The 144,179-nt window shown below is 37.6% G+C and overlaps 1 protein-coding gene across 1 annotated transcript; it reads right to left on the bottom strand.

The window, feature by feature from the left end:
* Positions 1-30,007: 30,007 nt before the first annotated feature.
* LOC143387964 (VPS10 domain-containing receptor SorCS1-like) lies at positions 30,008-123,488 on the bottom strand. The gene is given in 19 exon segments (XM_076842031.2): positions 30,008-30,012; positions 30,741-30,860; positions 32,595-32,724; positions 34,195-34,312; positions 35,822-35,929; positions 37,504-37,595; positions 39,597-39,673; positions 39,939-40,041; positions 48,570-48,716; positions 58,294-58,473; positions 64,049-64,138; positions 65,719-65,837; positions 103,545-103,614; positions 105,846-105,962; positions 107,452-107,496; positions 116,498-116,502; positions 120,237-120,648; positions 120,872-121,027; positions 123,396-123,488. Coding segments are annotated over 19 exon segments (2,187 nt in total).
* Between the last annotated feature and the right edge of the window lie 20,691 nt (positions 123,489-144,179).

Genomic DNA, 144,179 nt, shown 5'->3' with positions numbered 1-144,179 from the left:
TAGGTGCCTTATGCAAGTTGTATTTCACATGTGTACATTTTTAGAAACAAAATATGTAGAACTTATGAGAAAATAGAAGTCACAAAAAGCACATAAAAGACTGAATTATACATCCCATGTAAATAATATAACTCATCATTACAAAGGTGATCATTTTCCCCCAAATTAACTTACAATATATCTCACCAAAACTGCTATATACAAATAGAAATATATCACAGTGAAGTCTACTTTTATGTGCATTCTATAAAACAATAATAATAATGACACTTCCAGTAGTTTATGGTAGTTAGTAACATTTTGGGAAACCATATAGTTCAGCATATTCTCCCCTCATGGCCTAAGCCAATCTGTTCAAATAAATCCCCATCGTGTATTAACCAATCACGCTTACCCAACTTGTTCCCACTAGTGAATGTGCTAATCATGTTTTAGAGTTGTTTATGATATTCACAAGGTGTGTGATGATTTGCTAAGAGATGCTCTTGAAGCCAGATTTAAAATTAGGTAGTCAGTGTAGTTAGGTAAATCGGATGTAAAATGGAGGCCATGTTGAGAATGAATTCTGGGAAATGCAGGAAAACTCATGGAATGTTAATGAAGTTCTGACAAAAGCCCTAAGCCCAAAGTCCATCCCAAAGAAATGTTAATGAACAGCCCCAGAAGATTTAAAGATAGCCCATCCCAAAGAAATGTTAATGAAGTCCTTCAGGCCCAGATTACTTCTTTGGCCCACCAGTGTCCCACCCCTTGAGTCTTTGAACCTACATTCCATCACTGAAAAAAACAATAAAAAGGGGAAACAATGCACTTCCATGGATTCCACCTCTTGGGTCCCCTTCTTCCCCTTTCTGCTGTCCTTTAATAAACTTCTATTTTCCACTCTGACCTTGCCTCCACCTGCTTCTCTGATGTTGTACTTCAACAGTGGGGAAGCAAGGACTCCTCACAATCACCAGTCAACAGCAGTAACACTATGATGTATGTGGGGTTTTTGCCTTTCCCAAAGAGTTATAAAACTGCTGCAAACCCCGGGCTCGGGGCCTCTAAGCCACCAGTTTCTGTGTGTGTGGAGGACTGAGCTTGCTTGCAATAAACACCTCTTTGATGCTTACATCCCTCTTGGTCTCTGGTGGTCTTCTGGGGATCCTGTATTTGAGCATAACAGTCTTTTCTGAAACCCGTGGGAAAAGAATTCAGCACTCCAGTTCTCTAGGACTGTAGTTTTATAGCACAAAAAATTACAAAAGTGGGGTGACTTTAGAACTTACACGAATAATAGGATTTTTACAATCATAATACAAAGACACATAGTAGGTTAATGGTCTAAATGGTTTAGCACATAGGGAGTAAATTTAGATCACAATATCAGAATTTATGATGCCAACACTAAAGTTTCAGAGTGAGTTGTTATTTGGTCAGGGAAAGACAGAATTTATGAGTCATCACTAAAGTTTCAGGGAGGGCTGTTATCTCATCAGGGAAAACCAGACTTTGGTAAGTTCAAGGCCCTGGTAGGCATTTCAAGCAAATTTACAAATCATAGTAATTGTTAATGAAGCAGAAATTAACCTTTCATGCCTTTGTGATGAGATGACTCCCAATCTTAAAAGGAAATTAGGCTGCATTTTTCACAAGCTATGGCCATTGCTTTTAAAGTATATGTTTCATACTCTAACAAGTATGAAAATTAAATTATTAATATTAATTACTAATTTTTTAAAAGACTGAATAAAATAGGAACTAAAATATTTGTTATATTAATTGTGTAAAAATTTTTGATTAATATATTGATGATATAAACATGGAAAATTTTGACAATAATAAAAAGACATTTAATATAACGGATTCAATATTATAAGTCCCTCATGTAAAGTGGGTCAGTCCTTCAATGATTTTTTTCATTTTATTTTTAGGTCATTTTGAATTACACTTCTGCAAATGTTTTTTAAGTATACAAATTTAAGATTTTGTATTTTGTAAAGTAGAAAAATGGCAGATTTGAGCTCCTGTCAGAATTTTAAAACTTATAAGCCATGCGGGGTATTTTAGCACTTTTTAAAAAAAAATATTTGCATACAGTCCAATTTTAGAGGACAATGAGTTGGAGATATAGTCTACAGTCCTGAGTAAAAGAGAAATTGCCTTAGGCTATGTCTAAAGCTTTTAACTTTTCTAACTTCAAAATTTTTGGTGATATTAAAAAAAATTATTTATTTTAAGAAATGAATTGGTTGAAATTAACTATTTATCTTTCCTGCATTATTTTTCACTTTCATTGATTTTTTTATAAGAACTAAGAGAACAGAATTCCAAAAGCGTTCCATGTAAATTTGAAGGTATGTTTCTAATAATCAAGATAGAAAGCAGAAGCAAAACATCATCTAATTTGGTGGTTCTGCCTAAAACTAGAGAGTTACTTATTTATTTCTGCTATTATTCACTAGGTTCCTGAGGTTGCAGAAATCACCAACCAACACAGAGAAAAGTCTTTTTAGTTTGTTTCTAACAACCAATTCAAGGTAAAATACACTAGTATCACTGTAGTTTCAGACCAAAGTGTGTTTGTAAATAATAAAAATATGTATACACAAATATATAAATAAATATAAAATATAATATAATATTAGATAGATTTTTTTCCTGGATAATCATTTTGTACATATTGCCCTTTAAACACAGTTCTGGGAACAAAGTGTCACAAAAAAGACATAAATCCTACATTGCTACACAGAGTAATTAAGGCACATACTAAGAGCTTGGTATAAAACTTGGCAGAGAAAACATAAATAACTAGAGAACATCATAGAGTATTATAGCTAAGTGCTAAATAGCAAATTCATAGTCTTTAAGTACATTAAGAGACAAGTTATCATAGCAAATTTTGTAACTTAGTTGCTGCTAATATAGAGAGTTAGAGATATTAGTTAAGAAATGGTTTTATGTAGATTTTTGGTTTCAAAAGGGAAAGATCAAATAATGGAAGTGATTTAAACCTGAGCAATAATATTTTTCTGCATTCAATACCTTTTTTGCAGACATATGAATTATAATTAATTCCATCCAGTAAAATACAGAAATAGTATAAAGATTTTTCACTAGAAGTAAAACTACTTAAAAAGAGAAAAAAAAAAAAAACTTCCATTCCTGTCCAAATGTTTATTCCTGACAAAAAGACTGCTTCTTTTGAACCATTTCTGTAGATATGATTTTTTTTTAATAAATATTTTGGTGATTTTTGCATATTACTTAATATATTTATGCTTCACATTTTCTATTTTGCCCTATTTTACTACCTATATTCTGAAAGAAAAAAATTCTAACTCCTAAACACCCTTGATATTTGAGCGATCTTTTAATTTTTAGGCTTATATCATTTCTATAATGAATACTGTGCTTTCAGTAAAGAATGACTATTTTTTATGCACCTGGCTCATTTACAGGAGTTTTGTTGTGTTCTTTGGTTTTATTTACACTGAAGTTAAAAAAAAAAAAGGTTAATGTTAAACCAAAACACAAAGAAAAGACGACCAACTCAAATTTTAAATCAAATTAAATCAAGATTGTATTGTGGGCTGGCTGGGGATGTGGTTCAATTGGTAGCGCGCTCGCCTGCCATGCATGCAGCCCGGGCTCGATCCTCAGCACCACAGACAAAAAAAAAAGATGTTGTGTCTGCCAAAAACTAAAATATATATATTAAAAAATTCTCTCTCTCTCTCTCTCTCTCTCCCTCTCTCTTTAAAAAAAAGATTGTATTGTGTACACAAAAGCTGTCCAGGACTGTCTCTTACATAATTCCATGCTAGAGATCATTACCCTGATCTTCAGGAAAAAGTTTTTACAGCACAAAAAGTTACTAAGTAGGTGGGTGTCTAAGGTACTTAAAGCTAACAAGATTTTGACAATCATAATACAAAGATAAAGAGCAGATTAAGGATCTACATGGCTAACATTTCAAGGTAGAAAATAAATTCAGCTCCAGACATTAGAATTTATGAGCTGCCACTGAGATTTAGAGAGAATTGTTATTTGGTCAGCAGGAGCCAGAATTTATGAGGCACCAGTAAGGTTTTAGAGAGGGTTTTTATCTGGTAAGGGATAGCCAAGCATAGGTGAATTCAAAACACAGGTAGAAATTGCAAGCAAATTTAAAACATCAAAATATTGTCAGGCCAAAGAGAAATTTTAGTTTTCTTACAAAATACAATAATAAGCTTTTTACCTCTAAAAGCTCTAAGAGAAGACATTATTTATTTATTTATGTATGTATGTACGTGTGTATGTATGTATGTATGTATGTATATTTTCTCAAGTTATGGCAACTTAAACCAACATTGAAAAAAAACTTCAGGAAAACACTAATGTTAACATGGACTATAGCTAAATAAATTCTGAATTAATCAAACAGACATTCTTCCTAATGCAGTAAAATAGATTGTATAGTTAATATAAATCACTTGTGAGCAACATATAAGCAATCATTTGTGAATATGGTATACTAAGTTCCTCAAAGGGTTATCTTTTTAAAATTATTCATATTACAAAGAATTCCAGAAAACACTCTTGTTAATTATTTTAAAAAGGAGTGATTTCCACATATCTTCATCTCCTTCTCATTGCTTATGGTTTATCTTCCTTAATTTTGTCGCAGTAATCCCTCCTTCTCATGGCAAGTTGTTTGCAAACTGTTCATGCTTACATTCAAATACTCTCAGTTTTACCTGAGAATATCATATTTTTTATCTGAGACCTCCATAGTTAGCCTAGGGTGGTAAGAAAACAAAATGTCATATAGGTCTCATTCCTTCTTCACCAGGAATATAGAGAGACATGTTTAGACTTCTATGTAGAACATACAATGACTGCATGGAATAAAATTAGTATGTAATATCAATTTTTATTGTCCACAGAAAGCTATTCACACAGTAATTAAATCTTCATTTGAAAACTCTTAAAAGCAGCTAGTGTTTTTTTTTTTTAAATTCAAAACAATTTTTGTTTATTGTAAGCCAGTTTTATGTGTAATATTGCAATATCTGAGTAGATAGTATATTGTAGACCTTTAAATTAAGAGAAATATTAATAATCAGTTAACATGTATGAGGAAAATGACACTCCAAGAAGTGAATAATGCATCTTCAAATGTCAACAGATAGCTACTGATCATACCCAACCTTATTTTAAGAGATTACTATAGTTATACTTGAAGTAAAATACAAAGCCAAACTTTAATATAATTTATTTTCTCTATCTAATTTTCACAAATGTTAGTTATCAAAAGGGGACTGAATTAAAAAAAAATATCTCCTGCTTTTAGTAGAAAAAATGTTCTAAGTAATTAAAGTCATAGTAATTCAAATTAAAATATTTTTTATTGGTTTTTCTCATCCTACTTTTAAAGCCACAGGATTTGTGTAGCTGATGAGGTCTTCAGCAAGATACCAATACAATGCCAACATTATTCAGCAGAAAAGAATGTAATTATTCAAACCTAGAATGGTACCTTGAGTGATGTAATTAATGTTACACTCAGCAATAGGGCATTTCAATTGCCTGAGATAATGGATTCTTTTAAAAAAATGTGTTGGATCATATATCCATTGTAATTAGGGCAAAGGAAGAGTCAGAAGAAAGTCAGATGAAAAGCATGTGAAGGATATTATGAAAATATTAACCACTCTGTTAAATCCTAATTTTCTCAAATATTCTTTCCTGTATGCTTCTATTTTACCTACTTATTTGAATCTTTTATCTGTCACTATCAGATATGGTCTCCTTGAGGGTAAGGACCATTATTTACCTTTTCATCCCCAGAGATAGTACCTGATATATTCAGAGTTCAGTGTGTATTTGCTAAGTAAATGAATGAATAAATTGAATAAATATAGTATACATTTACATATGAAGATAAGCATCTTGAACTCTGTAATTACTTTTTACATACATCATCGTAGCCTAATCTTAACTGAAAATAAGAATCACCAAGGGAATTTTATTAAGAATCCAGCTTCCTAGGAATCTCTCTTGATGAGTTTTGGGTTTTAACTGGAAACCTGTTGAGATGAATAAAATTTATTAAAAGTGCCTCAGGGAGTCATAAGGCCAGTTAGTTGGAATGATATAGATGATTCCATATTTAAGTTGTATATTTAGAAAGCAGGTAGGTCTCAAGAAAATCTAACGATTGTGTTTTCTGCTTCCTAATTGGTCTGTCACTACAAAAGTAAACTACACTCCCTTCTTTAACTTCAGTGTAGAAAGATTATGATTTAAGAAAATAAATTTTATGATGGAAAAGATGAAGCATTCAATAGAATTCTTCTGCAGGGTGGCCTATGAGGCGCTGGCTTTTGAGAACAGAATACATGAGAACAGTGTCAGACAAATGTCAGTCTTCAAACAGGGTTACATAGAGAGTGGGCGGAGGAGTAGAAGTTATAATAATTGTTCATTATGAACAGGTATTTTATGAGGATTTTGTATACACACTTTCTCCATGAGTTTGCACAATCAACCTATTAGTTGGGCATTATCTCCATTTACACTGAAGAATCATGATATACAAAGGTCACTCACTCCATGGGGAGACTAAGCTAGATCTCTGAGTGCTATCTTGCTATCTTTTTTTCCCCCCCAACCTACTACAACCATGATTTTAAAATGACTGTGGATCTTTGGAAAGCAAGATTCACAGTTTTCTATTATATCCAATGCACACTGGAATTTTGTAGCTTTATTTTATATAGTCATTTCTACTGGGGAATAAAAAAGAAGAAGGTGTGAGGGAGACAGTGAGAAACTTATAAAACTGTGCAATAAGCTATCTTAACTTCTCCTACCTCCTGCATATCTCCTATTTTAAACATTTTTTCTTGCACATAGATTCTCTTACCTCCTTGAATAGGTTAATTGTTTGAACTTCCTTACAACACTCTAAATTAGATTTTTGGTGGTCTTATTTCTTATTGAAGCAAGGGTCAAGTCTATCCCTACTCCTGCTCAAATCCAGCACTATTGTTTTATCCTGAGTGCCTGGAATGCATTATAAACAGTGAGTATGATAAAAAGAGGTTGAGAAGAATGTAAGAAATGATGGTGTTAGGTAAGAGTTCAGAAATGCCAAGCTGGTGGAGGCAGGGTGTAAGAAGATGCCACTGGAGGACAAGACAGGCAAACAAGTCATCATGTCCCTGTTAAGATTAGTCCCATTCCCATGACAACTCCCACCATTGAGGGCTATCACCATGACAACTCCTGCCATAGTTTCTATACTTTAAAATGACCAATGGGGGTAAAGTGAGCTGTATTCTAAAGTAACCAATCAGGGAATATTGGACAATATTCTATTCAGGTATCATGAGGTAACCAATAAGAGCAAATGGGATACAGTCCTCAATCCAGTCCACATAGGGAAGAAAAGGCCTCAGAGCTCAGTATATAAGATAATTCCCAGACACTGGGGTCTTGAGCCTCTCTTGCTTGGTCCACTGCACTCTACTTTATGAAATGCTACTTCTAACTTCAACTTTATTTAATTTGTACCTTGTCTGTTACTTCTTTGGGTCTTGCTCAGTTCTTTGTTCAGGACAAAAAGAACCTGGATCCCAACTGGACACCCTGATGATAAAAGTGCCACTTCTCAAAGTATCTATTCTAACCAATAGTCTCATGCTGAAAAAAGGTTTTTTAAATCCATTTCTTTCATGCTTTCTGCAAATCATATGTTGTTATTTGCAGCATTTAATGAAAAATGTGACTTGGATTTGTTTAACCAACTATTTTTTTAAGTTGAATTTCAAACTACAAAGGTTGAATCTAAGGTTAATATATCAAGCCAGTGCTATCGCTGAATCCCCTTTATGCCTATAGACAATCGATATCCTTTATATGACCCTTGCAGAGAGTGGATACACAGCCAACTATTTGAATAAATCCTCTGTCGTGACCAAGAGTGAAGTCACTAACAAGGAAAGGAAAACAAGGCATGAGAGAAGAGCAATTGCACCCCATGTCAAGACATTCAGAAGGTGGATCAATACCATCTTCAAAAGCACCCACAAAAACAAAAATAATATTCTAACTTCATCCAAAATCTCCAGTCACCTCCGGCTAACAAAAGACCATATTCTACTACCCACAGCAGTAACTTTATGTTCCTTGCCGTTGTGAAAAATGTTTTATTGGACAAATTGGTCACACTGTGGTTATTGGATTAAGTAGTAGCTGCAGAATCCCGGGCCATCACACACAGGAAACTCTCCCGTTGGTATGTCTGATAAGGTCTTATTCAATTTATGTCTTCTAATAATTTTTGAAAGTCGTTCAGTGATTTGAGTTGATCTACTTGTATTTGAATTTTTGGTGAATACACCATGGTTCAAGATAATAGAACTCTTAAATAATTAATTGGAAAATTTCATTGTACTTTATCTATTGCTATCTCTAGATTATAATTTTTTACTAAATTTGTAAGTGTGGCATAATATTCTAGCAACGTGTTTCTAAGTTTATGTGCTAATAATAAATCATCCATATAGTGAAATATTTGTAATTCAGGATTTTGATTTCTAAGTGGCTGGATTACTTTGTTAACAAAAATTTGACACATAGTTGGGCTGTTAACCATCCCTTGAGGGAGTACTTTCCATTCATATCTCTGATCAGGAACTTCATGATTTAGTGCAGGGATAGTAAATGCAAAACGTGGACGATCCTCAGGATGAATTGGAATTGAAAAAAATACAATCTTTAATATCTATAGCTAAAACATACCAGGTTTTTGGCAAAGCAGACTATTGGGGAATCCCTGATTGAGCAGGTCCCATAATAAGCATCTCATTATTAATGGCTCTTCAATCTTGCAATAATCTCCATTTACCAGATTTCTTTTTAATGACAAAAATGGGAGTATTATAGGGAGATATGGAAGGTTGTATATGTCCCTCCATTAATTGTTGTTTGACCAGGTCATGGGCTGCTTGTATCTTTTCTTTACTCAGGGGCCACTGAGAAACCCATACTGGTCTTTCTGATTTCCAAGTAATTTTCATTGTCTCAGTGACCCCTTCTGAAAACCCAATCCATGTCTATTTATTCCTTGATCTATTTGAATTGGTGCTGCTATACCTTGTTCTTGTTCTCCTAATCTTTTTTCTTTCCTAAAATCTTGTCTAGCCCTAATAGTGGGAGCATTTGGATTGCTATTATTTTTTAATTGCAAACCTAATTGATCTAGGACATCTCGTCCCCATAAATTTATAGAAAGATGATCCAATAAATATGGCTGTATAGTTCCTTCACATCCTTCAGGATCCTTCCAATCTAACACCATTGCATTTCTATGGGGATTAGTTGCCACACCTAGGCCTCAAAGTGTTTGACTGGCTTGTTGTAATGGTCAATGTTTTGACCATTCTTGATGAGATATGATGCTAAGGTCTGCATGTTACCAGTAGCCCATTAAATTCATATCCTTGAATATTTAGTTTTAGCATTGGGCGAGAATCTAAATTTAAAGACAGCAGAGACCAATCTACAACTGTGGAGCCTGGAACCTCTTTCTATTGTACTACTGGAAAATTTATCATGTAGGCTTAATAACTGTGTTATTCTGTCTCCTGGTGAAATGACTGATATACCCTTTGGAGAACTATCTATAATTTTTATTTCACCTTCATAATTGGGATCAATTACCCCAGGACTTATAAGTCCTTTTGTAGTAGAAGAACTGTGTCCCAAAAATAAGCCTACTGTTCCTTGGGGAAGAGGTCCTTTTACTCCTGTGGGAATGATTTGAACTCCCATCTTTGGTGTTAGTACTGTGCTGGTGGAGGTGCAGATGTCCAACCCTCTGCTCCCTCTGGTTCGTCCGATGAGAGATCTGATGGATAATGTGTCCTGGGCACTACCCTGATGGTGTTGCTGGGTTCCTCCATGGTGTTTCTGGGTTCCTCCAGTGACCCGTATATTTAAGGTTGTGGGCTATGTACTTTATAAAGAAAAGAGGTTTATATATTACAGTTTGGGAAGCTGAAAAAATAAAAATCAGATGTTCTTATTAATTCAGCCTCTGATGAGGGTTCCTTCTTTGGCTATATAACATCATGGCAGATTGCATTGTTGCAGGAATACAAGCAAAAAGGAGAGATCACATGATGAGCTAGGAAGCCAGAGACTGTGGAGAAGTCTTACTCTTTCATAATGACTCTCAAGATGCAAGAACTAACCAGAGTATCTTCTAAGGGCAGCATCTTCAGGTCTCCCTTTCTGAGGGCAGTGTCCTCAGTGACCTACCACTAGCTCCACCTCCTCAAGGTTCCACCATCCCCCATATCACCACACTCAGGAGCAAGATTCCAACACAGGAACCCTGGGTGGACAAACCACAGCTAAACTAAGCACTTGGTAACTGAAGCTTTGCACTCAACGCACAAAACTCTCACAGTGGGGAGAAAATTCTGGAACTCCTGCAGAAACCCAGCAGATTGGAGAGGAATCAACATTCTATAAGCATCCAGAAAGTACAAAGGGAAAGAATTAAGCTTTAAGATGATAATAGTAGTTCTCAATTAATTTATTTGGCAATGATAACCAAACACTTTGCTGGCTTAACTTTTACAGAGGAGCAGGGGAGGTTGGCTGCCTGTACTTGGTTCCAGAAAAATGAAAACATTAATGATAAAGAGGGAGAGCAACCAAACACATCAGAAATGAGTGCTTTCCTTTTTTAAGATCATCTTTTAGCTTTGATTTCAGTGAACCCTAAACAATGATCCAAGACATTACCTCTGTTCATCCTGAAAAGAGCTGACAAGAGTCATGGAGACAACTTGAAGTCATCTGCCTTCCTGTTCCACTCTGACCCAGGTTGCTGACATGGAGATCTGCAAATGGATACAGGTCCTAAATGGCAGGCATCAAGCAGGGTGCCAGGACACAGAATAGAACCCTTCCCTCCAGGAGGCTACTGGAAGTGACAAAATGCAATTGATGACTTACACCCAATGGGACACTGCTTCACAGAATGCCATAGAGCTCAGGAACATATCCAGCCATACTATCTAGACCCTCCCTGCATGTCCAGGTAATGCAGTATACTGGCCACAAGCAGAGACTGTGTCACAAGACTGCAGTTCAAATCTTAGTTCTGCCATTTACCATCTGGGTGATCTGGGCAGCTCCTCAATCTCTCCACATCTCAGTTCCCCATCTGTAAGAACTGGGGAATGATGATGTCTACAATCTGAGATTATAGTGGGAAGTAAAAGAATCTGTACATACAAAAGTAGCTCATATTGTGCCCTGGATATGTGACCACGTTCATCAATCTAACCCAATTAGCCCAATGTACAAAAGCACATTCATCTTTGCCCCATTTATCCTATCTCCAGCCAAAAGAAATGTTAGGAAAATGAACTTTTCCCTCAAAACTTTTTTGCCAACTGAGTGAAACTAACCTTTAACTTCCACCTCCCAAGGGATGGGAGAGATATTTCCACCACTATGTGGATTTCTATTCACAGAGATTCCTTACAACCTCTTAGAAAGGTGTGATCCCGGCTAGAAGCCTCATGGTCCTGATAATAAAATTAAAAGGTCATAACTCTGGACAGCTCTGGTGGGGCACAACCAGCTGCTTTTGTGGATGAAGCAGCCACTGTCCACAGGAAAACAGCTGCCACACGCCCACCTGCACCCAAAAGTCCTACCTAGCACACCGCCCAACAATTCCCTGCAAATCTGTCTGACCATGCAGAGAAGAAGTGTAAATGGGAATGTCAGCACACATGAAGGGTCAGTCACAACAAGGCACTTGGGGAAATAGATATCAATAAGGATGTTAGGAGATCAGGCAAAGTACAAAATGAGTGATAAGATCAGGGATAATTTCAACAGGGGGGTAGTTGAACACACTATCCTTGAAAGAATCAAGTGTATACTCACCATAGGAGTGAAATTTGAAAACAATAGGCAATGGAGACATAGATGATTTTAGTAATCCATGCTCTCTTTAAAATGAGGCTTTGGGAGAACAATTAGATAAGTGTAAGTTTTGCATTTTGTGTCCAGAACATGAGGTGATGAAAGAAATATATGGAGCAGGTGACATGTATATTTCTTCCACCATTTCTGGGAGCATGTTTTGAAACCCTAACATTTAGAGTTTGGGGATAAAAATAGGTGTACCCTGGGTTTATATATATAGAGATGATGCATGAATAGACCATATGGTGAATAAAGAATATAACAGGCTACAATTTTAAATAATGGATTGAATTGTTATTTTAAAAAATACATGAAATCTGGTATTCACATACAAACATTCAATCCAAGTAGTTATACATGTAGTGGTAATATTAGGGTTACTAATTATAACAAACTGTGTTTGAGTTTTGCTTTGAAAATGATGACGGAATTCAAAAGTCATGTGATATAAAAGAAATCTCATGAAAAAGCAAGTAAAGAAACATGGATAAATACATGGGATCTGATACAGGGAGTGAATGAAAGTGAATCATATGCATATCAATTTGTGAATTGTGGATGAAATGATATATCCGATAATGTATATATACTGAAGAAAAAGGAACATAACAATTTTGAATAAAAATTTAATTCAAAATACACATCATGTCCCATAGGAATATACTTTCATTGATTTTAAACTGGGTCACTTACTGAAGAAATATTAGGGTTAGTACTCAATATTCACTGAAGTTCATTTTGAGTATTCTGAAATGAATATGTATGTCAAGAAAAAGAATATTTCTGAAAAATATCTCCTGAAAAGTTGATTATAAATCCAAACAGATGGACATGAAAGAATTAAGGTAGTATAAGTATATGACACATATAATTCATGTTTGTTTGCAAATTCATAATATATATATATATATATATATATATATATATATATTACATTAAAATGTAATAATATGTATGCCAATCGAAATTCATAAGGGGATATATATCCTTCACATATGTACCCAAAATATTCATTTTCCTCTACATTGTTTCATGTATAAACTTGTTGAAGTATAAAGCTCACCGCAGCTTGAATTTTTCAGTAACCTCAGTGTATTGGGGGGGCAGTGATCTCTTTATGAAATTCGTATTTACCAAAGTGAGAGTACTCTCAAAAATATACCTGTGATGGCAGTAGGATTATATATATGTATATTAAAAACATATATTGTGACCAAGGCAACAGAGAAAGAAAGTCAGGAAGTTACATATTTGTTAATTTTGAAAATTCATGGAGAAGTAAAATGAGAAATACTGTGTCACAGGTTTTATATTATGTATCTTTGAAGAAGCAAAGGCAAGTCCAAGTATACAGCATGCGTCCTATCAAACGTCTCTACTTCTATTCCTTTAGGATTATTTTTATCAATGTTAGGATAAGTAGTCAGAGCCTATAAGGTTATGGGTTAGTGTCCGAGATTCAATATTTCAAATGGCAAAACCGAAAATGAGTCTAATACATATGGGAACACGTGGCACATAAAAATCTTTCACTGTCATCCACCACAATGCCTGCAAATTACTATCACCCCAAAGAAGACACAATGAGAGGAGAAGAGGAAAAAAATCTGTGAATACATATCTGGAATTGGAAATTCTGAGAAGCTCATAAACTTGGGTATGGCAGAAGAGATCCCAAAAGTAGAGGACAGGGTAAACATTCCACAAATATGGAACTTTGCTGGCCTAATGACTTCTTGACTATCTGTCTCTGACATTCATCCACTTGAAATATAGCTTTGTTTTTTAGCTTCCTTTGTAGTGAGATCATGAAAGCTTGGTCTGAGTCCATGTGAACAGGAGGACATAAGTTCATATTTTCCAATAGGAACAGGAGGCAGAGTGCTGAATCCTCTCTATGCAGGTAACTGTGGCCTTTGGGATATGAATGTCTCCCTGAGTGGATTATGAAGCCTTTGGCTCACTGCCCAGTTTTAATGGCATTTCTTACAACTTCCCTGGAAAATTGATGTTTGTTTTTGAAATACAAAAAGGTCAACCAGTACACAGTGCTGGAGAAAGCTCTGTCACGTGGGGTGAGTCAGGGTCTGAAGTCAAAAACACAAACTCGGCTGCTACCCCATATATCATTACCACTTGAGGGTAGCAACTTGTTTCTGAGCATCACACCAAATCCTCTCCACACAACAACATGCCTTTATATTGTTGGGTCTTCTGGCTGCACCTTGTCAGTCACATGTCATTTGGAAGACAATGACAGAACCACAGGGACCCACCACAGATGTTGGATCACACACCTGCACTCCATTGCTCCAGGCCCAGTTCCCTGCCGGCCTCTACTCACTGGCATCTCTTTTCTTCACCATGGTCATGAATTCCACTCAGTCAAAAATGTCATGATGAGCAACAGGAGATCTAAAGGTTCTCCAGGGATTTCTGGTCATGGGATTCTCAAAAACTTCATGGTATTGGACTAGCCATATTTCAAAATTGAAGAAGTCGACACTGCGGGGTTTGATTCATTAAGGAGCCATTAATTGTTGAAGAATCTCCTTTCAGTAAAAGCTCTGGAGATCCCATGCAGGCAAGGTTCCCAAGTAAGGGCGAAAGGTCACAGGAATCGAGGCCCATTGGGGTCTAAAATATGAGGTTCCTGTGAGTTTTGGCTCTCAACTATAGCTGAGAAGGCTTTAACAACAAAATCATGTGAAATCCTGGCTGAGATTCCCAGTGCTGTGGAGAAAGCCACCCTTGGCCTAAATCTCCTTTCCAAAGGCTCCTCTAATGCCTGGCCTTCTATAATCCCAACACAATTCATGACAATAGTTCTCTGAGATCAGTTCCAGAACTCAGTCTCTAATGACATCACACCAGAGTTCAAGCTGAGGTGGACCCAGTCATCTTTTCCAACCACCACACAAAAGACCACTATTCTAACAAAAACACTCTCACATGGCCTTCATCTTCTTCCATACAGACACTCATCATAACATTCTGGCTGGGGGTTTCTTTAGGGTGAGCAGTCTTAGATGGTGTGCAAAGAAAGCTCTCATGCCCATCATATGCCAAATGTCATGGTGGCCTGGACACCCTTCCTGAGAAACAGGATAGATTAAAATGGGCCTGTAGTTAATACTGCTCTGCTTGTCAAATTAGAGGCCTCCTGCCTGCCAGGGGTAGATTCTTTATGTGTACTGGACTCATGAAAAAACCCAAACACCTGTGTGCTAGTTACTGGAGGGCTTGCAACAACTCATTTGACCCAGAGGATCCCTGTTCTGACTTCATAGGGGTCAGGAGCCTGACCAGAGGAAGGCAAGAGACTTCATCCAATAGTACACTTCTTTTTCATCCTTTTAGATTGGGATGGACACATAAGATTTTTCTTGAGTTTCCTGAGGTGCTGAGAATGTAATTCACAGCCACACACAGGGCCAAGAGGCTGATTCAGACACAGCTTTTACAAAGCACTTTACTTAAAAGGCACAGATTAGGCCTCTTCATTTCCATTTGAAACTGTTTTCTTGAGGAGTCCCAAAGGAGTGCCCTAAGGCAAACACCTCCCTGACATTCAGGGGAACAGAACAATAGGGAAGAAAGAAGCCTGGAGAAAAACTTTTCTTTAATTGAACACTGTGGCACTCACAGCTCCTAATCATGCAACTGGGTTACTATCTATCCAAGCACGGATTCTCCAGAGAGATCCTTACCAGTCATGCTAATGTTTGAGTTTTCTGAGATGCTTGGCATGCCCTTCAGGAATCCATTCTATGGCCATGTCACAGATATTGAATGTGGTTCACATCTTGGACACAAAACCAGGAACCCCTTCAGAGAGTGGCCAAAATTCAGGAAGAATACAGGAACTTAGGATCTTGGTAGGTGTTGCCCTTCTGCAAGGCACGCAGCAGTCCATTCATAAATTGGCCATGAGGAGTCCTGCAAAGATTTCCACTAGACAGGACACATTCATGGCTGCATTCTTCTCTCTACTCCCTTTAACCACAAACCCAGTGGGATCCACTGACATAAAAAGGCTCACTAGTTAACAGTCCATTTCAAACCAACAAAAACAACAACAAAAACAACAAAAAAACCCAGTTTTTCCTTCATGTTCTCAGAACATGAGACAAAAGGACAAATTGAAACACACACCCACTGAGACACACAAACCAACCCTGTATTTGGTCTGCATCTATCCACTCTGTCCTCTGACTGGTGGGTGAAAATATGTTCCTCAGCAGTGGCCGGTGCTGTCTCAGGTCTGGTATCCTTGGCCATGTCTGTGTAGTTGTCTGGAGCCAGCAATGAGCCAACACTTCTTTCTCAGGAAAGGCCCCTGTTGAGACCATTCAAGGCATTTGGCTATCCACACATCATTAGGTACCAACAAAGAATGACTCTGGCCTTGGTACAGACAATCAAGTGAGCCCACTGTGAGTGGAACTGCCTCTGGATGCCTCGCCTCCTGGATCCCAAGTTCAGAGAGTTCCATCACTAAGGAAGTGGGGTGAGGTCACTCCCTGGCAACCACATTGTTTTAACAGTTGTTTCCAAGGGTCCCATGAGATGGAGGCTGCCCAACTTCCTGTGACATTTTCACAAGACATAAAGGTCTATATACCCTAGGAGACCGGGATCAGCGATCCACACAGACCTGATTGTGTGCATCTTCCCTGCATTGAGAAGAAAGAGGCTGATTCAGCCTCATCCCTTCATCCTGACTGGGTTGTTGGCCATGGAAGTTGACTTTAGACCTCACAGGTCCTACCTAGCAGCCTACATTTGCTCCAGGGATTATTTCTGCATCTACCTTTGAGCTTCTCAGCAGCTGTAGGATTCACTACACACCTGTATGGCAAGATCAACTTAGGACCTGCTGTTATATGAAAATAGTTTGAGGGAACAGAGTATGGTTAAGGATCATATCATGTTCGATTTGGGTTAAAAGTCATTCTGCTGGATGAATACGTGTATTGCGCAACTGGGATATTTTTACGAATGTAAGGTGAAATGTAAGTATGAAAATAGAAAATTAGGTAAGATCTGAAGCACACAAGTTTGTTGGGCCCTTGATTTGGATACATAGTTTTGAATTATGTTCTGCAGAGATGAATCCTCTAAATCCATAGACAATAAAAGACAACTTGCAGTGAAATAGATAGAGTAGGAAGGATTCCAGTGCAGGGTAAGGAAGAAGAGTTCTTTAGGATTTGGATCAAAGGCCTTTTTGCAATCCAATGAATTTCTATTAAAGTGTAAATGGGAATGTCAGCACACATGAAGAGTCAGTCACAACAGGCACTTGGGGAAAAAGTCATCAATAAGGATGTTAGGAAATCAGGCAAAGTACAAAATGAGTGATAAGATAAGGCATAATTTCAAACAGGGGGGGTACTTGAAAACACTGTCCTTGAAAGAATCAAGTGTATACTCACAATAGGATTGAAAATTGAAAACAATAGGCAATGTAGACATAGATGATTTTAGTAATCCATGCTCTCTTTAAAATGAGACTTTGGGAGAAGAATAAGAAAAGTGTGAGTTTTGCATTTTGTGTCAAGAACATGATGTGATGAAAGGAATACATGGAGCAGGTGACATGCGTATTTCTTCCACCATTTCTGGGAGCATGTTTGAAACCCTAACATTTGGAGTTTGGGGATAAAAATAGGTGTACCCTGGGTTTATGTATATAGAGATAATGCATGAATAGACCATATGGTGAATAAAAAATATAACAGGTTACTATTTAAATAATGGATTGAATTGATATTTTAAAAAAATACATGAAATCTGGTATTCACATACAAACATTCAATCCAAGTAGTTATACATGTAGTGGAAATATTAGGGTTACTAATTATAACAAACTGTGTTTGAGTTTTGCTTTGAAAATGTTGATGGAATGCAAAAGTTATATGATATAAAAGAAATTTTATAAAAAAGCAAGTAAAGCAACATTGAGAAACACATGGGATCTGATACAGGGAGTGAATGAAAGTGAATCATATGCATATCAATTTGTGAATTGTGGATGAAATGATACATCCTATGATGTATATATACTGAAGAAATAGGAATATAACAATTTTGAATAAAACCTTAATTCAAAATACACATCATGTCCCATATGAATATACTTTCATTGATGTTAAACTGGGTCACTTACTGTAGAAATATTAGGGTTAGTACTCAATATTCACTTAAGTTCATTTTGAGTATTCTGAAATAAATATGTATGTTAAGAAAAAGAATATTTCTGAAAAATATCTCCAGAAAAGTTGATTATAAGTCCAAACAGATGGACATGAAAGAATCAAGGTAGTATAAGTATATGACACATATAGTTCATGTTTGCAAATTCATAATATATATATCTATATATCTATATCTATATCTATATCTATCTATATATCTATCTATATATATATCTATATATATCTATATATATATATATATATATATATATATATATATACGTATATATTTAATACGTTAAAATGTAATAGTATGTATGCCAATCGAAATTCATAAGGGGATATATATCCTTCACATATGTACCCAAATATTCATTTTCCTCTACATTGTTTCATGTCTGAACTTGTTGAAGTATAAAGCTCACCACAGCTTGAATTTTAAGTAACCTCAAAGTATTGGGGGGCAGTGATCTCTTCATGAAATTCGTATTTACCAAAGTGAGAGTACTCTCAAAAATATACCTGTGATGGCAGTAGGATTATATATATATATGTATATAAAAATACATATTGTGACCCAGGCGACAGAGGCAGATATCAGGAAGTTACATATTTGTTAATTTAGAAAATTTTTGGAGAAGTAAAATGAGAAAAATGTGTCACGGGTTTTACAATATGTATGTCTGATGAAGGAAAAGGCAAGTCCAAGTATACACCATGCCTCCTATCAAATGCCTCTACTTCCATTCCTTTAGGATTATTTTTATCAATGTTAGGATAAGTAGTCAGAGCCTAGAAGGTTATGGGTTAGTGTCAGAGTTTCAATATTTCAAATGGCAAAACGTAAAATGAGTCTAATACACATGGGAACACGTGGCACATAAAAATCTTCCGCTGTCATCCACCACAATGCCTGGACATTACTATCACTGCAAAAAAGACACAATGAGAGGAGAAGAGGAAAAAAATCTGTGAATTGATGTCTGGAATTGGAAATTCTGAGGAGCTCACAAACTTGGGTGTGGCAGAAGAGATCCCAAAAGTAGAGGACAGGGTAAACATTCCACAAACACGGAACTTTGCTGGCCTAATGACTTCGTGACTATCTGCCTCTGTCATTGGTGCACTAGAAATATAGCTTTGTTTTTTAGCTTCCTTTGTAGTGAGATCATGAAAGCTTTGTCTGAGTCTATGTGAACAGGACGACATGGGTTCATATTTTACAATAGGAACAGGAGGCAGCAGAGCTGAATCCTCTCTTTGCAGGTAACTGTGGCCGTTGGGGTATGAATGTCTCCCTGGGTGGATTGTGAAGCGTTTGGCTCACCGCCCAGTTTTAATGGCATTTCTTACAGCTTCCCTGGAAAATTGGTGTTTGTTTTTGAAATACAAAAAGGTCAACCAGGACACAGTGCTGGAGAGACCTCTGCCACGTGGGGTGAGTCAGGGTCTTAAGGCAAAATCACAAACTGGGCTGCTACCCCATATATCTTTCCCACTTGAGCGTAGCAACTTGTTTCTGAGCATGGCACCAAATCCTCTCTCCACAACAACATGCCTTTATATTTTCACGTCTACTGGCTGTACCTTGTCAGTCACATGTCATTTGGAAGCCAATGACAGAACCACAGGGGCCCCACAACTGATGTTGGATCACAACCTGCACTCCATTGCTCCAGACCCAGTTTTGTGCTGGCTCCTACTCACTGGCATATCTGTTCTTCACCGTGGTCATGAATTCCACTCAGTCAAAAATGGCACTCGCTGGTTCAGTCATGATGAGCAACAGGAGATCTAAAGGTTCTCCAGGGATTTCTGGTCATGGAATTCTCAAAAACTTCATGGTATTGGCCTAGCCATATTTCAAGAATGAAGAAGTTGACACTGTGGGTTTTGATTCATTCAGGAGCCATTAAGTGTTGAGGTATCTCCATTCAGTAAAAGCTCTGGAGATCACATGCAGGCAAGGTTCCCAAAGAGTGGCGAAAGGTCACAAGAATTCAGGCCCATTGGGGTCTAAAATATGAGGTTTCTGTGAGTTTTGGCTCTCAACTATAGCTGAAAAGACTTTCACAGCAAAATCATGTGAAATCCTGGCTGAGATTCCCATTGCTGTGGAGAAAGCCACCCTCGGCCTAGATCTCAGTTTCCAAAGGCTCCTCTAATGCCTGGCCTTCTAAAATCCCAACACAATTCATGGCAATAGTTCTCTGAGATCAATTCCAGTACTCAGTCTCTAATGGCATCACACCAGAGTTCAAGCTGAGGTGGACCCAGTCATCTTTTCCAACCACCACACAAAAGACCACTATTCTAACAAAAACACTCCCACATGGCCTTCATCTTCTTCCATACAGACACTCATTATAACATTCTGGCTGGGGGTTTCTATAGGGTGAGCAGTCTTAGATGGTGTGCAAAGAAAGCTCTCATGCCCATCATATGCCAAATGTCATGGTGGCCTGGACACCCTTCCTGAGAAACAGGATAGATTAAAATGGGCCTGTAGTTAATACTGCTCTGCTTGTCAAATTAGAGGCCTCCTGCCTGCCAGGGGTAGATTCTTTATGTGTACTGGACTCATGAAAAAACCCAAACACCTGTGTGCTAGTTACTGGAGGGCTTGCAACAACTCATTTGACCCAGAGGATCCCTGTTCTGACTTCATAGGGGTCAGGAGCCTGACCAGAGGAAGGCAAGAGACTTCATCCAATAGTACACTTCTTTTTCATCCTTTTAGATTGGGATGGACACATGGGATTTTTCTTGAGTTTCCTGGTATGCTGAGAATGTAATTTACAGCCTCACACAGGACCAAGAGTCTGATTCAGACACAGCTTTTACAAAGCACTTTTCTTCAAAGGCAAAGATTAGGCCTCTTCATTTCCATATGAAACTGTTTTCTTGAGGAGTCCCAAAGGAGTGCCCTAAGGCAAATACCTCCCTGACATTCAGGGGAACAGAACAATAGGGAAGAAAGAAGCCTGGAGAAAAACTTTTCTTTAATTGAACACTGTGGCACTCACAGCTCCTAATCATGCAACTTGGGTTACTATGTATCCAAGCAGGGATTCTCCAGAGAGATCTTTACCAGTCCTGCTAATTTTTGAGTTTTCTGAGAGGCTTGGCATGCCCTTCAGCAATCCAGTCCATGGCCATGTCATAGAGCTTGAATGTGTTACACATCTTGGACACAAAACCACGAACCCCTCAGAGAGTGGCCAAAATTCAGGAAGAATACAGGAACTTAGGATCTTTGTAGGTGTTGCCCATCAGCAAGGCAAGCAGCAGTCCATTCATAAATTGGCCATGTCAAAATCAGGGATAATTTCAACAGGGGGGTAGTTGAACACACTGGAGCAAATGTAGGCAGCTAGGTAGGACCTGTGAGTTCTAAATTCATCTTCCATGGCCAAGAACCCAGTCAGGAGAAGGGATGATGCTGAGTCAGCCTCTTTCTTCTCAATGTAGGGAAGATGGACACAATCAGGTCTGTGTGGATTGCTGAAACCAGGCTTTTAGGGTATATAGACCTTTATGTCTTGTGAAAATGTCACAGGAAGGTGGGGCAGCCTCCATCTCATGGGATCCTTGGAAAAAACTGTTAGGACAAAGTGGTTGCCAAGGCAGTGACCTCATTCACTTCCCTGAAGGAAGTGACCTCACCTCACTTTCTTGGTGATGGAACTCTCTGAACTTGGGATCCAAGAGGCGAGGCATCCAGAGGCAGTTCCACGCCCAGTGGGCTCACTTGATTGTCTGTACCAAGGCCAGAGTCATTCTTTGTTGCTACCTAATGATGTGTGGATAGCCAAATGCCTTGAATGGTCTCAACAGGGGCCTTTCCTGAGAAAGAAGTGTTGGCTCATTGCTGGCTCCTGACAACTTCACAAAGATGGCCAAGGAGACCAGAGCTGAGACAGGTCAGGCCACTGCTGAGGAACATATATTCACCCACCAGTCAGAGCACAGAATGGATAGATGCAGACCAAATACAGGGGTGGTTTGTGTGTCTCAGTGGTTTTGTGTTTCAATTTGTTGTTTTGTCTCATGTTCTGAGAACATGAAGGAAAACGTTTTTTTTTTTTTTTATTTTTGTTGTTGTTTTTGTTGTTGGTTTGAAATGGACTGTTAACTATTGAGCCTTTTTATGTCAGTGGATCCCACTGGGTTTGTGGTTAAAGAGAGTAGAGAGAAGAATGCAGCCGTGAATGTGTCCTGTCTTGTGGAAATCTTTGCAGGACTCCTCATGACCAATTTATGAATGGACTGCTGCTTGCCTTGCAGATGGGCAACACCTAACAAGATCCTAAGTTCCTGTATTCTTCCTGAATTTTGGCCACTCTCAGAAGAGGTTTGTGGTTTTGTGTCCAAGATGTGTACCACATTCAAGCTCTGTAACATGGCCATGGACTGGATTGCTGAAGGGCATGCCAAGCATCTCAGAAAACTCAAAAATTATCATGACTTGTTGATAGACCCAACCTGGTCTTTTATTAAAATTGGGAGCCATCTTGCCACAAAGTCATTAAAATATAATTTCGGCTTTACTATAAATTACTGCAAATTGTGAACCTGCTTGGAATGCCTTCCCGTGCCTTAAACTCACCCATGCCTGGCTCTCTGACCAGATAGCAGCTCTCTTTGAAACTTAGTGACACCTAATAAATATTCGCCTTCCCTGGCCAGACAATGACCCTCTCTGAGGCTCTAATGCTCCTCATAAATTCTGATGTTGGGGCCAGCAAAAAATGTAAACTACCATTAGTGTGATGCTTGTCAGAGTTCTGTTATCTGTAACCCCCCTTTGTGTAACTTTCTGGGCTATAAAGCTGGGCTGTAGGAAAGGTGGGTTTGATGTCTTTTTCCGCCCATTTTGGGAGGGAGAAGCAGCCCAGCCGGTTGAAATAATAAGCTTGCATTAATTTGATTTTAATTGGAGTCAGTGGTCTTTTCTTGCGTCCGGGTCTAACACTGGTAAGGATCTCTCTGGAGAATCCCTGCTTGGATAGATAGTAACCCAGGTTGCATGATTAGGAGCTGTCAGTGCCACAGTGTTCAATTAAAGAAAAGTTTTTCTCCAGGCTTCTTTCTTCCCTATTGTTCTGTTCCCTTGAATGTTAGGGAGGTGTTTGCCTTAGGGCACTCCTTTGGGACTCCTCAAGAAAACAGTTTCAAATGGAAATGAAGAGGCCTAATCTGTGCCTTTTAAGTAAAGTGCTTTGTAAAAACTGTGTCTGAATCAGACTCTTGGCCCTGTGTGTGGCTGTGAATTACATTACACCAGGAAACTCAAGAAAAACCCCATGTGTCCATTCCAATCTAAAAGGATGAAAAAGAAGTGTACTATTGGATGAAGTCTCTTGCCTTCCTCTGGTCAGGTTCCTGACCCCTATGAAGTCAGAACAGGGATCCTCTGGGTCAAATGAGTTGTTGCAAGCCCTCCACTAACTAGCACACAGGTGTTTGGGTTTCTTCATGAGTCCAGTACACATAAAGAATCTACCCCTGGCAGGCAGGAGGCCTCTAGTTTGAAAAGCAGAGCAGTATTAACTACAGAACCATTTTATTTATCCTGTTTCTCAGGAAGGGTGTCCAGGCCACCATGACATTTGGCATATGATGGGCATGAGAGCTTATTTTGCAGACCATCTAAGACTGCTCACCCTAAAGAAACCCCCAGCCAGAATGTTATGATGAGTGTCTGTATGGAAGAAGATGACTGCCATGTGAGAGTGTTTTTGTTAGAATAGTGGTCTTTTGTGTGGTGGTTGGAAAAGGTGACTGGGTGCACCTCAACTTGAACTCTGGAGTGATGCCATTAGAGACTGAGTTCTGGAACTGATCTCAGAGAACTATAGCCATGAATTGTGTTGGGATTTTAGAACGCCAGGCATTAGAGGAGTCTTTGGAAATGGAGATCTTGAACTAGGGTGTCTTTCTCCACAGCACTGGGAATCTCAGCCAGGATTTCAAATGATTTTGCTGTTAAAGCCTTCTCAGCTATAATTGAGAGCCCAAACTCACAGGAACCTCATATTTTAGACCCCAATTGGCCTGGATTCCTGTGACCTTTCACCACTCCTTGGGAACCTTGCCTGCATTCGATCTCCAGAGCTTTTACAGAAAGGAGATTCCTCAACACTTAATGGCTCCTGAATGAATCAAAACCCACAGTGTCAACTTCTTCATTCTTGAAATATGGCTAGGCCAATACCATGAAGTTTTTGAGAATCCCATGACCAGAAATCCCTGGAGAACTTTAGATCTCCTGTTGCTCATCATGACTGAACCAGCGAGTGCCATTTTTGACTGAGTGGAATTCATGACCATGGTGAAGAACACAGATGCCAATGACTAGGAGCCATCAGGGAACTGGGCCTGGAGCAATGGAGTGCAGGTGTGTGATCCAAAATCTGTGGTGGTCCCCTGTGGTTCTGTCATTTTCTTCCAAATGACATGTGATTCACAAGGTGCAGCCAGGAGACCCGAAAATGTAAAGGCATGTTGTTGTGGAGAGAGGATTTGCTGTGATGCTCAAAAACAAGTTGCTAAGCTCAAGTGGGAAAGATATATGGGGTAGCAGCCCAGTTTGTGTTTTTGCCTTCAGACCCTGACTCACCCCATGTAGCAGACCTCCCTCCAGCACTGTGTCCTGGTTGACCTTTTTGTATTTCAAAAACAAACACCAATTTTCCAGGGAAGCTGTAAGAAATGCCATTAAAACTGTGCGGTGAGCCAAAGGCTTCACAATCCACTCAGGGAGACATTCATACCCCAAAGGCCACAGTTACCTGCATAAAGAGGATTCAGCTCTGCTGCCTCCTGTTCCTATTGGAAAATATGAACCCATGTCCTCCTGTTCACATAGACTCAGACCAAGCTTTCATTATCTCACTACAAAGGAAGCTAAAACACAAAGCTATATTTCTAGTGGACGAATGTCAGAGGCAGATAGTCAAGAAGTCATTAGGTCACCAAAGTTCCATGTTTGTGGAATGTTTACCCTGTCCTCTACTTTTGAGATCTCTTCTGCCACACCCAAGTTTGTGAACTCCTCAAATTTCCAATTCCAGATATGTATTCACAGATTTTTTTCCTCTTCTCCTCTCATTGTGTCTTCTTTGGGGTGATAGTAATGTCCAGGCATTGTGGTGGATGACAGTAGAAGCTTTTTATGTCTCACGTGTTCCCATATGTATTAGACTCATTTTCTGTTTTGCCATTTGAAATATTGAATCTCTGACACTAACCCATAACCTTATAGGCTCTGACTACTTATCCTAACATTGATAAAAATAATCCTAAAGTAATGGAAGTAGAGGCATTTGATAGGACGCATGGTGTATACTTGGACTTGCCTTTTGCTTCATCAGAGATACATATTATAAAACCTGTGACACATTTTTCTCATTTATTTCTCCATGAATTTTCAAAATTAACAAATATGTAACTTCCTGACTCCCTGTCTCTGTTGCCTGGGTCACAATGTATGATTTTATATATATATATATATATATATATATATATATATATATATATATATATATATATATATATATATATAATCCTACTGCCATCACAGGTATGTGTTTGAGAGTACTCTCACTTTGGTAAATACGAATTTTATGAAGAGATCACTGCCCCCCAATACACTGAGGTAACGGAAATTTTAAGCTGTGGTGAGCTTTATACTTCAACAAGTTTAGACATGAAACAATGTAGAGAAAAATGAATATCTTGGGTACATATGTGAAGGATATATATCCCCTTATGAATTTCAATTGACATACATACTATTACATTTTAATGTATTATATATATATATATATATATATATATATATATATATATATATTATGAATTTGCAAAGATGAACTATATGTGTCATACACTTATACTACCTTGATTCTTTCATGTCCATCTGTGAGGATTTATAATCAACTTTTCATGAGATATTTTTCAGAAATATTCATTTTCTTGACATACATATTCAGTTCGGAATACTCAAAATGAACTTCAGTGAATATTGAGTACTAACCCTAATATTTCTACAGTAAGTGACCCAGTTTAACATCAATGAGAGTATATTCATATGGGACATGATGTGTATTTTGAATTAAATTTTTATTCAAAATTGTTATATTCCTATTTCTTCTGTATATATACATCATAGGATGTATCATTTCATCCACAATTCACAAATTGATATGCATATGATTCACTTCAATTCACTCCCTGTATCAGATCCCATGTATTTCTCCATGTTGGTTTTCTTGTTTTTTCATGATATTTCTTTTATATCACATAACTTTTGAATTCCATCATCATTTTCGAAGCAAAACTCAAACACAGTTGGTTATTATTAGTAACCCTAACATTACCACTACATGTATAATTACTTGGATTGAATGTTTGTATGTGAATACCAGATTTCATGTAGTTTTTAAAATATCAATTCAATCCATTATTTAACATAGTAACCTGTTTTATTTTTTATTCACCATATGGTCTATTCATGCATCATCTCTATATACATAAACCCAGGGTACACATATTTTTATCCCCAAACTCTAAATGATAGGGTTTTAAAAAATGCTCCCAGAAATGGTGGCAGAAATACGCATGTCACCTGCTCCATATATTCTTTTCATCACATCATGTTCTGAACACAAAATGCAAAACTCACACTTATCTTATTCTTCTCCCAAAGCCTCATTTTAAAGAGAGCATGGATTACTAAAATCATCTATGTCTGCATTGCCTATTGTTTTCAAATTTCAGTGCTATGGTGAGTATACACTTGATTCTTTCAAGGATAGTGTGTTCAACTACCCCCCTGTTGAAATTATCCCTGATCTTATCACTCATTTTGTACTTTGCCTGATCTCCTAACATCCTTATTGGTATCTATTTCCCCAAGTGCCTTGTTGTGACTGACTTTTCATGTGTGCTGACATTCCCATTTACACTTCTTCTCTGCATGGTCAGACAGATTTGCAGGGAATTGTTGGGTGGTTTTCTTTGTAGTTCTTTTGGGTGCAGGTGGACATGGGGCAGCTGTTTTCCTGTGGACAGTGGCTGCTTCATCCACAAAAGCAGCCTGTTGTCCCCCACCAGAGCTGTCCAGAGTGATGACCTTTTAATTTTATTATCAGGACCATGAGGCTTCTAGCTGGGATCACACTTCCCTAAGAGGTTGTAATGTAACTCTGTGAATAAAAATCCACAGAAGTTAAAGTCTCAAAACAAAGTGATTTTAAAACCACAATGACACCATAAAAATATACCATTTTTTATTGTCAATTTAAGAAGGAGACAATTAAAAACCCACAATTAGAATCACTTCATATCCATTGAATGGTAATTATTAAAAAAGAAAAAACATCGAAAACAAGCATTAGCATGTACATGGGAAAAGTGAAACCTTTATGTATAGATGGTAGGAATGTCAAATGATGCAGTTGCTGTACAAAACAGTTTGGTGGTTTTGAAAAGTTAAACATAATTAGCATATGACACATCAATTCTATTTTCAAGAATATAATATTCAAGAGGATTATAAGCAGACACTCAAACATAACAGCATGATTCACAACAACCAAAAAAGGTAGAAAAACTCCAAACCATCAATAGATAAAAGAGAAACAAAAAGTGTACACACATACAATGGAGTATAATTTGGCCTTAAGAAGGAAAGAAGGAATCTCTCTCTCTCTCTCTCTCTCTCTCTCTCTCTCTCTCCCTCTTTCTTTTCTTTTTTATCACTGGGGATTAAAATTCATCCACACTCAATCACTGAGCCATATCCCCCACACTTTTTATATTTTATTTAATGACCATGTCTTGCTAAGTTGCTAAAGCCTGGTTAAGTTGCTGAGGCTGGCTTTGAACTACCAATCTTCCTGCCTCAGCCTCCCAAGCCACTGTGATCACAGGCTTGCACCACCGCACCCAGCAGGAATGAATTTCTAATACATTTCTAATACATGGATAAATCTTGAAAATGCCATCCATACTAAGTGAAATAAGCTAGACATAAAGTTCCTAAATACATCATTTCACTTAAATACCTCAAGTAGCCATTACAGAGATGAAAAGTAAAAGAGTATTGATCAGGGGTCAGAGAAGAGAGAATAGGGAGCTTTATAATAGGTATGGACCGTGACAGTGGTAGCAACACTGTAGATGTACTGAACACCACTGAATTGTATGCTGAATTATACAAACCACAGAATCCCAAAACATGTAAGGTTAATCTCAACAGAACTGAATGTAGAAATATACAATTCAACAATAGTTGTGAACGTCAATCCCCCATTCTCAATAAATGATTGAATAATTAGAAAGGAAATAAGGATATAGAAAACTTGAACAATAATGTCAACCACCTTCACCTAGTTGAAATGCACAGAACCTATGATACCCGACAATAGCAGAATTGAAAGGAGGGTTTCAAAAAGTTATCTTTAATATCCAAAACCTAGAGGCAACCCAAGTGTTCATCAGTGTGTGCTGGATAAACAAAATGTGGTGTGAACATACAGTGAAATATTACTCATCTTACCACAAAAGATGAAGCTGAGGATATTATGCTAAGTAAAATAAGTCAGTCATAAAAAGACAAATAGACAAAATGTAGAATGGTGGGGCTGGGTGATAGAGCACTTGAGTGAGGTCCTGGATTCATGAGAGGGAGAGAAAAAGAGAAGAAAGAAGGAATAAAATAGAATGGTGGTTTCCAGGAGCTAGGGAAGGAAGATATGCAGAGTTATTGTTTAATTGGTACAGAAATTTTCTTTGGTTTCATAAGGTGAAAACAGTTACAGAGATGTAAGATGGTAACCAGTGCACATTATGAATGTAATTAATGGCAACAAACTATATGACTTTAAAATGGTTAAGATGATAAATTTTATGTGTATTTTACTGCAATAAAAAAATTATGTGGAAAAGTCCTCAATATCAAGCTTTGGTAATCAAGACAAAGAGGTACAGATATACAATCAGTGAACAAAACTGAGAGGCCCTAAACAAACCCTCACATTTGTAAATTTTTATTATAAAGTGATTTCTAATAAAGATGTCAGTGCAATGGAGAACAAAAAATATAGATATTTACCATATGGCATACACAAACATAACTCAAATGAATCAGAGACCTAAATATAAGAGCTAAACCTATAGAACACATAGAATAAACACAGAAGAATATTTTTTTGTAAAGATAAATCTATACATACCTGGAACAGATAGTGATTTCTTAGATACAATACCAAAAAACATGATCCAGAAAAAATTGATAAACTTGACTTCATCAAAATTTAAAGCTACTGTGCTTCAGAAAACATTATTAAGAAAACAAAATCTACTGGGATAAAATATTTGTAAATCACTTTCTGATAAAGAATTCAAATCCAGAATATATAAAGAACTTGTACAACTTAATAAAAAGATAAACAACTCAATGGGCAAAAAACATAAAATAAACATTTCATCAAAGAAAAATTTTTAAAATGCTCAAAATCATTACTCTTTAGAAGTATAAAACTGAAACCACAATGTGCACTTCATACTCACTAAAATGACTATAATCAAAAAGACAGATATAGTAGTATGTGTTAACAGATTACAAAAAACTCATACCCTGATATGCTGCAGGTGTAAAAAGTTACAGCTACATTGGAGAAGGGTGACAGTTTTCCTTCAATGGTTAAACTTACTATATGACACAGCGATTCTACTCCTGGGTATCTTCCCAAGAAACAAAAACGGTGTCCACACAAAGACTTTTATACAAAAGTTTCTAAGAGTATTATTCATACTAAAGAAAACAAAAACAAGAAACAGTTAAAGTGCCTACTGACTGGTGAATAGGTAAAATGTGGTATATCTATACAAAAAAACCCCACTGTTCAGCCATAAAAAGGAACAAGCTATTATGTTATAACATGAATGTATCTTGACAATACTATGTTACTTGAAAGAAGCCAGATGAAAGATTACATATTACATGACCATTTATATAAAATGGTTAGAAAAGATAAATCTATACATACAGAAAACAGATTGGAATGGTATGTAGAGCTGTTCATATGAGTGAGGATCCCTTCAAATGCTCTCAAACTTCATTGGGGTACAAAATTTATATGTTTTCCAAAATCATTCAATCATATACTTAAGGTGAATTTATAGTATATAAAATATACATGTTCCTGTTTCTTTTAAAGTGGCCAAGACTGGGGGTGTAGATCAGTGGTGAATGCTCACCTAGCATGTGGTAGGCCCTGCACTGGGCCTATGACACTGCAAATAAATAAACAAAAATAAAATAAAAACTGCTACAGGGGCTGGATTTCTAGCTCAGTGATAGAGCACTTGCCTGGCATGTGTGAGGCCCTGGGTTCAATCCTCAGCACCAGGTATAATAATAATAAATAAAAGATCCACTGATTAAAAAAGAAAATTAAACAAAGGAAAAAACACAGTTACAATAAAATCAACATGGTTGAACATAACTTTCTGATAAAAGATAAAATATACTTCTCTTACCTCTGCTGGATATACTGGGCATAATCTGAGGAATCATATTATTGCTTGTATCCATAGGCTGGGCATTATCTTGGCCCAGCTGTTCATCAGGTGGCATATAGTCAGAAGGAGGTGTATCAGCTAAAAGGAAGAAAATGAGACAAGTTAAAATCCCAAAGAAGAGTTCAAATCTTCATCCTGCTCAAAGTTATTACTTTACAGCATAAAAAAAATTCAAGATTACCAGAAGGGTCAATTACTGAACATTAGATGCACAAAAATGCAGACATTAGACAGCACTTCTACTAGTAATTGTAAACCTATTACAAGCCCACATGTATATACAACAGAATCTGGTAATCCAAGATATTAAAATAGAATTAAAGATAAAAAACTGCCTTTCTTTGCATTGAATCATATACTCAGAGATATATCTTGAGAAAGAGTTAAAACCAGCACTGAATCAACACTATTAACTGGTGAAGACATAAAATGTAGTACATCTATGCAAAATAAAGTATGAAAGTTTGTTTTTGAGCAGATTCTTAACAGGATGTTAAACAGTTGATACTTAATACCCCAACTACTTCCATATTTTAAACATGTTATTTGACAAAATAAAATCCAAACTAATGTTTTTATTATTATTAGTTCTTCAAAACATTACATAGTTCTTGACATATCATATTTCATACATTTGATTCAAGTGGGTTATGAACTCCCATTTTTACCCCATGTACAGATTGCAGAATCACATCGGTTACACATCTACATTTTTACATACTGCCATATTAGTGTCTGTTGTATTCTGTTGCTTTTGGAACCTTGCATAAAATAAACCTAAAGAAGTGTCTCCAGGAGAAACCAGGGAATTGGGATATCTCTTCTTACTTATCCTCTTAAATTTTCTACCAGAGAATAAATTTGCTTTCCAAAAACAAATGACTGTTACATAAGGCCAAAGCTAAGCTGGTAGTTGCCGCAGCCCAGCTGGCTGGGCAAAAATAACCGGGGGGTGACGAATAACTTGTGTATGTTGATGCAGCAGGAATGGAAGCCCTTTATTGTAGGATCTGAGCGATATTTATACATTTTTCACAGCTTATCTAATTAGCATAAAATAGATACAGCAGTCAACCAATAAGGAATCTCCACACTTAATGGCTTGCTTTTGTTACTTCACAAACCACTCCCTCTGGCATTTGGCCAGGCGCCATCCAGACTTGTTTATAGACTTTAACATTTCTCTGGCAAAATAACAGGTGCCAATCTGACTTGTTTACAGACCTTAACAGGTAGTGTATCATGCTAACTTCCTCTGCAAATCCTCCTTGAATAAAGTGCATGATGGGAAAGAGGGTTGTGATGACTGACTTAAAAACCCATGGTAAGATTTCTTATAAATGTATTTCAGGATCTCAGTGCCAAAGGCAGGACAGGTATAAATTCTCAGAGACAGAGAATTTACTGCCTTATAAGACCATCATTTCCTACTGAAAACCCTGGATTCCAGAAAGAATTTATCTAGACTTTATCTTCGTACCCTGCAAAGTACAATTATTGTTTTCAGAGTTGCTGTCCAAAGTAACATAGGATAGATCTAGCTTCTCTTTTTGACCAAAGTATCCATCAACTCTATGAAGATAATTACCAACTATCTTCTTAATCCTCTTTAAATCTAAAGAAATGCCTGGTTTTGTCATCATGTAGGCATATAACTAGTAACCATGATGTCCCCAAGAGATAATCTTATAAGAATCCAAGGTTTGCCATGAGCCCTACATATGTCACTACTATTTCCATTCTAAACTTTCTTCAAGGGCCATGTGTATTTGAAATATAGAATGACTCCATGGAATAATGGTGCCAGCTCACCAGTCAAAATCAGCTCTGTGCAAACACAGGGTTCAGATTCCATAGCTCCTGCGTATTTTCCTTGCATACACTTCCGCTCAGATTTTCGCTTCTTGTATATCCTCTTGGCTCCCATGATGCATGCTTCCCCCTGTGAGCTGACAACCATCACACAGAGCTGGGCACATAGCTTGTATGTTTCCTGTTCCAGATTAGGGAAGGTTAGGGAGATATTCAAAAATCTTAGTGTAATACAGACTCTGGTGTGGTACTTTGTGCTAACAGCATTTTGTTTTTGATGTATATCATAATTTATGACTATAAAGATAATCCTAGGAAGTACTGAGAATTTGTTCAATAAATCCCTAACTCTTCATGTGTTTAACAAACTGGTACTGGGGGAGGGTTACATCTTAGTGCTACAGAGGACACACAGATAATTAAGATAGATTATAACTAGTTGGCATACCAGTGGTAATTAAGTTCAATTCTCCTCTAACAAAAGATTTATACAGTTGGTCATTTATGAGCATACGAAATACGAGTGTTGCTAAGAAATGTAAAGAACCATTTTGTCCCGATTTATTATGCTTTTGCCCACACATCTTTATAGCACTGATTTTATGTTCATCTACCAGACAAACAAGAGAGCTAAATTCAGTGTTTTCCATGAAATAAATAAAAGCTTTGAATATCACAATGCTTATGCATCCCAAAGGGGAAAATAGCAGCAATGTGAGCGATAATTTTATTGTTGAGCCTCTGAATAGGGAGGGTGTTTCTAGCTAATGCAGCGCCCACTGTCAAACATAGCTTCTTTTGTGCTTCTGAACAACGAGAGCAGAATTGTGTTTAATTGGTTCTAGGCTGTCTTTCCTGAGGCTACATTACACATCTTCATGCAAATGCATTCCTTAGTTTGGAGCCCACCATGTTTCACTGGCTGAACAAAGTGATGGCTTTGCAATAAGAACTTCCACTACATCCTCAGGGAGGCCTGTAGAAATGGTTCCTGCCCTAGAAAATTAAAGGAACATTTTCATCCAAGCCTTTTGATGTGAGCTGAATAACTAAGTAAGAGGCCAGGATGTAGGAAAGTTTCCTATTCATAATTCTGTATTCCTATACTTTGAGTACCTTAGAAGGAGGCAAGAAGTACTATGTATTCCCAGGGAATCCAGGAAATGGACAGGAAGGGTTTTTCTGGAACTGCTTAGGGAACATTACTTTGTTATTTTATGCATTGCCTCTGTCTGAATTGGTAGATAAAATGGAAGATCTTTTCCTCACCCCGCCCCCACTGTATGACATGCTCAGATAAATTATGTTTGAAACTCAGTGCTGAGTTGGTATTTCATTTTGAGTTGTAAGTCTAAGCCAAGCACATTTGAATTTTATCTCATTATATTCTAGCATAATAAAACAGAAATAACTTCACAACAAGATATAAATGTTGAGTTTGTTCAGTGCTGTGTCATGCAAAATATGCAAGAAAGAAAGAAAGGAAGAAATGGGCATTTTGGCTTAGAGATCTCCAGTTTCTAAGCCTGAAGGATGAGCTTTCCTTGAGCACCTCTCATACCCCCTGCCCAGGGCTCAGTCTTAGCTGTCTTCCCCTTACCTGGCTATGTAGCTGCCAAGGCCTGTAGTCCTCCTCGGCACACCGTCTGTCGAAAATGGACTTGTAGTCCACTTTAACCAGCTGCCACTCAGAGCGGTGGCTGAAGTGTCCAAACACTCTACAGAGTTCATGATGATAAAAGGAAACACGATAATCACAATGGCAACAGTATTAACAAGAGCTTGCATTTGTTGTGTTAACTCTGAACCTGTTGTTCACAGGGGTGTCATGTGTTATGCCAGGCACATTATATGGGTCAAAGCTTTTAATTCTCCAAATACATTTATGAAGAGAATTCCATTATGGACTCCTCATTGAAGATGGATAACTTGAGGCTCAAAAATGTTCGTCCATACCAAATCCAAGCCACTAAACATGGGTACAGATGGATCTCAGGATATTTAACTTAAGAGTTTACTTGTATATGTTGTACCACAAAAATAATTGACAAAAATGATAGAGAAAACAGTCACAAGAAGTGCATTCTAGGTGGTCCAAGATTATACTTGAAAATTCTAGAGCTAATATATTCGTTTTTTGTTTTTGGTTTCCATGCTATTTGGTGTTTCCACCAGTCCTAGGGAAGTAGACACCACAGCCAAATGGTAATGACGTGCTCCTACATTGAACATTCTACTCTCCCTACTCAGAGACTCAGGTGTTTAATGCAGTGATTGAATCAACAATCATACATGTAGATAAAAGCCACAAAGTGAATTTTTAGATCAGCTTTTTAAAATTTATGTTCTGCAAATATAAAAACTGAATAAAAGCAAATTAGAAAATAAATTGCTAATCTAGCTATGTTTCCCATGAGCAAAAGCATAGCTATTAGGCATATTAAATTTTTCTTGATGTTTTCTATCATTGAAAAAAGTGCAGTATGGGGTTAGAAAACAAGCCAATTATTTACTTCGATTTTGAAATTTTCAACGATGACAGGATCAACTACTTTGAAACCTTCCTTTTCTATTTTTCCATGGCCAATTTTCTAGGGGAAGGAAATATCACAGTTTCGTATTCCAAGTTCAAAGCCCATATTTTGAAACCCATAGGCAGCCGAATCATTAATCAAGTCTTTCACAAATTAATGATCATCACTTTTCAGACAAGAATGAGTGTAAATGCAATTTCACAAGAACAGATTGTTCTCATGGTTTTCCTAATATGCCTCACAATTGGGTTAGGTAAAGAGCCAGAGAAAAATAAAATCCCTTGTGGGGTTTTGATCAAATGCTGTGTTCTGACTGAAATAGAAATTATACTTAGACACCTGAGATTTTCTGCATATACACTCTGCTTATATTAAAATTTTAAATGCATAGTTTTATTTGCTCTTGAAATAATTCCTTCTAATTTCCCTAACTCATTGAATATAGAAAGAAAAGAGCTTTTCTCTTCTGCTACCACCCCCAGTCTGAGTCTCCTCAAACCTATCAGAGCCAAGAAAATGACTGCTCACGTTTTTTTCCTCCTTTTTGCTAGGGACTCCTGTAGCAGGGGGCACTGACTGTGATAACAACTTCAAACCTAACAGCATCAAATCAAAGCAGTCTCAGCTATAAAACATCTTTTTGGATTTACTCTCCTATATTAAGGCTGAACCATACCATAGCTTTCCACTTACATCATGATCAGTGTTTCTTCTCCAGGTTCACCCAGAACCCCATCCACAAAAAATGGGATAGAAGTGAAACTGTATTTGCTCCAAGATCTCCCTTCATCAAAACTCAAGCTAGTGATAGAGGAAAACAACAGTCAAGGGTCTCAAGAGAAAATATAAAAAGTCCTTTCTAAGAAAATATGCTATCAACCAAGAAAGGCTGCATTTTTAAAGGCAGCTCAGGCATTGTCAAAATGAGCCCTCCTTACATCTGATTAGGCCTTCTTCATTATATCAAAGGGCACAAATATAGGTAGCCAAACCAGTGGGACTCATGCATTAAAATCCCAATAAGGGAGAATTGTGCAAAATGGGAATAATAAGATTCTCTGGCTGATTTTTTTTTAACTTAGATATTTTATTAGTCTTTAGACCTCAGTGTGACCCTCTCCAAATCCTCACTGGTATCTAGCAGCATGTGATCCTGAAGATAGATTTCAACAGACCTATCTCTAAATGGCAAATTCCAAAATGTGGCAGGTTTTACATTGTTATAAATCATAGCTCCGCTCGTTGAATTAATGGATGAGAACTAAAGGATGGGCCCTTGAGAATGAGAGTGGAGAAGTGTGCCACTCTGAGGGTTACCATTATGGTCTGAATGTTTGTGCCCTCACATATGTTGGTAGTATTAGGAGGTGGATGCTTCGGGAGATGATCAGATTATAAGGGCAGAGCTCTCATGAACAGGGTTAAAGACTTATAAGGGCCTCAATAATTGTTTTGCTCATTTCACCAGGTGATACCACAGCAAGAAGGCACCATTTGGGAACCAGAAAGCAGAGTCCTCACCAGGCACCGAATCTGTCAGTGCCTTCTTGATCTTGGACTTTCAGACTCCAGAACTGAGAGCTATAAATTTCTGTTCTTAATGAGTGAACCAGCTTCTGGCATTTTGTTACAGGAGATTTTCTTTTGCTGTCCTTCTCTGTGGATTTCTGTTCCCCAGGCTAACTAAGCCTTGTTTTTTTTCTTCTGTATCCTTCTCTTTAGTCATCAAAGTGACAACTTAGAGGGAAAACCAGGCTTTTGATTTCAAATAAGCTCACATGTGAGACAGTCACTTTCAAACACAGAGGAAGAAGCTGACTGGAAACCACTCTGGAAGGTAGACCTTGCACATCCACCAGGGGACGACATACAGGCAAAGTGGCAGAATGTCACCTCAAAAAAGGAAGCTCAGGAAGCTTCACGGGAGATACAGGAGTATGACCATAATAAACTGCTAATCTCTGTGCAGAATGTACATAACACATTCTGTATTTGAGGAGATGTTATTTGGGACATAACACTAAGTAGTTTAACTACTCAGAGACTGAGTAGTAGTGAATATCCTTCTACCTGTGATTGCAATGAGAGAAAAAGGTACTGGTGGTAGGTTGTGACTGTCACATTTGAAAACCATAATGCAATTCTTCTTTTCAGAACAAAAATCACCCCCTTCACCCACGCTTTTATACTTCTACCTTCCCCCTGCCAAAAACTGCAGGCAACAATCTTCTTTTAGTGGAGCAAAGGTGTAGATAAAACTCAAGCTCATCTTGACACTTTACTAAGCACAGTCACAGTGTGATTGCCTGATTCCCAGGCCAGTCCTGTAGTGCAGAACCAGCAGGTGCATGTCCCCAGGCAGCAGGTGTCCTTACCAAAGATGTCGAATTGGAAGAGAAGTGTGTTTCATGGCCACCAGGACTCCACCTTGATCTAGGTACAAAACACTGTGCTCTTCTTCAAAGATCTAGATGAGGAAAATGAACACACATGGACACACGTCCACACACACCTACTGTACAGAGAATTAGTTTTCATATGAGAGCAAAAATTCCTCCCAGGACAAAAATAGATCTCCCTAAATTTGGCGGGGAATTGGGCTAAACAATGTTTCCCAACATAGGCTACATGTACCATTGGCGTTATGTAAAAATGATATTTAGGTATGAAGAAAATGAATTTTAAAACATCTAGTATGTGTTTGTGTTAATATTCTCTTACCATTAGGGTAATATCCATTTATTTTCATTTTTAATGATGTCAAAATATCAGGAAACTGCATATGTATCTCTAGATGGATGGAGTCTTAAAGATTGGTTTCTTCAATAGTTTCATTTTTACAGATTAAAAGATTAAGGTTTAGACAGATATAGTGACTTGCCAAAGACCATGCAAACAGTCCCTGATGGGAACTGGGACTTGCTGTGTTATGGTACCCTGTTCTATCTAATTATTTCAACTTTCCAAGTGTTACCAAAGAAAGGTACTCTTGTTTAATTCACAAAAGTTCCACCAAGTTGCAAGTAGTTCTGATCAAAATGAAATTGTCACCTTGGACACATGTGCTAGTGGGCCTTCCTCAAAATATGAAGCAAATAATTTGAAGTCAAATGGAAACATGAGGCAACATCTCTAAATCCTCTCTACCAGATGTGTGCTATACTTATAGTCAGATTGCTACAAGAGCCTTGTTGGATGTTATACACAGATACTTTCATTCCCCTTGTTTCTTTCTTATACCCAAGACACACACCAGGACCATAGAAGTAGAGATTTCCATGCCTTCTTTAGGGTGTTGGGAGGAAGAAAATGGGATAGTGGGTCTCTCTTTTCCAGAGGAAGCTTCTTTCTTAAAGAATTTCTGCATAGCTCTAAGATTTGTTACTCTGAGGTTTCTTATGCAATTCTTTTTCCCTGCCATGCTTTTCTTAAAATTTGAGAATCCCACAGATTTTCTTCAAACGTTTGAAGGTAATAAGTGGCAACTGGACTATCATGTAGATGTTTTTTTTCTAAAATTCAAAATAGAGTGCTCTCATTGCCAAGTGTGATTACCTGTGCATTAGATTTTAATTTACAGTGCTAGTTATTGTATGATAATTAAATGTCAGTGGGTTATTAAAACATATTTATTGAAGTGTAACAGCCATGCATTAGGCTCATATCTTGTTATGATTGCTAAACCTCATTAACTGCCTGGTTTATAAGCCATGGATATCTAATTTTCATTCAGAAGAAAGGCAGGAAGCATTTAAGCTAAACACATTGGTTTAAAGTGATTCCATTTCTACTTTATCTAACATATGCATCCTGATGGTTATTACTCTGTCTTTTGCACATGAGATTTAAGCATCTCAAAATACCACCTGGGTAATGGCCATTTCTATATTATTTCATTCTTCTCTGTTCTGGCTTCAAGGCAAAGGAAATTTTTGGTGGCAACTTGGAATTAGATATACAATCAACCCTTCAAGTTCCAAGTTCCTATTTGATAAATCCACAGGGATTCTGTTTTTTTCTTTTATGGGAAAAATTCCATCAGATCTAATTTTAAAAAAATGTTCACTTATAAATGTTTTTACATCCAGGCCCTAATTAAGAATTATCTTTATTAAACAACAAAAGAAATAAAACTGCACAAAAATTTGCTAAACTCAAAAGATTTGTTTGAGACTTTTTAAAATTTATTTTTTAGTTGTAGTTGAACAAAACACCTTTATTTCACTTATTTATTTTTTTATGTGGTACTGAGGATTAAACCCAGGGTCTCACACATGCAAGGTGAGCACTCTACCGCTGAGCCACAACCCCAGCCTGAGACTTTTATTGAAAAAAAAAAAACACGTAATATGTTTTAGGATTCATATGTAGCATGTACCACTGCTAAATAAGTTCCTAAACTTGAACCAAATTGAACAATTTTTATGCTATTTAAACTTTGGCAATACAACCCAGGGTCTTTTCTTACCTGCCTCCAAGTGTTCCCTGCATCTGAAGAGACAAACATACTGATGTCACTGTCTGACAGTTCAGAACCTATATTACCTAGAAAGAGCACATCACCCTTAGTGAAAAGAACTTTCCACAAAAACTAACAATGGCCTAGATCAGCAGTCTGCATGGCCTGAGAAGGATTTTGATTGCAAGCATTTTGTCCAAGCAGGGGTTTTCAACATACTTGCTTCAGGGTTAATGGTTTAGGTGCCTTTGAAAATATTTCTAGCCTGCTCATTAAATTCCAACCACGGATATCTAGCTTCTTAAAATCAGCACCATCTACAGCAGCAAGCAAAGGAGACAAGCTTCTTACCTGAAGCAACTATGATGCTTGGAGCTGTATCTCTGCTGGCAATGATTCCTGATGTGTAGTGATTCTCAGAGACTTTCAGATGAAGGTGTAGTGAGCAATAGGGCTACACAGGGAAGAAATGAGTGTCATCACAGCACAAAAGCTAATGGTCACCTAAAGCCCCAATTCAGAGCATTCATGCATCCATCTATGTGTCCATCCCATCAGCCCATATAACTTTCCCCATTCCTGTGTCCTCTTACCACACATTCGTCCACCCAACTACCACCTTGCATTCCACAAATATCTAGTGTCAACTAAGTGTAAGACAATTGCCAAGTTTGCAAGAATAGAAAGCTCCTTCACTGTAGGTGTAATTTGCTGATATAAGTGCCAATCTGGTAATTTGATGAGTATTTAAGTACCACATACATAAAACTCTAGAGGAAGTTTATGACAGGGTTGCAAAGCCTCAAATTTGGTCATTTGAGAGTTTACAATTCAAGTAGAAGACATGAGATCTTTCTAGTTATTACTATAAAGAGAGTATTTTAACAGCCATAAGATAAATAGAGACAACACATTATATGAGATTCTAGAAAGTGAGGAGGCACAGTCCAACTTTGGATTGGGCAAGGGGAGTTCCTAAGAGAAAATGGTGGATGAGTAGGCTTTGAACTGTGGGCAAGATGTTCAGACATGGGGAATATCAATAACAGAGAAGAAGAGTTGCAGGGTATCGCCAGGTACGATTAAGAGGAGAAATGGAATCTGAAGCCAGAAAAGGTTGAATCAGGCCAAGAGAACTTTGAAAAAGTCAGTGGCATCTTTTAACCATTCTTCAGTTGAAATCCCAGTCTTAGTTGGGAAAAGGCTGTGTGACATGTACCCCTGTCCTAACATTCTCCAAACAACAGACACAGTGTCTCTATTAAAATTCCAAAGTTGGCCTGCACCTCCTTACCTTCTAGAATCCGTTCAATACAGTAGTCATACTTGTAGACAAAATGCACTAGTAACAAAAATTTAAATGAAAATATGAGGGGTTTGTTTATCTATGTCTGAAAACCTTGAACAAGTTCCCTGATTAAGATAGCAACAGCTTCCCCAAAGAAGAAAAAAGAGGACAATAAATCTTCTACGAATTTTGTTTAAAATAGTTCTTGTACTGAGTTGTCAAAAAATACAAGTTTGTGTTTGAACCCATATTTTTTCATCTCCCAGGAAGATTACTTTCTAATGTTATCAACTTGAGTCTTTGGAATCACAAATGTATCTCTGTTATTACTTTTATTCTGCTCTGTAAGTCTCAGTCAACAGATATTCAGAGGACTACAGAGATACAATGATTAAATTTATATAGGATGGAGTAAATGATGAGCTAAAAATGAAACTCAGGAATAAAAGTAACCAAAATACTGGCAAAATAAAACTTCAGATAGTACGAGAGTGTTTTCCTGTCAACACAGAAAGTAAAACTCCCAAGAAACAATCAATTGGTATTGTATGAAAATTGCATGTAAAACTTTCAAACAACATTTCACTTTATAATGCTCTGTAAAAGTAAGAAAGATAGCCCCTCTAAAAAGAAACACCAGAGTCATGTATCTGGCATCCTTTTGTCCAAGAGGAAAACTAGAATAGATACTGCTAAATGCTGTAGATGTTCCAGGTCAGTATTGCCCAATGCTCAGCCAACATTAAGACAGGATAGAGTGGGGGCATTAATCATATTCTCTGTGAACATTTTCCTGACAACTGCAGCTTATCAGAAAGAGCCTCCCCTTCTCTGATAAACTACAATTTATTTTATGGTGCACAACCCTGAGTGATCTATTTCAGGTATGGTACAGTTTTATCTCCTAAAGAGACACTCTACAAATGAAGAGAGCACGTCAACTGCTTCTTTGCATCTTCTGTGGAATTGTGCATAGAATCCCAATACAAAAGATGAATCAATAAAAGGATACAATATCAAGTACTGTATTTTTTTAATTGGGGCATGAAAGACATTGATTAACTATTCTACTCAGAACAATGCCAGAGGTACATGGAATTGATCACAAATCATACAATCTGAGTAATGTGACCATTTCCATGGCATCCCAAGAAGCATACTGGTTGGGCACCATAACTAGACATCTAGGCTTAATGCAAAGCCTGCTGCACCTTCTAAAGAGTGTAGAAAATTCCTGCACTGGGGAATACCCAGCTTGCAATCCTGAACCAGCTGCTGCCACAGCTGGAAGACTGTGAAGCTCAGTTGCCACTTGAGCCAAGGATTATTTGGTGTGGGAAACTTGCCATTACAAAGGAAACAGGACATTTTCAATTGGCTGGCTGTTCACTGCTCTGTTGCTATGGTGTTCAGCGGACCAAGACATATTGATTGGAGAGGAAAAGACACCAGTTTGCACAGTAGCAGCAACATTAGAAATGATCTTTTTGATGCATATTTTCTCCACTCTCACATTTGTAGTACTGGATTGCCCCCAGCTGGTACATGGAGAATATTCTGTGGTTTTCTTTTTCCCCCTTTCTTTCATATTATTTTTCAAAGCATTTACATAGTCTGTGAAGAAAATATGTGAAGAAAAACAATGTTAAGTGATTCATTGTCACTTTTTAATTTAAACTTCTGTACCTGCTTTGGACATCTGTCAAAAAGTTAAAAGTCACCAAAGTTGAAACTAATTGAGAGATTTTAACAGTGACTCCAAGTTCCTGCAGGACACAAGATCAGGCTCTGGGATTCCTATGAACAGTTTACCATGGAGAGACACTTTCCCCAACAGCAACCCCCCTACCCTCTACCCCCACCCGCAGTCCTAAGGATTAAACCTAGGCTTTCACAGAAGATAGACAAGGTCTCTGCCACTGAGCTACATCCCCAGCTATTTTTAAATTTTATTTTGAGACAATAGTCTCACTAAATTGCCCAGGATGGTCTTGGACTTGCAATCATCCTGCCACACACTGCAGGGTAGATGGGATTACATGTGCAGGCCACCATGTCCTGCTCTTTCCTGCCTTCTTTTATCAAGTTAGCAAGCAGGCCCTGTACACCTACCTACCCTATGCTAATGGTCACAGATGTTGCTTCTATATTTCCAGGGTTGTCTCAAATGCAACAGAGTCAAAGCACAGCTTGCTCCAATAGAAGTTCTCTGTATCTCTTCTATTTCCACATTTTAAAAAATAAAATGAAAGAGAAATCAATAGAGCAGAGAAAAGGGATGAGAGAGGGGGGTATATAGGAGGAAATACCAGAAATAGTGTGAAATAATATTGTCCAAATTATGTTGTTATATCTTGCGCACGACAAATCCCACCACTATGTACAACTATAATACGCCAATAAAAAGTGTGAAAAAAGAAAAATATGCAAAAACTTTGAAAAAAAATACAGGAATGCATACTGAAACCACCAATGACCTGGCAGCTGATTTACAGAGGGTGGAGGGACCAGTCACAAGCCTGACTTGCACATATGCATGAGCCATGGCACATCATCAATTGGTCAATTCTAGGAACAATTGGATCCTCAGTCTTTAATCTTTTCAGGGTCAGGTATAATGTTTGAAAATCTGATACAAATTAAGGATCACATAAAAGCACAAGGACAAGCACACAGCTTCCATTCAATTTCAGGGAGCTCACAAACCCTGAAAGACCATCGGTGGAATTCTAGGTTCTAACGACCTTTCTTCTTTTATGTTTTATTTTAACTGACAAGATAGTTTGGCCATGGCAAGTATTTCATAAATGTCTGCTAGATTTAATTGAACCACTACTAGTTTTTCACCTTAAATACTTATCATTTACTTCTCCTGTCTAATGGAAGCATTGTGCCCTTTGATGGACATCTCCCCTTTCACCCACCATCTGTCCTCTGCTCCTCAGAGTCTGAGTGTTTCAGGTTTCCACATATAAATGAGAACATGTGGTAATTGTCTTTCTGTACCTGGATTATTCCACTTAGCATAATGTTTTCCAGGTGAATCATTAATTATCTACCCTGTTTGAGGCACTCTCACGACCAGAGGGAATTACCAAATGATAGAAGACCTTTCTACACTATGATATAAACGAGCTTAACAAATGGTTAGAGAATATTTGAGAGTCAACCAGCTTAAAATTCTTTTTCCTTCCAACCTGTATAACAGCCTTTAGATACTATCTTCACAGTACCTTTCCCCAAAAAACTACTGATCTGAATATTCTACTGAAAGGACTGATCAGAATTTCATAAATAACAAGGCAGCAAGCAAATTCCCAAATACCTATAACCACCTCACCCCCATACACCCATTTATGTGTCATTTCTGATTCTGAATTGGAGCTAGGACTCATTAGCTCTTCAGTAAAGATTTAATAGCAAAGGCAAGGGAGGCCCTCAGACAATGGGCTGGGTGTGGGGTGTTCTGTTCTATTCCAAACCAGCACAACATGTAGTGTCACACACAGCGCAGTGAGGTGGAAAGCAGAGTTATGAATCTCTTGGGGCAACTGCCTGCTCAGTTCCAGTAAAATACTGCCAAAGGAATCTATAAAGAAGTCAGGGCCCCTCTGCATGAAACACTGCACCTTCCCCAGGGGACCAAGGATTTGTCACAGGCTCAGTTCAGCTCACATCTTGCCTCTTGGGAGCCTGATCCCAGGGCTTTGAGGCCAGTGGACCATGACCTATAATACCCTATCTAATTGTACAATGCAGTCTTCAGAGGAAAGAAATCCCAGCTGAGTCCTTCAAGCAATCAATCTGAAAGTCCTAAAAATACAGCCCTAAATCACCCTGGATGTCATTCGGGGTTGTAGTTCTGAACTCATTCCACATTTGTAACAGCCCTGCTGGAAAAAAATCTCTTTTCTAATCACTAGGCTGTGCTTTTGGTGACACTGTCACTTTCCAAGTCCTCACAATCTAAAATCACTTTTTATCTCCTCTCTGCCAAGCAGCTCCTGAGCCTAAAGAAGGTTTTCAACAGTCTGGGTCTCCTGTAGCTCAAAGAATTTCCTTGCTATTTTGTGGCCTTTGGCAGATTTTTAAAAAGTGATTTTGGTCTCTCCTCCCCACCCCTTTGCCATTTTACCTTCATCAGTCAGCTACCTGTTTTTTAAGTATCCTTGTTGAAAATGCAGTAAGCGACAGGGTTAATGAAGGAGGAAGGATAAAGGACTCCTGGGTACCACACGTCTCCATCACAGTAATTCATCTCTCCTCAATTTTAATGAGGATTGTGATTTTGTTGACTTTGAAGCCAACCTGAGCCCAAGAGCTTCAGGAGACGGATGTTACAACAAATCCTTCTTTGTCATCATCCAAGGGAACACATGGCTTCCACTGGAGTCCAAATGTGAAACTCAAACAACACTCTCAAGTATACTCCAAGCATAACTCCCAAACATGGTATGGATGTTGAGCACCTACCCTGTGGCAGATATGATTCTTGGAGCTGATCTTTGAATGGCCAGAAAGACAGGCACAGTCCCATGTTGGTGAAGCAGTTAACAGGGGAAGGTGGATGAGAAAGTCAATGGATATATGTGCTGATTTCAGATAGAGTAGAGGTCATGGGGAAAAAAAAAGAATTAGGGTGAATATAACTTTACTGGATTCTCAAGAAAGCAGTTTGAGAAGTAGGAACCTGAATACCAAGAAAAAGCGTGATTAATGGAAGGACATTTTAAAAGAAATAATAAGAAATTCAAATACTCCAAGACATAAATGAATACATTATATTTATTCATAGTGTGAAAAGAACCTGCCCCTCTGAACCAGGGCTTCTGTGTAAGGAAGGTGGAGCTAGAGGTTAGAGATGAGGGAGAAGTAGACAGAGGCCAGATCATATGGGACCTGTCAGTCATGATAAGGAATTTGAACTAGAAAACCATTTGAATGCTGAAGTTAATGAGAGATATGATGTGGATTTTTAAAAGTTTAAGTTGATAACATTTTATGAAATTTGAGAAAAAAAACTATTTTAATATAAGGAAGAAGAGTGGGTTTTCTAGGGGCGGGAGTGTGATTCTAATTGCAAAAGAGCCCAGATGGATTTTTAGGGTGGTGGAAATATCCCACCTTGATTGTGATAGTAGGCATATACATTTGTCAAACTTCATCAAAGTATTCTCTTAAAGTAATTGCTTTTTGTCTCTCTGTTTTGCTTCAATGAAGCTGATTTTAAAACAAAAAGTTTGCTTTGGCTATTGTGTGGAGAATGGATTGCCAGATAGAAATGGGGATAGAAAGTTAGGATCCAGCACTGTGGGTATGGTGACACATGCTTGTAGCTTGGATTAGAATGGTCCAAGCAGGGGTAGGGAAGGAACTAATAGTGTAAGTTTATTTTGGAGGCACAGCAATATGACTTCATGATTCTGGGTTGGGGTGAAGCAGGGAACAATTTGCTGTTGGGTTTGAATCACTTTTATTATTTTATTATTACTAGTATTAATTAATTTCTTTTTTTAGTGCTAAAAATAAAACCCAGAAGTGCTTTGTACATACCAGGAAAGTGTTCTACCACTGAGCTAAAAAACTAAGAGCCATTCTATTTTTTTAATATGTTTTTAGTTGTAGATGAACACACAGTATCTTTATTTATTTTCATATAGTGCTGAGGATCAAACCCAGTACCTCACACATGCAAGGCAAGCACTTTACCACAGAGCTACAGCCCCAGCCTTCTAAGAGCCATTTTTAGTGACCCATTTATGAGGCTGAAGAGCCTTTAAACCATGTCACATGGTTTATTCTCTCTCATAGGCTCACTCTCATTCTCTGCAAAGTACCTGGTGGGAATGGAAGACCATATTAAGATACTGGTACATTCAATGCATCTGTGACTAAATATCACAATATTCCAACTTAGAATAGCTTAGCTAGGAAGATGGACTTGTTTGGGGTTTTTGTTGCTGTTGTTTGTTTTCATGCCACGTGACTGTGCCTTGCATAGTACAGACATTCAATAAATCGCTATTATATTTACTTAGTCTGTCAACGGCTTTGTGCATTCACCATAAAAAAGGGCTGTTTTTCTCCCAGTTGCCAGTAATAAGGATGGAAGCTGAGTGGGAGGCTGAATTTTAGACTGCTTCCCTGTTGCACAGTGACAACTGTGATATCCTCTGCAACTAATAAGGTCAAGCTCTAGCTGCTGGCGTCTTCTTGAGTAGGAGGGTGACCCACCTACTGCTGTGCAGGATGAAACTGCTAAGTGACCATCCAGGCTTTGTAGGAGGAAAGAAGCAAGCCGAGGGAGGGTAACATCAAAGTCAGGTTTGTGCAGAGTGTGAACAAGGATAGACGGGCAGGAAGATGACAGGCTGAATATACACGCACCATGCACCAAGCCCTTCCTGCTAAAACTAAGTGGTCTTCTTCTACAAACCAAGAGGTTTTTATTTTACCTTCCCTTTTCCTTCACTTACAACTGCTGAACTATTTTACAGAAACAAATCATATTGATTTCATGAGACTTTAATCCACGATTCATCTTTCTCTCCTCCTACATGCACTGAGTATCTCCTGGTACATCAAGTATGGAGCAGGCCTCAGAGCTACTAAGAGCGATAAGATGTGACCCTACAATCTTCCATTTATTAACTTAACCTCACTCAAATAGAGAAGTAGACTGAAAACTCCCTGAAGGCAAGATCCAGCTTTGACCCTTCTCTTGGATACCGTGATATCATTAAATATATAAAAAATCTACATTGGTATATATATATATATATAGCCCAAAGGTGAAATGATTAAAAGAAAAGCACAGTTCAAGCAGGGGGTCAGCAACTGGTTTTCAGTGGGCTATAAAGTAAATATCTTTGGCTTTGTTGGCCATATTCTGTCAGGACTACTTGATTCTGCATTTGTAGAGTGAAAGCAGCCATAGACCATACAGACATGAATAAACATCATTGTGTTTCAGTGAGATATTGTTTAGAAAAACACAATGGGTCATATTTTTCCACAGGCCATCGCTTCTCTCAGCCCAAGCTTTGTACACTCAGACAAATGAGTGGAACATAATATAAAGAAAATAAATGGGTTTAAATTGGTAATTCTTAACCCTTTTTTGAGGCATTAACTTCTTTCAAAATGCAAGCAAACATTACCATGGGAATATGTCACACAATTCTGCATTCAGTTCACCAGTTTTGCAGCTAAATGTATTTCTCATTAGATCTGTAACAGGCAATTTTTCACAAGAAAGTAAGAATATTTAGGGTACACCCTCATGAAAAATGAATATGATCATATTCTGCCTGAAACTACCATTCGAGGTCCTTCATCAGGACTCTGGTTAAAGGGCAGCTAATGTCCATCAGAGGAAGGGAGCACTTTAGCATGCATGAGACCCTAGTTTCAATTCAAAAAGAAAGAAACAAACAAAAATCTCCCAAACAAAAAACAAACTGGGGAAAATAAAAATCCTGGACATGAGCACAAGACTGATCGTATGCTCTTATCTCCTTGGCTCATCACAAAGGCAGCCCTGTGATTCTTTTCTGCAAACTCTGCCTTTATGCCCTTTCCTGCCCATTTCGTTCATCAACTGAACAAAAATCCCAGAACTAGTTTTATCCTCTTATTAAAGGCACTTCCAGGCCTTCTCTGTGGGGGTGCTCTACTCCACCAAGAGGACTCACCAGCAAGCAGTGCACAGGGTCCCCTCTGAGATCTGTGTCTGGTGCCTGCAGCAAACGCCAGCCTCTGCCTTTGTTGTATGTGATGAAGGTCTTCACTTGGTTGTCAATCTTCTTGTTAGCCAAGAACATTCCCTTTATCCCTGCTACCTGGGAAAAATGGACATGGCTGAAAAACACATCAATTTGAGAAGAAGAGACATCTTTGTTTACATTTTTTTAAAGTAGGCTGTCAGACTTCAGCCAAGAGCATTTGTCTTGAAAGAAACAGGGTGAGAATGGAGGTGGGCAGATGATACTTAGGTATGACTCCCCAGACAGTTGGACAGAAAGCAGAAGATCATCCCCTTGTTGTATGGGGATCATAATACAAGTTTTACAGTTTTTTATTATTATCCTAAGGTAGGTAGGCAGCAGCCTTCAGTTGCCAGAGATAATCTCTGGTTGTGCTCAGTTCTGTTACTTTCTAAGTGCTCAATAAAGAAACACTACTCTTATTGTATGCTAGACTAGCACCCAGAGTCTTAAATATTGTATTTCATTTAATCCTGTTAACAGTCCTTCTGGGGGGGTAAAATCACTCTATTCTCTATTCCACATATGAGATCTCAGGCTCATCCAGATAAGGGGACTTTCCCAAGTTACAGTAAGGACACACAGTAAGTGCCTAGGATTTTTACCCAGAACTCAATGGCTTCAGAGCTTGTGCTTTCAATGACTAAATTACTGAGCTATCTGCAGCCTTGGGCAACTGAGAAAAGTCAAAGATTCTAATATAATTACTGTTGTGATTTTTTTTTTTGGTATAAGATCTCTTTTAATTCACCAAATGCAGTGTACATTTCAGAAAAACCTTAAAACTTAAGAAAACATTGTTTTTCTAAATCACTAATTGATCCCTGTCCATTATAATGTTTTTGTTCTCACCATTAGCAGTTATTATCAATTATTTAACTCTGAGAAGATAACTATTTTCTTTCTTCCATATGTTAAGGAAGAGGTAATAATTGACCAATTGTCAAAATTGTGCAATAACAAGTTATCCACTGTGAACTGAATTTTCAGGTGGTCTGGACTGATCAAACAGATTTTACCCTGCAGAAAATAATCCCAATCCAGAAATAATGGAGAGCAGTGAAGAAAAGAACTGAAATGTGTTGAGTTGTGCTTTTCATTTCTGCATGTGCAGCATCTTGCTTAATGCTCTCAATAACCAAGAGAGAGTGTTCTCATGAGCCACATTTGGAGGATGAGGGAGGGGAGACTTAGATTAAAAGCTACCCGAGACATGTGCGTGGGGCATAAGTGGATAAGTAAGCATCTCTGAACCTACTTAACTTGGAACCATTGTATTACCAAGTGAATATTTTGAATCAGATGAGTGAAACAATACTGTCAAGCACTATCCCCAGTCCTTCATAGACAAACTTCAACATTTGCTATCAACCTGTTTTAGCAACTTTTATCCCAGTTCTGTGGATGAGAAAACTAAGGTGCGGACAAAATTAATGATTTACAATGACAGAGCATTGGGTTTCCTACTCAAATCTGTATGATTCTCAAAATTCTTTCAGTAACTACAGCTCCAAATGTGGCAAATCAAAGAGGTTGGGCTTCGATCAATAGAAGACACACGCTTTGCCTTTGCTTTGGACACAGTCAGACTTCATTAGTTTGTACCTGCTGATTTGCCATCTGGGATAATTTAGAGTTGGGCTAAATTTGGACTCTTTTGGAACTACAAGTTTTTTAAACAAATAAATGGTTTAAACGAGTTGCTGAGAGGAATACTTTGAAGTACTTAGGAAAACTAGCCACATTCTGGGCAATCAACAGCATCTAGGACAATTTATTGTGCACTGTCAATTCTCAAAAAAAAAAGAGTTAGGCAGGAGCTATTGGGGCACTCAAACTCCCAATGACACTATGTTAGTTCCAAATTATATCTAGTTATTTGCTATACCAGCTCCATAAGGGCTGCTCACCAGGAAACTCCATATTACTTTTGCATATGTTCAAGCAGCTGTTAGAAACTTAAATATGACCAAACTGTCTGTTTAAGAATTAAATTTCATATATCAGAATTTTCAACAAAGTCATGCTGATCTTCTCTCTATACCATAATCAGAAATGAGAAACAACTCTGTCTTAGTTAGTCACTCATTACTCTAGAGGGTTATGATAAGAAATAAAAATGTTACCTAGTCCCATATTTTCATTGCCCAGTTTCCTTCCTGCTCTCTCCTCCTTTTGGCAAGGGCAGCAGAGCAGGGTTATGCATGTGTAGATCTGGTTCATTTGATGTGCAGAAGTGGTGATTTTATTGGGCCCCAACTGCTTGGCATTATCAAATGCTACTTGAGCAGAGAGCTGGGCTTTGTAATTCATCTCTGGCAGCTTGGCTTTCAGGTTTATCTTGAGGAATAAAAACTTGGCAAAGTAGAGGGAATGTGTATCAACAGGGGTTAGATTTGGAGAGAGTCTGTTTATTTCCTCTCTTACAGCCAAGGCACTTTATCCATTTGAGGTGTCTTTTATTGTCTTGCTCTCTGGCCTGGTATGCAAAGATGGTCAGCCCTGCTCCTAGGTTCTGTGCCACTCACTCTGCTCTGCCTCTGCGCTTCATCAATCCATCTGTGTTTCTCACTGCAACCTTATTTATGCAGGAGGTACTTTCTTCTAATGCTTTTTAAATAAGATATCATAATGCCTTTTGTGTTCCTTCTCATTGCAGGCCTATGGATCTCAAAAGGTTTCCAAATGTGAAATTGTGTGGGTATGCATGGGTGTTTGTGGGTGTATGTAAGGTGGGAAGTCCCACTGAGGATGAAAGAACATGTTTATATTGCCAGATGACCTCCTTCTGTGACCACACTACATGCATGCTTAAGAATTGAGTAAGGGCTGGGGCTGTAGCTCTGTGGCAGAGCGCTTGCCTAGCATGCATGAGGCACTGGGTTCTATCCTCAGCACCACATAAAAATAAGCAATAAAATAAAGGCATTCTGTCCATCTACAACTATAAAAAATTTTTAAAAAAGAATTTAGTAAAACTGAAGGATGGCAAGGGTGGGGAAATGTAGTATTCCCAGCAGAAATTCTGCCTTCACATGGACACGGCATTTCCAGCAAAGGCACTCCTTTGAAAAGGGTGCAGCACGTTGGTGGAAGCTCATCTTCTTTGGGGAAAGAGCTGTTAACTTTTATGCCACTGAATTCTGCAGAAAGACTTCCAAGAGGGCTGGGTGTCTTGGGAAGCTACTGTTCTCTCTTCACTTCTCATATGGATGAATTGGATAAGAGAAATCTCAAAGGTCATGAAAAATTATTTCTTGTTTTTTAATAATATAGAAGCCAAGTTATCATTTTTACTAGGTTTTTAATATGAATATGCAATAGCTTAAACCTCAACCTAATAGAGAGCACTTCAAACATTTACTGTACCTGAGCATGAGCATCTTACAGTGCTGTCTCTTCTTTTATCTTGCTTTCTTCATGCTTATAGGCCAACCCCTAATTTCTCTGACAACTTCTCGATGTGTCTCTACCTCTACCTCAAGATCCAGCTCTATAACCGTTTCCCAGAAATAAGAACCTCTTTTCATCTTGATTGTCTCTAACATTTCTCTGTTCTTCCACTTGTTTTGCATATACATGGTTATATCTTGGTCTCAACAACTGTAGAATCTTCTTATGAATGACAATCTTCCCTGAGATTTCTCTTGTACTCTTTATACTTCTTATCACAAGTTAGTTCAACTTTGTCTTCTTGTATGAACTCTTACATTACAGTCTCCAACCTTAAGATAACCTTTGGATTGCTGTTCACTTCACCATATTGCTTCCTTAAAATTATTAAAGGTAAAGTCACTTTGTACAAGGAGCCCCAATTTTGTTTTCTTAAGATAGGTAGTAAGAGTTCTGCATTAGAAGATGTAACAACTACAAAAATAACACAAATTTACTGAGTGCTAATAAATAATGGGACATTTCTTGAAAGGCTCCTACAAACATGAGCTCCTGGGTCTCTCGGCGCACTTACTTATCCTCATTGTGATGATGATTGAACCAAGGCTCAGATGTGGACAATCACTTGTCTAATGTCATTCAGCTAGAGAAGCTGAGATCTGGACTCCATTTTTAGTCTAACTCTAGAGTTCATAACACTGTGGCTATTTTACTTTTTCAAACTTTTCTCTTACCTGAGTATCCTGAGAGAAATATCATATTGGGATATCATGACAATAGGAAAATACCCTTTAGTCATCCTTTAGTAATGTATTCAACAGTCAATCAGTAAATATTTTCTGAGCATCTACTATGTATCATGTACTCTTTTAAGCACTGGGGATAAAACACCTAGATTGTCTAAGCCACTGTACCTTTATTCAACAGATTTTCTTTTTTCTTTTCTTTTTTTTTTGAGAATGAGAATGTTCTAGATGTTGGGATTTCTTTGATTTAAAGGAAGAACCTCATATACCTTCCTCATTTTTTTGATTCACTCTCTAGATGGTTGTCCCCTGCACCAATGGTTCATGTAGAGGTAATGTTGAGAGCAGCCTTCGGTTGGTATTTTCCTTATTTCTATTCTGATGGTGATTGAGAGATGATTATTTCCACTCTCTCAACTTAATTCAAAAATCCTAAGTGTCAAAATTTGAGGAGAATTAAAAACAGATGAAAAAGTGTGGCAAGAAAGAGAGCATTTTTATAACTGTCATTTCTTTGGGCTTTGTGATGGGATATTTTTATCTTCTAAAGAGAAGATCTCAGCCAGAAGAGACATGTACTCAGAAGCAGTCAGGGTTGCCTCTGAAACCACGAACCTACTTGATTAAAAAAAGGTCTAAATGTTCTTTCTTCCCCTATTCCCCTGATCAAAAGACACTCTCCTCCTGGAGAGACAGGAACCTGTTCTACATCCTGTAATAAGGATGTCTTGTGTTGGACAGCATTCTTTCCTATCTTGTAAGAGGTAGTTTTTCTTCAAGAAGTCACATCAGCAGTACTGGGACTGTTGAGTTTTCTCTTTTAAAGACAGGACATGCATAATGTGCTAAAGATGCCACGGCATCCTGCTCACTGGTTATGGCTTTCCTGTTGCATGTCATGGCTCATTCATTCGCCTACTTTCTTGTGCCTTCTGAATTTGTCAGCCAGGTGGCTTCACTCCCAACAAAACCTTTCCCACTTAGTTTGGGTGAACTGTCATTGCCTGTTAAGCCAAAGGGCTCTTCATCATCATTAATTAATATTCCCTTCCCAAAGGAGGGAGGATATTGTCCAAAGCTGTCAGATTCCCTTTCATCATCCACACCACACAAATACACTGGAATCACATGTCTCAGACACACTCATCACATCCTTTTCGCTGTGGCCACCATCAAGCATGCCGTCTTCTGTTATTTAACTCATACAATGCTATTGGAACTTTTGAGCTATTCAGGAATAACAATGTCTTAGGACAACGTGCTTAGAGGCTTTTCTTACACACATGCATCCACCACACAAAAATTTGGAGCCGTGTGTAAGTACTGCCTTATAAGCCAGGACTTGCTTCTGAAGGTGGTGTATAGGTCTGGAGTCATCAACTGCTGATTCTCTTCATATTAAATATTCCCTCAGATAGTTTTCTTCTTCCTGTATGGTTTCTTCCACTGCTAGGCAAAGTCTAATGCAATTTTCCTGCCCTGCAATGTCTTTCAATCTTGATGCCATTACTCATCTGCAATCAGAAACAAGTGCAGATACTAATCTTTCAGGGAAGAAACAATATTTCATACTGAGGAGTTTACAGACCCTTGGATTTAGGTCCTAATTCTGTCACAAACTAGCTTTGAATCCTTGCAAAAATGGTTATATTATCTCAACCTCTATTTACTTAATGAGAGTGATTATAGTCTTTCTATATTCCAAAGTTCAAATGTGGATTGAATGGTATAGTTATGGAAAATTATTTCCACAGTGCTTTGTACAAAATTTCCACCCCAAAATATTTGCTATTATTTTTATATCTCATCTACAACAACCAAAATCATTTCTAACATGTTTACTCTGTAGCCAACTTTTCTGGCTCACATTTCTTCACAATCTTAAACAAGGGACATGTTCAATATCAAATTCACACTCAGAGAAAATTCTGGAATTTTAATAATTAAACCACAGGAGTTTGTTCCCCAACACTTTGTCCTCAACATTTTCCCATCTCATTCCCTATACACATGTAGTGCTAGAATAAAGGATGGAGTAACCAGGTTTTAATGTATGCGCAAACAAAATGGTTTTAATGAGACTTTTGCTTCCTTCTGCATTTCCCCTAAGGACCCATCAACAATGGAGATTCCTGAAATATGGACCCATCTACACGCTCATAGCTGAAACAGTTCACCTCTGTTAAAATAGCTTCAAGAGAACGCAGGTACAGAAACAGCAGATGACTGGCATGTAGAAGCATATAAACAATGAAAGTCATCCTCTTTAGTCACCCCCAAAAGTGAGCAGAAGTGCGCACTCTGTATATTCCATCCCTGTCTCCCCCATCTCTTATGATGCTCATTTCTGTTATTTATTAACTCATGTATGGATTTTCTTACTTTTCTGTGGTACGGGCCACCAGATGCCGCAGTCTCTGGCTGGGCACAAATCACAAGTCTCCACACAGCTTGTAGATTCAAACAGCAATTCTTTATTCCCGAACTCACACCGGCCGTCTACAAACACGCTCTGGGGGAATCCACGTTCTCTGCCCAAATCCACTCTCTCCCAAATCCTCTCTCTGCCCAAATCCACCCACATGGGCTTCTGTCTCCCAAAATATACTGTCTGACCCTAAGCACTCAAGAGGAACTCAGCAGCAGGATACGCCCTATTCTAAAGGGGGAACACCCTAATCTCCAATTATGCTAAACTGCCCTATTCTAAAGGGGAAACACCCTAATCTCCTATTATGCTAAACCGCCCTATTCTAAAGGGGGAACATCCTAAACACGGATCCTGCCCTGGTCCTTGAGCAAGGTCACCTTACAGAAGTCCTTCCACTAGACAGCATGGGAGTAAGCTGGCAAGGAATTTGTCATACCTACTTGGCTGATGGCTCCCAGCACTTTTCATTTATCTCTAAGCTCTCATCATTCATTGCAACTCTACTGGGAAATTCATGCTGGATGGCTTTCAGCTTTCTGCTAGCCAGAACAATCAGATTTAAGGGAACATTTGTGCCAGGCTCCATGTCTGCCAATATTCTTTGTATGTAGGTAATCAGCAGATATGGCACTGCCGTTCTGATCACAACAATTTAAATTCAAGTTGCTGTGAACTGTCAGGCTAGTAAAACAAAGATGCTTCGCTCCCAGCCTCAGGATGCAGAACACCTTTACATAATACAGTCACACCACTGCTCAAAGTGATGATAATCAGAGGCAGCAGTTTCCCTACGGAGAGTCAACTGCAAGAGAGACACAAAGGGGAACTGCAGGATTAACAAAGGAATGTTTGCCATGTCCAGAGGTCACCCTGCTTCCTATTCTAATTCCATACCCATGCCAACATTTGAATTCAGAAAACAATCCATAAAAACAATCGCAAATAACAAGACATTGCAAAGTCATTCCTGCTCAGATCTGTTATCTTTCCCATTATCAAGGGACCAATTAAAATGGTCTTTACTTCTGGCAGAAAACAAAATTTATCAGGAAACTCTATTTTGAATGGACTTGATAAAAGAGGAGAGAATAATCAGGAAGCTACCTGAAAAATCAGAAAATGTACTCCAGAGACCAAACACAAAACTAGACCCAAGAAAGTACCCTGGGCGATTAGGCTGGGCCAGCTGGTGTGACATCATAACAGCTGGACACCTGAAGACACTTCCATTGTAAATGCTGGATCCAAGGAAGAGAATATGTGGCATTTCAACAAGACACACTTCAAATTTAAATGTCCACAGGGAATTTACATAGGAGGAAAGCAATGTGTCAATTTATACTTGCTTATAAGAAGTCAACTAGTTTGTGTCAAAAAAAGGACATATGTTCATAATGCTAATTGCAATATGAGAAGAAGTAGAAATCCAAAATAATGGAAATGTATTGAACATTTAAACAATGAGAGCATATTTGAAGACTACAAGAATACAAGATTATATTGATGTTTAGACTCTTTGGAACATATTAATTATGTCATCTACATACTGTATTCCAGGTATTGCACTCAACACGTACAAGGATTAACTCATTTCATTCTCAGAGAGATTCCATCCTGGAGGTCCTGTGTTTATCTCCATATTTTAAACAAGGACACTGTGGCTGAGAGAGTACAGATTTGGCTCAAAACTACAAACAAATGGTATAGCAAGGGTTTTCACCCAGGAAACCTGAATCTAAAATCTATCCTCTAAATTAAATTTCATCTGAAGGGAATTTGAAACTAAATCACCAGAATATCTAAATGTTTTACAAAATAGATGTTCGATTTGAGGCTGAGATGTAAGCTACTATATTTACCTGAAACATGGGCAGGAGAAAAAGTGGAAAAGTTTGCAGTACATTTTTTCTAAATACATAATCACAAATCATGTCCCTTGCTAGTCTGTCATAATTGCATCATAAATACTTGGGCAATGAATTGGGCAGTCCATTTATTAACCAGACTTTATACATACAGAGAATTCTAGTTCCTAGAAGACATCTCTACGAGTTCCTGAAGGGGAAGGAAAACAGAAAACACAAAGAGGAATTACAATGATGGGCTTGAGTTTTGTAAGTGAAATTGGTTTCTTTCATCCTGGATATAACTCCGTTGCTTCTTATTATACAAACAATTGAAAGTCTGAATTTACCTTCCACCAAATGATTGTGACATTAGGATACTACATATTTAAATCCATTTTAGATTTTTTTTCTCAGATAGAATATAGACATGATAATATTTTCCAAATCCTGCATGTTTTAAAATGACACATTATAACCCATGATAAATTCTTCTTAGTGCATGATATGACTGGCAAATGGCTAAAATACAACCCCCAATACTAGCTTTCTTTCTACCTAACTGTGCCTTAAAAGGCAATTAAAGCATTGGCATTTGTCTCAAAAACTGGTTGATCCAAAGTGTATGAATTTATTTTGAATTTGTATTATTTTGAGGAATGAAGACCCTTAGTTCCCTTGGGGAATCCAGAAAGCTCTGGTTTTGTTGTGGTTTGTTAAATTACTTTTCCCATATTTTGGAGGAAAAAACCCTCTTAATCTTATCTCACATTCAGGAAGAGGAAGATCATTAGCTAGGGGAAGTCACTGAGTTTAAAAGTGTGCTCTGATGTAATGCCAAGATGTCCCTGTCCCTTTCATTCTTCAGAGAGAGATAAAGGAGTTCTGCCCACTGGTTCTTCTTGCAGCATCCTGTCAGCCTCATCAAACTATTTTCAAATGGCCATGTGTGGAACACACTTATGCAAACATTTTCATTGTCTATCTACCCAGACACTCTCCAAGTCCTCTCTGGGCCTTCACATCTTGCAGACTTGGTCCAAAGAGAATGCCTCCCAGAGAGTTCTGTGGATTGCAAATTAACTAACAAAAACATCCCATAAATCCCTTCAACTCCCAAGTGCAATGAGACTGCACATGGAAACAGTAATAAAATGATCCAATGGCTGGCGCTGGCTCTTCCTTGGCCAGTCCATTCACTGCTATGGCTCAGCGACCACATGTACCTGGTGACATACCTCATAGAGGTCAATCATGACGTTACCCTCAGGACCTCTGCTGCTCTGGACATTCTCCAAGGCCAATGTGAAATAGACACCGCGGGTGTCTGAGATGTAGAGGTTGTAGGTATCATTCTGGTTCCATTCTTGGACTGCTGCAAACACTTGGTTCTCGTCTCTGCTAATGACATGCATATCCTGCAGGAAGATACAGGAAGTGAAGAGGGAAGAAGAGTTTTATGCGTTAACTGGCGTGCATCTAATAAGCTTGGGATCTACTGAAGTATATCAGAATCAGCATTTTGATGAAAGACAGAAAGCATCCATTTGCATATATAAAAATAATAATTACATAAGGGTTAATCATATATTTTCTTTGTCATGTGGGAGGTCAGGCAGTAAGGTCATGAGAAAATATGAGAGATGCTTAGTGGCTCAGTTATAATTTAATGTCCTCATAAGATAATTTGAAGAATACTGACTTAAATATATATGACTATGGAGAATCAATCATTCTGATATATTTGTCAAGTTTAAACATGGTAAAGCTTATGTGAGTCAAATATGAGGAAAGTCTGCAGGAACAGAGAGAAAACAGAAAACCCTTCATCTCTTACCAAGGTCCAAGGACTCAGAAAATGGATGCAATCTGCAAGCTTGTTAGATACACAGAACTTCAGGGCCCATTTATGAAATTATGAAATAAAAATATGCATCTTAATAAGATCCTTTAATAATAAGCAGGGGGCAGCTGCATCTGGGTGAAATTCCAAACCCTTTCCCCTTGTTCAGAACTCTAGAGAAGTGGATTCCAACACAGACAAGAGCTTGCCATCCCCAACCAAGGGTCCCTGTCTCTTTTAGGGGATACCTGTTCACACACTCTCAGCTGCCTTTTATTTTTCCCAAATCAGTAGATACAATACAACTTCCAAAAATTAAAAATAAAAACAAAGGGAAAAAAAGTTCCCAAATACGAAGCTATACATATCACAAGGGTAGAAGAAAAATGTGGAAAGATTCTTGGCCTTTATTTCTCTCTCAAATCTTCAGAAATGGACCTGGCTCTGTCCCCAGATACTTCAGGAGATCTGGCTATCATTCCTTAGTAACAATCCTAGAGCTGGAAAGTTCTCCTTCACCTCTATACTAAAATTTTCATTGTTGCTTGAGTTATTTTTCTTTTATTTTTCCTGCAAAGCTGGGTCCCTGGGCCTCAGGCATGCTAGGCAAGTGCTGTGCCACTGAGCTATCACCCCAGCCCTTGTAACTGGAATTCAAATCTTGGCTCTTTAATTCAGCCATGCAGGTGGAACTCTGTGCTCAGAATTTTCACCTGCAAAATAGAGATAAAAAAATAGCAGGCGCCCCCACTGCATTGTGAAGATAAAAGTAGTCATTAAGTGTTAATACATTTATAATAGTGCCCAGTACTTAGCATATGCTTTATAAATGGTAGCTATTTTCAGTTAAGGGACCACTTTTATCCCCCTTGTTGATCAGGCAAGGTGAGTTGGCTTTTCTATTTTGTCTTCACTAATGCACTCAACTAAAGGTGGTTCATCCAAATGTTTTTTTCCTAATGAAATTAGCTGTGCAAATGAGCCCCAGGCTTGCCCTTCCTTTGTCCACTGAGGGACAAACCCTCTATGGCTCCCCATTCACTATAAGGCTAAGACCAGAGTCCTTACCCTGGCATTTAAAATTGTCAAAAAAACTACTCCCAGTTCATGTTTTCTTCCTTCAACAGTATAATATAATCCCCGAATTCAAATTACTCTATTTCAAGAGTAAACTGGTCCTAGTATATCTATATGTCTGTGCCTTTGGAGTGAATATTTGCACAGGAGAATTTCTGTGAGCCTTTCTATAGACATTAAATAATCTTTGATTGGGGAACAAAAGCAGATAATCTATAGAATCCCACCTTGCAGAGATGCTTATTTTGTAGATTTGAAACTGAAGCACAGATGCATCAAGTTCCAGGTCACTTAAGAGAATCTGTCACATAATGATAGTAGATTAAAATTTTCATCTCTAGACATGGGTTGAGAACATATCTCTTTCTCCTCATACATTCTAATTACATTGAACAGCCTTTTTAAAAACTATGTTGGTCTTAAATGTTTCCACTAAAAAGCCAAACATATTTAAATGTCACCTTTCTTTTTCCATCTTGCCTAAATCTTCCTTGTCTTCAGGAAAATGTGTTCTTTCTTTTTCACCGAGTCACATGATTTTAGACTAACACAGGATCTTATACCTTTTCTATTAAAGCATTTTAAATAACTGATCTGTAGGAAAACAGCATTGTTGGTTTTTTAATAAGATGTAAAAAGAAAAGTAGGGGCTCTTTGGTAAAATTTTGAATTAATGCTGAATTAAAGATCTTTCTTGCTGAGAGTACACTTAAGGTTCTTCAGCCTACCAGTGAGCTCCTGTTAGTCTCTAGGGAAGGAACATATAATGGAGTCTATTCCTTTAAATTTATATTATCATAGGACCAAATTTTTGCAGAACATCACTGAGAATATTTTATTCTGAGTAACACATTTGAGAAAATAATATTTTAAATCTAAGCGCCTTATTTAACAAAGAAAAAAGAAGAAGAAAAGAAAAATTGACAAATCAGCCACCCAAGGTTTCAAAGCAAGTTAGTGACAGATCCAGGTTCCCATCTGGGTCTTCTGTTGCAAATCAAACAGCCTCCGTGCCCCCCTACTCCCTGGTACACATCGATCTTCCACCATGGAGACAACCAGATCCATACTAATAATAATATTACCTTGCTTTTATAGAGTATCTGTCCTCCAAAATGCTCCAAGCACTTTCATATGTATTGCCTCATTTATCTCACTTGAGTAGCTCAGAATGAGCCCCCAGTAAGTCAAGCGAAGGAAGATTGTCACTATGTCTCTCTGATCTAGAGGACCACGTGCTCTTAATGGTAATGGCAACATTAAAATTTACGCAGCTCGCTCCCTGGTTATTCTATATATATATATATATATATATATATATATATATATATATATATATATATATTTTATTTTATTTTTTTTAATTAATTTTTATTGTAGGTTATTCAAAACATTACATAGTTCTTGATATATCATATTTCACACTTTGATTCAAGTGGGATATGCGCTCCCATTTTTACCCCACATACAGATTGCAGAATCACATCAGTTGCACAACCATTGATTTACATATTGCCATTCTGGTGTCTGTTGTATTCTGCTGCCTTTCCTATCCTCTACTATCCCCCCTATATATATATTTTATATATTTTTTTTTGTAAACACGGTTCTGGAAAACTCTGGTTTTAAAGAGTTGACAAATGGCAACAGGTGATTAAAGAAGATTTGAGCATGAAAGTGCTGGTTTGTCTCAATTCCTTTGGTCAGCAACGAGCTTCCTTCCTTTAAAGTCCCATCAGCCTTGGATTGGATGAAGGCCAAAAAATAAATGGGCCTTTGGCACAGATCACTTCTTTTTGAAGGTCTAATGGGATTGTTATGGAGCATCTCATTGCTTTATACAATAAAACACACCTGGACCCAGTAATCCATTCATTTGTACATCAGCTCCCATTTTCTGTGGGGACAGGATAAATTAAGACACTGCATTTTATCCTTAGTGTTCAAAGGAGCCTGAGCCATGAACACACTCATTCAGAAGAGCAAAGTGAGCGGATAGATGGCCAATTTGGATTCAGAGTAGAGCTTTTCCTTCCAGATTGGCTGCATGCTACTGGAGGCCACTGTCAGCAGTGATCTGCATGATGGCTGTGACCAAGCAATGCAAAATGTCTTTCTTCCAAATCTCCCAGCTATGGGTCCACAAAAGCTTCTTTTATTTTAAACTACCATGTTGGGGATTCCTGAAGTCAAATAGGCTTTTATTCTCCATGCTCCTGGAGATATATCAGATTTGAGGGAAGGTCAGTGATGCTGTGTTTTAACAACAGAAGTTATTAATTTACATTTAAAGAAATAAAATATGTATAAAAGACACTAGTTTGGGTGTCCAAAGACTTTAGTTCTAGCCTCAAGTCTGTGGCAAATAGCATTTGGTTTTGGCTCAGACTTAGTTTACTCAAAGAGTACATTCACCCCAGGATTAGCCCAAGTGAGTACCTCAAAGCAGCAGTTTCTTGATCTGGTCTCAATTCCACAAGCTGCTTGGATCAGAGCAGCTCTCTGCATTGAGTGTAATTCTTATTTTCAAAGGTATAAATCTTGCAAGTCAACTTTTTCATTTTTTTTTGGGGGGGGTGGTTAGAGAAATCACAATTTATTTCAGCACTAGGAGGGAAACTGTTGTTTTATCTACTGAGGTATTATGTTCATCTCTTTCAAGAACCTTCCTAATAGATTATCGAGTGTAATTTAACAACACTCTGTCTTCCTGTTACAAACAAATTTCATCCAATTTTCTTTCAAGGCCAAACTTCAATGTTGTAAGTTCTTACCTTATTAAAGAAAAAAAAAGTTAAGTCAAATCAAGAGAAGAAGTGCTTAAATGTGTATTCCAACACAGACACATGGGTCTGGGCAATTACAACAGTCATTGATCTCTTAGAAGCTGAAAATAATAATAGCTACTCTCATGAAGATAGATCCTTGGAGTGAATAGTGCAACTCAATGTGTCTTATCACCTCTAATGGCTGGGTCTTTCATTCCCTTGTTCATTGTTAGGATAAGGGGTAGAGTGGGTGCCCCCTAAGAGATTTTGCCTAGAGAAGTCAGCAACTTGTTATCATTGCTCTCCAGGGAGAGAAGTCCTGCTATGCCCTTGTACTAAGTCTGTCACATAATTTCTTGTCCAGATATCTGTATTGGCTGAAGGTGGCATACTACAAAGTCAGAGGAAGAAAATATAAGAGAAAGAGACTGTGTTGAACACTCAATCAAAAAAAAAGTTCATTAGGTTTTTTTTCAACCCCAAAGCTCAAAGTCCACCTATAATTCTATGTAAACCTTCAAAATCCCCTTCTTAAACATTTTACACATGTATCTCCCTTGTTCTAAGATTAAGCGCCGGTACATTAACAAATTGGGCACTTAAAATACATTGGTGTTCTCTCAAACAGGCAGCTCTGAATGCCCACATCAGTTTGACCTCCACTAGGTGGCGCTCTGTATCAACGTAGTTTTTTAGTGTTTCCGGAAAGATTGCCTGGGCTTGCCAGTGGTTGAGGGTCTTTAACTTCCCAATACCACTATGTTCAAAGGAGAATGTTTGGGGAAGTCTAAAAAATTGGCTGTGCTTCAGAACTCTAAAGACTATCTGTTTAGTAAGTCCCATTGAGAAATAATGCTGTCATGTGATTGCAACACCATTCAATAAACAAATAGTAACAATAAAATGGGATAGAAATGAGTCCCACATGTTGAGCTGATGTACAATGAATCCAAATAAATTGTTTCTGTCTTTATAGAAAACCAAGGCATACTGTTAAAATCATTACTAATGAAAAGCAAAAGCAAACCATTAATTTATTTGGATGCTCCTAAAGCAAGAATTCCAGAGAGATAATGAAAGAAAGGAAGGGGTTGGTGGTGGTGGGAGGAGGCACCAAGAGAGAAAGGAAGGAGCAATACTGGCAAACAAGAAAGTAAGGCAAGTCCAGCTTGAGAAACAGAGGTGGTGTGATAAGAAAGATTTGACTGTGAGAGGCTGAAAAGGTCTCTGAGAACAGAGTGGAGGCAGGACAGTATGAATCAGAGAAAGTAGTGAAATGGAAAAAGCCAATCAGGGTATATATACCTTGGGCAAAGCGTATTTTGGAAGCTTCATTTGGGCATACGCATTCCTCCAGTAGGACACGAAGTAATGTGGTCTTCCTCCTGACGTCAGCTGTATTATAAAAACAAGGTGGTAAGAGGAGCTACCATAAAGGTCGCAGGTCACAGAAGTGCTCTCTGAATGGAAGGAGTTTGTTGCCCACGCAGCAGAAGGGATGCCCGTGCAGGCAAGTGTAAAGAATTGGCATTTAGTTCAAAAATCAGCCAACACACAGTATGTGTATTAGTCAGCGGCCCAAAGTGAACCCACTGTACAAAAATATGATTCTTTTAATTTGCACTGTACCTCAGAAGCCAGAAAACATTTTCAGGTTATTTTGTTTTCAAATGATATAAGCCTTAGAGTGTATCAGCTCCAGCCCAGCTCTCCAGCCCTATAACATGTGCCTATGCCATACCAGAAGGAAATGGCTCTGGTTGAATAGTGGAAGGGGAGCCTCACGTCTCTGGGCACCAGGGTCCCTTTTGATGAAATCACACTGATGACTGTGGGCACATCCCACAGACAAACACCAGCATGCTAGGCAGAAAGGCAAGCCAAGATCATGGTCCAAATCCATTTTAGATCTCTTTTAGAAAGAAATTGGGAAAATTTGAATCCTGATGGGTGGGAGAGCGAGAAAGAAGGGTAATATTCTTCCTGTAGGCACAGGCACCGGGCTGGACACGGTCTCTGCCAGCATCTCTCTTCTTGGTTGCTGCTCTTAATCTATGTAAATACCTGGACATGAAATGTCAGTGATAGTTTGTATATTTAGAATGTCAACAAATACTTGGGGTAACATTCATCAGACACTCAGGAGTGTGACAGGAAAGTTATCATCTGCTTGGACATTATGCACAGATTGCCTTTTAGTCCTCTTCTTAATCAAAATTTCTTGTCCGTATGTATATGTGCAGATACACAGTATACATCAGCTATTTAGAAATCATACCTTTGTCATTATTAACAGAAAGCAATAACTGAATATTTAAATGCATTGTTCATACAGAACTAACATTTTCCTTAATTTCTCAAGAGAAGCAAAACACACTAACTCCCAGTGTCTTCTATCCACTAAGGAAACTGTTTCCCTCTTTTCACTTTCTTAGGAAGTGGAAAGCCTGGCTGAGCACATCTCATGCAAGGTCTCTTTATCCTAACTGCATTCAGTCCTGACAATAACGGTTGATTACTCTTACTCTGGCCTCTGCTGCCCACCACCTTCAGGCAGCACATTTTCCCTTCCCACCTTTCTCCCTACTCTTAAGTTGGTTCCAGGAAGGAGATGACTAGCTTGGTATTTCTCTGATAGAAGAGCCTGGAATATTTGCACAGTCATATGCAATGACTGGGAGCTGCTCTACAAATCAGATGAAGGGACAAATGGAACTGTGTGTCATTCTGGAGGCCACCTTCCTGCTTCAAGGTAGTGCCTGTGTGACCCGCTGATGTGGTTCTCTAGACATTGCCTGAGGATCAGCATGTACAGAAGCTTCCCACTCCATATGTTCCTTCCTTCTTTTTTTCCTCCCTCCCTTCCTTCCATTTTTACTCATAAGCCATGTGAGCAGGTGGAAACGCTGTGACATAGAGAGAAATAAGAGTGAGAAATGCCTTTGGGACAATCAGTACAAGTGGATCTTTCTTACCTGAACAAACACATAATCATCCTGGACAATCAAAGAGTCTGGGTCAATGTAGCCTGGGAAAGGTTTATTTCTGTTGGTTTCTGTGCAGTTCTGCATTCGGCAAGTAAGGTATTGTGAATCTGAAAAAAAAAGGGGGGGTGTGGAGGTATACATGTAGCATTTTAGAATCAGGGTAGATGGTGTGTATTTCCCTTGACATCTCCATGTCTTTAAACAAACCTCCAATCTTCACATTGGTAATTGCTGTCATTTTTGTTACGATTATTATCATTATTCTTCGACTCCCTTGCAATTACCCACAGCACCCTCTCCCTGTGGTCTCACCAACTCTTGCCATATCAGAATACCAAATATCTGTTCTTTAATTTTTTCCCCCAAACCCAGTGAAAATATTTTCCCAAATTGACATTTAATAATGCTTGTGATTTCGTAGTTACATTCTTCTCTTTAGCAGGCTTCCCCTCCATACTCTCATCTTTGACAGAATTAGGGAAACATATTAAGTCATTAACCATCTCCAGTGGAAGTGCTGTTGTTACAAATAATGATTCTTTAATAATATAAACATGTTTCTTCTAAGAATTAGAAATCAAACAGAATAGAGGGATTCCTATGAGTCAAAAACTTTGTTCTTACTTTTATAGATGAGTAAACTGAGCCCTGGATCTCACTAGAAATTATACCTGCTGTTAAGCACAGTCTCCATATTGATAAATCACTCTTACATCAATTCCATCTCCATTGCTGGAAGGAGGTGGTATCGGGGAAGCTATTTTTGTTTCTCAGTGCTCACTATTCTGACCCCTATGTAATCGGATAGTTTCGGCTCTTACTTAAAATGGCTGTTGCCTCATTGCACCTAGAATAAATTCAAAATCTGCACTGCCCACCACTCCAACTTTCTTCTTCCTCCCCCACTGATCTCTTTGTTTCTTGCTGTGAGTCTTATAATTCAGCCTACTTTATGTTCAGGAACTTGGCCAAATTTTTCACCACATCAGAGGCATTTTATTTGTCTCTGCCTACAGTGCTTCTCCCCAGGCTGCTACCAAAGAAGGTTCTAGATTTCAGGTCACAATTACTTCCAAGGATCTTCCCTGACTGCTCTGTATTATATGCCATCCTATTAATTCCCTCCATGAAATATCTCACAATAACAAATGTTAATATTTTTTTTTCTGTATCCTTTCCCAATTAGAATGTAATCTTCATGGAGACAGGTAACTTTATTTTTCTTTTTTCTTTACCCAAGTCCTAAGTTCCTGGAATATAATAGAAAATAAATGATTCTATGTTGAACAACACCTCTTTATTGGAATATATATTTTTTAATTAAAAATGAATGGGTAAATTTGATTTTAAGAATTATAGACACATGCGGAAATCTGTTCTAAATAAAAATATATGAAGGCCACAACTTATATGCAAAAGGGATGGACAGAAGCACATTGAAGAGGACATGAGTATTAACTAAATAATTTTAAGGAAATCAGCAGGGTTGAGTTTTTCAGGACCACCTTCACATCAGGTATTCCATGCTCAACAAGAAGTGCCACTAGGGGGCAGCATTCACATTGGCCCCCATCTGACAAAAGAAGATATAATTGCTGATAAGCTCACAGACGCCTGAAGAAATATGGCTTTCCTCATCATCTTCCTCACCCTTCTGTCTTCTGTGGGTACGGGGTAGCTCCCAAGTACCCCATCTGCTCCTGGTGAAACCATCTCCTAGGATGAACTAAAGAGAGGACCTCTGCTGATTCTTTCCTGCATTTTCCCAGACCTTCCTGTGGTTCCATTTTAGGCATAACTCAGGATATTTTTCCTTAAAAACAATAACTGGGGCTCATCTCTTCTCCAAATGGACCCCCCTATAACACACAACATCTGTAAAATTTCACACTTCACTAGACCTTTTTGATGCCTTTAAGTTACTTCATTTTCTCAAAAGGTACCTTGAGGTCAGAGATGATGAAAATCTGTGACTTTGAGATCTTAGCTTAGTTCTGCTGTGGCCATTTACTAGCTGCTTAGTTCAAAAGAAATCTCTTCACCTTCCTGAATCTTGCTTCCTTCATCTATTAAATAGGGATGATAATATAAATTATCTAGTAGATTGACTTATAGATAGGATTAATTACGGAATAATGTGCATGTTAAAGGTTTTGAAAATCAAACTTGTTCAAATGCCAATTATATCAATAATGACAATATTCTTGCTTTCTCTTTTGCTATCTGTCACAATGATGAGATCAACCTGGGCACATAACAGATCCTAAACAAAACTGGTTAAGCTGAATTTGAATACTGTAACTATATTTCTGTATCAGGTACGGTTAGTGGCCTACTCAAGCTCCATTCTTCTCCATTTGCTGGGGGAAAAAAAACTTATTGGACAGACTCATTCTTCTTCCCTGTGACTCAGAATATCGCATAAGTAGGGAAGAATCCCACTGGGTTTAGGTCCACTCTGAGTTTTCCTAGTCCTCTTGGCATTCCTCGATTTAGAAGAGGGCATTTAAATCTAGCGGGTACCAGGTGACACAGCAGAAGGCCTCCTCTGCCTCTGGGCTACACTGTATCTCAATGTGGTGTTTCAAACTGCTCTATTGTCTTGATTATCTGAAGAAGCCAAGCTTTGCATGAAGCTTAAATGATGAGTGTGAAAGACAGACAGAAAGTACCCTGATGACATCAGCTACTGAGTCTACAGAGTCAAGCGCTGCCCTACTGCTATGATTCTCCTTCCATGAGATACTGAATAAAAACTATGGTCAAAGCTAACTGAATCAAAGGTTCTTGATCAGGAATTTTGGGGCCTCCAGTTACAAGTTCCACTGTAATTTTAGAGCTGATGTATCACTAGGGCTTCCTGATATATATATATATATATATATATATATATATATATATATATATATATATCACTTTTTTGTGATAGTATCCAGTAGTTTCTTTCTTAAAAACTCACTATTGTCTTCATAGAGCCCCAAACCAACATAAGATGAAAAACACAAAAATATAGTTATCACATTCATAGCTCATCTATATGAAATTATAAATCTGAGGGACTGAGTAACATTTGTTGAGCAACTCTGTGCCAGACACTCTAAAGGATGTTCACATTTACTTGGTTCATTTAATCATCACAACACTACAGACTATGATATATCAACTGATTTTTCAGATTTGGAGAGTAAAACTTAAAAACTCATTATTTATAGAAATGGCAGTATGGGGTTTTGACTTGGTTGGCCTGACTCCAACTTTGTTTTATTTCTACCACACTATGTGGCATGAAAAATCTCAGCGAGTTTCGGGCCAATTTTTTTGTCAAATATATTTTGGCTTCTATCAGAGTATCAAGGGATATCCCTAAATCCCAAGTAAAAACACCCATAAATTCATATTTTATGAGTTAACTGGCAATAAGGATCAAGATACTTAAAAATCTTATCCTTTGGTCTTAGGTTCATCTCTGCGAATTCTAAGGAAATAATGCTGTATGCAAGGAGGTGGCCACTTGGTTTTTCATCACAGGGAAGTCTTTCTCTCTCTCTCTCTCTCTCTCTCTCTCTCTCTCTCTCTCTCTCTCTCCATTATATTAAATTAGAGAAAACAAAATGACCAATAGAGGGACAGTTAAATAAACATGGGACATGCACAGTTGACTATTAAAATTCTGCTACTATGAAGGGATATGTATTGAATTTTATATTATAAAAGAAAGTTACCCATTAATAGTATGGCACCAAAGTGAATTTCTTAGTTTTGAATGGTATACCTTGGGTTTTAAAAACATGAACACTGAAGGAAACTGAGTGGAGAGTACATGTACTCTAAACTATCTCAGTAACTTTTCTATCTGAAATTATTGCAAAATAAAAGTTTTTAAAAAGTAGGCTACCACAATATGTGCATTATGGGTCCAATTTTTTTTGGCAAGTTGTTTATATATAGATATCAATAGATGCATGCCTACTGAGAAAAAATGAATAAAACATTTATTTCAACATTAGAGGAAAAACAGCAATGTGAGGAGGTTGGACAACCTGTGTACCCATCGCTGGTCCCACACCTCTCAGCTTGGTAGATAGGGGAGAGAAAGTCTTTTGGGCTTATGAGACCAGTGCATTCTGGGATCCTCCAACCCATGCTGCATTCTGCAGTTGAGTTGTACATGAGTCTGTCTTTGGGCTTTAGAATGACAAAAGTATGCATTTTGGTGACATAGGAAAAGCCTCTGGAAGGAGTCTTTAAACCAATTCTTTCTCAGAATGGCTCCAAGTGAAATTTACAAGCTGAAGGGTAAATGATCCATTCTGAGCTGCCTGCCTGGTAAAGTGTTCCCTGGTTTGTTCCCTTTCTCCTTCTAATGGAAATATAAAGAAATTGGCTGCAGTTCATAATGAGAGACCAATCACTCTCACTCCCCCAGGGCTTGCTGTAATAGCATTAAGTATGATGAACTCTTTCCATATTCAATTCTGATGAGCATATGATGCGATTCTATAGGAAGTGTCTTGTAATTTGGCATTAATTAATGTCAATTAATGTATGCAACTGCTCCATGTTAGAATTAATTTCATTACTTTTCTTACACAGATGTTTTCCTTGCCACAGGTAATTAGGATGCAGTGCCACTCTTTCTGAGCATTCTCACTATTTGCAACAGCTGCTGATTGAAAAAATGCAGTCCCAATCCACCCCAAACCTGTGCTGATCCAGAGAACTGGAGCTTCCTTTGCAAGGCCAGGCTTTGAGTAGAGAAATAGGGGTTTAGGTGCAGGCCTGAGGGCTACCTTGTGAACCTAAGCAAATCACTCATCCTCTCTAAACTCTGATCCATAAAATGGGAAAAAGTGATATCCACCTCACCAGTGGCTGTGACAATAGAAGACCTTAATCTGGAAACATGTTTAGCCTAGTGCCTGATTAGACTGTGCTTAAATAGAGGTCACAGTAATTTTTATTAAAGTCCTCTCTCTTTATTGCTCACTGTGTATCAAAGTGAACATCTGTAAAGTATTCCAGACATTTCTGAGACAGCATCTTTATTTGTATTCAAGGATTGGTTTGGGTCAATCTTTTCACCCTTCCTATGGAATCACAAAAGATCTCTTACACTCAAAGCTATCTTTTAAAATAAAAGAACAAAGCTGGAGGCTTCATACTACATGACTTCCAAATCTACTACAAAGCTATAATAATCAAAGCAGCATGGTAATCAGATAGAAGAGAAGATGCACTGGCCAACGAAGCTGTATAGAGATCTCAGAAATCAACCTAGACACTAAGATCAACCAATGTTCTACAGAGGCACCACAATACATAATGAGGCTGTGGACAGAGCTCAGTGGTCGAGTGCTTGGCCAGAAGTATAAGGACTTGGGTTCCATCCCCAGTATATGGAACAAAACAACAATAACAAGAACCCACAATGAGGAAGGGACTGTATCTTCTATAAATAAAGAGGGAACTGGATATTCAAAAGCAGAAGCACCCATTAGACTTTGATCTTACATCACAAGTGAAAATCAACCCAAAACAATTAAAGATTTACATATAAGTCCTGAAACTGTAAGGTTACTAGACAGAAATAGAGGGAAAATGCTCCACAATATTGGATTGGACAAAGATTTCTTGAATATGACCCCAAAGAAGAGGCAACTAAATCACAAATAGACAAATGAGACTGTGTAAAAATAAAACGCTTAGGCACAGCACAGAAAGAGTAGAGTGAAGAGACTGACCAGGGACTGAGAGGAAATATTTGCAAACCATACAACTGATCAAGGCCTAACACCAAAATATATAAAGAACTCAAGTCAGTAGCAAGGAAACAACCCAATTAAACAATGATCAAGGACCTAAGTGGATAATTCGCCAAAGGAGAATACTCGTGGCCAAAAGGATTATGGTAAAATGCTCATCTTTGCTAGTCACCAAGGAAATGCAAATTAGAACCACAATGAGCAATTACCTAAGGCCCAGTAAATTTATCAGAAAGACAAAAGGTTACTGTCAGCCACAAGGGGGTGGAGAAAAGGGAACCTTTGTGCACTGTAGGTAGAAGTGTAAATTAGTACAATTATTATGGAAAACAGTATGGAGGTTCCTCAGAAAGGTAAAACAGAATCATCTATAGGATTCAGCAAAACACTTTCTGGGTATACATCCAAAGGAATTATTAAAATCATTTTGTTGAAAAGATAACCTGCACTCTCATGTGTAGTATGATATTTTCCATAATAGCTTACATAGGCAATTGACCTGTCCATCAACAAAATGAATTGAATGAATAAAATTCAGTATATGTACACAATGGAATACTATTCAGCCTTCAAAAAGTGGGAAATTCTGTTAATTGTCTCAACAGGGATGAGCTTGGAGGACAGGATGATAAGTGACATAAAGCAGTGACAGAGAAACAAGTCCTGTAGGATCTTATATCTGAACTCAAAAAAAGTTGAAATCACAGGAGTAAAGAGTGGAATAGTAGTTATCAGAGGTTCTGGGAGGAGAATGGATGAGGAAGGCAAGGTACTGATCACAGGGTGCAAGATGTCAGAGAGGAGGAATAAGATTTAGCAACCTATTGCACAGAATGATGACAACAATAAATAATAATGCATTGCATATTTCAAAATGTGAAGAGTAGGTCTAAATCTTCTCATCACAAATAAAGAGTGTGTGTGGTGTTGGATTAATTAACCTAATTTAATCATTTCCACATTGCAAATATAAATCAGAGCATGTTATATCCTAGAAACCCCATGAATAGAACCAATTACTTTGCCAATTAAAAATAAAAATTTAAAAATAGTTATCAAAAATATGCTCCTTACATAATTCCTAAATAACAAATAATCTGTATGAAATAGTGGTTAACTGGCAGGACCAGAAAACAAGCCAGGCTAGGAGAAGAATGTGAAACCACCTTTGCACCCAGCACAAGGGTCAGCGCTCCTGGAGCCTGGAGGTGAGCCTTCCCTCTGATGGAACCACCTCTTAGGGCCCAGCTCCTTCTGCAACATGCTCTGAGACCCTGAGAAGGCTTTTTACTAAGCTAGGCTCCAGACTCTCTAATGAGGGTGGTTAGAATTTTAGAACCAAAGAGGTTGTTCAAAAGCAGGCTGTTACTTTAAGATCTGGCACGTCTTTTCCATACTTTACCCACTCCTGCCAAAATAAAACAAAACTCTGCAACTTTGCTGGCAAGTCCACGTCTGGAGGGCTTCTGCTATTTTTAAATGGTGTTCTTATTCCTGGCTGACACCCCGTTCATTCAGAGAGCTCTGCTGGCTTGAACTGCTTTTCTTCTCCTGTTACACAGTCTAAACTCTTCCCTGGCCTTTGATAGAATTTTTCCTGAGGCACAGGCAGACTTCTCCCTTCCCAGAATGTCTCCATTGATGGCAGCAGCAGTATTAACCTCCAAGTTAACCAGAGCAACTTCTCTTCTGGGCCAGGAACTGTGCTAAGTGGATCACATGTTTTTTTTTTTTTTGTTTTGTTTTGTTTTGTTTTGTTCTCTTCTTCTTTTTAAAACTTTGTTTAAAAAAAATCAGAGAGAGGTACTTTGTACAATTGAAGAAACCCAGACTTAGGTAAGAAATTTGTGCAAGTTCATATTCTAGTAAATGGCATAGCAAAAAAAAAAATATCTATCACAGACCTCTGAAACTGTCTATTCATTCTATTATTCAAGAAGTATTTTGCAGCAAATACTTTAATATGCCTTATTACTGTAGCTGTTTAACTAGAAACAAAAACTGAACTATGCAGATTTTTTTCAAAGGCACTTTAAAATGTTTTCCCAGCCCCATTAATTTCAACTTTGAAACACAACAATTTCTAAGACCCATACATCTGCATGTAAGTTTTCATTTGTTCTTTCTATTGCTCCATTATTTTCAGAGCTTTACCATTAAAGGTCCCCATGTGCCTGCTCTTGCACACACACACACACACACACACACACACACACACACACACCATACTTGGTATGTGCTCATCAGGCAGCTGTTCATATGCACTCCCTTCCTATTCTAGAGTCCTCTATGGCATGTACCATGTAGAAATTGAAATCTTCAAAATTGAGACTCATCCCTCTGCCCTGGAATGTCCACATAGAAGACAAGACATTCCTGGGAAAATCATAAACTTCCAAACATTCTCCTTTGATATGGTGAGCGTAGACTTGACATTGCTTTCTTTATAAAATGTTGTGATTAAATAGATTAAACATTGTCTTTTATGATTGGCCTTTGGGCATTTGGGAGTTCGTGGCTGCTATAGGAACATTCTGGAATTATAAAATTAGGAAATGTGAATATGAGAGAAACCTCAGTCATAACTGATGGAAATACAGGGAAGTCACTGGCCAGTTTCGATGAGGGTGGTGAGTGTGTTGTGAGTGTGTCCGATGAGATGGTCAGGTGCCAAGGGTCCACAGGTGAGAGGCATCCCACCTTCACACATCTGCACAGATGATCTGCTCTATATCAGAAAGTTGTACTGAGATGCCACATTTATTCACTTTGTATCACAGAGCATTGTGGACTTGTGTCCCCCAGGCCCTAGAGTGCTCTTGAGGATAGAGACAATTTTACTTTTCACTCTGTTCCACAGAGAGAGCATCATGGAAGATTTCTTGGCATGGGGACAATGATCAGTCATCATCCCAGAAAGAAGAGCACCAGGGCATGACACATGTTTGGGAAACGCCTATTTGTGTTTTGCAAGCAAGCCACAGCAGAAATCCACAGTACAAACTCCTTGAGTTGAGCAAAGACACAAAGTTACTCACAAGGTCACCCCAGCCATGAAAAACTGAGAAGCACATGGCTCATTTAACTATCCAAATTAAGCTTACAGGGAAAGTGGGGAGGGGTGCCAGAGAGCCCAGAGACAGAGCAGGAAGGACAAAGGGTAGGGAAGAGCAAGAGAGAAAAGAGAGAAAGTGAAGGAAGGGAAGAGGAAATGTCAACAGTTCAGTGCTTGGGACAGGAAACACAGTTTTTTCTCCAAGCTTTTTTGAGGTGGGGAGAGGTGTGCAGTATTTACTCAACACGTATCTACACATTATAAGATTAATTTCAGGACAGAGGGTCAGCTCAAGGGATTACCTCTGAGTCATATGAGTGCATTCCAACAACTATTCCTTCACTTATTAACTTACTGTTTCGATCACACTCCATGCCGAGTACTATACTTTGAACACTGTGGATGTTCAACAATTTGTCTTCCATCAAGGAATACACAAGGACAAGGGACACAATTGCCCGCCCCTTGATATTCCAGCCACCTGCCCGTCATGTCATGTCTCAGCCTGCCAAGCTTGCTTGTACTCCATATCCACAGCACATGCTGTTCCATCTGTTTGGAATGCTTGTCCACCAGACAGACACAATTCTCTCTCTCTCGATTCCATAAGGACTTGGCTCAACTATCAAATGTCACCTTATCAGAGATTTCTTCCTCATCCACCCTCTTCCACAATCCTTCTCGATTTAGCCTGCTGCGCTTTGCTGTGCTTATACATTTGCACACACACACACCTTATATAAATGCACTATACATTTGCTTCTCATCTGTTTTCCTCCCCCAACTAGAAGGTGACCTTTATAAGAGCAGGACCTTTGTGCTCTTCCTTCCATCCCTCATTCATACCCAGGACAGCACTTGCCACAGCACAGGAGTCCAACAATATTTATCCAATGAACGAATAATGCACCTGGAGTATGCCAGACCTGGTTTTAAATCCTAGCTCTGAGACAATGGGGAAAACACTTACTCATCCTAAGCCTTGTTTTCCTCATCAGTAAAATGAAGAAATTAACCACAGTACCGACCTCTAATGGCGATCTTAAGTACTGCAGCAAAAAAAGAACCCAGGGCAGTGGCACCAAGCCAAGAGTGGAAATACAATGCACAATACTAGCGCCACTGTCACCCAAGGATGTACTGGGAAGGAGGAGGAGATGTATGATTAAGCATAAGTGTCTCCTTGGTCCCATATTTTTTAAAAGCAAGATCCAGAAACATTACTAATTTTCCAGATTCTTAGAAAGGGTCACACATACGTGCTATGCAGACTGCTGTGGCTGCATCCTGAGGGATGCTTAGTACCCACTACAAATCCAGACTTCAGTCCTGGAGTTAAGACCTGGGATGACATATTTCACTCTGGCATCTCTGTTCTCTCATCCTCAGGATAGCAGGTGAGGTACAGGTCTCTTACAGAGAGGGAAGCACACAGGAGGCAGAAAGAGTAGTGCATAGGGCTACACAGATGTGGACATGAGAGCTGCCCTGTTGGCTGAACCTGTTAGGACTCAACCATCAGGCTCTTCACTGCTCTGTGGGGAGAGCTGTTATCTTATTTCTTGTTTTTCTGATTGGTTTCCAGGGCCGTCTTTAACCTACTGAATCAGAGAGACTGAAACCACCAGTAGTTGAAATCAAGGGACTTCTGCAATGTGAAAAATGGGGTCAGAATGATAGCAACAGGAAGAGCAGAGTGTTCTGTGCCTAGGCACCATGCAAACCTTGATGCTTGGTTTGAGATTGGAAGAGAGGGGACAATGCATTTGTACAACATGCTGGGAAGTTGCTGGCATCTGCCACAAGTAGAATGGAACACAGGTGGAAACCATTCACCTCTTCCTCGGCTCTGCCCTAGAAACTATTCCTCAGTTGACTGTGAGAGAAGGGGAGACTGTGGAGATGTGGAGAATGAATAATGGGGACTGCGTTGCCACTGCAGAAACTGGCTGGAGCGGGGTGGCAGGATTTTGTCTAAAAATACCAAAGTGTTATATCTTCTCTAAAATATTAGAAAGATTTGATTCTTTGAGGTTCACTGAAGAAGACATCAAAATAGCCAAGTATTAATTTTAAAACTTCAAGCTTGCTCCTAATTAATGGCACAGATATGCCATGTTTTTCTGCTCGTCGGATGGGTTGGATGGGTTAGTTAAGACTCAGTCACAACGTCCTTCCTTGATGAGGGCTGGCTCACAAAACAGGCTTTATCATGCTGTAGGACTATGCATTGCTGTAACAATTTCAGAAGGCATTGTGGCAATGTCCAGGAAGATTTAAAATGCATAAGTTCTGACCCAGGGATTTCCCTTCAGCAATTTCTCTTCCAGTAATGTGTACTATTTACACAGGTGTGAATGCTTGCTAACCCAAGAATTAATGTGTGTGTGTCAGCACTAGATAAAAATCTAGGTATCTTTTAACAACATAGTGATTATTAAATTACAGTTCACTGTATAGTGGGTTTCTACATAGTGGTCCGCCATGAAGCTGCTACATTTCAATGTGCTGATATTGTGGAAAGATTTTTAGCTTACTGTTGTGATCACCAACACTAACTTTGGCACAACACATGAATACTGTATGAGTTGTGTGTATGTGTGTGTGTGAATGTATGTACACATACGTATTCATCCTTAGACTTTGGATCCTGCTCTCATAGAACTGGTGGAGAGGAAACGTTATGATCAAAGAACACACAAGTGGGAGATAAAATTTCAAACTGAGATGAAAGCAAGAGGAAAAAAAACATGGATAAAAGCAAACAAAATAGAAGTTGATTTAGATGGGGGATTTAAGAAAGTCTTCCCCTAGAATTGGGTTCTTAGCCTGGCATCTAAACCAGCCGGGGTGACTAATCACACTCAATTGGTCAAGACAGTAGGAGAATGTCCCAGGCAGAGGAAGCAGCAAGGATTATATACAAAAAATACACAATACTGCTTCCTGGGAAAGGGAATGAAGACCAGGAAGTAGAGCTCATGTTTCATTTGATCTGTTTGCACCCTAACTACCCTTTTTGTTATTGTAAGTTGCTATTCTGGTGTGAAAGCAATTGATGCTCATAGTGAAAGCTCCCAAGCACTCCACAGTTCAGCCAGCAAAGACTTTTAAGAACTGCATTCCCTGTCACCTCTCCCACTTATTTCAGCCGTGCTGGGCTCCTCTACATATTGACACACACACGGTTCAGTGTGGAAAGCAGATGGGAAGGCAGGAGGACCGTGAGTAGGAAAGAGATTTCCAGTTCCCACTCAAGACAGAATTAGTGGCATAAAAAAAGCTGGAAGTTTCATTTTGTTTTATTTCAGCGGGCAGGGTGCTTAGTTTGAGGTTCATTTCAGAGAGTCTCTAGGAACTGGGATAAAAGACACTGAGTCCCAGTTATGCCCAGGCATGTGACCTTCGGAAATCACTTCTTACATGATGATCCTTTATTTCTATAACAATGGAATGAGGCTAATGAAGCTCCATCACAGAGTCAGGGATTCCTATTCCTATGATTAAATCGTGCCAAACCAAGAAGCACAGCATTTTCCAAATGAAATGAGTAGTGATAACATCTTCAAGTTTCAATAGTCATGTAATCTTGAGGAATACCAGAATATTTTTTAAAGGTTCTTGTTTATTCCCCTCCCCGCAAGTCTCCAAAGAGTACAACCTAAAGAAAAAGAGAAAAATATATTTGTCAAAGGTGTTCGGAGGCAGGACTCATCTTTGTCCATGAAGCTTCCAGAGAACTAAGGTACTGGGGCACACTCTTCGGGGATATTTTAATATTCTAATATTCAACTATATACATTTCTGACTCAGCAAATATTTAAGAGCGTTCATTTACTCTCAGTGCTAGATCTAGAATTTCTGTGCTTTTAGGTCAAAATCAATACTTTGAAATTCATCTGTGAGAACAAGATACAAAATAAGAAGAATGGGAACAGTGAGGAACAGATCGGGTGATGGCAACGTGCTGGCCCCAAGAGTGTGATGATACTTTGCACTAATGATCTTCCTTCTATGGAGAGATTACCAAATCCATATCATTCTGAGCCCTTAGAATCTAGGACTTTTCCGTTATCTTTGATATTTATTGGGACCAAAGTGTTTGTTATGTATAAACTAATTTTATATAAGACTAAATTAAGAAATTTTACTACAAATGCACAATTTGGAAAGAGGTCTCATGTTCCCAATGGGGATATTCTGTAAAGATGTATCAACCTTCCAAGAGGCAATGGGGAGACAGTGGATAATAATGGGAGATGGGGTCTATTTCTTTCACTGTCTAGTTCTGGGATACTGGAAAAGTCACTTAACCTCTATGAGCCCAAATGTCATCATCTTAAAATACTGGGTCCCAACAGAAAGACGGTTTCTAGTGATCCCCATATTATATGATTTTTCTGGGATGAAAAATAACATTTTAGACAGATTATGGTAAAATGAATCATAGTCTATATACCTGGCAAAATACACAAGAGCTGCTTGCTATTTAAAAGAGGGCTGTGTTGTTTCTGTGTGGAAAGCAAAGAATTTCTATATTTACATGTTGACTGCTTAGATTTCGTGATATCAAGGTAAACCAATGATAAGAAGGATTTAGCAGACAGCAAGTGTGTGCTAAATGGAAACTTCCGATTGCAGAAACTTCAGCATGTTTCTAAATACAAGTTTGCAAATTCTCAAGAAGGTGTAGATCTTCTTGACAGACAGTGTTTCTCACCAGTCTCTTTATCAAATTTGCTTTCTCCCTGAAGGTAAACTCTTTTTAGTGCTGCATTATACTCATAAGTTCCGTCCTGCCAAAACTCCATTGCCAATGACACCTAAAAGATTATATTTACTTCTCTGATCTAAAATGTAAAGGTCACTTTGTATATTAAAGCTAAGCCTTGAGGTTACATATCTTTTTTTTGCACATTCCTCTGGTGGGTTGGCAGACAGGGATGGAAGATAAGTAGATGAGGAAGGAGAGGAAAAAGAAAACCTAGAGAAACAGAAACTTTTCCAGATTAATTGATCTGAGGTTGATCTAAAATTGAGTTCCCTGGATCGTAGCCAAATTTAACTTGGCTCTTCCATAGTTAACTAGAGATTCCACTTCCAACCAAGAATAAATCATATCTAGAAGAGGCAATGCCTTTCTTATCTAGGATAACAGTTTTCTCACTGGTACATCATCTTAAAAAGAGTTTCAGTAAGATTTTCTACTGGGAAAAACAGTGCCATTGCTCTGGCTCTTCTTATCTGCATATAGAGCTTCAAACACTTCCAAGCATCTTGGAATTCACAGGCAATGGGCTCAAACCCAAATGTTCACTATTCAAATATGTCATTTGACTAAAGGATGAATTTTTCTCTGAGATTGAATATGAATAGTGATCAGCATGATGCTCTTAGGAATCTTGACCTCACTCACAATCCCTCTTTTTAGGTCAGCATCTGTACAGATGTGATTTCATGAAAACAACACAGATTTTATTCTAAACTCCAAACACAACGATTTTCCAATTTAGTCTCTTGCTGAAGAGGTTTTTGGCTGTACTAGAATATGTGAAAAACAGAGGGTAGGAACAAAGAGCCAGGTGCATCCACAAATTTTTATACCAGGTCTGCTGAAAAACATTCAAAACAAAACCCCTCCAACCACCCTTGGGGTAAAACATCAATCTGAATATTATCCAGCATCATCTCTGTTATGTTTTCTACACTAGCTCCAGACAGATGGCCAATTTGCTTCTACCACCTTTCGTCCATGCAGCCAGCTGCTCTCAGATGATGGCTTTCACAGGCTGGCGTTGTGCTTGTGCACATCCTCAGAGCGGCCCAGAATGCAGAAGACAAAGCTAACTCACACAATCCTCCAAAATAAAATTTTAAGGAAGAACAGTAGGCACACCTGGGCTAAGACATAAAGCTAACTTCACTTGACTTCTCTTAAAAATATGAGGTACTATATCTTACTGGTCCTACAAGGGAAATTGCTTTCTGTCACCTTATTCTTTCACTTCCTACAAGAGATCTTGGGATGCTTAGTTCTAAGAGTGTATCTATGTGATGAAAAGCAAAACTGTTACATGCTTTTCCATAAATAGTAACATTTGGATAAAAGGATCAAGCAGGGCCTATTGCAGGAATCAGAATTGCTCACCTGCCTTATGTTGCTTCAATGTGGAGAGACTGGGCTTATAATTTTGATACACCAATATAACTATTGTCTCACTGTGATTGACCTGTAGTCAATGGTGTCTTCTAATACTTTAGCTCTAAGCTATGGTTCCAATCTCAAAAGCTACAAATAATGTTCTATTAATAAATAATTAAATGTAACTGAAGCACTCACACTACGTTTAAAGTAATTGATCACTTGCAAGGAGCATGTTGAAAAATAAAAAAGTATTCTCTAAGTAGTACTTACATAAAACCAATATAAAAACACACACTTCTTCAAAAGCCAATATCTTTGTTTTGTAGAATGGTTCTAGGAATGCACACAAAACCACACACCAGTGTTGCTCTATGTTTTGTAGTTCACCAAAAGACATTAACATCAGAGACTGAGGGGCCAAAAGTATGTATAATCTAGATTAATCTTGAGGAGAAACAGGAAAGTCTCTCATGCCTTCACCGGCTTGGGTTGAAGGGATACACCTCTGTCCTCCAAAAGCACCCTGATGTAATGCTAACCACAAACCAATTACTTTAGATCATTGTTGCTTCTTTACTTGTATGTCTCCTGTACCAGATTGGAATATTAATACCAATATATTAATACCATTCACTATCTCTAGGGCCTTCTACAATAGTTAATTTGTTAATCAATGCTTGTTGATTGAATGGATAATAACAAAATATTTTTTAAATTTTATGACAATTTATTCATAAATTAACTCATTAAACATCTATAAGAATACTACATATTAATCACATTACATAAAAGCGCTATTGTTCATAATTTCAAGAAGAGAAGAAGGGATAAGGAGAGAAGGATAGAAAAAAAGAAGATTTTAAGGAAGAAAGGAATGAGAAAGAGGGAGCAAATCTCTAAACAGCCTTGTTTGAAGAACTAAATAAAATCTCTATATGTGTTTAGTTTACTAAACAAAATTAGTCAATACTTTTTGTTTATTATTAATTCATAGTAATAGCAAAGACTTAGCCCTTACCATATTCTAGGTTCTATTGTAATACTTGGCATACTTTAACTTATATACACCAATGGTTTATCAGGGAGATACTATGAATATTACCATTTTACAGATTAATACACCGAGGCACAGAAATTTTGCATATCCAAGATATCACAGTCCAAGATATCACAGATAAAAGTTGGCAAAATAAATACTTTATGTAGGCAGTTTAGCTCCAGTGTCAATGTTCTTACCAAATTTATGGTATCTCCTCAACTTAAATTTGTAAGCATTTATTTAGCATGTGCATTTACAAGCTCCAAGTCACTTAGTCAAGCACTTGAGGCATATACTTTTCTTTGCCTTTGCCCTATTTTGTTGATTCCTTCACTGAGTACATGCTATCTCTTCTAGAACAGAAAGCAAGCACCTTGAGGTATAGAGTCCAAACAGGCCATGCACACTGTAAAAGTGCAGAGTCAGAAGAAATGTTTGAAGATAGCACAGCCATAGAAGCTACTATGGGGGAGACAAGGTGAGCTTGGCTTCAGGAAGATTTGAATATAGAGTAAAGTATGTATGATGAAATAAATGCTTTGCAAATTTGATTTTATAAATAATTATTTGAAAAACTAGACTAAATGTTGGCTTGATGAAAGTGATAACAGGAAGAATAGACACATGTTTCACACAGGAATGATCTTATCCCTTCTGACTGGGGGGGTTGGCTACTTCCCTCTCCACCTGATCACAGGTAATACCCTCATACCTTCACTGTCTACAGCATACATTGAAGCCAACCTAGAGTAAAGACCATTTGGTCCATGCCTCCATGCCTACCAAAGTGGAATCAGTCCGATTGCAAGATGACTATCATGGTTTAATAATGAGCTTTTCTTTCCTTTTTTTCTTTGTAGTACTGGGGATTGAACCCAGAGCCTCACACAAGTAAGTGGTCTACCACTGAGCCCCAATCCCAGCCCTTGTCTTCCATTTTTCTATTTAATTTTTATTTATTTATTTTATTTGAGATAGGGTCTTGCTAAGTCACAAATGCTGGCTTGGAACTTGGGATCCTCCTTCCTCAGCCTCCTGAGTAGTGTGAGTAAATATGTATGCTACCTCACCTAGCATGAAGGTAGTGTTCTCGGTGAAAAAGACTTATGATAACACAATCCCTCCTCTAAATATCTGTGCCTTTCCAAAGAAGTATATTTTACATTAAAAATTTGTTCACCTATATATGCACACATAGAAACATACAAAATCTTCTTTAGGCCTGGAACTAGTTTTCATTCTCATAATCCTCTGTGCATTTGAATGATTAGATTCTGTCCTCCTGATAACATGGCTGAAGGTTGTGAAAAGCCAAGTTGTTCTGGTTACTGGTAACGCTCAGTATCTCCTCTCACCCATCTATCAGCTCTTTAGGCCTTGTTATCTCAATAACACATCTTGGCCTCTCTCCAGCTTGTATATTGTTTATTGATTGATGTGAATAATGTAGGGAGAATATAACATTCTCTAAAAGTTATGAACAACTGATAAAAGAGGTTTTGAACATAGTGGCAGCCAGGATCGGAATAAGCAAGAAATGGAAGGAGACAGATTACTGTGCTCCCAGCTCCCAGTCTGGGCTTGCAGCAGAGAACTGCTGGAGAAGTTTCCTATTACAGTTGACTTCCATAAAGATATTTTTCACATCAAAGTCTCCAAACATCTACCATACAGATGAATCCTGTTGGTGAAACTGACAGGAAACCATTTAAAAATCAGTCTGTCTTACAAGTTAAATTGGAGGAGGATATGGGGCCAATTTGTGGGAGAGCATTAAAAAAAAGGCATTTCAAAACCTTAGTGTTTTATTAGAAAGAAGTCAGTTGAGCAAGGCAGAGATGATTTAAACAAGTGGATAAAGGAATAAGAGTGAAAAACTACGTGTCATAACTATTGCATTGAAGAAAATCTCTTCTTCTTCATCAAAATAGAGGACAGTGTGCTTGGGGACAAATTTGGCAGTTTGGAAATATAATTAACAACGGTGTATGGAAATAATCTCTTGCTCTTGGGGAAAATTTATAGTGAAATGTTGTTTTTCAGAACAGACAATGGGGGATTGTGTTCTGAAATTCAGACATCTGTACAGGCTGGGTGAGAAGGAGAAATCTGCAGGCAGAGAAATCTGCAGGTAGACTGATATCCTGGGTCCAGTCCCACGTTTCTTGGGCACCTTCTGGAAGAAAAAATGGAAGGCACTCCTATTTGCATGGCCTCCCTGCCTGACCCTCTAAGTTTTCCAAAACAAACTTCTGGTCCTGTCAATTTTCAGCTTAAAATTTCCAATGCATCCCTGTTCCTTTCTGAATAATATTCAAACTTCTCAGCATATTATACAAAACCTGGTGAGATCAGATATCTCTGACCCTGGGGATCCTCTTCCCCATTATTGTTTCCTCTCATCCCCCTCTTATTCTTCTCCTCCCACCTAGAAACCACTTCCTCTGCAATGCCTTTCCCAAGTTTTTCTGCTTACTTTAAAAACTGGGCCAGTACTCTTCTTATAGGCTTTTAAGAAATGCTACTTCTATCATATATATTTTCCACTAGTTTGAAAACTATAAAGAAGATGTAACCTGTTCATCTCATCCCATATTTAGAATATTGCCTCCTACAGTTGAGGGTCAATAAGTACTGGTTGAATCAATTAAAATCAGAGGCTTTCTTGAAGACAGAACTGGAAGACATTTGACCATAAAACCTTGGCAAATATTGTTGAATGGCCTGAATGCAATTTGAAGATCTTTGGTAGAATTTGGAGCCCCTCTTTAGATATTGCCCTGAGGTTTTTTTACCACTACCTCAGAGTGGAAACCAAAAAAAAGCCACCTGTTGATTATAAAACGGGGAGGGAGAGAAGGAGGATAGGACTGGGGTCCTGGTCCTTCTTCAACTGGACCCTCTTGCCACACTGATAGAAAAAGCAAGGTCCATTTCTATGGGGCTCTGTTATCCAATTGGAGGTAAACAGAGACATGAAAGTAGGCAATGAAAGATGTTTCTTATCTCATTTTTTTTTCAGAAATGAGAAGGCATGCATTCTTTTTCTCTGCTTCAGGTACACCGGATGAATCTACTCTGAAGATTCAATATGGAATTTTGAACAGGGATAACACGCTAACAAAGCTGCATTCTAGGAATTTGGCTGAATCAAGCTGGAATTACACTGACCAGACAAGAGGCGATGAAAGAAGTTCAATATCCAAAAGTATTACAGGATGGGAATCAAGAGTCAGGCAGGGGAAACGTATGGCATTTAATAAGAATGGGCCTCTTTACAGTGATGCTGCCCATTAGTATGCAGGGCACACTAGTTTAGATGTCCACAGAAGTGTTTCATTTTAATCAGAGACCAACTCAAAATCATTTCACATTAAGTCTTTCTATAATGTTCATTGGTTTCTTATTTCAGATGTGAAAATTCTTTATTAAAAGTAGCAAAATAAAATCTTTCATAATCTGACCCTAGGAAGAATTTGTAAATTCTTCTTTAACATGATGATCAAAAGCAAAGAAAGAAAAATAGGTTCACCACCACCATAATAACAAAATTAAAGTTCAATCAATGAAGTAAATATACCAGCCTTTCCAAAGAATATCATTTAGAATTCACACAATGAATGAAATGCCAGATATAGAATACTTTAGTAAGTAAAGAATATTATTTGAAATATTTTAAAATAAAGATAAGCTTCAGTTATTTAGAAAATGTACTTAGAGCACAGAAATCTATTAGCATGTTAAACCCACAAGTTAAGCTGAAATATATGGATCTCTTCATGAATGAGGATTCTAACAACCTCCAGCAATGAAGTGTTTTCAGAATTAAAGAAGGTGCTGTGGGAAAGAATGCCATTGTTTCCAAAGATAGATAAGCCATTATGTAGGATGTAATTGCACTAAGAAAAGGGTATTAATTTATATTTCCTTCTGCAATCTAGCTCCTGGATATTCAGTTATATCCAGACTAGCCTTTCAAGGATGCCTTAAGATTATATGCAAACTATGGATAAAAGAAATTGAATTTCAAAACTATTTGTATCAATATCAGTATCCAATTGTCTTAGCCTTTTAAGCCTTCTGAATACTACAGATTTATCACTCCCCAAGCTGTCCAAGGGACTTCAAAAGATACTTTATCTCAATATGCAACATTTAGGTTCATTCACTGTAATCACTTCCTAATAGACATCACAGCTGCAAATTAAACTAAAATGGTGTTTAGAGATAACAAATCAATCAGTTAGATTAAAGGATATTTTCAAACAAGTATCAGAAAGCCTGATGAGGATGATAAAGAACTAGCTAGGGAGATTTGAAGGGATTAACATACTCCTTGAAAAGGTACCTTGGATCTTGTAAAGCTTGGAATCTATTACCTTCAAGGCTCCTATGTAGCAACCCAGCAGCTGCAAATTACTACTTAGTTTTACATAGTAAAGGTCAGATAAAGAGAGCAGATTGCAGTAGGCATCAAAGGAACTGGAATGTTTTAAGTAGAAAGGACCCGGTGGCATTAATATGAGATCTTAAGGTTACTATCCATTTAACTCATTTAAATAAACATCCTATGATGCTAATTATTTTATTCCCACATGCCAGGAAGATTAGAAATGTTGCCCAAGGGCACTCAGCCTGTTGACTGGCTTGCCATTCATAGTTCCAATCCTGAACTCATGCCAACAGGGAACAGATTTATACACCCACATGGCATCTGGAATGACACTTATTATTTTTTCTGGATACATACACAGACACACACACACACACACACACAGAGACACACACACACACACACACACACACACACACACCAATCACAATGATCTAAAAGAAACAGAAAAAAAGGATACTTCACAGAGCAACATTTACCCCCATTTAGAATAATGCTATTCAGAATAGTATAAAACTACAAAACAGAAAGCAACCTAAGTCCTGTGGGACTGAAGCCCATTTGATTAGAGAGGAAGTCCTTCAAATAAAGGGGGGAAATGCTACCTTCTCTATTACGCATGACAAATGCATAATTGCTTGGCTCTTTCCAATATCCTGCCCCACTCATTACTGTTCTGTAAGTGAAGCTGAGATTGTATTTTAATCCCCATAGTCCTGAACAGAATATCAATAAAGGCATGGCAGAAAAGCACATATGTTCACCATCTGACTTCTCTTCGCAATTTAGTACAATGAGATTAATGCAGGGGAACCGAACTAGTTTTATCTTTCATTCTCATTGTTCTCTTTAGGTAACTCCTACAGCTACTTAAATTGTACTGCAATGTAGGTCAAAGGCACTATCAAAAGGTTTTCTGCTAACAGAAGGGTCTGCTTTGAAGAAAGGAGGCAGGAAAGAAAGAAGCAGGGAGAGGAATTCCATCAGTTAGGGGACTGTGGAGACAGCAGATAAAGAACTTTCTCTTCCTGATGTTTGTGTCTGGAAAGGTATCAAATAGCAGTCTTCTATTCCAGGCTGCCTCTTTTAAACACGCAAACTTCTGTGTAAATGGCACTTAGATACAATAAATAGTTTCATTGACTAAGCATTGGTACTCTGGATTACATCTCTCTCCCAAGAGCCCCAAGGTCCTATTGCTTGCCCTTACTTTGAGCTCAGATGTTGAGTTTGCAGATACATTCAAGAAAAGTGGCTTCTCTGGGCTGATGATTTCTGGCTGGGGTTTTGTGGGCTTTTCACTGAGACATACAACTGAGGTCCTGACCACTCAGAGTCATTAAGGCTCCCTGGAAACTTTCTGCAAGGATAGTGATATTAAGAGCAATTACCCTGGCCAGATTCCATCCCAAGTAATTGCATTCTATCAGGCAGTTTGCAACAAAGCCTCTTCCCATTCAGTCTTTTCCAGCTTCTCTGCCAGTAATCCACTGGCAGCTGAGGTCCAACTACTTTGGGGTCAAAACAGAGTTTCTGTAGTAAATTCAATTGGAGAATATATACAGTGGGTCACAATCACCACAGGCTCCTTTGTCATCTGCAAACTGCCCCTTTGGTTTGCAATGTCAAAGCATTCTCTAAGTCTTCTTATTTTCCAAGGTCCAGCTCCAACCTCTGTTCTTACATAGAGTTCTCCAAAATCCTGACCTGTTGGAATCAATCACATCCTCCCTATGTTTCCTCTAAACATAGTATAATTCTTAAATATTAAATTCAGCTCAGTAAGTGCACATCCACTTGTGTTCATGACTTCTTGGTCCTCGCTCCTATGTAATGAGTTAACAGGGTATGTGTTATTATTTGAATTCATGGCTAAAGGAAGACAGACACTCGAAACTGTATGATTTTGAGTGTATGTGAGAAAAGAATATCGTCAAGACAAAACGATCAGATGTCTTTTGTTAGCTGGGGTAGTAATTAAAATCAGGAGTTTGCTGCCTTTATCCCACTGAGAGGTCTTTGCTCTCCTTTTAAATTCCCTCTGCTCTAGAGATAGCAATTTCCTTGCACACATTTGGGGAAACCAGGTCAAAACAGTGACTGCATGGTGTAAGTCTCAAAGAATCTGATTCCAACATTTTTTGTCTCCATCTTTCTGTTTCTTTGTCATTTAAGTAAAGTCTCTTCCATACAAAACCCATCCTTCTTCCCCATGGTAACATTTTCCTAAAGAGTTGTCTTGGAAATAACTATAATTAAATTGATCCTGTGCACAGGAACCTTATTTTACAAATAGCATAATGTCTTTTCATATATGATTGCATTTTACTCTTTTAATAACATCATAAGAGGCAGAATTTGTACTTTCTCATTTTCCAGATGGAATAAGAAATTCAAGATTTCACTACTGGTTCTGAAATGAACCAGTAAACTGGAAAAAAACCCCACAAAGGTTCAAATATCTTTGGAGTTCATTTTCTCTAAAATTGGACTCAGTAGTATAGACCCACTAGTCTATATATACTTCCCTAATTTGAGATCACCAACCCCATGAAGGAAAAGATGTCACAATAGCAAGTGTCCACTATCTTCCATGGAAAAAGACTGGAAAAGATATTTTCTGTGCTTCAAATTGTATTTTGAGTTTTTCTTCCAAAGACATATCAGGATAAAATATTTTATGGATTCCAAGTTTAGAAAAGGCAAATTGTTATGCTAGATAAAAATCCTAGAGTCCAGTTCTGCAAGGTTAGTTCTCAAGAATGTTAGCCACATACTTTGGGTGTGTTGTTTCATTTAACATTGACCACAGCCCTCACCCATGCTATGGTTCCCACTGCATAGGGACACAGATCCTAGTACCACTCATGTACCAGACTCACTGAGGCAAGGATTTGAGTGGAGGTTGATGCCTCCACGGCTATATTCAACCAATCTTCAGCATTGAGTCAGGACAGATAGGAGGGAGCTTCCATCTCCCCCAGCTCATTCAATCCATTCCCCTTTGCCTCGTAACTATGCGCAAGCTGATACTTCTTGTTTTCCCACAAAATGTTAAAGCTAAGTCAGAAGAGGAAAAGGAAATAAAAAGGATATTGAACTTGTCCAGAGAAAAGCTGAGGGTGTCTTATAGCAGTTGTCCATTTTACTGCTGGTTGTAAAAGAAACAAGATGTGGGATTCAAGTCAAGTCATCAGACTTCGATTCAGTCTTTACATGATCTTTTCTGTCATAGTCAAGGCATCTTCTCCTTCTCTTATCTATTGGGGGGTGCTCGTGGGAATTAGAGAGATATATAATTCAAAAATAAAAACAATCCCCAACTAAAAGTCTCTTCCATATCCTTAAACACCGGAAGTGAAGTTTGACCTTGGGCTTGGCACAGGGCCAGAAGGTGCTGGGGTTGAAGGAACTCACTCACTCTTCTTTTTGGCTGAGATGCTCTACAGCCAGGCTGCCCTTTTGAGAAAACAGCATGATCTGATCTTCCCTGGTCTCCCAGGAAGGCTCTCTCATCGTGCCAGGATCCCCTGCTAGCCCTGTTGAATTCCACTTGTCACTGCAGGAACTTGAAAGACATGACAGCCAAATTGCAAAATAGAGATGAGCGACAGTGCATTTTGGCAGTGTTGGAGCAGAGATGGCTGAGCTGCACAGTACAGTGGAAGAAGCTGCAAAAGGGGGCATCAGCTGGTACCTGGATTAGCACTGAGTCAGGACAGATAGGAAGAAAGACACTCGAAGCTGTACTGTTCCATTGGCTCTACAGTTTCACAGTCTCTACTAAGAACATTTGCAGTCTACCTGGTAGGCTGGCAAATGCTCCTTGCTCCCTTTTAAAAGTGGAGAACCATCTTCTGTACATTCATGTCTGCCCCTTCTTGAAAAGGAATCTTTTTCTTCCTTTGTGTTTTGTTATTTCACTGTTTGTGTGCAGTAGAGGGGAGACACTAGTTATGGAATAAAAAGTGTCTATGTTTAATACCATGTTTCTCTTTTTATTGAGTGGTGGGGAGGGTTCAAGGTCAGGATAGGTAATAGCTCACACATCCAAGCTGCCTTAAAATAACACTTTTGGGGGCTAGAGATGTAGCTCAGTGGTAGAGCACTTGCCTCACATGCATGAGGTTCTGTGTTCTATCCCCCAGTACTGTAAGAAAACAAACAAACAAATAAAAACCGAGAAAACTGCTCTTTCAGTGGTCCCAACTCAAAGCAGTAACCCCCCCCCCTTTACTCATCTTGCAGATAATGACACATGTTAGAACTCCTTCCCAAATCTTTTTTTTAAATGCCTGCATTTTGTTTTGTTTTGTTCCTTTTTCTCTCTCAAGGATTCTTTGAATAGCGGTTTGTATCTAATAGGCCTGTGTGGGACGCCTGTGTTTCATATCAAGACAGAGCTACTTGCTGTGCAAAGGAATGAAGTTAGAACCCTAGAATAATGGAGTGGAACTCTCAAAAAACAAAAATTCCAAGAAGCCCTCCTCCTTGAGCTTAACAAATGTCTTTGAAAACAACTCTAATAGTAGCCTCCTAGGGCTATGTGCAGTTCAATTGCAATCAAGCATTTTGTGCCATGTAGTGACTAAGAATTATTAATTTCAGCCCCAACTTCCTTCATTCCTAGGGGAAAGATCAAAGAGGCACCTGTGTTTTCCTAAGCCACTCCTGAAGTCTTCAACCTCGCAATTCCTTAAATCTCAAAGATAATATGAGCACCTCCAAAGTGCCCTCTGACCACACCCCACCCACCCAAGAAGTTAAATGTAAAATGCAGTTGTGTTTCTGGGAGAGAAATAACGAATCCTGAATTTTATGTAAACGTAACGAATGAAGAGAAAGGCTCTAACTTCAAATCAAATCTTGCACTGTCCAGTAGAGGGTTGGTTCCAAACACAGAATTTCAATATTTTATACTTGGATCACCAAAGCAGAAAGCCTTACCAATTTGTTTAATTTTTGTTTTTTAAAAAAATGAAACTAAGGGTTTCACTGAAAAAAATGACCCCTCCCTGCAAGCACACTTCCATGCTCAGCAAAATATAAAATGCAGGTTCACGGAGCTTCTAGATCAGTTATAAAAAAGAGGCCCTCGGAGCCCACATGGTAACATGCTTCCTAGGTGTTTCTTCTGTATGCTGAGGTTTAAGAGCCTCAATAGCAAGTTGGCTTCTCCATTCCCTAATTCTTAAAAGGCACCTGGACATCCATGTATATTGGATTTTCATGTATATTGGGAAAAGCCAGAGATATCAAAACACTCCAGCTATAACTATATGGCTTAAAAAACAGCTGTCATTACTGCTTGTTTCACTGAACTGATGCTGTTATCTCCCACACATCCTTGCGGGGGAATAAAGGTGGCCTTAGGGAGAATCCACTCTGTAGCATTGGGGAATATGAATGTTGACAAATAAGCTTAGGGAAACCTCACCATTCCAAGTCCTTGTGCAGTTACCAATTACACGACCTGGACAATCCCTCTCCAAACTTTAGCTTTTCCCAACTTTAAAGAGAAGTTTATAGTACTTCCTGCTGACTTCAGAGTTTATAGTACTGACCTCGTAGGTTTCAGAATTTTGTTGTGTTTTGTTTCTGCATGAATTATCCTCATGCCTAGGAAGTTCTCAGTACATATCATGTGTGTCTTCAAGTTTGCTGTTTATTATAATTGCTGATTTGAGAAGCAGGAGCCCTCACTATTTTATTCCCTCTTTAAAGAAGTATGAGTTGGGGTTACTTCATATATCACTTAATTTAAAAACAAACATATTTCTAGTTCCAATTAAGGTTTTGTTTTTTTTTTACTTTTTATTTATCTATCTATCTATTTATTTTGGTGGTAGGGATTGAACCCAGGGCCTTATGCATACAAGGCAAGCACTCTACCAGCTGAGCTATATCCCCAGCTCAAGGTCTAATTGTTAACAACTTCTTTTCTAAAACATCATTTACATCTCTTTCTTCCCAAATTGTAATAATTTCCTTTATACATTTTACATAGAAAAAAGAAGAGAAAAAAGGTAGATTTTTTTTCACTAGGGTCCCATGTGTTCATATGCTTTCCTCTCCAAGAAAATTACTTGGAAGAAGAAAATCTCTTTTCTAGGGAATCATGAGCACTACAAAAAAAAAGTAGGTGGCTACAAATTTAATGATGATATAGCTCACAGATCAAAAGCAATGGTGGATGCTCAAGGTCTATCAGAGACAGGAACAAAGTTATATAAGGGAAAGAGAAAGTTCTGACAGACATGTATGTGCAATGTTGAAAGAGCCAGTTCTTAGTTTGATTCCTCTAAGGAGCATCATTCAAGACAATGGAATCTACTTTTAAGCAGATCCTTGACCTCTGGGCCACCTGTAATGCTTCCCATGTCTCTGAACACAGGTGTGATTGTAGGACAGGTAAATTTCTGATACACATTCCTTAGTGGGAAAAAACACACAAAAAAAAAACAACACTGTGTATTGTGAGTTAATAGAGACAGGCTTCTAGGTCAGCAGGAAAGCTCAAAGCTAAAACAGGGAAATAGTGTCCACTTAGACTAACAGCATGTCAGAGATGAAAAAGAATTATGGGAGTCCCTTTGTCCTTCTTCCTGCCATTGCAAATCTTATTATTACTAGCAATTTTAATCTCAGAGATGCTGAGTAAAAAGTATTCACAAACTTGATTTTATTGATCGATTCATTTATTAGCAAGTATTTTTAGAATTTTTCCTGGGAACCCATTCTGGGACATGGGGTTAAGATGAGGCTTCTTGGGATCTTCTATATGGAGTCCTTTTCAGATTCTAAAAGCATCTGGCTGATCCCTTAAAGCTGTCAAGGCTGTTATCATGAAGTGATAAGCAGGAGACTGAATGATTTTATATAAGCAGACTTAAAATGTGACATATGGTCTGCCATAACATTTTCTCTGTACATTGCATTTTATCTGAGATTGTATAATTCATATTTTAAACATGAAATAGATTAAAGGTCTATAGAGGAATCAGTACTAGTACTTAGCCTCAAGAACACTAGCAAAAAGTAACCCTTCCTGAAAAGAGAACTGGAGACGTATTTGGAACAAAAGTAAACCAGGATTGACAGAAACGCAAAGACTTAGGTTCTAGTTAAAGAACACCAATCACCAACTAGGATTTAGGGATAAAACAGCAAGAACATAATCTCTTCTATCCAGAGAATTTTTGCATGGATAAAATGATTATACTTAGGCACTCTTGCATATCATTTTGAAAACCTGGTATGTTGTAAATATATAAGATGGTCTTATTATTCCCTCTTTCACATAAATGACTCATAAAGGAAGGAAGGAAGGAAGGAAGGAAGGAAGGAAGGAAGGAAGGAAGGAAGGAAAGGAGAGTAGTAGACAGGGAGGAAAAACTGAAAAGTAACCAACTAAGCATTTGTAGATAGGTAACATTCAATTTTAACAGAGCTCTCTCCCACATACTCATTTCAGAATTCTCAGTAATCCTCCTGAGTTGGGTTTGTATGGGAGGAATATAATGAACCATGGGCAAAACTATGTATTTGTAATAAATGAAGCAGAATAGACTGGGCTTGATAATCTTCTGGGCTTTATCATAGGTGTGTCCCCAATTTCCATTGGCCACTAGGTAATGGAATCCTGGCTGGGTCCCCAGGGGGGCCAAGCTTCCCACTCACAAGAAATAGTTATACTACTACCACTGAGACCTGCGGGGTGGAGAAAGTGAAATATTGAGGCTCTTGGGAAATTTTAAGCCCTCATACAAATATAATCTTCAGAAGTCTATAAAATTTCAAATAGTAAAGAAGGGGGATAATATAAAGGTAGGAATCACTCCCTGTGCAGATCAAAGATTGACTTACTCTTCTCAGTTTGGATGTAGCACTTTGAGTGCTGAGAGAAGGTAGAGGAAGAGGCTCTTTCCACAAGGAGAGGAACTGTCAAGCTTTAACTTGTTTAGATCTGGAATTGTTAACCTAACAGAGAAAAGCAAATTTCAAGCTCCATTTACTTTCAGCAAATCAGGACTTCTTGTCTCAATCTGAGTGTAGTCAGACTTGTTCTTGGGGCACTATGTTTATCCTATGGATGCTTCTACCAAAATAACTTGGTGGACAGAATTTGGCTTCAAACCCCACTAAAATGTCAGTAGCATCATACCCCTAGGAAGAGAAGGTGGGGAAATTAAGCTCAAGATTACACAGAGGATGGTATGTTTTTTTTTAAATACATTTCCCTGCTTTTGTCCCTAAATTAGCATATTTCAAGTCTACCAGTTAGTCAGAAATGATGAACATTTGTGATCTCAGATAAAGTATTTCAAGGTCTAAATGTCATGAGACCAAATTTGATTACATAAACTTACAGTATCGAAAAGGCTACCATTTTGCTATGTGTCTGTGGTGCATACAATTTGGTAAGTAGAGCACTCTGTGCCTGGCTCCCCACACTCTGGGACTTTGGTCATTGTGAGCTTGTCATAGAGCAGGCCTAGTTATAACCTAGGGGAGAATGGCACTGCAGTTAGAAACACATGCTCACAAAGTAATTAGAGAATTGTGATAATATTTGTGTATCTGGGATAAACCTACAGGCAATGTCCCAATTTTTTACTAATTATCTTATTTATTTAGGGTCTTCATTTATGTTGACACAAAAGGTCATCTAACTGAAAATCATTGTTCACTATGGTGGTCTGCCCCTTGTTCTTCCAGAAAATAAAGCACACTTTTTCATTTGTAGGTCACACTCTTCTCCTTGGAGAAGAAAATAAGAAGACGACTAAGAAGAATGTGTCCCACCAGTTACACTAGGCACTGAGCCAGAATTACAGCTAACACTGCAGGGGTGAGAGGCAATAGATTTTAATTGGTGCCTGGGGGTAAAGGTCAATTCTCTTGGAACAATGGGCATCTATGGTCATAATTGACTGAGTCCTCTGTGGGAGTTTGTAAATGTCAGTAATGTACTTTCAAATGAAAGCACAATGGCTTAGGGCCCAAGGAACAAAGTCAGCATTAAGCAATGGAGAAAATACAGAAATCTGTTAAATAATGCACTACTAAGCTATAAGGGGAACACACAAAAACACAACACAGGACATACATTCAAAAGAAAATAGATAGCTTCCCATATCAGGTAAACATCTTCCTAAGATCCTCAATCACTTTCCCCAGCACAAATTTGGCTATTTTCTTTGAGAGTCTCTCCAATTAAAACACTATAATTATTTGAGTCAAGATGGAGGGGTTTGGTTTCTAAGAAAAGCTACATCCATCCCAGTGAAATTTGGGTTTGCTCGTAGTGAAATCATCTGCATTTGTGAAATTGCAGCTATTATCTCCTTCAACAGAATCTGGACTCTTTTTAGAAAATAGTGGAGAAAAAGATCAAGGACAAGTCAAAATATGTCACACCTGCCAACCCTCCTAGTCCCCACACACATGCTAGGCTGCTTCCCTTAGTGCTATAAATCCCTCCATTGTCTTTTCTTCACTTTCTCCAATTTTTACCTACTACCTGGATCCAGATGCCAGAGGCTTCCTCAGCCTTTCATATGCTTACAGGGACTATATTTTCTAAACTAATAATTAGGATAGGGACTAGGGCTATAGTTCAGTGGTAGAGTGCATGCACAAGGCTCTGGGTTCAGTTCTCAGAACTGCAAGGAAAAAAACAACATGATCTATCAGAGGAGTGTTTTATAAGCTTTGGGATGCAAAAGATCAAGATGCACAATATATAAATAGGTAGTACAAATTATTAAGATTTTAGAAAATGTAAAGCATAGTCTCTATGCCAATGTAAACCCCCTGCTCATTTCTGCCTATAACCCTTCAGTCTGTGAACTGTATGCGACAGGGCCCTTTGTTATGTATATGAGTATCTTTACTGCCTAGCAGTTAATAAACCTTGGTCCATTGAATTACATTTTCCTATTGTGAATATCATGACCCCATGTCACACCAGTCTACTTCACTGGTCAACCAAAGCCTTTTCATGTTGCTCTCCTGACCATTCCAGATACCATTCTCTCCAAGTTCCTGGAGCCTTTAAAAGTCTCTAAGAGTCATCTGCATCATGCAATTCATCACCCTATGTTATTTAATTGCATCCCTGCAATGGGATGGCAAATACCATAGTGCAAAGTTCATGCATCTTTTAGATTTATATCCATTTCTATCATGCTTGCAAAGAAACATGCTAGTCAGGCATTCAATTACACACATGTCAATTGATTTCTCCTTAATATGACACCACCAAATTTCTCCAATAATTATGACTCACCAATTATTGAAGATAAATGCTGACTATGCCACATATATGATAAGGTGCATTTTAGTTCTATTAATTCAATATTAATAATGTCACCACTGCCCATTTAGTAATTTTATCCATGAGACAGGGAAAGAACACTTAAACAATTGAAAATAAATTTCATATTACATTGGAATTATAATTCAAATGGGTCTTGGAGACATTTGGGAGTCTAAGTAGTCATTATAATCAGATAGTAATGGAAAATAATGTGTTTTAAGAGCCAAAAGATACACATTAATCTGTAACTGCAAATCACTCCAAGCTATGCACTGTGCTCTGTGAACATAGTTCTTTACAGCACATATACAGAAAGATGGTTTTCATCTCCTTTTTCCCTTCTCCTTTGACAAATATTTGTCTTTCTGTGAAAGCTTCCTAGAGTCCCCAAAGATAAAGTTCTATGTACATAGCTATTATGATACATAGTTCTGTACTGTAATTGACTGTTTATACATTCATCTCCTCTGCAGGGTTCATTATGCCACAATAAAAGTCTCCCCTGAGCAAAATTTACAATGACACCCTTCAAATAACAAAGGGTGACTCCACAGTGATAGGAAATAGGTGTTTGATGGTATACCAGACAGGTGCAGAAAACAGGTGTGCACAAAGCTAAGAGGCCATTCCACCCATGGGTGGCTGTACATCTAAGAAGTGGCATGCAAAGGGAACTTGTTCATTAAAAGCAGGCAGCAATGATGGTATTTGAATATGCGACTGGGGAGCTGGTGTGTCTAGATCTGCGCCTACCATGCCTCCACACTTCAGTCATAATTGTGTTTTTCTTCCTGGCAGAATGAATTTCGGCCACAGCCATCAACATCTTTTGCCCATTTGAAACCACTCAGGAAGAACAGAGAGATAAAGGTAAATTGTACACTCTCTGAAAGTCTTAATAAGTTCCTGGTAAATTAGCCCTCCTCTCTCTGAGAGATCTCAAGAGATTCTTAAACTTCTACTGCCAGACATATTTATGATTTTATTATTTCATTTTCTTCTACCCACTTTCTTTTTGTGTGCTTTGTATAAGCTTTCTCTCATCACTACTGTGTTATTTTAAACCTTCTGCAGTAATCTCTGCCATCTTCTCTCTTTGGCCTCACATCTGTGGCTTCTCTCCTATGTCTCTTCTTCTCTTATCATGAAGGATGTTCTCGTTCCCCTATTCTTTATTTTTTTGATTATCCCACATTGTCTTTCCTTACTCCAGGCATGCTCATTTCCTGATGGCAACACTTAGCAGTCTGGTCCCCAAACACAGCCCCACACAGTCCAAATAGAACTCTCTCCCAACCCTTGTAGTGAATATACCACACAGTGGGCCTCTCTACCTCTGTCTAAACTCACAAGGCTACTGTGAGTGACTGTTTTTTTTTGGTCTATAAAACTTATTTAAAGTGACTGACTTGAATGGTTGTGAAATGAGATGCATATTAGAGGTCAGGGACCCAGTAAATGAGGGAAGTGAAGTTCTACAGGAACAAAGGGACGAAACCACAAAAGAAGATTTTTTAAGGGAAAGGCAGGGTCAACAGAAGGGATGTTTGAATGGAAAGGATTTCAGCCCTGAGGCTGATCATGTTCTCTTAATTTCCCCAGGGAAGAAAAAGTGGTTTTTATTAGAGGTTCATCCACAGTGACTTTGTTTTCCTGACAGCACCAAGAGGCAGCTTGGGGCAGATCTGATATATTGTAGTGAAACATCTCACCCTAGTAAATATGGCAAACTTCCTGTAGCCGCCAGCATTCATCTCCATCCATCACCACAGCAGCATGGGCTATCCACTAGAAACAAATGTTCTAGATACAGTACATCAAACACTGGATGACGGGAACTTGTGAGAAACCACAGGGAGTATGCTGGAAGCAAATGGACCAGAATGTTGAAAAGACCCCTGACCACTTTCCACAGCAGAGCGTAACTCCGGACCAACCTGAAACAAAGCATTTGAGCTTCATAAAGGATAAAGTGTGGGCATATAACACTGAGCCAGCCAGACTTGAGAGGTCGTGGACTTTAGAAAGGACATCTGATGAGGCAAAAATAAACATATAAGTAAGCAGACAACTAAATTAAAAAAAAAGTCTGCTTCTCAAAAGTTAAGCCGTTAGTCTATTACATATATTTGAAGAATGGTTGGTTTCTGAGAAGTATCCTCTTCATATTTGAGAATTCCTGATCACTTGACCACAGGGGCTACCCACCTTTTGTGAACCAGTCAACCACATAATAAATACATAACTTTCATCAATATTCACAATATTTACAGACTAATTTAGGCAATCATTATCTTAATTAACTTGTTTAGAGTAAATAGAAAACAGAATTTTTTTTTGTGTGTGTGTGTGTGTGTGTGTATGTGTGTGTATGTGTATGTGTGTTTTGGTATTGGGGACTGAACTCAGGGGCACTCAACCACTGAGCCACATCCCCAGGCCAATTCTGTATTTTAATTAGAGACAGAGTCTCACTGAGTTGCTTAGTACCACGCCATTGCTGAAGCTTGTTTTGAACTCATAATCCTCTTGCCTCAGCCTCCCAGCCACTGGGATTACAGGCTGTATATTTTTTTTTTTTAAATAAAGACTACTTAAACTTAGTAAAGATTTCTCTGTGGACTTGTCAATCACCTTTCTATTTTCCTAGCTAGCTACAAGCATCTTTTTCTTTAAAACATAAATTTGGCTACAAAAATTCTGTATTATAACCTCAATAATCTGTAAACTCCATCCTCATAAAGTTATAACTTAGGATTTTAAAATCACTCATTTATGATTAATATTTAAAATATTAGATTGCATATGATAGACATAATATCCATGAGGGATAACATGCGTTATGTTGATGAGGCAAGGAAAGTGCTTCCACCAAAAATTACTAAGTACTGTTTAATGATGTAAAACAATAAAATACTAGTTAATGTTATCAATTCTGAGAACTCAGGAAAATTAGGTGATTTGAGGGATTAATAGAGATGGAGGGGGAAGAAATAAGCTTTTAGAAGCTGACCACAAGTTTTTGCCTAAACTGAATAACATTTTAATATTTTTAAAAAGTATTTGACAACATAAGTTTTAGAGACACACAGTTAATATCCAATGAAAGAAGTACTTTTTATGTAATTAACATGCTGTGCTAAAATTGATATGACTATGGTTTTATTAGCATTTCTTTATGAATTTTATAGGTGTTTGATTCATATAAAATAGTTTGGGGTAGTTGGCTGTCGGAGGTGAGTGTGGAATACAGTGTCCTAGATCAGTGCCTTTTTGTTTTATTTCCACTGTGTTTTGCCAAGCCCAGGAGTTCCACAAGGTTCCCCAGGGCCACTGTGGCAACAAGGGAGGTGACTAGGGGGCTATTCCTGGTGCTATACTCTTGCTTCAGAGGGTCCTCTGTCCTTATTATTCTGTAGTTTACTTGAAACATAGAGGCTGAAATAACTAAGAACATCACCCAGAGGAAAAAAAAAATAGAAATGCGACATGCTTTTTTTTGGATTTTTTATTTATACTGCTCAGGAAAAGAACTGAACAATGTTCAATAGACCTTAACAGTATAAACACTCAGAAATACCCATCAAAAAAATTCAAAAGAGTTGATCTTTCCCTTTAGCTATTGTTGCTCAGGCTAAGTGGAGAGTAGTAAGCATTTATTCACTAAAAAAGGGCACGTCTGTTGAAGTTTGGAAAATGCCACCACCACGGCGTCTCTGAGTTCACAAGACACTTCTTTATGAATGAAACATACATCCTCTTTAAGAGATTAGAGGCGAATCAATGATCTTGTGTACAAAGGGACAGATAAAAGAGCTAGGGGAGAATGAGCAAGTGTCAAGTGCCTGCCAAGGGAAATGTCATCGCCCCCTTTGATGTATTATACAATACTCTAGTTCCCTTTGGCCTCACCAGACAATGTTGAGTGAGTGCTATGCAAAGTCCTGGCATTTTAAAGATTAATCATGCTCTTCTTAGAAAAGATGCAATTACACATTATGGCCTAGAAATGACTAAAAGCTATGGGATTCTTTACTGCCCTTGTTTATTTACTCAAAAGAATTAATTATTTATAATTAATAATTAACTTACAATTAATTATAATTATTGGACTCTGAGAAATTACTGAGTCAAAGCTGGTTTTATAGGACTCGTCCTTCCAAAGTTCCATCCCGAGTGTCCAAAACCCATCCTATATTCAATTCAAATACTCCCCATGTGCTGAACACCAACTATCTACCAAGGTCCTATGTTCAGCATGACAAAGACTACAAAATTGATCAAGGCACCTAATTCCATGTAGGATCTTATGTTCTAAAGGGGAGGTTAGAAATAATCAAAAACAAACGTAGCGTATTATGATGTGGTAGAAGTAGTGGCATTTAAGATTTACTTCTGAGATTTCACAATCTTGGCTTTTCTTTTACCCGTTGCATGTAACCTCAGGCAAGTCACGAAACTCTCTGGGATTCGGTTTCCATCTCTGTTAAATGAAAGAGTAGAATCTGAAAATCCCCACCTTTTCTAGGGTCTGATCCCACAATCCTTGCTGAGAAAAGTTGTCTGACCCTAGCACACACAACTCTTTCCTGTCCCAGGAAAACAAATGACAAGAGGAATTAAGTGTTCCCAGGGTAAAAAGAGACAGGGAGTCGATAATCAAACACTTATTTAGAAAGTGTTGCATACAGTATGGTAATTAAAACCTAAACATCTGGAGAAAATGCAAACAGTGTTTAATGCCGGCAGGTACCAAGAGACCTGCAAGAATGATCAATGTGTTCTGTGGAGCGAGGGTCCTAATTATAGGATGAAAGCCTTAGAAGACTCTCAGCAGGAATGATATTAATTAAGAAGTGATAACAGAATAGGAAAGATAGTAGAATGAAACAGACATTATTACTGTATGTATATATGTGATTGCATGACCAATATGATGCTGCAACTTGTATACTCAGAACAATGAGAAATTATACGCCATCTATGTATGATATATCAAAGTGCATAAATGCATTCTACTGTCCTGTATAACTAATTAAAACTAATTAAAAAATAAATCCCTAAAAAAAAAGAAAAAGAAAAAAGAGGTGATAACACAGAAATGAGAAGGAACAGGGAAGCAAAAGGGGCACAGGAAATGTAAAGAACAAATACTATCTAGGTTTTATTGTTTGCAGGTAACAGAAGAGACCATGAGGATATGACAACTGAATGAATTGGCTGTTCTCAGTTTTGTTTTGTTTTTTTTTTCTCTCTCCAAGAATTCCAGGTAGAGTTTTGTATTCTTTAATCCTTGAAGATGCTATACAACACCTTGTGAAGAAACAGCAAGATAAGATCAGTTGTGGAATATTGGACAGGTATCACTGATAGCCACGCAGGGTGAAAAAAAAAAAAAGAAAGAGAGAAAGGAAGAAATTTTCTTTTTAGGCAGAATACAAATAAACTTGAAGAGAATTTAAGAGCGAGACTGAGATTTCAACATTGATTTTTTTTTCCTTTGCTACATTTGTATTAGTTCTCCCATTTCCCTCTGCATCACAGCTGCTCTTCTCATGTTCAGGTTAAATCATCTTTTCTCCTAGCAGACTATATGTATGTAGCCAATAAACCTCTGGTGACACAAACAAGCCTTGGAATTTATCATGAAGTAGATGTGGAGGAATTATTCTCCTTCCAAGCCATGGTGACAGATAGTTACCCTGCCTGTCTTCTGGCACTAGGACCCACTTGGTCTTATTCTTTGGGGCCTACCTCATATATCAGGGGCCAGGGAATGGGTGTTTTCTGCAAGAAAGTATGAGTGAGACAGGATAAACCCTAGGAGCAGGCTCTCTGTCTTCTATTCAAGATTTCCTAGATTGACACTGGATGAGATGATAATGTAATAGACCTATCCCGGGAAACCTGCTTTAATTTACAGCAGAAAAGCGGTCAATGGATGGTCATCAATTTAAACAGTAAATTAGGGCCTGTTTTATTCTGGACTCTGATCCCAGTAATGCCCTTAACAAGCTGCCTGCAAAGCCAGGACACGATGCCTGCTGTTTGAGACACGATGATTGAAAAAGAACTGCTCTCACCTTCACAAACACCTAAAAATAGCTATAAGGATGGGAAGACAAACAGGCTTCTGGGAATGCAGGCAGTTACACGGATGTTGTCAGTTTTATTCCATTTGCTCCCACCAACGTGAAACACAGAAGAAACTCTCTGGTACAAAAGATGTTAACTTGTTAGATAGCACGCTAGAGATTTGAAAGAATTAACGTAGCGCTTTAAGGAGCCTGCCCTTTTCACCAGAGGATAGCAGGAGTCCCAGGAGAATCGAAGTGAACTTCAATGCCTTTGTCCTCTATAATTAAAAGAGAGCCTGATACTTCTTTCTTCTGCCTCCTTCTCCTTTTCTTTAAACATAAACTCATATTGATTGAGGCAAATATATTCATACTTTAAAATGCTGTGCAGGTGCTATCCCTTTGGTTCAAATATGTCCCTTTGCGGGGATGGGGGTACATATTTCTTGGTGATAGATTCACCTCATAAGTAGAAAAACTGTACACAAATATACTGCTATGTCAACTTTATTGATTTTTGCACCATTGTAAAGACCTTCATCATCCTCCAATATATCTTAAATCTATCAGCATCACAAAAAGTGACCCTGAAGGCCTTGTTTATCTGTACAGGAAAAGACCCCTTGGTTTAGGTTCCCTCATAAACACTGTGATTTAAACATCAGGGGCCACCTCTGCTTCTGCAGAGCAACAGGCCTAAAGAAAGCTATTCTCTCACAGCTATTTTCTCATAGACAGTGACTTCTCCCTTTCTGGAACTAGGGTCTGCCAAGTCTTCATTCAGAGCAGTTAAAATACCGCTGGCCAAATATCCTTTTCCAAGTCCTCCAAATGGCTACCCATCATGTATGCAGTCTTATTAGTGTCAATGTTTCTAACTGAGTGGGTTCTATGGCAGGGCTCTTTGCTCTACTCCCTCTCAAGAGTACCTTCTAGTCTCAGGAGCTACATCTGAGCCTGAGAGTGTCACTCTTCAAATCCGACTCCCATGCACAACCTTAGTGCAAGTGTAAATGACTCACCCAGAGTCACCTGCTGGTTGGCAACAGATTCAAGGTAGGGAGGTCCAGTTCTGAATCTCAGTTCAGGGACCTTTCAAACCAGAAAGCATCACACTGTATTCACAACTAGGATGGAGGATTTGGGAGGTGGGATGTTGATTTGTTTCTCTATTTATCCTGTGGTGTAAACCATACTGCGTAGCATACAGTTTGTTGATTGCTAAATTAAATCTACTAAAAATGTGAACTAGAGGAAAAATCAATAGAGATTACGAGGATTAATTCAAAGCCAACAAACAACTAAATCTCATTAAAGAAATAAAGGATAAAATTTTAGTTCCTCAGTTTGAATCTGTATACAGCAGATCAAAATTGTTTAGGTTTAATTATTGATGACGGGCCAATAAGGAGGCAGTAAGGACAAGAGAGGAGTGTTTATGATATAGCTGTAATTTGGGGCTTCACATTATTGAGCTGTGTGGTCTGGTACTGTGGTGTTCACCCATACACATAACTTAAATATATGTTTAATTAAAATTAAATGAAATTCAAAATTCTTTCACTTAGTTATGCTAGTCATATTTCGAATATTCAACAGCCACAAGTTGATAATGTCAAGAGTATTGGACAGTTTAGAGGAGCATTTCTATAACTGCAGAAAGTTCTACTGGATCCTGCTATTTATAGGGGATAATCACTACTATTGCCTCCAATAATTATATGAAGCAGGAGGAACAAGATGATAAGAAAGGAGAATAAAGTGAAAAGAAAACACTGATTAAGCCTTTACTGTCCCGTGCTAAGCACTTGAAGTGTCTAATTTCAGATAATTCTTATAACCTCCCTTTTGGGGGTAGGTACTACAATTATCCCCATTTTAAATTTGAGGACGCTGTGCTTGGAGAGAATAAGTAAATCACTATACTTATACATTTAGTAATTGGCTTAGCTGGGGTTTTACTCAAGCCATCTAAATTCAGAGTCTATGCTCAACTGTTATGTTGCATTTACTGAAGCACTAGACATTTCTAGTGTACACCAGATGTACACCAGAAACATGTGATACAGTCACCTGAGCCTCAATCCAGAGCAACAGGATGGGACCAGGGCTGGCAGATTTGGAACCACGTACTGGAGTCAGAGTTGAGGATGTTGCTTAAGAGCCAGTGTCATTTGCCTTCTACAGTCCAGAGGACATAAGGTAGAAACTCCCTAAGGTCATTATCAGTACCTAATGACAAATTGGAAATGAAACCCTAGAGATCAGAGCTATCATTATAACAGAATATGGTTTAGGACATATTAATGAGGAACACTATTTTATTTCCTGATGGATACTACTAATTCATGTAATCTATGTGATACTGAGACATAATGTCAGAATTCAGAATTTGAGAGCTGGGCATGATGGCATAAGCCTATAGTTCTAGCTAATTAGAAGGCTGGAGCAAGAGGACTACTGGAGCCCACAGGTTCAAGACCAGCCTGAGAAACACAGCAACCTCTCCCACCCCTAATATTCAGAATTTGATGACACCAATTTATAAAGTTGTCACTCTTCCTTTGAGATAAATGCCATTTTCACTTAAAATTAGACATTTGCTTTCTGGGAAAATAAAAACTCTGAAGAACAGATGGACCCTGTTAATAGGAAAGGTATAATAAAGTGGAAAAAATATGATTCCCAAGAAAGAAATCTGAATTCTAGTCCTGATTGTGCATGCAGCTTTGAAATATGTGCAAACCACTTTCTCTAAACCTGAGTTTTCTCATCTGTAAAATAAGGGCATGGAATATTACGATCTCCAAGGTTCCTTGCAGCTAAGATCCAGATCATGAAGGACTAATCTCACCACTCTTTCCATGCTGTGCTCTTCTGCCAAAGGCAGGGCCCCCTTCCTAATGTTTCTGTGCAGCCTGGACAAATTTTAGAAATGAACCCCTGTCTGGTGTAGGACAATGCATTCACCGAAATTCTAGTTAATATATTTACTCCATGTCAAGGGAACCTGGAACATCAGATGAAAATTCATCTTTCCTCTGTCCTGTCTTAGCTTTTTCTAATTCTTGTGCCTGAATCGTCAGTGCTTCTACAAGACAAAATGGAAATGATGCACCTACCCCTTACCCTCCTACATTCACAGTTGCTGATTATAAAATTACGATGTGTCAGGCACTTCTACACCTTAACACCCATCAACTCATCTTTACATCTCTAATTGCAGTTTAACTGCAAAGGATTTATAGGTAGCTAGATAGGTCAGCCCATCAATATAGAAATCACACCATGAATCAGTAGCATACTAAATATACATTTCTTACCTTACGCTTGTTGGTAGGACACACATAAAGGTAGCTCAAGATTGTCTTCAAACCCACTTTATCATTCAGCTTCTCATAGGTTGTCCCATTATCAGTTGACCTGTAATTCAAAGGAGGCTTTAATGAGGACAGAAGTACACGTCATTCGGCTACTTGTCAGTATAATGCATGTTTTACATAGTAGAGTGGCTCTCTGGAGGTTTCTAAATGATTCATGTAGTATATAATGATGCTTAATTATGTACACAGTAGCATCATGTGAGTGGTTAGCATTTGCATTTAAATTGAATTGGTAAAAATTAAAACTCCATCTCTCTGCTGCTCCTTAATGTACGCACTTTGCATAAAGGATGTGATTAATTTAAGAAGATTAAGAGATGAGGGTGTTCCTCAAATTGACCAAAGAAATAAACAGCTTTTAGGCTAGCTATGACATTTCTAAACTTTTGCTTTATCTTTGGTACAGTGGAAAAGCAGGTTCCCCTGATTTATCTGCAAACTGTGTTTTCTTTCATGAGTCATAGGATATATGGTGGGTTAGTCCCTTCAAAGGTCATTCAGTTTTTTTCTATTATTTAAGAGCAAGGAAATGTCTTAATAAGTAAAATTTTACAACCTTCCCGATGGCCTTTTCCAGTGTTAAGCAACCCAGAGTGAGCAGGATGTTACCACTTGGCACTGAAACCATCTTTCTTGTAGATTCTCTAATCTTTATTTAGCCACTGGTCAATAACTTATGACTTCAGATTAAATACATGGGTTTTAATCATTATCTTTATGAAAGTCTACATTGTATTTTGAAAATTTAATTCCAGTAGGTCATCCTGAAACCATGTGCAGTGGGGAATGATAATCTCTATTTGAAGACAGTAGTTGTAGAATGAAGGTGACTATTTAACAGTAATAATTGAGGTTGAGGAACAGGACATCTGGGATTTGCATCCAGGAATCTTGGCCCTAAGCCCTAGGTTATTTTCATTTTACCTCAGCATTTTTTCTTTCTTTCTTTAAAAAAAAGTAATAAAATTTCCTCTTCATCTCTTGGTTTCACAAAGCCAATTTCCTATGAAATTTATTCAATCATTCACATCTGTGGACCTCCGTAAACATATCAAGACAGTGCTAACTGCCAGGATATAAAAATCAGTCCTCTCAAGTACCTAACAGGTAATTTCAACTGGCAGAAACAAAAAGAAATAGTTATAATGTGCTAGACACAATGACAGAGATATTAATAATAATTAGAAGACAAAGTTGGTTTAATCAAAAAAGAACAAAAATGGGGTCATTTAAATTTGCTTTGGATCCTGATAAAAACTACAAGTTCCTACAGGCCATAATGATAAATAGAGAAAGTCTTTTTTTTAAACAATCTCACTTCCATCCACAAAGAGTCTACTCAGAACAAAACAATGGAGCAAAAAAGTTGGATGAAAGTATTATTGGAATTAGGATTCAATTCTGCATTGAAATTCAAGACATTTCATCCTAAAATTTATACTCAGATGGCAAATACCAAAAAGTCTCCACTTTGAAGGATCTGGGTAAATTTCCATATCATTGAGGAATGGAGTGATATGTAAAACTTCTTCCAAGAACTATGAACCTTGACAATGGACAGGAGTTTAAAAACATGAAGTAGGGTGAGCATCTTCAACTAGAAGTCACCTGGTACAAGGAGGATACGTAACTGGCTTCTTTAGGACTAGTCCCCACATTATGATAGTCATGAACATGGCTTGATGGCCAAGAACATTTGAACAGCATCCCAGAGATCTTTCACAGATCATATTTGTGAACCACATGGAGATTCTGAAAATTCTTCTACCACCCATCTTTCCCTTCTCAAATTCACAGCAAATGTGAGGAGATTTCCTGCAAATTTCTAAAAAATATCTAAGATTTCTTTTCTTATTCAGTCCACTCTTTTTTGTTTTTTGTTTTTTTTTTCCTCCACTCTCAGGCTCACCTTTCTGGCCAACATTTTCTGTCTACTAAGATTTGCTTGTATTCTAAATGTTGTTGGCTTTTTCTACCTTTTTTATTGTGTAGTTTTTCCTATTCAATATCTGAATAATATTTACAAGTTCAAGAACAAACAAGCAGATTCAATATCTACTTGAGAGTTGGTGGGAGGCATATGAAATGTGTTCATACTTCTACATTAATACATTTTGCCTAGTGAGGTGGAAATAATACAACTTCATTGGATATGAGGGGATGATTCAAATTTTCTAGAGGAATAATAGGAAAGAAGGCTAGAGAAGTAGGGATAGTCTACAGAGAGTGAGTTTCTTAGAATTTCTATTAATTTCTACTAGTGAATATATTTACATTAATAATACCATACACTACAAAGGCAAATGAGTATTACTTTTTAAGCAATCTGGGAAATTCTTCCGTGTGTGTATGTGTGTGTGTGTGTGTGTGTGTACATGTGTGCACACCCATTTACAGGTGTGTATTTAACTCTAATTCAAATGTCACAAGTGACAACGGAGTAAGTGGCTCAGATTTGCATTAGAATTTTTTCAGAATTTATGCTGTTATTGCATATTGTAATTATAATATCACTGTACACCAATCCAGTTTCTTCTAGATATCTATCACTATCTTTTGTACTATCTCTTGCATCTTGATTTTATGAAGCTCAAAGATGGAAACAAAATTGTTAATTCTCCATATCAGCAGACCTGGAGGTCTAACCATCATGGCTTTTGTAATAAGCATTGACAGAGAAAAAATAATTCATTTTCACACACCCAAATGGTATAGATTGGCAGTCGTCCAAGGGTGTTTCACAGCTAGAATGAGAGTGTTGGCGGGTGTTATGGGTAGAACTAACAATAAGCTGGCACATACTGATTGATATGATGGTACAGGAGTGAAAATATTAAATACTTGCAAACCAGCTGGTAGATAGTTATAGTACAAAGATTTCTGAGCAGCTGCTCTTGCAGCCTTACCTCCATGGCCTATCAGGTACCCTCTAGGTCTCTTAACAGTCCAGCAAGCAAAAGATTGAGGATTGGCACAGCAGAGGTCTCAAGAAACTTTTTCTAGCATCAAGACCAGCACCAGTGCTGTTTGGTCAATGTCCATGACAATCAGCCTATGTCCAAGTAGGGGAGACAGTGACCTTGGTGTGGTCCTGCATACTGGAAAGAAATTATTAGTGCCCAACTGCATCCCCAATCCACAGTTTTCATCCTGTTGTCAACTGTGGGAGCCATAGTCTACAAAGAACATAGGCTCTGAACCAGCAGGTGAGAAGACATGTTGAGGAGCAGACTGACCTGTAAGCTAATATACTGGTTTGTTAAACACGTTAAATATCAACCCTAGGCATAGGGGAATGGATATTTTCCAGAATTAAATTATTTGGAAATGCTTGATTAGGCAAAATTTAATGTTCCTGTACTTCACAAATTGTATTATTCTAATATGCACCAAGCCTCTTACATACATAATTCATGTAACATTTTCCAAACATATTTGTTTATAGGATCTATTATTGAGTGACATCAAATGAGATTAGTGTTCTGAGCAACACTATTTGGGGAAAAAATATCAAAAACAAAAATGCAAAAGAAATAAATGAATCTTGGCTTCATGAGGAAATGAGAAAAATAAAAATATTTCAAATAAATAAAATTTGCAAATGAAAATACCAGCCTGTGCTTACCATAAAGTGACAACGTTTGCAAAGGAAAAAATCAGAAACAAAAAAAAGAAAAAAAGGAAGTGTTCTTAAAATATGCATCATGCACAGACACATTCAAGATGCAATTATGTAGTCTTGAGTTCTCAAGTTATATCATTTTTAAAAAACATTCCAAAGCAAGCATTTTTATCTTCAGGCTTTGTCTGTAGGTTGGCTTATCTATAGATTAAAAACAAAACTTCTGTCAACACCTAGATTATGCTAGAAGTTGAAAGCTTTAAAAAAGAAAAAGAAGAAAACCAGCAGCATTTCAGGAAGATAAATATTCTAGTGATTAAGTCAAAGCTTGCCTCCTTTTGCTTTTGATCTTTAATCTTTATTCTGCCCTTATAAACTTCTTAAATAGTGACTTTCAGAATATTTGAAAGCATGTATTTAAGTATTTACTAAATACACATAACTGAGATAAGTTGCTCTGAAGGGTGAAGAAACCACATCAGAGGCAACCCACCTGCCTTCCAAGTACCTATGATCCCTAGGAGACAACAAAATTCCTCATTACACTTGAAAAAGGGATCAATACAGGATATGCTGCAGATGAAATGTATGATTGGGTCTCTTATAGTCTGTATGCAATCAAATGAGACACTAAATCAACAGCATCTTTTGTAAATTCAATGAATCCATAAAAATCATGAGCACCTTGACTAGCATACAATAAGCAACCTATTAATGATAGTTTTTGTTATTTGTTTTATATCTTTTTTCCTTGTTTGTATGTTTTTAATTTTTTTTTTGCCCAACATTTACTAAAACCCATAATGTGAGCCTACAAGAAAAATCTCATTGAATCTTATTTTGATTTAGTTTGCTAAGCAAAGAAAACATTTATGGGGGCTTTTACAACATCTTTAAATGCAGCTGAATTTAGTCCATCAGATTTTTAAGGAAACAGGCTAGTAGTTTTATGTAGGACTTCGATCAGAGACTTAATGGTAAGAACTGGAATGTGAGAGTTGAAGATTTTATGCTTTGCTTTTAAAATAATTTTATCAGAATTCCATTGCTGCATAGGGTATTATGCTTAAAAAATCTAACAGATAAAATAATAGAAAGGATCCTTCACTAGATGTTTATAATGAAATCCAAACTCTCACATGCAGAATTTTATGAAATGAATATTATAAATAAGGAAGACCTTTTGAAATGCAAAATCAGCCAGGCACAATAGCACATGACTGTAATGGCTTAGGAGGCTGAGACAGGAAGATCACAAGTTCAAAGCCAGCCTCAGCAAGTTAGTGAGGCCCTAAGCAACTTAAGGAGACCCTGTCCCAAATAAAACACAAAAGGGCTGGGGAGGTGGCTCAATGGTAAGCACCCTGACTTCAATCCTCATTACCAAAAAGATAATAATAATTAAGTAAAATAAAATAAAGGAAAACCAATGTATTTAAGGCCAAACCCATAGAGGTTACACCTTTAATTCCATCCTACCTCTTTCCAAAAGCCACAAGAAGTGACTTGTAGATGGAAAATCAGGTGTATTTAGATAATCTAGTTTAGACTTTCTTAGTAAAAGGAACAAGATCTGAAACTGAAGCACTTCATGGTGAAAACCAAAAACTGAGTTTTTCTCATACACACTGAACAGGCAGAAGGTCTTCCATGGAGAATCAATTTTTTTTTTAATTTGAAGTATAAACAGAAATTCTCATAAGGATCTGAGAGCAATGAAAATTTACTTTAAACCTGTATATATCTTTATATTTGAAGTGAGTTTCCTCTACACAGCATGTAGTTAGGTCTTGTTTTTTGGATCCATTGTTACAATCTTTTTTAAGTGGTGCATTTAAAATGTTGACATTTAAAAAGTGATTATCAATACAGTTTGATTAACACTATTGTTTATTACCATTTTCAATTCCTTGTTCTTGTTCTTTGTTCCTTTTCTTTTCAACATGTTTTCTACCTTCGGTGGCTTTGAGTGTTTTATATGATTTTACTTCCTTCCTTTATTAGTCTATCAATTATATTTCTTCTTTTCCTTTATTTTGAATTTGTACTATAAATTTACAACTAATCTAAGTCCATTTTCACATAACACTGCACTTCTTCATGAGAAGTGCAATTATTATATGATAGAAAAATATTCCTACATCCTCCCTCTCATCCCTTATATTAACATGATTCATTTCACTTACATAAAAGCAGATACCCATAAATAAATGTGTGTGTATATACATACACACACACATATATGGACATCTACAATCAAATATATTATTATTATTTTGAATAACTGATGTCATTTAGATCAATTAAGAATAAGAAAAATGAAAGTTTGTTTATTTTCACTTATTTATTCTCTGATCCTTTTCCTTTCTTTTTGTAGATCTGAGTTTCTGACCTACACCATTTTCTTCTCTGAACAATTTCTTTTAGCATGTCTTTCAAAGCAAATCTACTGACAAGAAATCTCTCACTTTTTGCTGACGAAGTCCTTATTTAACTTTCAATTTTAAAGGATAATTTTTCAGGGTATAGAAATCTAAGTTTTTGACATTCTCTCAACAAATTGAAATGTTTCACTCCATTCTCTTTTTGCTTGCATGAATCTGAGAAATCTGATGTAAATATCATCTTTTCTCCTCTAGAGGAAAGGTGTCCCCCACACTGACATTTTTCAAGATGTTTTTTATTCATTTTTGATATCCTAAAGTTTGAATAAGATGTATCTAGGTACAGTTTCACTGAGGTTTATGGACCTGTGGTCTGATATCTGACGTTAGATTGCAAAAATATCAACTATCTTCACTTCTTTCTTTGATTCATACCTTTCTTTCTTCTCCTTCTGGTCATCCCATGGCATATATGTTACATATTCCTAGTTGTCCAACAGTTTTGGAATATTTAGTTCTCTGTTTTTTCCCCCCCAGTATTTTTTTGTTGTTTGGTTCCAAGTTTTGCAAGTTTCTATTGAGATATCTTCAAGTACAGAGATCCTTTCCTTACCATGTCCAGTCTTCTAATGAATCATAAGAATCGAACCCAGTGCTTCACACATGCTAGGCAAGCACTCGACCGCTGAGCCTCTGGTCATGTGGAAAGGGGAGGGTATCTGATAGAGCTATGATTAGGTCTTGGGCTTTCGCTAATCCTGTTCCCTATACTGTGATGTTCCTCAGTTTTTCTGTGTTCCTCAGTTTTTCACCTGTCTCAATGAGACATAAGTTTAAAGGGGTCTGGACTTAACCTATTTTCCCATTCCCAGCTTGCTTTAGGCTCTCATAAATTCCCAGTAGAGTAGGTTTAGTTTCACTAGTTTCTCCAGAGGACGAGTCTTATTGAGAACATAATGCACTGGAACTTTTCAAAATGGTTAAATCCTCCTCTTCCCTTCTGGAAGTCCAGAACATTTTTCCTCCAGCATAATTCTGAGGGGTAGGTAGAGTCCCTAGAGGTAAAATTCACAAAGGCATGAGGTCCCCTATGACTGAGCCTCTGTAGAGGCTTTTTTTTCAAGTTGTTGATGGACCTTTATTTTATTCATTTATTTATATGTGGTGCTGAGAATCAAACCCAGTGCTTCATACATGCTAGGCAAGCACTGTATCACCAAGCCACAACCCCAGCCCTGCCACTAGAGTTCTTAACTTTCATATTTGTCCACACACATCCAGCAATTTGTTGGCTTCAGCTGAGGTTCTCATAACACAGCACTAGTTCCTGTGGAAATTTCTGCTTGTGAGCTTCTACCCTGAGAAGCTCTGATTTGGGGCATCTGACTGATGGTGACTCCAATTTTGAGAGCAGCATTTGCCCTGAGACCTTATTCTCTGACAGGTATCAGAGGAGGATTTCAATAGATTTTCTATCTTGCCTACAATTTACTTGTTATTATGAAAGTGTGGCAACTCTAAGCTACCCATATGCTCAACTAGAAACCAGAGTTCACCCCTGTGCTTCTCAGCTAGAAACATCTGCCTGGTACCCATATCCTGATAATTCTGCATGCTGTGAGGACAGTGCTGACAGATAGCAGGTACCTTCTCCATGTGAAAGGCGAAGCAATGCCAGCAATCTAATGGACACACCAAACCAGGAAGCACTGAGCTGCTCCTTCAATAAGGCTTTAGAAAGTATCCACATATCCTGAACTTCTTCATCCCAGAACCCCAGGGCAGGAAGATGCTCATTTCAGACACACAGAGCCATACTGCCAAGGTCACAAAGCAAAGACTTGGGCTACAGAGGGAGGCATGGGGTCAGGAAGCATCAGGGTATTTACTTAGACCATTGCCAATGAGAAGCCTTGAAAGAAGAACAGTGCTAGCCTCTAAATCATGCAACCCCAGAATCTGCGTTTTGTTTCTTTCCTAAAATCATTAAGGACAGCCACTTTCATGGCTCCCCGTGCATTTGTTGGCATAAAAATAGCTTCCCAAGCTAAAGGCACACGGGCTGCCTCACAGACTCTGCTCCTTAATAACTTAGGACGCATGAGGTTACAGCCATGAGAATAATTTAGGGTTTGGAAAATGTTTGTGAGTGAGTCGACATTTAAGTAACTTCATTATCATTCATTGACAGATTTTTTTAACCTGTCAGTGCAATTGATATTTCTATTACCATGTTATAACAAACCTCTGCACATTCTAAATACAGTCACAAGATTCCATAAGTCTACCCACTGTCAAGAAAATATCTCCAAATCCATTTTTCATAATACCTTGAGAATATAATAGGCAATCTACATCAGATGATGACGTGGGGCTGAAGGAAATTGTCTCCTGCTTTCTAAGGATTGTCCCCTGAAATACGTTTGCTGTCAGCCTAAACATATAATTTAAATGTTCTGCTCCGACGTTATGGTGCAGCCTGAGCTGAAGGAGCATCTCTCTGTTTCCTGGAATTCCGGAGCTTTCCAAGTTAACTTGCAGAATCAGCTCAGGGGTTTCAATCTTGGATTTAAGGGGAGTTACATAAATTTGATCTAAACATGTTACTATTCTGCCATATTTTATAAAAGTTGTAATGCCACACAAGGTTTTTATTTTTTTTATAAAAGAAAGGAACAGTTATGTATGTGCTAATAAGTTTTAAAAGTTCTGAACTTTCTGTGCCATTTTCCTCCCCCCGATTTCTCTTTATGCTGTATTCTTAATGTTTCTACTCCTAAAGGGTAGTTGATATAAGAAATTTTTATAATGTATTTTATTGGAGTTGTCTATACATTGTTCCAAGGAAACGGTGGCACTAGAGTATCCAATGCAGTGCAGCAGCAATGTTTCTGCTATGGGTAATTTGTCCCATGATAGAGAGAACATTAAAGATAACAGGTATTCTTATCTCTGACATATCTGAGAGACATGTCTATTTTTGAGTATAAAAAAATAACCAACATTAATTCAGATACATAGATCTTTGACTATTTTGCTTAAAAATAGGAAAGACAAGTAATTTATGCAGAGGTCTCCTGTTCAGCTTTTTAGGAGCAGGTAAAAGGTAGACACAGTTTGCTAAATTAGGTGGACATTCTTGACTTCATTCTTCTATGTGCACACATGCACGCGTGCGCGTACACACACACACACACAGATACACGTTTGCCTATCCCCACTGTCTCCTATATGCACCCTCCACTCCAGTTCTATTTCCATGTCCTAGAACACACAATTACTATTTCTAATTGGTTAAAATTTTTTCAGCCTTACAGGTAAATTTACTACAAGCTCCTTCTCATAGATGCAGCCTTTCTCACCTCTCCATGTCTTTGTGACCACAGCATCCACTGCTAAGGAAAAAAGCTGTGTAGCTGGGAGAGGGCAGAGGATATGTATGGCTTCTCACCTTTAAAAAGTCTACCTCAAAATCACCTTGCTTGAGATGCCTTTTCTCACCATGCCAATCAACTCAAAGTCTTTGTTCTTCTATGACACCACAGATCCTTCTGCAATTGTACTGTCACTGTCGATATTTACAGTTTGGGATTGTGTGCTATTCGACTCCATTCTCTAAGAGCAGGGATAGTTTATATTTACCCTTTCACCCTTCTTCCTATAGCAATTCATTTAGATACTTCAAAGCTAGACTTAAATATCCCTTCCTACAATGAACCTTCTGACATCCCTCAGCTCAACAGAATTACACTCTGCTTTGTACCCCCCAAGTAACTCATTCGAACCTCTTCCTGTTGATTTTCATATTCATCCACGTCTCACAAATGTATGGGTCTGATCTCTCTCCTGGTGGCCATCTACTGGGAAGCAAAGTGCATTTGTGCTTAGTTTTCTGCATCTCTCTCCATGATTGCAGCTGCATCTTAGAAACCACACAGTGATCAATGTTGCCGAACAAAATTAAGCACACTACCCTGAAAAGTTCTCTTCTACTATTAGAAATCTTATTTGCAAAAGTTTATATTAGATTGTTGTATTTCTTTTTGGAGTGTGGTGGAGCATGAAAACGTCAGGACTCTGTGCCGAGTTTGTATCGGGCAAAGATAATTATGAGACATAAATATTAAAGAAATAGGGAACTCATTAAGAAAGAACATATACAAATGTATATGTGAAGTGTATTATATATTAAATTAATTTATTAAATATTGTGGAGAAATATAGCTATGGAAAACCTTTAATATACATTTATCAGCAACACAGAGCAAGATAAATTAGGGAGAGAAGGGCGTATATCTGTTCAGCTTCATAAAAGTTTTTGTCTTTTGACACATGCCTAATCCACAGGCATTTCTGATTCAACTGGTACACCATTCATCGCCATAATGAGGTCAATTTTCATAGGCTACAGCACCCTATACCCATAACTTACTATGCTAAATAGTTTGTGAATCATAGTAGTGCACGTCCACAGAATGCTTAATACATACCACATTCTAGGCTTAGCACTTTACCAGGAAGACCTCATTTCATTCTTACAACATCCTTTGAGTTAAGTAGGATCCAGATTTTACATTTGAGGAGACTAAGACTTCAAGATCAGTGATTTGCCCAATGCCACACAGCAATAATGAATCTGGCCTGGATTCAAATGAAGCAAGCTTATTTAATATTAACATGTTTGATCCATTCATGTGCCACAAAATTCATAAAGGCAAAATAGAGTGTCTGAGAAAGATAGAATTTCCAAATGGTGCTCCCCAAATTTGGATTTACACTTCTAACAGTGAACAACTGTTGTTTGTAATATCTGCTGGTTATCATCCTGCAGTCAATTTTATGTTTAGTGAGGACTCCTTGCCAAACATTTAGCAAAGACTCCAAGTATATTGATGGCAAGGGGAACTATTACAGATTTTCCCTCCAGCCTTAAAGAATGTACTGCTGCAGACAGGAGATGGTACACGTCTACATATTCCTTGTCTTAAGACCCGCATTAGAAAATGAAGTTGAGCTAAAAGTGCTATTGTCATGTTCTATTTCTACCAAAGGGCTTCACTCTCCAATGACACTCAGTTGGCTTAAGGAACCGTGTGGTAGCTCTGTTCTTGGAATATGCAACATTAAATATTGATCACACGAAGCCAGGTGTTACTTGGCCTTCCTAGCCCTTCCATCAAAGCTTACATATAAAAGTAATGAAAAATGTATTCGGAAAGGATAGCAGCTAAACACTTAGCAGGGACAATGGAATTTACCCACTGCCCTAATATTAAAATGACTCAAATATCCTCAATTGTGTAAGTTGATCCCTGAGTGTCACACACTATGCTCTGAGGTCAATTTGTTAGGTTTCATTTTTTCCCCATAGATGATGGGATACTTGCTTTCCTGGGAAGGGTGCTTACTTGAGCTTTGGATACTTTTATTTTTCTATACCCAAAAGACCTAAAAAGAGCATACTACAGGGACATAGCTACATCAATGTTCATAGCAGCACAATTCACAATAGCTAGACTGTGGAACCAACCCAGATGCCCTTCAACAGATGAATGGATAAAAAAAATGTGGCATTTATACACAATGGAATATTACTCCGCACTAAAAAATAACAAAATCATGGCATTTGCAGGGAAATGGATGGCACTAGAGCAGATTATGCTAAGCGAAGTTAGCCAATCCCTAAAAATCAAATGCCGAATGTCTTCTCTGATATAAGGGAGATGACTCAAAACAGAGTAGAAAGGAAGAGCATGAGAAGAAGATTACCATGAAACAAAGAAAAGAAGTGGGAGGGAAAGGGAGGGAAAAGGGTAATTGCATGGAAGACAGAAGGAGATCCTCATGGGTTCACAAAATACAAGTACGATGGTGTGAGGGGGAAGGGAAGAAAAAAAAGAGAGAGAGAGAGAAGTGTCACAGTAGAATGGGTAGAGAATAGTGATAGGAGGGGAGGGGGGATAGGGAGGGCAGCAGAATACAAATGACACTAGGATTGCTGTATGTATATACATGGATGTATAACCAATGTGATCCTGCAATCTGGACACGTGGAAAAATGAGAATTCATACCCTGTTTGAATCAAATGTATGCTACATCAAGATCATTGTATTGTCTTGAGCAACTAATAAAAAAAATCAGGTGAGAAAAGAAAACACACAATTGACATTCTTATGAGCCTAAGTTCTAGAGTGAGGAGACAGACTATCAGCATATAATCAAACAAATAATTTTTCAAAAATGGTAAGGACAAAGGAGGAGTTAGCAGAGTAGAAAAGACTGAAAGACAAGGTGTAGTGCTTTATGCAGCACAAAGAAGCTCTCCCTGATGATGCATTTGAGAATAAATATGAGTGATGTACCTAGTCCAAAGAGAGGGAAAAGCAAGGGCACAAGACAGACCCAATCAGAGGGCATGTGACATGTGGCAAGGAGGTGACCATGCTGGAACAAAGGCGTCAAGAAAGGTAGAACTAGCATAAAGATGGTTACACGTCAAGATAAGAGTGCTGAGACCACAGGGAAACTCTGGGGCCATGTGAAGTCACTGGGGCTTCCAAATAAGGGGAAGATGATTTTCACTAAGGTTGTAATACAGTGAAGGTTCTAGGAGACAGTTCCTTGTCTGCAAAATGGGGATCACAGTGGTCTCTGAGCACAGGATTGCTGGAAGGACTAAACAATGTAACTCCCCGCAGCATGCTAAGCATATGGCTGACAAGCACCAGTGCAAGTCGTCACCATGGTGGTCCAACTGTTTCCTTCATAACAATCTGCCTCCAGGGAACAGAGTTGGGAGATATCATTTGAAGGTCCAAAGAACAAAATCACATAGAACATACATAAATCATTGACCTGGATCTGCTTTGCCATCTTAAATTCCCAAAGGAGAAACAATAAATAGAAAAAAAAATTGGAAAGTGAAGAAGCATTGTGATTTCTTAAAATTGAAATCAGTTGTCTAGATACATATTTCTAAGAGATATTGAGAAGGATATGTTAATAACAGTGGGACCTATATCATTTTAATATTAGGCTTCAAAGTTGAAAATATTACATACTTAAAAAAAGATTCTATCTTCATATAAAGTATCAACACCCCTGCTGAATGGAGTTGGATTGGAGACATGTCATTTTGGAGAGCTTGGAGTTCCTGATACCATGATCTACCTAAAGTCTTCCTAAAATATTTTGGCTCTATAGTTTATTATTTTTAGTCCCACCCCAGAAGTCACCTACATTAAATTTCTATATACATTCTAATTTTTATATTCCTATTTTTAAAGTTATATTTCTCTCATTCTTTCAAAAAATAATATGTCCTCCAATTCATCTCTCCTTTGAGTAGCATTTTCAATTTTCAAAGCTGGCTGCAAGTTTTAATTGCACCAATAACTTCTTAAACTCAAGGCCTTTGTATTTTTCTCACTGCAGAACATTTAGTGTTTATATGCCTACCATATAAGAAAAGTGATTAAGGGTCACCCTTCCAAGAAGAGTCAGTGCCAGGGCTTGTCACAGTAATGGGTTCTGAAGTTGCCAATGCAGTCTTTGCCAATGACCTGCTGAGTGACCTTGGGCAAGTTTCCCAAACTCTCTGAGATATGTTTAATAATGCTGATTGACCTCACAAGGTTGCTGAGAGGAATCACTCATCAACATGATCGTCAAACACTTAGTCCATACATAGCACTTTCTAAATATTTACTGATATACAATGAGCTCATTGCATCCAAGGTCCAAAGAGAATTGCATAATTACAGGAAACCTTGAACCATATATTATAGTGTGGAAAAAAGAAGCAATGGGAGGAAGCAGTTTAGAAAAAAAAAAAGCAAGTTTTTTCCCCCTGTAATTCCTTGCAAAATATACTTACAGACATGATTTCTTATTTTACTGTTGGTGAAAATCATGCTCAAAGAGTTGAGGGGGTTTCAAAGGTCAGTTTGACTAGACAGTCCTTATTCTCCCTTATCCTACCTCCCTAACCTTGTAACCACAAATGAACTGAAGATGGCCCATTTCTATGACTCTGACTTCCAGACCATGACTGTCCCCATGGTGTAAGTAAATAGGGATTTGCTGCTCAGTTGGAATCTTCCTTTGGGATGTGGAGAGGGCTCTGATGATTTGGGTAGGAGAGGGAGGTGGAGGTTAGCCTCATAGTAGGTTATATTAACTCCTGAGGGAGGAGGGCAGAGAAGACTTCAGTTTGCAGGATCTCACAAGACCCGAAGCCCCATCTCCCCCAATTCTTCATCAGATCAAACAGTGGACTTTAACCCTTTCCATCTTTCACTCCTTTGCCCCCAATCCCAATCTACTCACGCTGCTGTTGTGGCCGGACCAATGGACCATGGCTTGGTTGTGTGCGGAGTCTCCTGTCAGCGCAAACGTGGTGCTGGTCAGTTTCAGCTCCTCCATTCAGAAGCGGGTGACTTTGTCAAGGTCCCGCTCCCGAGTCCCAAGCTCTGGCTGCCCTCCATCCCTCAGTACTCCCCCAGGGCTCCTACTGGAGCCCTCTACCCTTTCTGCCTTCTCCTGAACCGCTCCACTTCGTCTCCTTTGGCTGGAGCGTGCGGCAACCGAGACCGACGCCCCGGTGCCCCGGGCCCGCTCCAGGGGCGGGGGTGGAGCTGCACTGAAGTCACAGGCAGAGCGGGCGCTGGGGCGCTGGCGGGCGACGCGGGAGGGAGGGCTGGCGCTGCTGGGGCTTTGGGCTCCCCGTCCCGCTGCCTAGCTGCGCTGCACACCCAGGCTGCGGGCACTGGATGTACCGCCGCTACCCTCCCCGCGGCCTCACAGGCTCCGTCACCTCCGGCTTTGCGACCCCGCGGTCTGCGGTCTCGGGTTCCCTGTGAAGAGCTCGCGCACCCTTCCCGTAGGGGCGGCCAGCCCAAGGCTCCCAGGCTGTCGCTGTGTGGAGGGTTTATTTATTTATTTATTTTTCCTCTTTTACCGTTTCTACCAGTCTCTGCTGCTGTTTCCCTTTTCCTCTTTTTCTGGTGTTCTCCAGTTTAGGAGGTAGATGGGTGGGCTTTTCCTCTTTGCCTTTCTTGTTCTCGGAGGGTTGGCATCTCAACCTTACTCTGAGCAGAGCCTGGGTCCCAGCAGCCTGGGGGAGATCCCGAAAAGGCAGCAGCAGAGAGTTATGTAATTAAATGATCTCCCGGAGGTACATGTGTGTGTTTAGGGGATTTTCCATCGATTATTAAGCGTAAGATTCCTTTCCTGATCTCCTAAATCACTCACTGTATTTGAACCCAGTCTTTCTGCCTGCAAACATATTTGAGAACACTTTCCTAAACCAAGGTTCCACTTGGAGTTTTGTAGGCATAATAACATTTTGGCTTTACTAAGGGACTGCAAACTCACTAAAGACAGGAATACCAATTGTGAACAACTCGGACAAAAAGACCTGTTCAGTTTGTTTGACATTTTATCCTCAATGCTTGGCATAGTGCCCTACATGATAGGAAACCATCAATTCAATAAATATGCATTGTGAGTCTATAATGTATTTGTATATGAAATAAATATAGGAAAGGGGGGCATGGTGCTATATTTCCCTCTGTCCTTTGGTGCCTAGCTCAGTGTCACGAACACAAGTCTTGAGATCTCCATTAGCAAGTCTATTCTGGACACTCTTAGTAGATTGCTGTTGAGATCTCAGAGAAGTCACAATCTCTGAGTTTGCCCCCTTTAAAATAAACTGGTTGCATTAGATGACCTTTAAAATCCCTTCCACTCCTAAAATTCTGCAATTGTATTATTATAATATCAACCCAACTCAGCTCCCCTGCTACTGTTTACAGTTTAGATGGTAAACTCACTGAAGATTTGAGTTCAGGATTTGCAGTGAGACCAACTTGGAAGTAATGCAGAGTGGTACCGACTCTTGGATTCATTAAACCCTTTCTAATGCTGCCCATGAGAAACTTCTAAGATATCAAGGTAATCCAGAGAAGTGTTTTTAAAAGATTATTTAAGTCACTGTTCTTATGATCAATGCAAGGAAAGTGCAAATACAGAGAGGAAGTCTTCTTTGCCATTATGTTAGAGTACATAGCAGGACAGAAGAATATTCTTTTGTCATTAAAGGACCTCCATGGGCTATTCTTCCCAAAACACCTTTCACTGCACAAGTATGGATCCTCCAGAAACATTGTTTGGCAGAATGTTCTCCTCGAGCTGGAGGAGAACAGGGCCAGAAGACCTTTTTCCTCTCCAAATTGCAAGTGCTCTTTGTCAAAACCCAGGGTGCTCATTTTCCTCCCCTCAAGAAAGTTTTCAGAGCTTTACAGGATCATTTGCTTAATGTCTTCTTTCTATGCCCCGGTAACCTCCTTTCTAGTCTGGATAAGTGTGTGGGAATCCCTCCAAGAAAGGAAAAGAAGATTAAAGAATCAGAACCCAATAAATTCCCATCCAAATTCAGGACTGGAAAAAGCAAAAAATGGAAAAGAATAAATAAGTGGATTCATATTTTCTGGCCTTAGTTTTCTCTTCCCATACCAAAGTCTGTATTATTTTAAGTATTAAAACAAAAATTCTTCTGAAAAAAATTGGTACAAGTGGGGTGGATTTTTCCTTCCCAGAGCATAGAACTATCATCTTTCCAAATACGGCTATTAGAATAAGTTCTGTAATTCAAAGAATTTACAGTCCATTTGCTGGGACTTTGTAGACATTTTTAATGTCTGATTTTAATTATCTGAGAAAAAAAGTTACAAAAATATAGATAAAATTGGCTTCAAAAAATATTGTGGGTGCTTGTGTGTCATTTTTTCCCCTTTAACTTGTATTAATAAGTAGAAAGGACAAGTGCCAGTAATATCCTAAACTATTACTGGTGAAAAGTCTATTTCAATGTGTTTTTAATCCCACAACCTACAAAATAGGGTTTATCAGTATAATGCAATCAGAATGGATCATTTATTAGGAAAATAGTTGATATAAAAGGCCAGTAGAGTTCATACACTGATAATTCCCACAAGTCTCCACATTATGCATATGAAAAGTCTACCATTGCTTTGTCTAGATTTTCACCATTTCACATCTGGACTAGCTAGACCAACAACCCCTTTACTGCCTGCCCAACTTCACAATTGCTCTGTACCATAATATTTCGCCAGTAGTTATCTCCAAAGCACCACAAGTTGACCTATTTATTTGCAGGAAGAAAAGAATACAACTTGGTGATATATTTAGTTTTAATGAAAAAATTAAAACTTAGACTCCCCAATCATCAATTACTGGATAATCAAAATAGTTTAGACACTTTACCCTATAGTGAAGAAAAGTTGGTCTTTCAAAATTATAAAAATATAATTTCTCATCACTGCTTGACACCCTTAAAAAATTTAATATTGAAAACAGAAAACTATCCACACTCCTTAGCATGGCCATCAGCTACCATTTTCTAAATACCATTTGGCAGTTCTCTCTCCTTCATCCATATACTCCACTCATCCATATCTGACCTTTCCTCCAATGTGCCTAGAATTTTTTAACTTGTAACTTTGCACATGTTGTTCCAACTGCCGGAAATTCCCACCACCACCTTCACTTCCCATGATTGATTTCTCTTTAAGAATTTTACTTCAAATATGCATCCATGGGGACTTTATCTGACCCCCCTACCCAAAGAAGACTTTCTCATTTTCTTTATCAGTCTCTTACTGGATCATTCTTAGCATATGTTACAGTCTTCTACCATTTTATTTTGACTTTTTTATAATAATCACTAAAAACACTAATATGAATAATGACCACATCTTCCTTATAGATCAGCTTATAGATCATTTCCTAATGTCTCCCTCATGATCTGGTCCATTCATAAATAAATAATGGCTGGCTGGCACTTGTGTAATAAGACTACCTGCAATAACTCTTAATAGCTAACACTTTGTAAATCAGATATGTACTCTGTGAGAAACTGTGCTAAGGATTTTAAAGTACCAACTCAAGTGGGATTTTTATTTATCTCAGTATTGTCATTTCCCCACTTTACAGATGTTGTTGTGCAGTTATCGAGAATCACACTAGAAGTTAGTACAAAGTCAAGGCTTCTGCATAGGCATCTTTATTCCTGAGAGGCACATAACTTTATGTAGTGTTCTTTTTACTTCAACTCCAACTAATGACAGATAATACTTATTGGAGACTTACTGTGTACCAGACACTCTAGTACTTTTAATCATTTTTAGTAAGGATAAGCAAGCAATTTTGGAAACAAATGAGCAAGTTTGTTTGGGAAGGGCGAACATGTATACTCTATTTCCATTTGCTTTTATTTGGTGTATGTGGTGGAGTCATTTTAAAGAGAGCGGAATAGACACTACACTCATAATCTCACTGCAGGACCTACAAGTTAATTCTTTTACTGGATTTCCTTCTTCCCCTTTTCCTACATTTCTCCATTTCTTATGGATACCTTGGCTGACTTGCACTAAATCACATTATATGCCTCATCATTAGAACAATGTCTTTTAATAGCTTTCAAAATACTTGGCTCTCCTTGGATACCATTGAGACAAGGTGTCTTGCTTTTTAGATCATTTTTATGAAGAATCGCAGAAAGATAACCAGAGAGAATAATAGGCAAGTTATTCTTGTCAGCTGCCAAGGAAATTTGGGATTTTTAAAACTGCCCCTTAAAATACTTTCAAATATCAATAAATACTGATGTAGGTCTGAATCCAGTCATCGTACCTTTATCATATACCTAAATTAAGTGGCTTTAGCAGAAAGACTTAAGCCTTCTCATCTGTGAAAATAAGGCTAAAATTATCTACCTGACTCTCATGGATGTAATGAAAATCAACTCAACTTTGTACACCTTGCAAATAAAAATACTGCCTTGTATTTATGAGAATTCTATCTCATTAGACCTCTAAACTGTTTTTGTTTTTCTCCTAGTTTAATAAATCTTGCAGCAGCTCCAAAAGGTACGTAGGGGGCTGTTTTTGCCTGCATCTTACAGAATAAAAAGACATTTATCCAAGGTCATAGAGTTAGAGAAAAAACTTAGAATAGAATTCTGTTATCCCTTTTCCTTCATTTAGTCCTATTCTGTTTCCAATATGTATATGTATGTATATATGTGTATACATATATATGTATGTATTAAAATCCCACACTATTTATACTTGGTTATTACATTTTATTCACACAGACATTTCAGGTTTCAAAGGATGTTTTTATAATTAAGTAGGAAAAGAAAAGCATGAACTATTATCAGTGTCATTTTGTGAACTCATATATGCAGATATATTTTACCACTTAAATATTCCTACTTAATGTAAAACAAATAAAATGTGCACTATAACTAAGTCAGTTTATTTAGAGATGACATTATTAGGCTTTTAAAAATAACCCTTTACACTCAAATCTAAGAATTCATTAATGTAACTTCTTTATTGTCTTAAAATGATCTAAAAACTGTAGAAAATTACTTTTATAATCACTTTCTCCTGACTTCCTCAGCCTGTAAGTCCAACAGGGAAAGGCTTCGATGTAGTAAATCACAAAACCAACTCTAACACTTTTTCTAACCCAACTTCCTTAAAAGTACAAATAGGAACAAATAAACTCACATACCCAAAGTTGGGGCTACATTTCCTTTGGTTTCCTTGGGAAAACTGACTGGAAGAGCAGAGATAGAAGAAACAAGAAGCAACTCCCAAAGTTCTTTAGGGGCCAATAATAGGATAACCCAAAGCTTCCATCTCACAAGAAGTCATAGGTTATCTTTGCCTCCTTTGCAAAGTTCTAATACAAAGATGAGTTATTTCTGCTGCAAAACACAGAAGATTTCTGAGTCATAATAATCCAGCAGGATAGCGCTCTATGAAATGCCCAGAAGCTATTGAAGAAGAAGATTTGGGGGACTTTGCACAAGAGTATCTTGCAAAGGAAAAAAAAGAAAAAGAAAAAGAAAAAAATCAAAGAATCAGAAGCACAGTCAGGCAGACATGAGCTATGTTGTGGTGCTTACCATTTCTGTGTTTGATCTTGCTAAAAAGCAGATGTTCTCCAGTCCTTCGGTCTAGATATCCCCAACAGCATGCTCTCTCTGGTGATATCAAAGAGATACACCAAAGAAGGGAAAGGTGATTGAAGGCATGAAGTTTAACTGTGTCTGTCTGCCTCTGGTGCTTGGAATCACTACAGTGTGGGCTTAAAATTCTAAACTTTGAGATGAAAATTATACCTTTAAATCCCAATGGATGTCACTAACTAGTTGTACATTATCATTTGACTTTCAGAATGCCTGATGTCTAACAATGTCAATTCCTTGTGTCAGGGTACTTCATATGTCACAGAGTCAACAGTCAATACTGTTAGTTATTGTTAAAGTCACTTCACACTTCAAACACCAACTCCAATTTAATACTCAACATGTTTTTCTAGATAGAAGACCAGGAGATAAAATCCATTTAAGTTTTCTAGAATCAATTTATTTTCTTCTAAAAGAAAACCATATGTAAAGACCCCCCTACTCCTGGAGATATCAAGAGTAGAGAACAGGTGTTGAAACTCAACAGTTTTGCTTTTGGAAATCAATTGAAAAGATGGATTAAACTACTGCATTCTTTTTCTTGTCATCTAGTCTTCTGTGTGAGCTGAAGTACAGCAAGTCTGCATCTTACAAACTTCTAGGAGGTCAACAGTAGATTGGGCAATAAAATAAGCCTTTGAGTATGTAGCTGAACTATTATCTGTAGCTTGAAAAATGAGCTACAGAAAAAGTCAAAGAAAACCTTTTAATATGTCATGTGGTAAACATGCAATTTATCATGTGGGGGTATTATAGAGTCTGAAGTCATGAATGAGTTCAGTCAAACTCATGGGTATAGATCCATGATTGTTTGTCACAGAAAACTGCTGTCATAATGTGCTCAACTATGCTCAGCTGCTCACTTACCTTTGTCAGGAATGCCTATGTGAGTCTTATTGTAATGTGAGGTCAACTCATTTTCTCTAAATTTTTACCCCCTTACTTATTTAGATTTAAATCTACTTTTACTTCCTTGATATCTTCTGAATGTGGATTTAACCCTGAATTCATGGTCTCCCAGAACCTACCAGCCCCTCTTTGTAGGTTAATTCTTGGTTCTGATCTACCATGTCCTGTGATATCATCCCCTAGATCCTGGCATGATATGAAGGAACACTGGGAATTTATTCATGGAATTTTAAAGGTTCTCATTTTGTAATGTATAGTGCTCAGTTAAAAGAGCTCTCTTTTCTATTTTCTCTGGGCTCTTGGTGTCTATTCTGATATTGCTCTTCTATTATTCTAACCATCTGTCTCACTCATCCAGCTCCTCAATTAGACTCTAACTTCTATAGGTTAGGGGGTCATGTCAGATATCTATGGCTTAGCCTCAGTTCATAATCAATGCATGCACAGAGAAAACGTTCTGTAGGTGTTTGTTGAATGAGTGAATGACAAGGCTAATGTTCTCATATCTTTGATAGCCTTTCTTAATATGGTCAGATATTCAGCACTAGGAAGAATCATAGCCGCCCACCACAGATGTCACATAAAGCTAAATTTATACCTAAGGGAAAAGTTGAATCAATGAATAAAGCAACTTAAGGCAAACCCTCATTTACTGAAAATGTTCCAACTTATTGCTATTAGCTGAAGTTTGTTGAGAGAATGCAACCCAATAACATGGATAGTGCTTGTTAGCATTTACAAAATGTTTCAAAAATTACATTGAAATTAAACCTACAACCATGAAAATGTGAAGATCTTAAATGAAATATTTGCTCAGTGATTTTATTTTTCACACATGCACATGTATACACACACACATGTGCACACACAATGGATATGTTAATTTACTTAACTTTTAGTAACCATTGAACTATGTATATGAAAACATCATGTAGTATAGCCTAAATATATACAGTAAAAGGCCCCCCAAAAAAGTTCTTCATATGTACATAATTCAATTTGTCAATTACTTCTAATGGTTTCTTTATGGCTAATGCTTATTACTTTCAGCTTAGGAAATCTTTTCCTATACCTTGTTCATGAAAGTATCTTTTTTTCTAGAAGTGTATTCTTATACTTATGTCTGCAGTCCATCTGGAATTGCTTTTTCTGTACATGGAAGGAAGTTGAAGATACACCTTTAATCAGATAGGTACCAGCTAACCCAGCACTCTTAATTACAAACCACTCTCTTCCCACTGTATGCCCACAGCATGTTTATTGTAAATCAGATAATTATGTGTGTCTGTTTCTGAATTTTGTCTACTTATTAACTGATCAGCTTAATAGTTCTTTTGCTTTATTTTTTTATTTGTTTTAATTAGTTATACATGACAGTAGAATGCATTTATGCACTTTGTTATATCATACATATAAGTATTTTCTCATTTTTCTGAGTGTACATGTTGAAGAATCATATTGGTCATTCATTCACATATATACATGCAGTAATAATGTCAATTTCATTCTACTATCGTTCCTATCCCCTCATCTCCTCCTGTTCTCTCCCATCACTTCCCTCTACCTAATCTAAGGTAACACTATTCTTCCATAGTGCCCCCACCTTATTGTGAATTATTATCCACATATTAGAGAAAACATTCAGCCTTTCATTTTATGAGTTTGACTATTTCACTTAGCATGATATTCTCCAACTCCAACCATTTACTGGCAAATGCCATAATTTTACTCTGTATAGCAGCTCAATTCACAATAGCTAGACTATGGAACCAACCTTGGTGTCCCTCAATAGATGAATGGATAAAGAAAATGGGGTATATATACTCAATGGACGATTACTCAGCTTTAAAGAAGAGTAAACAAACACTTCCTAATTATCATAGAATTACAATAAATCTTGAACCCTGATGTGAAGTGCTCTACTTAGTTTTTCCAGACTGTTTATAATCATCTTGTCAATTTCTGAAAATTCTGATAATGCTGAACATGTTAAATGGAATTTCACTGTATCTATATATCAATTAGAACGAAATTAACATTTAAAAATATTGCATCCTCCCATCTATGAATATATTATTCCTCTGCATTTATTTGTATTTTTAAGTTCTATTAGCCATATCTGCTAGTTTCCAATGTACAAACCCCGAATGTATTTCAATAAATTAACTTTCCATATTTGGGGTTTTTCAAAGCATTGTGATTATTATCTCTTTATCTTAATTTCCATTTTTTTTTGCTAATATCTGAAACTATTAATTTTTCTATTTATTTTTGTATCTAGTCACGTTAGTTGTATTTATTAATTCAAATAACTTCTCAATTCTTTTAGAATTTATATTTATGTAATGATATCCTGTGAAAATTAAAATTCTGTTTCTTTTTTTGAAAAAAAAAACATATACCATTGATTATTGTTGTCTAGGAAAAAGCATCTGATGTATTTTGAATGAAAACAGTGACACTGTACAATCTGGTATGGTGGCAGTGGGCTCACATAATCAGGCAAAATGTCTCATTATTTCATTATGAAGTATGTTGCTTACTGGGAATCTTTTTTTAAATGACCATAATATGAACTATTTTTCTTTTACTCTTAATTTGTTGACTATTTAGAAAAATATGAAGCAATTCTGAATTTAATTTTATACTTTTTCTGCATCTTTGAGATGGTCACCTTTTTATATTCGATTAATATTGCTCATTGAATATTAAAGTTGCATTCCTGAAAAAATTCCACTTTTAACAAGACTATGATTCTATTACATTGGTGAATTTGATCTTCTTACACTTTGTTAGGATCTTTGCAAGCATAATCATGAGATAGCTTGTTTTTAATTTTCTTTTGTGTAGTATCTTCACCAGATTCTGAAATCAAGGTTATTGGCTTCATTAAACAATTTTGTAACTTTCTTTCTTTTCATTAATGATTGCATATTTTTTAAAATATTTCATTCAAAACATTTCAATATCATTTTGTTTCTTATAATGTTTATAGATGCATCATGGCTTGTTACCATTTAGAAATTTTTCCTTATAATTGTTGTATTTAGACTATTTACATTCATTATAATTATTAATGCATTAAGGATTAAGTCTGGCATATAATGTTTTGTTTTCTATTTGTATTTGCTATTTTTTCATTTCCTTCTCTTTTCCTTCACTTTGTGGATTACTTGAACACTTTTTGAAGTTTCTTTACTTTTCTGTTGTGGTATTTGGTGTATTTCTTTGTGTATCATTTTAGTGGTTCCTTTAGATGTTGCATTATCTATGCATTTGTTATTTCAGTCTATTGGTATTATCTGGCACAAGCCATACTGCGTAAATGTTAGAAATAATAACTTCTTTAATGTATCTGTATCATCCCCAATTTACAATACAATTTTTCTAAATATGTCCTCTACATACATTTATACCTCATTAGACAGTGTGATAACTATTCCTTCCATCATCAACCATTATTTAAAATGCAGAAGGAGAAGGAAATTCTATTGTGTTTAAAAATTTCTATGTGTGACACTCTCTCTGGATTCCAAGGTTCTTATGGAGAGACCTGTTGTCATTTTTCTCTTATTAATTACGTACATTATCTCTCACACCACTTTCAAGAATATTTCCCACACTAAAAATAAAAAGCACTGTTAATTACAAACCATTAGCAATGACATAAAAAATACTTAGGAATAAACAATTACCGAGATAAAAGACATATATTTTATAAAACATGGATGAAAGAAATTAAAAGACAGAAATAAATGGGTGGGGAAATGGAAATTCCCATGTTTATGAATTCAAAGAATTAATGCCATTAAAATGCCCGAACTACCTAAAGGAATGTACAGATTCAATGCAATCTTTATCAAAGTCCCAAAGGCTTTTTAAATTTTTTTCAGAAAGGGAAAAATTATAAAACTTAGGAGGAAACACAGGGAACACTGAATAGTCAAAACATTCTTGAGAAAGAACAAAGTTGAAAGTGTTAATTGTTTGGTTTTAAAATATATTACAAATATGCAACAATTAAAATAGTCTAGCCCTGGCATAAAGCCAGCCATGTAGATCAGTGAACTGAATAGAGAGTCCAGAAATCAATCCACATACATGTGGTTCACTGTTTTTTCACAAAGATTCGAAAAACAAGACAAACCAAAAAAACCACTGTGATGAAAAAAATAATCTCTCAATAAATGGGACGGGGAAAACTGGTTGGCCACATACAAAAGAATTATAGCAGACCCTTGTCTTATACCACACACAATAACCAATTTAAAATGGATTAAAGACTTAAACATAGGGCCTTAAACTGTAAAATTCCTAGAAGAAAAGAGAGAAACAGCTTTATGACATTAATCTGATTTCTTATATATGACACTGAAAGCTCAAACTAGGGAACTTCGAAGCTTCTGCATGGCAAAGGAAGTAATCAACAGAGAGAAAAGGCAACCTACAGAATGAGAGAAAATATTTGCAAACCACAATAACAAAATAAAATAAAGCAATTGGCTTAAACATGGGCAAAACACTTGAATAAACAAGTCTTTGAAGAATATAATATAAAGGGTCACCAGGTATTTGAAAGGATCCTCCAGATCACAAATTATCAGGGAAATACAAATCAAAATCAAAAAGTAACACCAACTCATACCTGTTGGGATGACTGTTAGGTAAAAAGAAGCATAAGAAAGTGTTGGAAATAAAGTGGAAAGTTTGGAATATAAAATGTTGTTGTCACTATGAGAAACAATAGAAAGGGTCCCCTGACACTTAGAAATAGAACTATTGTATGACCCAGCAATCCCACTATGGGCATTCATCTAGAACAATTGGAATCAGGATCTGGAAGAGATATTTACATTCTCATGCTTAGTTTAGCATTATTCACAATCACTAAGACAAGGAGACAACCATTGAAGGGTGAATGGATAAATAAAATGTGATTCATACATATAATGAACTACTTATTCAGCTTTAAAAAAGAAGGACATCTTGCCATATGTGACAATGTGGGTAAGCCTTAAAAACACTAAGTGAAATAAGACAGTCACATAAATACACTGCATTAGGTCACATGTGTGTGGTACTTAGGACAATCAAACCCAGAAAATTAGAAAGCAAAATGGTGGTTCCCATGGACTCGGAAAAGGAAAGAGTAGGGGTTTGCTCCTCAATAAGTTTAAATTAACTTCATTTTGCAAGAAGAATATATTTTAGAGATATGCTCTAGAATTGTGCCTATCTCTAACAATATTATTAATTATACTTTTGAAATTTATTAAAAGTATAGATCCCATGTTAAGTGTTCCTTCTGTAATAAAAAGAAACAACAGAAAACAATTTTTAAAAATATTTTAAGTGTATTTAGGTTTTTAGAAGTTTGACTATAATGGATATATTTTCATTTATTCCTTTCAGATTTTTGTCAGTCCTTGAACCTTTAGTTTGCAACCATTATTTCTTTGTATTTTTCAGTCCTTCTTTGTTTTTTCTCTTGTTCTGTAATTCTGATGATTCAAATAGTTGGCTGCTGAAGTTCCCCAGGTCCCTGAAGGTGCTCAATTTTTCCAGACCCCTTACTCTCTTGGTCAGATGGAGTCATTTCAGCTGCTTCTCTTACGGGTTTCTGATTTTTCCTCTGTCCTCTCTGTTCTTCTCTTGAATTCATCCACTGAGCTGTGTTTTAGTTATTGCAGTTTTTAGTTCTAAAATTTCCATTTGGTTGTTATTTGTGTCTTCTTTGTGAAATGTTTTTATTAGTGCATTATAGTTATATATCACATTGAGGTTCATTTTGACATAATCACACATGTGTGGAATATAGTTTGCTCCATTTCAGTCCCCAGTACTTCCCTTTTCTCCCCTCCCCTCTCCCCCCATTCCCCTTCTTCTAGTCTACTGGTCTTCCTTCTATTTATTGTTTGTTTGTTTTTAATCATTGTTTTATAGATATCCATAAAGGTGGAGTTCACTGTGGTATACTCATGTACCTACACTGTATGATTTTGTCAATTTCATTTTGTCAATTCCTTCAGCTTTTCCTGTTCCTCCTTCTTCCCCCTCAATTCCCTTCCTCTATTACCATTGATCTCACTATTTTCATTGCCTCTCCCCTGATATCTCTCCCTCCCCCCGCCCTTATTTTGCTCCAGCTTCTACATATAACATAAAACATTCTACCCTCTATTTTCCAAGTCTGGTTTATTTCATTGAGCACAATGCTCTCAGTTCCATTGATTTACCAACAGATGCCATAATCTCATTCTGCTTATGGCAGAGGAAGACTTGATTGTATACATATGCCATATTTTTAAACCTATTGGTCGGCACCTGGGCTGGTTCAATAACTTGGCTATTGTAAATTGTGCTGATATAATCACTGATGTGCCTGTATCACTATAACATGCTGCTTTTAGTTATTTTGGCTAAATAACTAGAAGTGAGATAGTTGTGTCAAACAGTGGTTCTATTCCTAGTCTTTTGAGAAATCTCCACACTGCTTTCTGTAGTAAGTGTACTAATCTGCAGTCCCAATGACAATGTGTGAGTGTACATTTCCCACCACATTCTCATCAGCATTTACAATGGATATTTAATGAGTGCCATTCTAACTGGAGTGAAATGAAATCTCAATGTATTTTTGATTTGTATTTCCCTGGTTGCTAGGGATGCTGAACATTTTTTTTTCATATATTTTCTGGCCATTTCTTCTTTTGAGAAATGTCTGTTTAGTTCTTTGGGTTCATTTCTGAGTTCTTCATATATTTTAGATAGTAATCCCTATCAGAAAAGAACAAGGAAAAGTTTTTCTCTGATTCTTTAGGGTCTCTTTTCATACTGTTGTTTCCTTTGCTGTGCATAAACTTTTAAATTTGATGTTGTCCCACTTATTGATTCTTGGTTTTATTTCTTGAGCTTTAGGGGTCTTGTTAAGGAGGTCAGTGCCTGCACCAACATGTTAGAGTTTCAACTTGTTTTCTTCTAGAAGTTGAAAAGTTTCTAGTATAATTCCTAGGTCTTTGATACATTTTGAGTTGACTTGAGTACAGGCTGAGAGATAGGGATCTAGTTTCATTTTTCTGTATATGAATATCCAGTCTCCCCAGCACCATTTGTTAAAAGACTACCTTTTCTCCAATGTATGTATGTTTTTTACATGTATCAGATGACTGTATTTCTGTGAGTTTGTCTCTGTGTCTTCTATTATATTCTATTCCATTGGTCTTAATGTCTGTTTTGATGCCAATGCAATCCTTATTTTGCTACCACAGCTCTGGCATATAATTTAACATCAGATGTTGTGATGCCTCCAGTGTCGCTCTTCTTGATCAGCATTGCTATGGCTATTCCGGGTCTTTTTTTTTTCTTCCACGTGAATTTTAGTTTTCCAATATTCCAATAACAAATCTTTTGAGAAAAAAAAATAACATTATCCCATTCACAATAACCTCTGAAAGTAAAATAAAAAAAATATCTAACCAAGGAGGTGAAAGCCCTCCACAATGAAAATTATAAAACACTGAACAAATAAATTGAAGAAGACTTATAGAAGATGGAAAGATGTCCTATGTTCTTGGATAGGCAGAAATAATATTGCCAAAAATGCCATATTACCAAAAGCATGATATAGATTTAATTTAATCTCCATTAAATATCAATGACATTCTTCAGAGAACTGGAAAAAAAATCACTCCCAGAATTCATTTGTTGTTGGTATCCTCTGTTTTCTGGTTCTACTTTCCTACTTGTCAAGATTTCTCGTATTACATTTGTTTTCAGGCATGTTCTTAATTGTTCATTGATGTACTTTTCGATGGCTGCTTTAGACTGTCAGGTACTTCTAAAATTTATATACCTTAATGTGAGCATCTACTGCTTATCTTTTTTCATTGAAATTGAGAACTTACTGATTCTTGGAATGAGATAGATTCTTGATTGAAACTTGGGGGATATAGCATATGATCTTATGAGAATCTGAGTCATATTTAAACCTTCTGTTTTAGCTTAATCTTTCTAACAGGAGAAGGAGGGTATTGCCTCATTACTGCCAGATGAACGGAATTTCCATATGCCTCTTTGGCATCCATGTGGTGTTCCCTCTGATAATGCTGGGTGGTATGGGATCTCTGGCTCTCCACTAAGCCTGTACTAATGTTTTCCTGGTTGGGAGAAGAGTATGGCTCACTGCATAGCTTTTGGTAACTCCTGAGTGAGGGTGGCCCTGTTACCCTCAGACAGTGGTGAAAGCCCCAACTCCACTAAACTCCTCTAGTTCAGGACCCCCATGTGGTATCCACTCTAGGGAGAAGAGTTGCTCATTATTGCCTGATAGGGTTAAAAATTCTGCCTCATCCACTCTCTTCTCTAACACTGTAAATTGGCTTCCACTCTTTTGGTGGTGAGCTTTGCATCCCATGGTCCAGCCTAACAAAGGGGCAAGTTTAGGCTCCCCATTGAGCCTTTGCTGGGTTTAGTGGAAGCAAAGCCTCTTTGTGGCTTGAGCAATGAAATTAGTAAATAAAAAAATGTGTGCTTTGTTTTTTAGTTGAGAAATTCCATAATTTATTTTTATTTGTTCTAATTAGTCATATATAATAGAATGCATTTTGACATATCATATATAAATGAAGTGTAACTTCTCATTCTTCTGGTTGTGCATGATATAAAGTTACACAGTTCATATAATAATATAATGCATTGGGAGTAATAATGTCTGATTCATTCTACTATTCATCCTACCCACATACCCTTCTTTCCCCTCATGCCCCTCTGTTTAATCCAAAGTACCTCTATTCTTTCCTAGGCACCGCCCTCCCCATTGTGAATTAGCATCTACATATCAGAGAAAACATTTCGCCTTTTGGTTTTTGGTATTGGCTTATTGTGCTTAGCATGATATTCTTAAGTTCCATCCATTTACCAGCAAATGCCATAATTTCACACTTCTTTAAGGCTGAGTAATATTATATATATATATTTAAATTAATATAAAAGATGGATAACTCATATATATATATATATATATATATATATATATATATATATATATATATATATATATATTTCTTTATCCATTCATCCTTTCAGGGGCTCCTAGGTTGGTTCCATAGTTTAACTATTGTGAATTGAGCTGCTATAAACATTGATGTGGCCACATTACTATAGTATGATGATTTTAAGTCCTTTGGATATAAGCCAAAGAATGAGATTACTGGGTCAAATGATGGTTCCATTACAAGTTTTCTGAGGAATCTCCATACTGCTTTCCATAGTGGTTGCACCAATTTACAGTCCCACTAGCAATGTATGAGGTTACCTTTCCTCCCACACATCCTTGCCAACATTTATTGTTGCTTGTATTCTTAATAAATGCCATTTTGACTGTAATTTTGATTTGCATTACTCTAATTGCTAGAGATGTTGAACATTTTTTTCATTTATTTATTGATTGATTGCATTTCTTCTGTGAAGTGTGTTCAGTTCCTTAGCCTATTTATTGATTGGGTTATTTGGGTTTTTTTTGGTATTAAGCTTTTTGAGTTCTTTATATATCCTGGAGATTAATGCATCTTTCCTAGTACTTGATAGAAATGACTGACTTTTGTTAGGACTTTTTCTTGTATAGGTCTGCTGGCATTTCTAAGTTGCCATTTATTTTTCAACTCCAAATCTGTAATATATGATGCCCAAAGAAAACCAGGAACTCACTACCACATCATTCTCTAGGCTCCAAGGTCTCCAGCTTGTGCATTTTCTAATTCTTGCCTTTAAAATAAATTTTATATTTGTCTAATACATAAGGCATAGGGGTCTTAAGTGCCCTACTTGTCATCATAAATACAAAATATATTTCTAATCCATCTTCTCAGAAACCAAAGTTTGTCTTTGAATTAGAAACTTTAGTGTTTAGTCTTTTATATGATTTGCCATTATTGCATAGTACTATGTAAGAAATGCCTCAAATCATTAGCTTAGAGCAAAAATTATAAGCAACAATATACCTTTACTCTTAGTCATTCACTAGTAAGTTGCCTGGTGATTGGCTGATTTTTGCTGAATCTACATGTCCTGGCTAATACAGGCAGCTTGTTTACATCAATGATCTACATGTCTGTCCTCCCTCTTGGGTCCTAAAGCTATCTGAAGTATGGTGATAACTAAAGAATCAGAGAGCAAGACCGGCTGAGAAATTGTATTTCAAATCTGCGTCGTAGATGTTCCCATCTCATTGGCCTAAGCAAGTTGCATGACTGAGTTCAAATTCAAGGATGTAAGAAGCTAACTCTGTCTTCCAGAATACCACTGCAAGTCATATGAGTAGTGTAAAAAATAGTACCAGAGTAGAAGTTCATGGAGACAAGATCTTAATTTGTTCTTTATGCTTTATTTCACAATTTTTCCAGTTTAGAAAATTATTGGCCAGTATTTCCAAAAATGATGCTTCTGAAATGTTTCATCTTTTTCTCTTTCTAGACTACTATTAGAAGTGTGTCACAAGTGTTATTCAATTTTCTGTATTTTCATGCTTTTTCTCTGTAAGCATTAATTTGATTACATCATCCTGATATAATATCCAGCTAAACAATACTGCTACTCCTGTTATACCTTTTTATTGAATTATTAGAATCAAAATTATATTTTTGCTGTTGTAGAATTTGCAATTGATTATTTGTTATGGCTTAGAAGATACTTCAGTTTTTATCCATCTTTTATATTAATTATATTAATTTTAATAATTTTAGAGTGCTTATCCATGTTCATTATAAATGATCTTTGTGTCTGCTTCTCTTCTCCCTCCCTCTCTATATTTCTCTCTCAGTTAGATTTAATTTCTTTCAAGATTTCTACTTTTGTTTTTGTCCAAGAAAAAATGCACATACTAGGAGGCTTTGGATGATGCTGTCTTTATCATAATTGCACACATATATGCCCTCTGGATGAACTGGATGGTTGATAGAGTACAAGGACTTCATGTGGGTAAGATTTGCCTTGAGAGTTTGTTAAAGCTGCTCTATGTCAGTTTGGCCCTTACTACGTGGATATAGTAGTATAGTCTCAACCATGAAAAGAACTGCCCCACCTCAATGGGACTTGAACTCCAACTATTTCTTTCCCCATAACTGTATGGTACTTGGAATCCCCGTGTAGTTCAGCTCTTTCATCTTAGCAGCTGCTCCTTCCTGTTGCTTTTCTTGAAGTTTTATCCTACTCTGTGCAAATCTTCAATTGCAAACAACTCAAGGAAAAATTTATGAATATTTTTACTTTGTGCATTTTCTTCATGATCTGAAATATGTGCCCTTCAAGTCTTACCTGCTTTTCTATTTGCTGAACTCGAGCTCCTGTCACTTTGGCCCAATGTGTCTGCTACTTTTTATTAGGAAAATATTTCCCCAAACAGGAATTGACAAATGGACTCAGGAATAAAACCCTGGGAATATGGAACTCAATTCATTGTGTGAAGTGTATTCTCTGGAGTCCTCTATGCATAGTTTATTTCCAAAGCCTTTTAAACAGTTATTTTATGTTATTGCCTAAGTTTTATAGTTGTTCTCAACAGGGGATTAGTCTGATTCAAGCTATTACATCTTGGCTATTACCAGAAGTCCAAAATATTGCAATGCTCTTTTGTTTTTATGTATCTACTGACCCTTTTAAGCACCTCACTGGATTTTAGTGATTGTCAACAAGAGTATGACATTTTCGTGTGGGGGATTTATTTTTATTGACAAGATGTTAGAAATTCTTGTCCATCACTTTCACCTATAGCCCTGAGCTCTATCTTGAAAGAACTAATTGTACTAAAATGGATCACAAGGAAAAGAAGATTGCAAATATATCTCTGGACTTTATTTGGAGGTTTTTTTTTAATTAAAAAAGATATGTTCTACGCTATTAGATGATCACACTTTTCTTTCAGTTGGCAAATAACACAATGATTCAGATGGATTTTTTAATTTTAAATAAAGATATTATTAGTCCTACTCTGGAACACTAGAAAAAATGAATGGAAATGTGTAATACAGCAAAAGGATTTAGAAGAAGTGCACACTGTACTTGGTCAGAAACCACTGGGATATTGTTACAGATGTAAATTCTTCTGATCCACCCAGTACTTTCCAGATTAGAAACTCCAGATGTAGAGCCAGAGTCTGTTTTTTTTCTGAACAAACCAAATTTATTTTTTTTTATGAATAAACCAAATTTATCACAGGCAATGAATACTAGACTGTCTTGAGCCAGAAGTTAAACAACAGCAACAACAAACCCCAAACAACTGGAGTACAAGAATGGACTATTAGAGCTAGTAAAAAAGAGTGAGTATTTTTTTAAGAAAATGTGCACTGCTGGGTGTGGTGGTATAACACGGGAGAATGAAGGCTCAAGCAGCTCAGCAAGACTCTATCTCACAATAAAAAATAAAATGGAATGGGGATGCAGCTCAGGAGTCCAGTGCCCCTGAGTTCAATCCTGGTACCAACAAAACAAAACAACATGCAACAAGGAATCATCTTGTTAGCAATATTTTCTTGCTTGGGACCGAACTGGCCCCAGAGATCCAGAATCTCTGGCATGTAGAGTCCATAGGTCTTAAGAAAAACAGCCATGTTTTAGTTTTAGTTGCATTTTTACTAAAGTGGCAGGACATTTCTTCTGGTCTTGGATAAGTTAAAACATCAGGTAAAAGTTTTTTTAAAAAAATTTACATAATTTCTAATGAAATTAGAAATTATATAAATTTTAAGGGGCTGTGGATGTGGCTCAAGCGGTAGTGCGCTCGCCTGGCACGCGTGCGGCCCGGGTTCGATCCTCAGCACCACATACAAACAAAGATGTTGTATTCGCCAATAACTAAATAATAAATATTAAAAATTTTCTCTCTCTCTCTCTCTCTCTCTCTCTCTCTCTCTCTCTCTTTCTCTCCTCTCTTACTCTCTCTTTAAAAAAAATTAAAAAAAAACACCTTTAGACTTTAGACTTCTTTAGACTTCTTTTTCTTTTCATACAAACAGGTATTTGCACAGTTACAATTTTCAGCAATGTCATGTGATCCTTGATGTTGTATATCAATTTATCCACACAGCACTTCTGTGTTTCAAGAGAATACTGAAAGCAGCCCAGTGTTCTAAGTGTCACAGCTAACTGGCTAACTGTTTAGTCTTATAAGCTCTCCAGTTGATGCTAATGCTGGCAAAAGATTGAGAATCTTTTTTGTCTATGTTGTTGTTCCAGAGACCAAACTTTGAAAAACACTATCCCAGAGAAACAATACCTGGAATACAGTAAGTGATTAATAGATGCTTATTGAAGAGTTGAAAATGGGTGGGGTTAATGAATGAAATTTGTTCATGCTGCTGTTTAGAATTGCTTGTGATTTTGTCGTAGTCTCTCCAAATAGGAGTTTTTCAAAGATGATGAGAAGATGGGTCATATTATTGAATCTTATGTGGTAAGTCACAGTTAAAAATGTTTTGTATATCCTAAATGTTAAACAACTCCAAAATGGTACTAGAGGATACTCCTGCATACTATAGTGATGATTATCAATGTGTGATCCTCAAAGGAACAGCAGCAGCAGTGCCTGCCCACCTGTTAGGAATTCACATGGTTTCCAAGTGTGGTGGTGCATGCCTGAAATCTCAGTGTGGCTCAGTAGGCTAAGGCAGGAGGATTGTGAATTCAAAGTCAGCCTCAGCAACTTAGTGAGGCCCTAAGCAACTTATCAAGACCCTTTCTCAAAATAAAAAATATAAAGTAAAAAGGGGCTGGGATGTTGCTCACTAGTTAACCACCCTTGGGTTCAATCCCTGGTGGAGAGAGAGAGAGAGAGAGAGAGAGAGAGAGAGAGAGAGAGAGAGAGAGAGAGAGAGAGAGAGAAAATATATGAACATGAGAGAGAGAGAGAGAGAGAGAAAATATATGAACATGAAAAAAAGAAATGAAGTAATTCACATGATATACTCACCTAAGCTCACTTAATCAGAAAGTTTACAGACTTTCATGGGATTCTGAAGCACACAAAGTATAATAAACTCTGTTCTAATTGAAGGCTTAAGAAACTATCAATTAATCATAAGAAAATTAGTTAAAGGTGATATATCACCTTCCATCAAGTTTCAAGACATTGGAAATTTCTGACTTTTTAAAGTGATATAAGCAAACTTCAAAGGGAACACTTTAAACTAGTTTGACAAATCTTGGAACACCAAGATTTCCTATGACATTACCCTAATACATGAATTTTGTGATTAATATTCACAGTATAACTCCTACCAATGAGATAATGATCATTCTGGATGGGTGGCTTTGTGGTTAGCTTGCAATAAACCTGCATTACAAAAATTGGTTAGTACAAAAACTATATAGGTCTTTCTCTTAGACCAGAGATGAGTCATGTGAGAGAATAATATCCAACCTTAAGTCATTTGAAGTCTAGTTTAGTTGTGTCATGAAAATATTTTAGAAGCAAGAATTTCAGGTCTTAGCAACAAAAATTAAGTTCCAATGCTGGATATGTAAGAATTGCTGAAGTCAGGGCAAGCCACTCCCCACAACAGGATACCCTGGGTATGGGATCTTTAGACAGAGGAGCCCAGGAAAGAAATTTCAGAGTCTCTGACAATATCCAAAGAAAATAAATCAGTTTCCAATAGTTGACAAACTCAGAGAATGGAAAACTATGTTTTGGAACTACCCTTAAAATAAAAGGTTACAGGGATGAGATGTAGCTTGGTGGTAGAATCCTTGTCTAGCATGTACCAAAGCCCTGGCTTTCATCCCCAGCACTGCAAAAATAAATAAGATTACATTTTTCTCTTCCACTCCATCCTCACTTTTGTTTAACTTTGAAATCAGAAAGTACCTGGCAAGGCAGGATGGGAAAAGTGAATGCACATAGTAATGAAACAGAAGTCTACCATGCTCCTCTGTTCCACCACAGACTTTCAAGAAAGGTGACTTCTACAGGCTGGGGAGATGAGAGCATTTTAACTCTAAATCACAGCCAGCCTAGGCACTAATGTCTTGAACTGGACATTTCTCACTTCTTCATGGGGACTTCTTGGTTACTTAAAGTGACTCAGGGTATTTTATTACCAAAGGAAGAAGGAAAGATGTCAGGGACCTGAAGTTTTTCCTTCAGGGGCAGAAAAACATTATCAGAACTGAACACATTTAAAAAAGATGGTGAGAGACAAAAATAAACTTGTGTTTTGATTATGTCAGAAGTCGTGCTTGCTCAACATAATGCTTACACACATATTGAGCCTCCGACAATTTGGTTCAAGTCCAAAAATTCTATAAACCAGAGCTGAGCCAGATTTGTTTATGTGAAGCCCATCATACTGTAAGTCCACAGGTGGACACACACCCAGATGCCCAGAGAAACATGGAGGGTGACTTCTATATTTAAAATAATGTGTAAAGGCATGGGAAAATTTTGCAAAGGCAAAGATCTATAATGAATATAAAAGTTTTCATTTTTTGTTTGTGCTCTTTCTTGAAGATTTTATTTTGTCACACACTGGAACATGATCTAGAGCAAGACACATTCCTAAGGCCTCCATTTCCTTCTCTATGTCATGAAGGACTGAGCTGGTAATTTTAAATGTTTGTAATTGTGATACTGTAACATCATTATGAAAATAAATTCATCTTTGGGATCTTTATTTGGTTCAGATACTTTCGCTTAAGTTGAAATGTGATATTTAGCAAGTTTCCTAATTTTCTATGTTATAGGTGCTTGACCCCATAATGCCTACCTGGCACTCCTCAGGACGTCTGCAAAGCTCAAAGAGAGAGTTTTAATGATAGTCAGAATGATGGTTCCCAAACTTGTCCATGTCCTAATTCTTAGAAATTGTGCATATATTTCCTTTCATGGGAAACAAGACCTTGTTTGTGCATGTGATTAAGTTGAGGACCTAGAGAGGAGCAGATAGTCCTGTATATTCAGGTGACACTACTATGATGGTTTCTTAAAATAAAGTGACTATTCCTAGGGTGGGGAGAGGGAACCTATAGAACAATAGTCAGAAAGAAGTAAACTGTCAGTTATAGGAGAAAAAGAGCCACAATCCGTGAATGGGGATGCCTTCCAGGGCTAAAAATGGCCAGGGAAACAATGTTTCCTAGTGCACAGTGAGGGGAGCACAGTTCTGCTGTTGTGAAGCAACAATTTTTGAAGCTTCAGTTTTTGAAACCTACCATTTCTGAAGCATGGTTAAGACCTAATAAGACTTTGACCTCCACATAATAAATCTGCACTGCTTAAATCACAAAATGTGTGGTAATTTATTATGTTAGCCACAGGAAACAAATAAAACTATTCACATTATAGAAAGATCAAAACCCTGCACAAATGATGGCACTTTTGGTGGTAAAGGTAGACATTCTAAAATGATATGAAAAGAACATTGATTCTTAAGAAACATGCCAGAGTGCAACCAAGAATGGAAAAATACTAAAGATTGCACAGAGCCAGCTTTTTCCTCCAAGGCTCACTGTTCTTATCCAGATGGTATATTCTTCTCTTAAATATCCATGCACAGAAATACAGCAAATACTCTTATTCACTGATTTCAGAATACCACGATTTTTATTACAGAAAAATTCATTATATTTTAATTAAGACAGATTTTTAAAAAGTGCATAATTACTTTATTCTTAGTAGTGTTACCATGAAGAAAAATGTTCTCTACTCATTATGAGCAACTATTCCCACATTAAAAACTTTCAAGCTTAGAGTCCCAACGAATATTCCTTTATCTTTGTTTTTAGGTGACACCTACAAATCTTTTTGGATTTGGGGATTATTTAGATTATTTAATTTGTGAACAGTGTCTAGGCATTGCCTCTCTTTTCAGAAACCACTCTTCTCAATTAAGTTATGGTTAGAAGTAAGAAGTTCTTACTTAGCTATAGCTTGATAGGACTAAGATTTCTGGTGCACCATTGCACAGTAGGGTGACTATAGATAACAGCAGCATATTGTACATTTCAAAAAAAAAGTTGGAAGAAAGGACTTTGAATATTCTCACCATTCAAAAATAATAAATGTTGGAGACACATATGTTAAAATAGGCTGAAGCATTATACAATATATCCATTTATTGGAAGATCACATGAGGCCCCATCAATAGGTATAATTTTTTTGTGTGTTTTTACATACCAGTTAAAATAAACTGAATTTAAATTTAAAAGGAGTCAAAAAACAAACCAAACAAAAACACCCTTCTGTACTCTGCTCTGTAGTTGCTGAGTCTGAAGCTGTGCAAATTTTATTTTTCCTTTGCGGGTCAGC

This window comes from Callospermophilus lateralis, unplaced genomic scaffold (assembly GCF_048772815.1).
Source record: "Callospermophilus lateralis isolate mCalLat2 unplaced genomic scaffold, mCalLat2.hap1 Scaffold_183, whole genome shotgun sequence".
Classification (NCBI taxonomy): domain Eukaryota; kingdom Metazoa; phylum Chordata; class Mammalia; order Rodentia; family Sciuridae; genus Callospermophilus; species Callospermophilus lateralis.
Note: the sequence above shows the minus strand (reverse complement) of the source record. Positions and strands in the feature narration are given on the sequence as shown.